At 44.1% G+C, this 121,896-nt stretch overlaps 2 protein-coding genes across 2 annotated transcripts; both read right to left on the bottom strand.

Moving 5' to 3' along the window:
* Positions 1-5,483: 5,483 nt before the first annotated feature.
* On the bottom strand, positions 5,484-119,818 carry KTN1 (kinectin 1). The gene is made up of 44 exons (XM_077819575.1): positions 119,754-119,818; positions 74,369-74,937; positions 72,490-72,630; positions 69,873-70,049; positions 67,437-67,567; positions 64,700-64,816; positions 60,530-60,670; positions 57,685-57,791; positions 55,946-56,078; positions 54,462-54,549; positions 53,952-54,118; positions 53,169-53,237; positions 51,624-51,661; positions 50,932-51,022; positions 48,985-49,053; positions 48,254-48,291; positions 48,019-48,109; positions 45,268-45,336; positions 42,795-42,829; positions 42,546-42,636; positions 41,029-41,097; positions 38,360-38,397; positions 37,483-37,573; positions 37,262-37,330; positions 33,350-33,387; positions 32,605-32,695; positions 32,432-32,509; positions 30,750-30,787; positions 29,236-29,326; positions 29,061-29,129; positions 28,586-28,623; positions 26,287-26,377; positions 24,122-24,208; positions 22,187-22,276; positions 20,800-20,880; positions 19,436-19,525; positions 19,260-19,352; positions 17,793-17,864; positions 17,181-17,264; positions 16,897-16,980; positions 14,776-14,859; positions 11,994-12,086; positions 7,418-7,541; positions 5,484-5,976 (listed from the first exon to the last, which is right to left on the bottom strand). Exons 2-44 carry the CDS (start codon positions 74,889-74,891, stop codon positions 5,972-5,974), a joined length of 4,104 nt encoding a protein of 1,367 aa, XP_077675701.1. The 5' UTR covers positions 74,892-74,937; positions 119,754-119,818; the 3' UTR covers positions 5,484-5,971.
* Positions 119,819-121,011: 1,193 nt separating this feature from the next.
* LOC144266585 (histone H2B 8-like) lies at positions 121,012-121,595 on the bottom strand. Its single transcript, XM_077820016.1, has 2 exons — positions 121,559-121,595; positions 121,012-121,400 (listed from the first exon to the last, which is right to left on the bottom strand). The coding sequence occupies exons 1-2, from the start codon at positions 121,593-121,595 to the stop codon at positions 121,012-121,014; spliced, it is 426 nt and encodes a 141-aa protein (XP_077676142.1).
* Between the last annotated feature and the right edge of the window lie 301 nt (positions 121,596-121,896).

Below are 121,896 nucleotides of genomic sequence, written 5' to 3' on the forward strand. Positions count from 1 at the left end.
TGCATCAGGAGAGGTATTTCCAGTAGGGATAAGGAGGTTTTAGTACCGTTATATAAGGCACTGGTGAGACCTCACCTGGAGTACTGTGTGCAGTTCTGGTCTCCCATGTTTAAGAAGGATGAATTCAAACTGGAACAGGTACAGAGAAGGGCTACTAGGATGATCCGAGGAATGGAAAACTTGTCTTATGAAAGGAGACTCAGGGAGCTTGGCTTGTTTAGCCTAACTAAAAGAAGGCTGAGGGGAGATATGATTGCTCTCTATAAATATATCAGAGGGATAAATACCAGAGAGGGAGAGGAATTATTTAAACTCAGTACCAATGTGGACACAAGAACAAATGGATATAAACTGGCCACTAGGAAATTTAGATTAGAAATTAGACGAAGGTTTCTAACCATCAGAGGAGTGAAGTTTTGGAATAGCCTTCCGAGGGAAGTAGTGGGGGCAAAAGATCTATCTTGCTTTAAGATTAAACTCGATAAGTTTATGGAGGAGATGGTATGATGGGATAACATGGTTTTGGTAATTAAATATTCATGGTAAATAGGCCCAATGGCCTGTGATGGGTTTTAGATGGGGTAAGATCCAAGTTACCTGGGAAAGAATTTTCTGTAGTATCTGGCTGATGAATCTTGCCCATATGCTCAGGGTTTAGCTGATCGCCATATTTGGGGTCGGGAAGGAATTTTCCTCCAGGGCAGATTGGAAGAGGCCCTGGAGGTTTTTCGCCTTCCTCTGTAGCATGGGGCACGGGTCACTTGCTGGAGGATTCTCTGCTCCTTGAGGTCTTTAAACTACAATTTGAGGACTTCAATAGCACAGATATAGGTGTGAGGGTTTTTTTTGTAGGAGTGGTGGGTGAAATTCTGTGGCCTGCGTTGTGCAGGAGGTCAGACTAGATGATCATAATGGTCCCTTCTGACCTAAATATCTATGAATCTATGAATCTATGAAACAGATTCTCTAGAGAAAACTGAGATTTCAGACATGGAGACCCAATAAAGGGAATGACAGGATTCAGGACCCTTTAAACTGAGATGCTGGCTTGATTGGTTGTTTGGGAGGGACTGGAGAGCTGGTATCTTTACAAACCATGTGTCTGTCCTGATGCTAAAACAAAGTCTCTTGTAAGTGCCAGCTGCTTTAACCAGCTGGGATGAGCAAGGAACTGTGCACGCTTCCCAAAGCACGGAGCTGAGATAGTGGATTTCATGGAGAATGTAATACAGCCCACAGTGATTAGCAGCCTGACCACACTTTCACTTTGAATGGCAGGTTAACAGTGCTGCAGTTCCTCCCCTCCTTCTGCAGCCCTGTACCCAGAGTCATCCCCAGTTCTGTTGCGTGCCCAGCACCCTCTCGCCTACAGAGACCACCAGACTGCTTGAAATTGTTACCACGAGTCCCACACAGGTTTACAACCCCTTGTGCTTCTCCAGAAGCTACTGCTTATAGAGATCAGTAAATCAAAGCATCTCAGCTCCTTCAGTGGAATTAGTGCTTCCAAGTGTATTTCCTCTGTAAGCAAGTGACCTTCAGTCCCTCTGCAGTGCAAGCATTTTGGGATATTCGGCGTGACCTTACCTGGCCCTCTCTTTTCCCACTGCGTGATGCCCACCCTTGGCCATTGCCGAGCTCAGCAAAGAAGCTAGCTGAGCTCCAGCTAGCCAGGAGGCAGGGTCAAGGCAGGCTTTGGAAGGGTCTGCTCTGGAATGCTGCATCCTCGACAGAAGGAATGGGCTCTGAGGGGGGTGGGCAAAGCCACACATCAGCACCACTCAGTGTCTGCGATGCTCATGCCGGGTCACCCACCTCCCTCTTCTCTCATGCTGCCAGGCTTGGAGCTGCTAGCATGCATTTGAAGTAGGTTAAGCCAGTGGTTTTCAGCCTGTCAGAGGAACATTTGGGGACTCAGCAGATGCAGCTGCACGTGCTGCCATTCCACCAGCAGTGCAGATGATGGAGGCTCTGAGCTCACCTTCGCCATCCCGGCTACCCCCACTTGAAACAGGGGGAATGGGGTTTGTAGCAGCTGTGGGGTGGGGAGGGGGGGAAAATCAGAGGCGATTAAAAGGAGGAAAACAGCCTTTCTGAACTCTCAGCTTTCTGCTTGGCCTACTCCCAGCATGATGGGGCAGGGGGAATGAATAGACTAGGGAAGGAGTTTGGTGGATGGGTCCCATTCCAGGGGTAGAGCCCTAGAAAACATGGTCCCCTGAAAGGACAAGGGGGGGGAGGATTTTGCTCACTTCGGCCCTTCAATAAGCCTTCAGCGGAGAAAGCAGGAGGACGGCGCTACCAACCTGTTTGTGCCGCTGGAGACCGAATCAGGCGTCTGGAAGAGGAAGAGAAATGCAGCACAAATGCGTCAGACCAAAGGAGAGCTCAGACTCCATTAAGGGCATGTGAGATGCCGTAAGCTATGTCAAAGACACAGGGGGGCGAGCTGTCAGAAATGGGCTTGGGGGAGGGAAAATCCATCATAAAAAGCTTGCAAACAGTTGCATTAATAGAGAGGTTTTTCCTGATCTTGCACTTTCCTTATGTTCAGTTCCATCGACACCCACACCCTTGGAAGAAGGCTATTTTTACCAAGATCAAGAGGTGATTTAAAAAAAATGTATTGACTTTATAGGGGTCCCCCTCCCCACTGCACATTTCAGTCTTGCAGGTAACGAAGGAAGGTGTTTCCAAGGAACAGGTGAGTCTTCAAAATGCATGCCAAGTGTAGTCAGTAAACCAAGCCCCTGACACTGAAACAGATGAGTTTTCTACCAACATTGTGATTTAGCACTCTGCCCTGAATGGTTTTGCTAGGGCAGCTCAGGACAGGACTTGCATTTTATAGACAAGCAGCAGGAAAACAATGAGCCCATGTGAGAAGCTCCCATTTCTGTTACACTAGACTGGAGGAAGTATCAGCGAATGAACCTCAGGGAATAATCCCACGTGGCCAGGGAAAGAAAAGAGCGCAAAGCTCTGTCAGGCTAAACTTTGCTGACCCATTTCGAGCTTCCATAATGACGTCACATCAGTTCCCAATTGGTTTATTCATCTTCTTGCAGATTATAATATTAGGATGTGCTACTGGAAATTAAGCAAAGTGAGATGCTCCTGGTCAGTTACGACTGTTGACAAGGCTACCTACGTCCGCCTGCATTACTGGATTCATATAGACATGCTCTCTTTAAAAAATAGAAGCTCATAAAAGGGCAAAGGGGCCATCTCATCTCAGCGTATAGCTAAGGAAGGATTTCTCCACTCCCCATCGCTACAGAAGAACTTTCTTATTCCACATGGGCTATTGCCAGATCTGCTCGGTGGAGAAGCTGCCACCGAAGCCCCTTGTCAGTCAAATACCAGCACGTTCTTCCTTCCGCTGGAAGTTCAGATTTCAGATGTTTATGAGCCGCCCTGTGCGCTAGCAACGTTCGGTCTGGTTTACACTGTGTGTGGGGGGGAAATCGATCTAAGTTACGCAACGTCAGCTACGTGACTAACGTAGCTGAAGTCGACGTACTTAGATCTACTCACCGCGGTGTCTTCACTGCCGTAGATCGACTGACGCTCGCCCGTCAACTCCGCCTCTCGCTCCAGTGGAGTACTGGATCGATGGGAGAGCGCTCGGTGGTCGATTTATCACGTCTAGACTAGACGCGATAAATCCACCCCCGCTGGATCGATCGCGGCCCATCGATCCAGCAGGTAAGATAGACACGCCCTTCGGGCTCCTAGAAGGCTGGACTTGTAAGGGAACTTGCATGCCGTGCTCAGGCCAGCAGCTGGGGGGTGTGGCTGCAGCAGGGGGGTTCGATTCCCAGCCCGGGGAAAGAGAGACTCCTGCTAGCTTGCTGAAAACAGCAGCGTGGACACCGAGGCACTGGCAGCAGCTCAGGCCAGCAGCCAGAGCTCAGACCCAGGGGGGCAGGGCTGGCCACCGCCGCTACGTCCACTGCAACATGAGTTTGCCTACCCGCGCTGGAAATGACACCCCCAGCTGCAGCGCAGACAGAACCTGAGAGTTCGAAGCACGTCGCCATGAACGAACAGAAGCGATATTGAACTTTACATCACAACGAACATTTGAACTTAGCGCTCCAGGTGGCCACTTTGTTGAAATCACTTCAGTCACTCCCAGTGCAAGAGTTCAAGGGGAAGGGGCAGCAAGCTTGTGTAGACACTGACCAAGAACTTTACCATCAAGAGACTGTTAATTACACATTTTAAGCCAACGTTGCTAATGAACACAATCCATCTGAACAGAACATTTACAGAGTTCTGTGAAATAGACCGTGTCAAATTCTCTGGTAGGCTCCCTCCCCGCCCCCCAAATTCATCCCATGCTATTTTCCTGCAACTTTGCTTTTAAGTGAATGACTAACCCCAATAGGCAGCAGGTTTAAAACAAATAAAAGGAAGTATTTCTTCACACAACGCACAGTCAACCTGTGGAACTCCTTGCCAGAGGATGTTGAGAAAGCCAAGACTGTAACAGGGTTCAAAAAAGAACTAGATAAATTCATGGAGGATGGGTCCATCAATGGCTATTAGCCAGGCTGGGCAGGGATGGTGTCCCTAGCCTCTGTTTGCCAGAAATTGGTAATGGGCGACAGGGGATGGATCACTTGATGGTTACCTGTTCTGTTCATTCCCTCTTGGGCACCTGGCATTGGCCACTGTCAGATGACAGGATACTGGGCTAGATGGACCTTTGGTCTGACCCAGTATGGCCGTTTTTATGTTCTTATGAACAGAGATAAGAATTTTTAAAAACAGCATCTTTTTTCCCCCAAGACCATCAGAGAAAAAAACCTTCATAAGTAGAGTCCTGTGAGTCTGCCATGGCTCCCCAAAGCTCCCTGGCTGGGCTCCACGCTGGCCTGGCTGGAGGGAATGGGGAGACCTGTGGAGCTGCCCAGGTCCCCCGGCCAGGGCAGGTGGAGGGTCTGCTGCGGCTCCCCACAACTGCCCACCCAGCTCTTACCCTGATCGGGCTGCCGGAGCCAGGTTGGAGAGAGCCACACTGACAGCTATGGGGAGCCACGGTCGACCCTCCACCTGCCCTGGGCATGTGGCCCAAACTGCCCCCTGCCCAGTGTCCCTGCCCCCCCAGACCTCCCAACCAGGGCAGGTGGAGGATCCATGCCGGGGTTCCTCACAGCTGCCCACCCAGCTCTTACCCTCAGAGGCCTGCACGGATACAACATTTGTATCCACATCCGCACTGTTATCCGCAGAAATGGTCCACGGACATCTGCGGATATAAAGCAGATACTTGCAGATTTGCAGGGCTCTATTCATAAAGTCTCCCAGTTTGCGTTGTATTGTCTATTTGGAGGAGACCTCTGAAGGGAGCAGTCTGGGCCTTGTACCAGAGACAGACCACCACCAGCACTCAATATAGCCTGGTGCTATTCCTCCAGGGAGGAAGGCATGGAACTTTCCTGGCAATGCCAGTAAGTCAATAAAAACAGATGCACTTTCTGAATAATAAGCATCCCTTTAATTGCTGACACCATTACAAAAACCGATTACATTAGCAACCAAAAAAGGAGTGTTTACTTGAGGCTGAAGTCAGAGGCAGCTACTCCCAAAATGTATCTAAGTAAAACAGTGTACAACATCAGTATTAAAATGTTATATTTATTCCATTGTCGTCATTTCCCCGCTGGATTTTTCTGAACAAGTTTTACTGAGCAAAATAAAAGATAAAAGATTATACATTTACCATATCTCCAGGAATGTAGAGGTCTAATTATCCAAACAATTTTTATTATAAAACTAAATTCTGGAGGTGTCTACAGAGTTTTTCTTCTTTAAATCAGTAGTCTAACAAGAATTAGAAAAGACAAAACTCTGTTCAGTGTTTGACGAAGTAGAAAGGGTGAAAACATAAATAAGGCTTTAATTTGGCAAAATATAATACAATGCCTTCTGCTATCCTCAAATTAATGATTCCCCTGTGACTTCATTCTGCAAGAGAAAGAAAAAAAATCCACTTAAGCCAAGGAGTTTACAAAGAATCACTGCTCAAAGAAATTCATGTACAGCAAACATTAGTTGAGCAGGTCATCCCGAAGACCGGGCTAGTGGTCACCTCGGTAGTGAACTCCAGGACAGTACAGAGGCCAAAGCCCAATAGGTTGGGAGGATGATAGCAAAAAGTGATCTATTGTTTATAATGCCTCGTTACCCAAGGTACAAAGCAGCTTTGGAGAAACTGGAGTTTCCTGACCCCTCAGAAGACAGAAGCCATTGAGATAAAACCATGGACGCTAAGAGGAGGAAGAAGAAAGTACCTGTTCTAAATACAAGGGTGGGACAGCTCAGACACTAACTTCACTGAACCTTCCCCGTGTTCACGACCTAAAAACTAATGCCTAATTCTTATCAACTGAACCTCCAACTCTGTTTAGTCTGCTATATAGTAGTTTTTTCCATTCAGCCTGCGGCCTTCACAGTCCTCCATCTCTCTAACTTTTAGCTGTCTCAAGTCTGATGGGTTCTGTAAGAAGGTTCCAACACCTCAGGCTTGTCCAACCTTCTGTCAGCTCTGGGTTGTCAACACTAGGTGGTCAGCTATGGAAGGCCCCTGGTTTTTAAAAGGTAGCTTTGAATTAAAGCATGCAAACCCAATAACACAAACAGGTGTCACTATGCTCCCAGCCTGAAACTGCTATTTCATATCACAGTGACTATTCCATACTTCCACTGCACGCTCAGTAAAATCTCACTCGCTTATTTTTATACCCATTCCAAAGATACATCAGTGTGTATGATCTTCTGCACTGCCGCAGACACTATGGAAGCAAACAAGACTGCTGTGTGGAAGAGACAATCATCTGTCAAAGAAAAAAAGAAGTCTGATTGTCACATCACAACCAGCCAGTGAGCTCTCAAGCCTAGAAAGAGGAGCAGGAAAGGCTGAGATCCGAGAAGGCTGAATGGAGGAGGGATCAAGAAAGGAGTAAGAACAGGTCTGGTACCCCTTAGAAGCTTTTGACAGAGTCTCTCTAAAACATCAGACTTAACAGATGCCAGACTTGTTAAAACCCACCTGTCATGAAGTTAGAGAACGCTTATCTGAGACAGATATTGCAGTGTAGACATACCCAGGTTAAGACACCCACAGCCGACCCACATCAGCTAATCAGGGTCGTGGGGCTCGGGCTGTGGGCCTATAAAACTGCAGCGTAGACGGCCAGGTTTGAGCTGAAGTCCAGGGTCTGGGACCCTCCCCCATGGTGGGGTCCCACAGTTCGGGCTCTAGCCCCAGCCCGGACAGCTACATTGCAGTTTTATAGCCCCACAGCCCAAGCCCTACGAGCCTGATTCAGCTGACATGGGCCGGCTGTGGGTGTCTTACTGCAGTGTAGACATACCCCTCGTTACAACTAAAGAATCCATTTCCTACCTACTAGCTGATAGTGTTCTTTTCCCTTTGAGAGCATTTGGCTTATTGACACAACCAACTTCTTGAGGTGTCCTACATCCTGGCATAGACTCACTGCCAAGTTTAGTCTTTTTTCAGTCAATTCCTGAAACAGGAGGGGGAAAAAAAAAAAGAATCATGAATAGCTCATTTACAAGTGAATTACTGAGAGACCAGAACTAGATTCTCAATCCAAAATGAGGCCTTCTTATACATTGGTATACACCGTGCAACTCTGACAACAGGGGTCTCTCCACACAGAACACTGGAGAAAGCGAAGGGTCCGTTGATTCGGGACTTATACTTGCAGTGGGGTAACCACGGTTCGTCAGTGTCTGACTGTTGGCAGCTTAGCACCAAATAACCGGGAGGTCTGACTGAATATCTGATCAGAGTACAGGACGCACCCCATGAGGCATGTTTACTGGGGGCTGAGACAGCATGGTTAGCCAGGGGAGACAGAATGCAGCAATATGACAGAATGATGATAGCAGCTACCTTGAGTGACGCAAGTCAGTCTGTACCCAACTGTGTCCAGAAGGACCGAACTGGCAGCTTGGAGGAGTGATGTACATGTGTAATTCTCATTGACATGCCGCTAGGGATGGGTGGGAGGGGCAGAGGAAATGGTTTTCTAGTTTACATTAGGTGATGTCCCCCTGCCCTTCCCCACAAGCTGGCATACAAGGCACCAATGCATTTTATAAAGAGTTGGGTTTCCATATGGATCTTGTTATTAACAGCATATAATGGTGGTCATACCCTGGGGCACAAAGCTCCAGCTCCTATTTGCTGGAGATGGCGCACAGGTCTAGTCCCAAGAGCAGAAAGCTGGCCTATTATTAGCCTCTCAGATTAGTCACTGATGGAAGAGAGAGCACTCCGATTCTGGCTCTGAAAGCCTGCTGGCTAGCTGCTCTCACACTCCTTCTGCCTCCATGGGTGGTTTCTTACTCCAGCCCTGGGTAGAATCTATGGACTGACTTTGATTCCGTTTGGTGCACTTCTCTGCACTCACCACATTTTAAAATAATTGGATATAAAGTGAATAAGGTTCTCAGACAGCTGGAAGAGAGGACTATAAAATCTAGCAAGATCGAGAAAGAGGTCACTCTCCTGATGCACTTATAATAGAGTCCGCACTACTTATTTATCCAAAATTCATATTTTGCATAAATAGATGGCATGCCCTTGGTTTTTGAACTTCACTATCCATTTATCCTGGATTCCAGAAGACAAACTTGCTCAGGCAAAACTAGAACCAAACACGATATAAACCCCTATTTAGACTGCAAATATTTATTCCTTTCACCAGACGATTCCACATGAGCCCATCATACAAAAAACTTGAGATGTTACTATTTTCACTCAGCTCAGTAAACTCTGGAAGATGCTGGAGGAGCTTTCATTTGCAAGTATCCACAAGTTAAAAAAACCTGACCTCAGTGAATGAAATTATTCCAATCCTCAGCTGGAACAGAGAAAGGCACTTTGAGTGAAATTTTCAAAAGTGTTCAGCATTCGCTTAACTCTGCTCTGACCAAATCATTAGCAATTTTGCCATTGACTTCAGTGGGGACAGAGTTAGACCAATGCTTAGTACTTCTGAAAAACCCACCATAATAGTTATGGAAAAATTACAATTACAGATTCAGACAGAACCACTTTTAGAGGTGTTGAATATTAAGATGTGTTTTCCAAGAGGTCCTCATCCTATGGTATCAGAACTAGTTCAACCACCACTAGATAATCTATTGAAGAGCAAGATTTTTGTAAAAATCACATCTTAAAATATACAGCTTTAGTGAATGGTAAAAGGCGGAAAGTGATCATGGAAAAAAAAAAATACGTATCCCATTGGGCTAAGATTATGGCTGGATGCATCAAAAATCAGCGAAGGACACTAAAATCAAGCCTCCCAGCACTGTCTTGGTGTCCCAGCTAATCTAAGACATGTAGGTTAGTAAGAATGTGTGAGGGCTACGTTTGCACAGTAAGATCTGCAAACATGTTTCTCTACTGTAAAAATATCTGGGAATCTATATTAAATAAAGTAGCCACTATAAGGGATCAGACAATTAAAATCTATGTATGTTGAACCTCAGCATTATCTCAAGTGTTTAACATGGATAAATAAGTATGATTGCAAGTTTGACTTTAAGTCTAGCAAATTAATGAGCCACAGAATTAACTGACAGCTGCATACGAGAGCACAACATATGGATTACACAATAATGAACAACTGGGACTGCTCCTCTCTTATGGTAATAAGTAAATGCTGTTTTTTATTGGCTCTTACACCTCTTCTCCTCCAGTGGAGAGCTCTTCTCTCTCACTCTTATTCAGTCTGCTTCTCTTCCTTTCATATTCATTGTATAATTTAGTTTCACTAAGAGGGACGAGCTATAACTCTTGTATTATTCAGACCTCTTGGGACCAAATCCCAGCTCCCCCACTTAGACTTGGGCTCAACCCAACACTGCCACAGTTACAATTTCAGGGCTGCAATACTCCTGCTGCTGTGCCCTCCCGCCACTCAATTCTCCACCACCAGGAAGAAAAGATTCTGACTGGTGCATCCACCATCATTCTCTCCTCCGCAGCTGGTGAAGAGGAGGGAATCCCTGCTGACCACTCCCTCGCTGCAAGCTTCCCATAGCCTGCCATCACCAACTCCCCTGCACTCAGCTCTCCCTGGAGGTGAGGAAGCAGTATTTGCCCCTTGGACACTCTCTAAAAAGCCCTCCGATAAAAAGATGTTGGAATAGGAGCCACAGAAAACTCCCATCCTACCTGTGCCTGCAGCCCTCATCTTCCTGTCCAGGCAGACAGCAAGCCCAGTGCTTACTTTCCGTCACAGACTACACAGGACACTTCAAGTATTTGGTGCTGAGGAAGGGGTTTAGGTTAGGGTTCAGAGATTAGAAATGGGTAAGACTGCAACTGTGCTTTCAAATCAGTGTATTCACTAGGTAAGAAAGTGACCAGATGTCTGTGCACTATTAGAACTCACACAGGTCCTATCTGTGAATTCAGACCTGGCATGGCCCTAGTGCTCAGGGATGGCTTCAAAGATGCCTCAAAGTGAGCCATGTGTTACAACAATGAAGCAATGAGTTTACATGTGCAATGGTTCCGGTGTAGTTTCCTGTTTAGTTAAGTAACCATAATTCAGAACTTACAGAGCAAAGACGATCCTGCCTCAGTGGAACTGGCAGTTATGGCCTCTGCATGGAACATGACAATCTCCTGACTTGTTTGCCTGACATCTCTGTATGTTTGCAAACTCCCTGTATCACAAGGGAACTTCCCAGTCCTGAACCTTAAATAGCTTCATGGGACCGGATGTGTCTTTGGCTGCAGGCTCTGTAGCTTGTGATGCAACAGCCAAGCAGTGTCAATGATTGATTGCTTTCTACTCTGGCATTCATTGCATCTAATAACTGCAGAGCAAGGATTCTTCTCTAGTGCTCTGTAGAGAACTCTGCTCCATTAGGTTTCTGAAGTCACTTTTACCTTCAGTAGCAAAATGGAGTCAACTGAAATTGCTTCTCCCATCAACATCGGCAGCTCCCTCCCTCCAAGTATGACATTTCTTCCACCCTTCGACATAATGTAGCTACTGAGAAGTCAGAAGTCCCCTGACACGGTTAAGCTCTTTAGCCCAATTTGCATGCACAACCATGGTACGTTTGGGCTCACGTTAGGCATCCAAGATGTTTAGCCAAGTCAGGCCTTCACGGACATTCACAGCTTGATGTTGGTTCTCCAACTCTGTAGCCAACAAAGTATTTCAGCTGTAACCTTTCAATGTACTGCTATCGCAGACGAGAATCGCAAAATGGACCCACGCTCCAGTAAGCCGCCACACTGCAGGCAAAGGGATTCTCAGGATCACTGCTTACTAAAATGCAGACCAACGAGATTCTGCTGCCACGCTGGACCAGGGTCATCATGCTCCCAGTGGCACGGCATCGGCTAAAGAGGGACTAAGACACTTTCAGTGGGCTGATGCGCTCTTCCCCATGGTTCATATGGCTCTGACTGAAGGGGTTAAGCATGCGTGTTGCAATACTGAGGCAGGACAAGGTGCCAGTCTCCATGTGGAATTACATGCTTCAGAGTGCCATCAAACGCTGAATGTTTGAAGCTTATGTAGTTACAGGAAGATCATTTTTAAGTGTTCCTTAATGAGGGAGAAGCGCTGTTAAAACTCTTCCCCCCTGCCTGCACCCGAAGGACCAAGCCAATTTTATTTCCATTTTGAAAACCCTGGCTCATGAGTCAACCCTCCAGCCCCACCCCCAAAAGGTGAACTTGAAAGATAAGGGGGTCATGGTGCAAATACCAGCCGAGCCCAAGTGTAAACAACCTTGTGATCCTGAGCATTGAGAGGACACAGCTCAAGGAGGAAGCACTTCTGACATTTTTCTATGCTAGGAAAATCTCCTGACCCAATTTCAGTGCCAGTGGACTATTGTATGTTCTGCAGCTACAGCTCATTTCTCAGAGTTAACACTTTGCATAAGCCCTGAATTGGCCCTGGAGACAGACTCACTGGCTCTGAGGAACCATCGCTGTTCTCAATAACGTTGGCATCCCCGGCAGCTTTTCCTATTTCTCTCTCAAGAGATGCCAGTGACTCTTGGGCCTGTAGGGAAAAACAGAGGCAGCAATTAAAGGATGGAAAGCAAACCGCCTGTTTAACTCCTAATGTTAGACACACAGGAAATAAGTGTTCTGGAGAAAATCTGTTTTATGCCATGTTCGCTCAGGGGACCACGCCATTCACTGAGATTGACGTGTCTTCTTACAATCAGGTATTTTGCATGTCAGGCTGGCTACATGTGAAAGTTATGCTAGTAGGCAATTGTGTCAAGCTTAGGAAAAAAGTTGAACAACAGATAGTCTTTCACATTAAACTAGCTTGAATAAGCATCTGAAACCCAATTCATGTATCTGCCATTTATGCAGAATACAATAAAAATCCTCTAGGATGGCGTGGCTTTATTGCCATTACTGTGGGAATTAACCACCGCAGTCAGACCATACATTATGGTTACTGCACCATCACTTGCTTTGGTATTCTTGCATCTTAGAAAGTGTTAAATAAGGCCACTGATATCTTTTTAATGTATCCCTGCACCCAGAAAGCAGAGCTGCTGTAGTCTTTTGCCCCTCTCTCCTATTGCAATGTCCACCCTACCAACAATGCTGGCTTGCAGACCTACCTCTACTAAAGATGTCTTCATCTGTCCAAACTAAAAGTCTGGTGTGTCTTATATCTCCTCATGGATATCTGGCCGTTAGCTGAAGCTCAACAGAGCTTTCAATCTTCCCCACCAAGGCTTCCCTGCTTTCTCCTCTCAATCACTGGAACACCACCACCATCCTCCCTGTCACTCAGACTCACAACCTGGGTGTCATCTTCAACTAGGACCTCCAAGTTCTCCTATCCTGGCAAGGTCTAAATCTTGCCGATTTTTTCTGCATAACGTCACTAAGATAACAGCCTTTCCTGTCTATCCACTCAGCAAAAACTCCCATCCAGACTCTCATCTCGATTACCGCAACACGCTTCTCTGCGACCTTAAGAAACGCAGTCCATTCTGAATGCTGCTGCAAAGATCATTTTCCTAGCCAGTCATTTTGACCATATGACCCCTCTCTTTGCACCCCTCCACTGGTTCTACCTTCTCTATCACAGCAAATCTAAGCTACTCGTCTTCATTTTCAAGGCCTATCATTCACTATCAAGATGTTGACCCCAGCCTCCATCACCCACTTGTTAAATTTACAAACAAGCACCTTTGTGCTTTGGCCCACACTGCTCCTTACTCTTAGGAGAAGCTTCCCCATAAACCATCTGCAAAGCTACCTCATCAGGGTCTTTCAAAACCCTCCTTAGAACTCACTTTTTCCATGATGCCTACAAAAAACCTAACCGTTCGGCTCTGGTGCAGAAACCACTGCCGTCCATGCTCACCTACATGGTCTCATTGATACCTAGAACTCTCCCATCTGTCTGTGCCCACCTATTGTCTTGTCTGAAATTGTAAGCTCTTTGGGTCAGGGACCATCTTTGTTCTGTTTGTACAGTACTTAACACAGAGGGATCCTGGTGCAAGGCTAGCGTTCCTAGGGCTACAGTAATACAAATCATCATCTACAACCCTCAGAGTAGCGGTAGAGAGAACACACTCACACACACAACTTTAAATGTTACTGATAAGAGCTGTTCTTTACATCAGGATGTCAGTGGAACACACTGAAGTGTCATATGAAACTTCCCAGGATTAAAAGACTGGCCTTACAACTGGAAAAGCTTCTTCAGCAGAACAAGAAGAGCAAGAGTGTTATATCCATGTGGGCTTGGGAAATAAGGGCTAGAACCTGCCCTATGCTAGTATACTCTTGCTGTTGCACTTCTCCCACAGCACTGAAGGGCATTAAAGCTGCCCTAAATGAGAAGCTAAGCGTTCCCTTGGCATGGAAGAGTGACACAACCGGCCTCATGCACCCCCATCTCATCCTCCAAGCTGAACAGGAGCGACAGTGGGGCGGTTGGAGCACACTGCGCTCCAGTAATCCCAGGCCTTTGCAACAACCTCTGTGGAGAAGTTATACACCAACACAATCTAAAGCAAACAACCAGCCAGCCCCAGGACTGAGAGTGACAGAAAGGTGGCATAAAGTGCACCAAGCGAAGCTTCTCCAAATCCAAGTATTGATCCCCTCGACGTGAGATCAATTTATATATTGATTAGCAACACCTGCGTTTCTCACCCATCTTAGGTTATCCCCACTGCAAAACACATGTTGCAACAATTGCTGGTAAAGAATCACTGATCTCATGCAGATATTTTTGTTTTCTACATCTTGTAACATTATAGGGTCTATTCCAGTGATACACGCTGTATATGCATGCCTGTTTAACTCACTACTGCAAATGCTTACTGTTAAGTGCATATCTATTACATTTACATCAGCATGAACTCTAATGAACAGAACACAGTTTTAAGCAGAGCAATCACTGGCTATACAGTTTTTCAGTAGTTTCCTTCTGACCCTGTTCTATTCTCAAGTAAGCAGATATGTATCTTAGTCAGATAGCGCGTCCGCTCTCCAACGCCATATACAGTACCGCTGTCTGGAAATCAGAATTTGGGCCCTAGAATTTACAATCCCACTCCACAAACATTCAGTTCAAAATTTTATAGTCAGCTTGTATTTTAGCACAACAGAACTACAGATGTTATTAGTGCCTAGTTAAAAAAAAAGAAAAAAAAGTCAAGCTTTTATAATACCTTAATCTGCATCTATTAAATAGCTCCCCTTACCTTAGGCAAGTCGCCAGCTACTTTCTGCCTCTCACTTTGATCAATTTTAAGTTTTGCTAGCGTATCATTTAACTGTGTTTTCAGCTGTAAAATAGAAAGAAAGAGTGAGGCTCTTTTTTAATTAGTATCCTTCTTGGATTAATCCAGTGCATCGTTGATTGCAGAAGGAAAAAAAAAATGACTAACAATTACTACACACAGGGGATTAGTCAACATGTGTTACAAGATTTACAAGGAGAGCCAAGGAAGAGATTCAATCTGTAAAGTTAAATGCAAGCAACACACGCTACAGACTACAGAGACGGGGTTAGAGTCAGTGTGACAACCGCATATGGTTTCAACTTTAAGCGACACTGCCAGTAAGAAAAGTTCATACCAAAAAAGGCTGATGTTTGACTTAATTCACAGCAAACATCCAGAGTTGAGGAGATTGCCACAATATATTACTAGCTCAGAGCAAACTATCGCCTCTCTACTAAAATAGGCTGTGCAATATACTGCAGATTGTGTGTGTCAGATTACAGGCATGTTCGCTCACTCTTCCTGGGAACTAGCAGGGGATTACAAAGAACAGTAAGGGTCCTCCAAATGCAGAATTCTTGTGAATTTCACTGTCTCTTCCTCAAACTAGTCTGCTGCAAACCCATCCAACCAGGAGAATATTCCTGTACATTTTGTATGCAAGAAGTACAGTCCATTTGCTACCTCATTGCACGTGAACACGCAGCAGGGAGAGTGACGGGATGATAACGCCCCCTACAGACTTCACCAAGACAGCAGCTTTGGTCTGTAGTAGTTTGGCTACCTTGCTAAGAAGCTGGGATTTTTAAATGGTCGCAGCTGTAGACCAAGGGGTGAACTTTGCCGGCAATATTCAAACGGTCAGACAGGCAGAGCCGTGACTGTGAATCCCGCAGTGTTTATAACAGCCCTGTTAAAGATGTGCATTTCTTTAAGCAAAGGCAATGTTCACTTTTTAAGGTCTGTTTCCTTCGGACATTAGGCAGTTTGCACAGTAATAAAGTAAATTTTTGCTCTCCAGGGAGGAGGCTGCAGTTGTCAATGTGGTTCTTACAAGCCAGGATTGGAAGGTAAACCCAAACAGAGAAGGCACTACACATGTAAAACCAGGTAATCAGAAACCTCCCAGAGTATTCAGAGTGGTGACACCAGCATGGGGAGGTAACAGCTGAGAGCTGGAAGAGTGTCTGCATGCTACCAACAGCCTCACTTCGCTTCTAGAACTACTCATCTCAAGTAGGTTTGGGTTTTTTAAACTTAAGAAGGCTTAACCCAGACCAGTTTTGCATCTGTTAAGGCTGGTCAGCATGATACTGCAATCCAGCTTGGGGAAATTAATGCTGGGTTTACCGTCCTAGCTAACACTCAAAACAGGCATGGAGACTAGGTGCGGGGAGGTATCGGAGTTAGATTAACCTTCACACTGGAAAATATGTATATGGAGCAGCAGGCCAGACCTGGGTTCATCCAGCTCCACTTTGAAAAACCTACCAGTGGCAGCATTAGTTATCCGGCCATGTTCAAAATCAAAATGCAGCCTGGTACACATTTGTATGCCAGTACCCAGAACCACCACTCAGCTATTTCAGAGCAACAATAAGTGACTGAGCAATAGAAACAAACCAGAGACGTTTGGGCCGATTTGTGTATGCACAGAGTTCTTCCCTCTGTACTTTCACAACTCAAATTATGGTGGGTGCTCCGTATTCTTCTCCTTCGTGTTTATGTGTAGTGTTTGTGTTCTAGATATCTTTGGAAGAAAGCCCAAGGTGGTTTTCTATGTTAAGTTGATTGGCGCACACACTTTTTGGTAATTCAAAAGTCTCCTACATGCAGCTACTCTTGTTTGTCTAAATTACATGAAACACCGATCCTGAAAAAGCTTACTGAAGTATGAAAATCTTAAGGCTTAAGACTTTTCTAAAGAACCAGTCATGCTATAGTTAGGAGCAGAGAAAGACAAACTGTAAAAGTCATACTACAAAAATGATATTGCAATGGACAAAAACACCAAGCTGAAGAGGTTAGCAGACAGACAGGATTTGGAATGGTTTCTCCATATAAGCATAATTTGAGCCCACTGGAGAACACGTTTCTTACCAAATTTAACTCTTCATTCTGTCTTACTGCTTCAGAATATGAATCATCAAGTTTTTTCTGCAATTCAGTCAACAGATCTTTGAGCTGAAATGAAGTTTAGAGTTTTTAGGATTTGTCTCCTTAGGATGCCTGTTTGTCTTCTGCTCCGTTATTAATGTGTCCATCTACCCAAAAGTCACAAGCACCATGTCCTCAACTCTGATAGTTAAGGGTTCTATCATTATGCCAATTGACTTATTACCACAGAAAAGAAAAAGGAATGTTGTTTTGTCAGTTATGTTTACCTCTCTGACTTCTGAAACGTAAGTGGATCGTTCTATTTCTGCCTTTTCTAGTTCGCTTTCCAAATGTTCTCTCTCTTTTTTAAGCTAGAAACAGAAAAACAGAGTTAACATAGTTTCTGATGGTTTCCTTTCATTGTTATTGTTTTCGTAAACATTACTGTTGAATATATAATAATTATTTATCTTCTCAAACCTTGCAGCTGGCACAGGTTGGCCATTTAAATTCAGATTTATTTGAACTTTGAACACAAACCTTCTAAAAAGTGTTTGCCTGGAGTTCGGCTCTCAAGACTAGAGTTAGGAGCCTCCATAGGAGGCCTCATTTCCACAAGTGGTGAGCATCCGTTGGCTCCCACTAACTTGAACACTTAGGGAAATCCAGCCATTTATGGAGGCGCCTAAACCTAGCCTTAGGAGCCAGACTTCAGGCACCCACTTTTTCAAGATCTTCACCACAAGGTTTTTAGAGTTGAATCTGCAATGCAGCTTAATCAGCAATACAAATCTGCTCTACTTGCATGAAACAGTTCCCAAAAAGGTTTCAAATGTAAGTAGCGACTTAAGATGTTATTGAACGGAAAGCTTCAAAAGGGATGAAATATTTAAACGTACAGTTTCAGCTTCTTTGATTTCTTCCTTTAATCTCTCTATTTCGTGCTCCAATGAACCAACTGAAGAGCGCATCTGCAGTTTTCAATACAGATGAATACACAATTTAAAGGTTACCATAGATCTATCAGAGCCACAGTAATTCGTTTAAAAACAGAATCTTGGTGCAGTAAACATTTTGTAAAACCGTCCAAGTCTTGGGTATATTAAGGGGCCTCCCCTCCCACTCTCTCACATACCGACCGCCCCACCCTCCCTATCACAATACAAGAAATCCTCTGCCTGAGATATTTCGATCCCAAACAAAGGACTCATTAGACAAGTGCTAAACCAGCCCTCTATTATTCATACTAAGGCAAATGTCCTTCATGTTTGCTTGATAGGGAAGATGGTGTCCATTCATAAACTATTGATAGCTAAACCCAGCAGATTTCGCTATATTAAAAATCTGTATTATGACAGCAGATGGTAGTGCATCTATAGTTAAAGACATGTCAGCCTGTTACAAATCTCTTAACCAAGAGGTTTATAATTCAGCTATACACATTTGCTTCAGGTTGATACCCTGGGTTTCAAATTCTCAGCCTAGAAGTAGTTTAGAAAGAATTTTTTTGAAAAATTGGTTTGACCTGTTTTAATTCTGGGCTAGGGAAGGAAGCGGATAAGAGTTACAAGCCTCCTTTCTGCTGCTCATGCTATAAAGGGATCCTTTTTGAAAGGAAGGAAGCTTGCAGCTGATTTTTCAGTCCTGTTTTAACAGCTTCAGAGAAATGGTTATGAATCAACTGTAGCTAACCCTTGACACAACCACCCGGCTCTGTATGCACTGATGGATCATTGTATGCATAATCCGAATTGACAGTGTGAAAACGGAAGACTGAAAAGTGTGGACAGTGATTTACTGGGGCAGAAGAATTCAGAGCCTAGGGCATGTCAGTGGGACACTTGGAGTTCGTTAGATACAGCATTCTCAACTTCCTGTCCTATCTGCTATGCCATGTTTCTGTACGCTGTTGAACAGCGGCCACCACAGAAATAGCTGCATCGCAGCAACAGTGGAAAAAGGGAGTTCACTACAGTTGTACATGGACTTTGTAAAATAATTTGAGTTCCTTTGGTATAAAAAACAACAATATTTATTTTCTTTGTTTGTTCTTACTACTGTAAGGAACTGCCCCATAAATCTAAGGCACTTTGTAATGCCTTAAGTGTGTAGAGGTCTCTCTCCAAAGCAAGGATGATCTTACACACAGCATCACAACGCGTCAAGGCAAGCCGTTGACGTTACAGTGAGAGATGCTGGGTATTTTACTACATTGATTACTGATTGATTTAATGTTACATACAAACAGCGGTTAGGAAGCCACCTAACAAATGAGGTTTGCAAAATATTCTAGTGTTAGTCTGAACCACGCACAAAATACCCAGAAGAAATGAAAAAAGGCTCAGGAGACAGATCTTTATAAATACCTGTCTAAGTTCCTTCTGCGACTCTTCAATTTTTATTTTCCAGTTGCTCTCCTCCTCTTCCACACTCCTCTGTAGTCTTTGTAAAATCCCCTCCTAACACAGAATTTTAGTTAATTTCATGATAGGAAGACTGACAGTTTGCAGTGTCATTGGGTGGAAGTGACATGGCTCCCTACCGTCTCTGCAAGGACTGCCTTGTACTTCTCACACTCCAGCTGTAACATTATATGCATTTCCTCAGCCTCCTTCAGCTTCTGCTCCATAGCCTATGGGGTGGGGGTGGAGGGGTGGAGAGAAATCCCACAGATTTTACATCAGTTGACACAGATTTATGTTCTATGATTAACCATCTTAATGTAACTATCAAGCCCTGTGTTACACACATTTGCAGGACTTTATTCCGCAACAGCATGGAAAGGAAAACCTTCAAATGACATCAGGTACAACATTCAACTAAGGTTCTTCCTATGGGACTTTAACCTTTATAATGATAAATGATTGTGGTGCTATTGAAAACAAGAGGTCAGCCTCACGTGCTCAAACAGTTCAGATCTAATGGAAGGGTTTTTAATCCACCCTGGAGTCTGGAAATGCTGTGCCGGGCATAAGAACAAATACTGGTTTTAGCAGCATGCAACTGCATGCTGCATAAAGTGTTCCATTACACTGGGTTATAATGAAGTGTTTTGTAGATGTCTGACTTAAGTTAATCAAGAGCTATAAACGTGACCAGTTTTCGGGCGAGTAACAGCTGGTGCTGTGTTTCAGCATATAACCGACAGACACTCAATGCTTAGTAATGTCATGACACCGCAGGAGCAGTGGAGAGGGGAGGGGAAGTTTAACTGGAAGCCACTAAAGATTGGTTAAACCTGCTTTTCAGTAAATGTGACCCTCCAAGGCTTGCTGTCCACACAGATTCCACATGTCCCATATGTGAAATCAGATTCTTTTGGCCAGCAGTGTCCATTGGGGCCGCACCTACACCCTAGATCTCCTCACACCCCCCCACGCCAGGGCATAAAGGACCCAATTGTCACTCAACTCTTTCATCTATACGGGGTCCAGACGACTGCACTAATTAACAGTAGCCCAGAAAAACAGGCAGACACTGCTGGGGTTCACGGGGGTAAGAAGGAAATGAGGGACAGTAGGGCCCACTCCACCCATCACACATTCAGGTGAGTGGGGTACGAGGAGACCTAGGATGCAGGTGCAGCCCAAACAGACACCGATGACCAAAAGAATCTTGCACACAGGTGGCATGTATACTCCAATAACGGAATCCACATGGGCAAATTCTCAAAAGACCCACCAGTTCTTTTTACACCATTACATAGTGTCGCTCTCACAATTTCGCAAGATTTTGTTTGCCTTTTTAAAAACTGCTCCGATCCCTTCATTATAGATGGTTTGTTAATATCATTATGGATGTCAATTTTTATGCAGCCTGTTATCTGATTTGAACCTCATAAGCAATTCACAAGTTTAAACAGAAGATCTGTGCTACACAAAGGTAGCATATGCTATTTGTACTGACCTTAACCTCCTCTGACCCCGAGGCCTCTCGTAAATATTCTCTTGCCATCTTTTCAAACCCATGCATCCATTCACTGTAACTCTGTTAGGAAAAATGTATGCAATTAAAACCATCCACAATTTAAAATCTGGACAGGGAGCTTATTTTAGAAACGTTTCCTACCTGAAATTATGGTGTGGATTTTCAACTCTCAGTGAGTGGGAATCTAATGCATACCTCCTATCCGAAGGAGCTGCATAGTCAGTTTTGTGCCCTTAAACAAACCTGACAGAGTCCCAGAGGGAGGGACACTTTTCAAAATGGTAGTTTCCAAAGGGGTAGAGACTAAAAACTTGTGTATTTATGTCATCTGTAGATGCTAGGATGTTAGTTGTTTTTGCGGATACAGACTAACACGGCTACCACTCTGGTACTTGTACATGAAATTGGCTGTTGCCACGTGGGCGCAAAGACCTCGCCAGGAAGGTGGCTATGTAAGAGCATAGGTGCCAACGCCATTGGTGCTCCGGGGCTGGAACACCCAGTGGAGAAAAACGGTGGGTGCTGGGCACCTCCCCCGCGCCCGCAGCCCCACCAATCAGCACCTTCCCCGCGCCCGCAGCCCCACCAATCAGCACCTCCCCCTCCCTCCCAGGGCCTCCCGCCCACCGCGATCAGTTGTTCAGGGCCTTGTGCACTCAGGGGAGGGTGCAGAACGAGGTGGAAAGAGGCGGGGCGGAGCAGGGAGTGGAAGAGGCAGGGTGGCTTTGGGGGAAGGGGCGGAGTGTGGTTGGGGCCTAGGGCAGAGCAGGGGTCGAGCACTTTCCAGCACAGTAGAAAGTCAGCCCCTCTCTGTGTTAAGTGTTTATTTTAAATACTCCCAAGATTTTAAAACAAAAAATAGAGCCTCAGGCTTTGTAGCTCAATTCCTCTCCCTCTCAACGCACTGAGGTTGACTCTCAGAATCAGGCACACTACTTTTTCGTACTTTTGAAGACATTCTGGATTCAAACCAGTTTCTTCGCTGGTTATAAAACTACTTTAGAAACAGCCTAAAAAAAGTCTGTCAATGGAAGATGATGGGAGTGCCCAGCCCAATGTGGGAAGTCAGGCCAGCAACTATTTATATTGTAGCAGAGCCTAAAAAGGCTCCAGTCAGATATTGAGGCCCACTGTGCTAGGCAGTAGACAAGTACCGGCCCTAAAAAGTTTGCAATCTTGGCACATGTCAAGACGTAACAGATGGCTGGAACAGATCCTGGGGAGGCAGCATGAGGCAACAGTAATCCAACCTTTTTTTTTTTTTTGTGCAGAGACTTGCTGTGAGCACACACGTTACCAGCTGGCAGGGTAGATAAAGAGTATGACAGGTTAGATGCAATGGAATACACAGACTAGCTTATCTTACCAAGTTGGAAGGAAGAGACACCTTGGGAAACAGTTTCTGCAGCAATTCTCTAGTTTCCATCTCTGCAGTCTCCAAGTATTGCTGCCTTTCCTGCATTGAGAGAGAATGGGTCTCATGAAGCAAGTAATCAATTTCATAGACATGGCAATATCCTTTTCTAGGCCTAAAATGGCACATCTAAGCCAGGGCTTCGTTTTAGACTAACGTAGGCTCCATTATTTCAAATATGGCCAATATTTTTCTGAAGCAATTCAGTTTCAGAACTTGGCCTTCACATTGTTTCTTTTTATTTGCATAACATTCTGCTCTGATCTAAAGCATTCCTATGGAATTTTATAGGATCGCTCAGTCACCCTGTCAGAACATGGACTACACTGTACAGAGAAAACGCATCCTCAGATTATGTAGACGCTTCAAATCAGTAATAAAAATTAAGTGATATTTTAATAGTAAAACATTAGAAATTGGAATGTAGAAAGAATCCACATTGGTTTGGATCAACTTTATCCTTTTTTTTTTTTTTATCACCCCTAATTTATACCTAAAGACAGAGGAAACCGTGTTAATGCACATGTGAACCAGGTCAAGAAAGTAATGTTATCTTTTCTAGATTTTTATTTTACTATACTTAACAGGTCACTCCTCCCTGCCGCCCTCTCTCTCAGAACCCTGGATGAAATGGAAAATTATTACTAGAGCTGGGTGAGATTCTATACGTTTCCTTTGCCTTTTTTGGGTGTGTTTTACAATTTGTGGCAATATGAGCCCAATGACAAAAACACAGTATTATTTTTGGGCTCCTTAATGTTAAACAGGACCACCTATGAAATGTTTAGTTACCGTATTTGTAATAGATGGGTTTGTATGGACTTTTTGCCAGTCAGTTAACACACTTCTCTTTATTCAGGATCTTTGGATTTATTCTGAAACAAGGAAAGTTGTACCAACTGTGCTCAAGGGAAGCATTCCTCACTAAATACAATTTATTTTTTTTCATTTGACATATACATTTCTGAGCCTCCTACTCTGCAGTTACTCAGCTGAAAGTGACATCTGCAGCCTTAGTAATTTGGGATCCAGTGTTAGAGACAGATGGGAGAGACACGAGGCCGTGAAGCTACGCAGTTAAATTTAATGTTAGCTTTCAGCAATATAGGCTTTACCGAAAGAAGCAAATGCCAGTTTCATCAAAAATCTTCAGATTAAGAAAGAGCAATTAAAGGTAGCAAGAAGCAGCTACATAAGCCTATTCCTCAAAATGCTGGGCTGAGCTAAGAACATGCAGCTTTCTTTTGAAACATCTTTGGAGATTCAGACCAATTTCCTCCTTCCTCTGGCTAGCTGACCCTCCCTCCACACCCCCCTTTTGTTGCTTCTATTATTAAAGCAGCAACACTTCTACTGTGTTGACATTTCAGGAATTTCAGTCCAAGTTTCCTTTCAGAACAACCCATTCACAATTCCATGATTTCACGCTGAACATGTGTTTCAGCGGGAGTTTGAGCTCCCCATGCTTTCAGGAATAAGAATTTCCCACTAAATTGGGGGGCATGATTTTTATCGAGGTTTTTTAAAATAATCCAATCATTCCTATTCATTCAGCAATAAGCTTATTCTGCCTGACCCCAAAGAGAAAGGCCACTGACCACTGAAAGCAGTTCAGAGGTAAGCGATAGGGTCTGCCTTTTGACAGTTCACCACAAGGATAATGATTAACAATTATGCAAACAAAAACAAATCAGCATGCCCACAAATTAAGAAAAATAAAAGTAATTTAAGACGACAGGTAGAAGCAGAGGTGAAAGTATATGAAAGCTCATTCAGAACAGACTATTTAAATTGCAGTAAAAGTTAAATGCTTCAATTGGAATTAAAAAACCAGCTGCAGATTTGTTTCTAGCTTAATGCATTGTTTCTACCAGTTAACATTACAACCTTGGCAGTCTTGTTCACTTTGTCCTGCAGCAATTTTTCAGTTGATGCCAATGCTTCCATTGCTTTCCAGTTTTTCTCCCGAAGGTCCTAATCATTTTTAGAAAGAACGATTTCAGTTCATCCAATATTCAAACTGTGTCTGCTTTTACTTCAGAGGTATATTTTGCATTACACTCAGTAATTTGCATTTAAATGCTGGTTACTGCAAGATGATTTTGCTGAATAAGATGACGTACACTAGCAAAAACAAGTGTGATGTTTAAGAGTTTGAATGAAGAAAGAAAAACACCAATTTCCCACAAATACACCCACCCATGTAGTCAGAATTGTCCCAGTTGTTATTGTACTACAAGCATATTAGTACTGGGCTAACCACCCTGCACTTTGACTGCACTTGTGAGAAGAAAGAGGAAAGTACTCAGAAGTGAGGAACACAGACACCAAACCACAGATTACAAAACAGAGTTTAGGCATGTGGAGCTGCATAATTTAGAATGACTCTAAATACACATGGAAGTGTATATGTTTAAGTCCCAATCCTGCAATAGGATCCCCTCCAGTAGATCCTTGCACCCAAGCATGGGATCAGGGCCTTGATTTGCATTATTATACAAAACTCATCCTCACTATATGGATTAAAGAGACCCCAGCTTCATTTTTAACCCACCCCTTTTAATTTGGGAGTTTTGCCAGAGTGATGAGCACATTCCCAATCTGCCTGTGAATGACACAGTAATTTGCTGTGCTCCTACTTCTTTCTTGGCAAGGTCGTCACACATGTTCTCCGCAAGACGGATCATATTTCACAGTTTGGAGTCCGAGGTAACTAGTTAACTCGGTTTGAAGATAAAATATTGCACCTCCATTATCTGGAAAGGGTTGCTGGGTTGGGAAGACTGCTGCTCCTTGGGAACTTGCCTTTTCCAGCCTTCAAAACTAACAGTAAGTCCTTAGCAAACTACTGATTAGACTGCTGCATTTTTAGTTCCTAAACAAAAAGCTTGAAATCCAAACATACATTCAACATTTCTGCGTCACCACTTCTGTCGCCTGAATATCCCAACAGCAATGTAATTGTTACAGAAGAGCAAGCACGTCCCAGATAAATTATGGAGCGGAGTGAACCTAAAGGTGTGGTCTCCCATTAGCCTTAACTGTGAAGGGGGCACGTACACCTGGCATTCCACAGAACATGAGCCAGGTATACAAGAGACAAGATCAATTTACTTTTCCATGCTGACTATTCTTTGAGAACATGTGGTCATTGGTCAAGTCCCCACCATTTCTGGTTTTGCTTTGAAGCTATGTTGTTGCTCACCATAGACAAGCGAGCAAGTGCTCTTCTTAGCATTTTCTTGTATTACAGGCATCCCCTCTACATCAGGCAGCCAGAATTTTCTTGACTCATGTGCTTTAGAGATTCTTACATGCTGTTTTGCTTTATAAATAAAGTTTGATCTGTTGGATTTGTCAATGTTTATATATTCATTTTTTCCTATTAAGACACCCATAACATCCTTCTCCCATGCCAGCATGGGCTCCGGACTCCTGTTCTCCAGCCTGGTACAGATTACGCATGTTGTGGAAGCAATGCTGTAGGTTAATGCATGAGAAGAGATGAGTGCAAGCATCACTTTGTTTCACCCATCAGGTGATAACCGGAGCACTGACAAAGCTGCAGTAGAAGGAACACTTGCTGCCCATCACCTTTCACTGTGAGAACTGGGATTAGACATTTTTAGAAGTGGGGGAAGTCAGATTTGAGTCATGAAGGTATTATTTTTCTGTGCTGTCCAACACACAAATCAGATAAAGGCAACAGTCTTCCCCTCACGCCCCAATTTTCCCCAGTGACAGTCTAAGTTTGACATTGCGGTTAACCATGTGAAATTTAAGTTTATGAGAATGCCATTAGATCTTGTTCTCCAGCAATTTCACCTTCCCCCATGGTTAAGAGAATGTACAAAGAATTAAATAGCAAAACTCAAGTGTTCGGCAAACTAAGGGATTCTTTGGGTAGCTGTTCCCAAGGGAGAAACAAAGTGAGCACACACCCTGGTACAGGGCTATAGAATAGAGGTTGTTCTCATGGCAGCAGAATATTGGGCACTGTTTAGTTTTGTGCACACAGAAATACCCCTCAAGTTTTTGAAGAATTCACTTACATTGTTCTTTTTCCTGTGTTGCTCAACAGCATCTTTCAGGGAGCCTAGCTCATTTCGGAGACCGGTGATTTCGGTCTCTTTCCCTGCAATACTGAATTAGCAGAACAGTCAGTCACAAATCTTCACATACAAGATACTCAGAGTGAAATATTGACATTTTCTCCTTCTCCCACTTGGCTTGTAGCGAAGGCGGATTAATGTAGCCTGCATGCAAAACAGGGCAATTCTGGAGAGATCCACCCATCTTGCACAGAGTCACCATCATGCACTACTCATTGAACAAGAACACGATTTCAAACACATAGTCCTCATCTGAAAGGTCTTGCATAATTGTGCCGTTACATCTTTGAATCATTGAATCATAGAATATCAGGGTTGGAAGGGACCTCAGGAAGTCATCTAGTCCAACCCCCTGCTCAAAGCAGGACCAGTCCCCAACTAAATCATCCCACCCAGGGCTTTGTCAAGCCTCACCTTAAAAACCTCCAAGGAAGGAGGTTCCACCACCTCCCTAGGTAACCCATTCCAGTGTTTCACCACCCTCCTAGTGAAAAAGTTTTTCCTAACATCCAACCTAAATCTCCTCCACTGCAACTTGAGACCATTACTCCTTGTTCTGTCATCTGCTACCACTGAGAACAGTCTAGATCTATCCTCTTTGGAACCCCCTTTCAGGTAGTTGAAAGCAGCTATCAAATCCCCCCTCATTCTTCTCTTCCGCAGACTAAACAATGCCAGTTCCCTCAGCCTCTCCTCATAACTCATGTGTTCCAGTCCCCTAATCATTTTGGTTGCCCTCCACTGGATGTTTTCCAATTTTTTCACATCCTTCTTGTAGTGTGGGGCCCAAAACTGGACACAGGACTCCACATGAGGCCTCACCAATGTCGAATAGAGGGGAACGATCACATCCCTCGATCTGCTGGCAATGCCCCTACTTATACAGCCCAAAATGCCATTGGCCTTCTTGGCAACAAGGGCACACTGTTGACTCATATCCAGCTTCTGCAGAAAAGGACCTAGGGGTTACAGTGGACGAGAACTGCTGCCTAGCCATTCGGTCCCTAGTCTGTAGCACTGCATGCGATTCTTCCGTCCTAAGTGCAGGACTCTGCACTTATCCTTGTTGAGCTTCATCAGATTTCTTTTGGCCCAATCCTCCCATTTGTCTAGGTCCCTCTGTATCCTATCCCTACCCTCAGCGTATCTACCTCTCCTCCCAGTTTAGTGTCATCTGCAAACTTGCTGAGGGTGCAGTCCACACCATCCTCCAGATCATTAGTGAAGATAGTGAACAAAACCGGCCCCAGGACTGACCCTTGCGGCACTCCACTTGATACCAGCTGCCAACTAGACATGGAGCCATTGATCACTACCCGTTGAGCCTGACAATCTAGCCAGCTTTCTACTCCTTCTTACTCCTCCTCTTGCTCCCAATGCTTTTGCCTTACTGCTCATTTTAGTTTCTTCCGCCGTTCCCTCCCAAGCCCTAAATCAGACTGCCTCTCTCTCATTGTCTGCCAGACTCCTTTCTTCAAATCACTCCTCAAAACCCATTTCTTCCAGAAATCATTTCCAACAGCTCACCCTTAGTTATCTACTTCCTCCCCTTCCGCAAGGGATGCTTTACTTCTTGTCTATTTTAGATTGCAGGCTCTCTGGAGTAGGGGGCATGTCTGCCTGGGTCCATAGAACCCAGTGTGAGGTATTTAGCAGTATTTAAGTGATTGTAAACCAGAGAAAAAAAGTGACACATTTTAATGCATGAGAATGAGAGCAAGAGACCATTACACACACTGTAAGCAAGCACCGCATAACCTTTAACAATTCTTTCGGGATGCTTCACTTCCAGCTTGTAATTCCTGAGCTTCTCCTCAAGATGTTATTTAGGCCATCCAGGCAATTTCATGACATGCACAAGAATTCACTGGGAAGCAAAGATCTAAAAATTCACTTTGCTTGGAACCTTAAATGAATTTTCATCTCAGCCACCAAAAGAGAAAGGCTAGCCCATTAGCCTTGAGCATATTTAAATTTAAACACTCAGAAATGGCTTGCTTCCACTGTGCCCTCAACGTAGAATAGGAGAGATTCAGGGTTTGCAGAACACCTGAGCTAGCGATTGCAATTCAGAGTTGCATCTGTGAAGCTCCAATTTACCAGACCCCTAACTTATTACGCTCATTTCTCACTTGCATGCCTAAGGCTTTTCAAAACCATTTGGTTTGTATTAGGTACAAGTTTTCAGTGCAGTAATGGAAGTCACATGTATTAAAAAACAACTAAGAGCAATACTTACACTTGCAGCAGCTCCTCGCTTCGGACAGCCAGAGACGCCTACAAACAGATCAGAAATGCATTAAACCAAATGAACAGTAGCTGGGAGTGCTGTCGAGGAGGTGTCTTGCTTTGCTCACCAGCACTCCCTGCCAGATCAAGCAGCAACGTTAGCTGTCTCCTGTCCAGTCTTTTTTGGCCAGAAGGTTGGTGACTGCGACACGTGGCCTGAAGGGTAGGGAATGCGAAGCAGGGGAGCAATGTGGTGGGGTAATCAAGACTGCAGCATGGATGCAGACCCACAAAATAAGAGGAAGAATAGGGACAGAGAGACTAGATATCCAGCAAGTGGAAAACAGTTAAAAGTTCCCCTAACATGTCTTTAAATTGTTCCAGGATTGGTGCAGCTGATAAAGAATGGGGATTAGCCTGCTGTGCATACTCTCAGCAATGTACCCCATCAATGTCAGTTATCAAAGTCAAAGTGGGAGCCGTACCTGCTTACAGGTCTCTTGCTTCAATTCTTGGATTTGCAATTTAAACAATTCATTTTCTTCTTGTGCCTCCTGTACAAATAAAGAGAAGCTATGACATTATCTTCACGCCCCTGCACTCCTCTTTACCACCCAGGACACTAGTGCATAGGGTGCTTATTCCCCATTAACATCTCACCTGTAACTGGTTTCCTTTGTTTGTAATTTCTCTCCCCCTTTCTTCTAAAACAGCCTCCATCTTCTTCACCTGTTCTTCCTTCTCTTTCAATCTGCGACATTAATTCAGGAAATCAAAAAGTGCTTTGACTAAAAAATAAGTATCACTCTGGATAAGAGTTTGATGCTCTAGAGTGGGCTGGCTTCACAACAGTCAAGAAATTAAGCCTGTACATTTACAGCATATACATGACAGAGTGCTGCCAAGCAAGGTCAATCTGCAGGGACCACCACAGCACGAAGTAGTCTCCACATACAAGCAATCTATGACCTCTATGCCAAGAAAGCCAAAAATAGTACTAGTTGTGATACTGCGGACACCTGCCGACTAAGAACTGGCCTGAAGCCACTGAGTCATTTCACAGGTCACTAAACAGCAAATTCATTTAGTCACTATCAACCTACGTAACATTCAAACCAGAAATAGGGGAAAGGTTACAAATCCCCCTCCAGCTCGCTCCCTAGAAAATTAAACCTGGCTTCTGTGATTTCAACCTGGAATCCCAGGTTTGGCCCGGACATAGCTAGAGTGTCACCTGAGGCACATGGCCAGGGACAACGTTTCAAGATTGGAAAAGGCGATTCCATCTCTCTTTTATTGGGCGTGGGACATTACCAAGCGTTGTGGTGGATTCTTCATCACTGTCAATACGGGCCTGCGTTATAGGCGGGCAGACTAGATGTTCACAGTGGTCCCTTCTGGCTTTATAATCTATGAATGGTCTCTCTGAGAAGCACAGTAAGCTATCTGAATCTAAAGGCGTTTAAAGCAACTCTCTTATGAAACACCAAATACAGGTGTCCATTATCTATTTTCATGTTAGAGAATGTTGTCACACTGACTGTTAGCATGAAACCAAAACAACAATGGAAAATGGAACAACGTTTCTTTACAGATCAAGTGGTAGAGTGCTTCAGGAGTCTTGTGGAGGTAAATTAGCCCTCTGTACCTCTTGCTGTTTAGCTGGTTGCTGCCTGAGTGGGTACTTCTACGCATCCCGTGGTAGCAAGCGGATCTCAGAACCCAAAGTCCAATTTAAAAGTGCCGTGTACGCAGCTATTTTTAGCACGGCAGCGCAAGCCCAAGCCTGTCAATCTGCACTTGAAGGCTCGAGGACACGGACTGTGTAGACGTACCCTTCGATGCTGTATAGACCCTGGTCAAACGTATGCTTTATGTCAAAGTAGGTGGGGAGAGAACAGAATACCGAGAGTGCTGAACACATAAGAACTACTAGGCATGTGTTAAGATTCTAGTTAGATGAAAGAAGCCTCTATGACCACTTCTTTTGCTCTGTGTATGCGCACTAGTATTTAGTCAGGCCGGCGCACTTCCATCAGCACTAAAGCTTACTACAGCAAAGCAGATACAAATTCCCACAGTGAAGTCCCACATATTTCAATTTAAGATAAATCACAGCACAGAGACCAGAAAGCGCAGAAGAGGACACTTGAGAAGCTGCTCGGCATACTTACAAGCCCTCCAGATCCTGGACTTGTAACACAGCAGATACCTATCAAATAGAAACATTCAGACCCATACTGACAGCACAGTAAACACCTTCAGTTTAACAGTGAACATTTACATCAGTCAGAATGACGATACCTAGCTCTTATATAGCACTTTTCATCAGTAGATCTCAAAGTGCTTCATAAAGGGAACAGAAAATGAAGTGTCACTTTTCTAGGAAAGACTAAAGGTTTTTAGGTCAATTGAGTTTAAACATTTATATTGCTCCAAAACAGCATAACGCCAAATTTTAAACCAAAAAATAAAAACAAAACACAAACAAAAAACACAAAAAACCCCACATCACCACAAAACTGATGCTAACTGGCACAGATCAAACTCAACCAGCCTCTACCACCTCCACCCACCAGTGGGATAAATTACTCCCTGGCTTCAGGACTGACTTAAGACAGAGAATGTGTGTTTGGCACCACTTCTTGCCCTCATAAAAAATGAGCCAGCTTTCAGCACTGCAGAGTTAATTCATGCAGCAGCAACCTACCCTGAGATCATGCTGCATGCCAGCCCTTTGGTGCCCCATGCAGGGACCAAAGAGCAAAATCCCAGCCCATCACAACTTCTGTGATAAATCAAAGGGGAGAGGCACTCAGAAATTCCAGGCCAGGGCTTTACATGCACCCGGGAGATAGACACAAGACAGAGCATACATGTCACGCTCACATCAGTCTGAGACACTGAAAGACAGGCAGTCTGCATTAGCTACAATTACCATGTGGTCTGCACACAGAGCTCTAAGAAGTGCACACCACTTCAATTCAGCCTCAAGGTGCCAAAAAGCAGATAAATGTGATAAAGTTCACAAACTTCAAAGGCTTCAGATCACTGCTACCGCCACTATTGGTAAGAAACCACCTCAATTTTTGCAACTTTAGCCTTGTCTTAATGAACTCAGGCTAAACCATGACAAGCCATTGCAAACCGAAATAAGCATGTCCACACAGCCTTTTGCACTGGTTTAACCAAGGCCTTGTTTACATATGGAATTATTCCAGAATAGATATTGCACTTTAAATTCACACTCTACCTTAATACAAGTTAACTTTCAAGTGTATACAAGTCCTAAATAGGTTTAAAATTATTAAGTTAAACCAGGGCCTGCCCTTTCAAATGGGCCATAGGTAGAAACAAAAAGCAAGTGTGAAGGAGTGTACTACCCCTTTAAGGGTCAGACTAGGGTGTAAACAAGGAGGATCTGCCCCACTCTAGGGCTGGTAATTTAAACAGGAATAGGAAGCTGAACTAGAGAGAGGGAAGTGTATTAGAACTAGAAGCCATGAAGGCTGCAGCAGGTGATGGTGGTTTTCCTGAGGCCCTAGGAGACTAACTTAACCAGAGGCTTTGTTCTGTAGACTTTAAGTTGGGAGCTCTGACCCAGGTGAGGGGAGGACCCTATGAACTGTTTACTGTACTTGCTCCAGTCCTGTAACCTTATTAAAAAGAGAAATGCTATTTTGTTAATGTGTGTTGGCTCCTCCTTGCCCTGCAAAAGTCACTCTGTTACTGCCCCAATCAGGGGAAGTTAAGGCTGGGCGCACCCACAATGGCTTACCAGGGGCACACTGGGATGGCCCATGCCTTTACAAAAACCCAAACACGTTGCCAGACCATTCTGTTCTGGAATCCATACCTGCTCTAGCTGTTCCAAGTTCTGTTGCTCAAGTTCCTGAACTTTACTGGTTAAGTGGGTAATTGTATCTTGTTGACTCTTTGGATAGAAAAAGATGTTAAGTGTCTGTGTAAATTCTGTATTCATAGTTATTGCATCAAACATTTTGCTGGACAATAAAAGAAAAAGTTTACCTGCAACCATTCTCCTTTCTTAGCAATATCTTTCTCCTTCTCTTCCAATAAAGCCTCCATAGTTTTCATCTGTTCTTCTTTCCCCTTCAACCTGTACCATGCACAAAGAAGTGTTTTATCCATTTGGAAAAAAAACTAACTTAGCAGTGAGTGCATAACAAACAAGAGCAGGCTGCACAATCAAAGGCTCCACTGCAGTTTATGCCAGCTGAAGAGGAGTACGAACACTTGCATTTCACTTTGCTTTTGCAGAGAGCTTGAAAGGTGCACTTGATCAATGCTATAGCTCATTAAATCAAAGTGGACCGAAATTCTGCACCGATATACATTGTAGGGATTCCATACACATTTCCCCTTGTCTCAAGATATTTCCCCTTGCTACATGAAAGGGGCAGAATTGATAGTTATGGAGATTTATGTCATATTTTTCTACATACGTACAGAAAGGATACCAGTGTAAACGTCCCACATTGCCCTGCCAGCATTTCTCAACTCTGACTTGGATGTAGCATCTGTCAAGTAGTTGGGTCTCTATGCCCACTGAACACCTGACAAATCTGCTCAGCGATCTTGGCAAATAGCCCAGCTATAGCAACAGCATTCGTAACAAGGATGCTTGTCCACTAATACCACTTGCTCATTTCACACAGAATGGACATCAGAGAAGCTGAAATGTTCTTAAAACAAAATTTGAAGACGGGTGCCACAGAACAGATTAGATGCTTCTGTTAGCAACAGTACTTACAGGTTCTGAAGGTCCTTGACTTGTGAAGTGATCGATACCTAAAAACAACATTCGGTACTTAAATCACTCCTATAAGGTTGGGCTATCCACACCAAAGTCCAGTATATATAGGTAAGTAAACAGACAACTACTAAAATTAGTTTAGGGAGGAAGAATGCGAAAACAAGGTCATTAGAGATTGTTAAAAGGGCCACTGCCTAGTAGTTTAAGTCTAGAAGGCAGGTCTGTAGGGAAGAGTTACAAAACTGACCATCATTTACACACTTTTCATAATGATTTAGCACATCCCCTGCGGTGTCAGAAATAGAAGCACTCCAGCACTGGGCCAGTGTATGAGAACCAGAGGTGTAAACTGACCCTAAAGACATCTGTTTTGTTTCACTACCCACCCTGAGTGAAGTTCAAAACAGATGACCTTCTTTTATTAATTTAGATCTGAACACAAGAGATTTTTAAATAGGATTTCCAGATTGCCAGTGCCCCTTAAAGTCTCTGTTCAAAGGAAGATGCCAAATAGAGTGTTTCATTTTTGTGGGTGGATGAAAGGTTACCTGGAATATTTTTTTGTTTGAATTCTAGATCAAACAGTACACTACCAGTCGACGGGGCACACTCCTAGCAAGAGACCTGGCAGGAATCACAATAGCTCAAAGCCCATTAACTCACTCCAGTAGGTAGTACCCTCCTCCAGTGCTGCATTAGAACCTGAATTATTTTCAAGGCCTTGTCTACAGCAGAGAAATGCATCATGCGAAGTAATGTTTGTTCCACTATAAAAACACCTCATGCCCATACCCGCAGGCGCGTCAAATCGTTTACAGGGGAACTAGTTAACGTTTAGAGCAGACTACGCATCAGCGCCAGGCAGTGTTGGGTCCTCAGACTTTTTGGTGCCAGTGTAGACTGACTAGCCAAAAGGGTTCGACTAGTGTTCTGCTAACACTCCACAGTGCACTGGTGGTTTCACAAAGTCTCCCACAATGCACTGCATGAGCACAGCTCTCACCTCCCGGAGCAGCACTTCAAGGAGGGGGTGTCCTATATAGCACTCATGAGACTGCAGTTGCACATTGTGTTCAATTCTGGGCACGCTACCAGAGAATTAAGGGAAAAAAACAGAGCAATCAAGACCAGGAGGGAATGCTTTAGGAGAAAAGATTAGACAGAAAAATTATGTATAACTTTGACGAACACCCTCTAAATCAGGGGTTCTCAAATGGGGTCGTGACCCCTCAGGTTATTACATGGGGGTCATGAGCTGTCAGCCTCCACCACCAATGACTGCTTCGCCACCAGCATTTATAATAGTGTAACTTAAAAAATAAGAACAAAAGAATGGCCCTACTGGGTCAGATCAAATGTCCATCTAGCCCAGTATCCTGTCTTCCAACAGTGGCCAGCGCCAGGAGCCCCAGAGGGAATGAACAGAACAGGTGATCATCAAGTGATCCATCCCGTCGCTCATTCCCAGCTTCTGGCAAACAGAGGCTAGGGACACCATTCTTGCCCAGCCTGGCTAATTGATGGACCTATCCTCCATGAATTTATCTAGTTCTTTTTTTAACCCTGTTATGGTCTTGGCCTTCACAACATCCTCTGGCAAGGAGTTCCACAGATTGACACTTCCTCTTATTTGTTTTAAATCTGCTGCCTATTAATTTCATTTGGTGACCCCTACTTCTTGTGTTATGAGAAGTAATAAACAACACTTCCTTATCTACTTTCTCTACACCAGTCATGATTTTATAGACCTCAATCAGATCTCCCCTTAGCAGTCTCTTTTCCAAGCTGAAAAGTCCGAGTCTGATTAATCTCTCCTCATACGGAAGCCGTTCCATACCCCTAATAATTTTTGTTGCCCTTTTCTGAACCTTTTCCAATTCCAATATATCTCTTTTGAGATGGAGCAACCACATCTGCACACAGTATTCAAGATGTGGGCACACCATGGATTTATATAGAGGCAACATGATATTTTCTGTCCTATTTTCTATCCCTTTCTTTAATTATTCCCAGAATTCTGTTCGCTTTTTTGACTGCCACTGCACATTGAGTGGATGTTTTCAGAATACTATCCACAATGACTCCAAGATCTCTTTCTTGAGTGGTAACAGCTAATTTAGACCCCATCATTTTATATGTATAGTTGGGATTATGCTTTCCAATGTGCATTACTTTGCATTTATCAATATAGGTTTTTAATTTATAAGGGGGGGTTGCACTCAGAGGCTTGCTGTGTGAAAGGGGTCACCAATACAAACGTTTGAGAACCACTGCTCTAAATATTTGAAAGGGATGAGCGCCGACAAGAGAGAACAGTATGGGTAGTGCATCGAGGTGTAACTGGGAACAACAGGGTGAAACCAAGAAAAATAAAGTACAGGCAAAATATCAAGCAACATCCTGACAGCAAGATGGAGAAGACTGCCTCGACAACGGTATCCTAAAAAGGGACAGTAGTCCCATTGTTTGGGACACCAGATAAACTAGGACATCTGACAGGTTTTTACCTCTTCGCTCCTGGTAGATGGAGTGAAAACTCATTCTGCAAAGACTTGTTTTCAACTACTGGCTAAGGAAAGAGAATGGCTGGCATGTTTACCTAAAGAACAGAAATGCCAAGAGCACAGACCCTCTGGCTTTAGAGGGGATGGACAGGATTTGACAGGAGGAAAACTTGAGCAAGAACCATTTTGACCCAGTAGCTTTGAGCTGGTAGAGCAGCTGAAGCCGGACAGTAAGAGGAAGCTCCTTCACCGTTTGTAGTCAAAGGGAAGAGAACACTGGAGGCACCATAGGGTGCCAGGGCTCTACTAAACTAAGGTGCTTAACTGCTGGAACTAACTGCGCAGAGCTTTGAGCTACAGGAGTTCTCACCAAGTCTCTCACTAGCAAGCACAGGACTCTGAGTACCTGTTATGGGGTCGCTGAAGATGTCGTCTGTTAGACTGTATCTTTATAGTTTTGTACCCTATAACCAAGGCCTTCATTTTGGTTTGTAGAGATTTTTACCAAAAAAATTCCCAGGTTTTACAAAAAGCTATTTTTTTACTGATTTTCATCTGAATTTTGGACCACTAAGGAACGTGAAGAGACTGATGATGTTAGGAAAATCCAATACACTACATTAGGTAGACGTGTTTATGCTAAAAATAAGTTCGTCTAAGTGTCAATGCGAGACTGTCTGTTAAAGTAAGGCTGTGTAAGATACATACATGTGCATACATGTACATCAGTGCTCAAATCCTAAATAAAGTGCCAGAACTCCCTAGACCTGACTCCCTGCTCGTGAAGGAAAGGTGTCGTCTCAGGTAACCTGGCTGGACCTGAGGGGAATCCCAGAGACCCGTTTCCCTGCTCCAGAAGGAGAGATTGGGGCTTGGTCACCTGGAGAGCTCAGGTAACTGATCCACCATCTCTCCTTCCTGAGCAGGCCCAGAAACAGAAGGGATAAAAGGAGACAGAGTGGAGAGATGCCACCTTCTCCACCCCCACATCTTCTGGGCCCCCTTCGGCAGGAGAAATGGCAGCTTGGTAACCTGGGCCACCATCTCTCCTGCTGGAGTGGTGAGTCGGGTCAGAAGTACTCTTACTTTTCTCTATTCATTGGAGTTTTCCCCTCTCCCTCGGTATTAACCCTGATATTTAGCCAGAAAACTGAAGTTAAATTTTTGCACTGATTTTCACTCTTTTTTTAAAAAGTATTTTGTAACAAACCCTGAAATTCCCAGGAAATGTTAAACACAATAACCAGAAATGAAGGCCTTGCCTACAACAAACTTCACCCTATAAAACCAGGCCTCATCCAGTGACAGGCCCCGGTAAAACAGCGGATGTACTAGAACAGATATGCTAGTAAGCAAAGAATCCATTGCAAGGCTGCCTCATACTTCCAGCTCTAAGGAATTTTACCTGTTTTTCCATCTCAAGCTGGGTATTTCCTACTTCTTCTTTCAGAGCCTCTATTTCCTGTGTGAAAGCCTTTCCAATGACAAAACAGACAGGATTGGACAATGGAGACAGCACCACAAAATGGATTCTACAAGTTTATTACTAGCAAATGCAAGGCAAGAACAAATAAATGGTAGTAAATAGCACAGACACAGAAAGGCAACAGCACGACTGATAGGTACCTGAACCATTTTCTCCTTGTTTGCAACTTTGAGGACTTCAGCCTCCAGCAGTTCTTCCACCGATTTTATCTTTCCATCCTTCTCACGGATTCTTAGCACAGAAGAGAGAGGAGACATCACAAGCTAGTTGAACTACTGTAAGTGATCTTCATTGTTATTAACATCACAGTAGCCCCTAAGAGCCCCAGACATGCCCCTCTGTGCTAGGTGCTGTACATCAGTAACAGACAGTCTCTGCCCCAAGGAGCTTACAATCCCAGTTCAGAACCAGATAAGTGGGTATCATACATACACCAGAGGAGCGGAAGGAGGGGGATAGGGCAATGTGGTACAAGCTTGCTTTTGCAATAATTAGCTCTGTTTACCATTGGTAGGTCCCTAGTTTTGTTTTTAATCAGTAGCAGTAGTCCTAGTATGCCACCTGCCTACCTTCAGATTTCATGTTCTGGCAAACATGCTTCAGCAAAATATTTACCTCTGTATTTTTGTTTTTCTTAACTTTTAAAAGTAAGAAATACAAATCCACTCCTTTCACACACATTAAAGGAGAACCTGCCAATAATCTCATGGTCCAGCACCTAGTGACCAAGGACAGGCCTAGAACCCTAAGGCCTGGGCTAGCTAAACTAGTGTGAGTCCTACTTCAATCAACTCCTGTCCCCCTACACTATTTAGTGTAGATCTATTACTGGATTTACAGAAGCATTAGTTTAGCTTGATGTGTTGCTCAGAGTTCACACAGCCATGCAAACTTTGTGCACCTGATTAAAATGGGATGTTCAGGGGAGGCAACATACCCCTGAACATAGTGAAGAGGAGTTGGAAAAGAGGGATGAGGTTTAGGGAAGAGGTATAACAGGTTCATAATGCTACTTACACTTTCTGAAGTTCTTCCACCGCTGACTCGAAAGAAATCTGAGCAAAACAAATATTTAGTTTAGAGAGACTGAAGAGTTCAAAGTAACTAACTGGTGGTGGGAGTGGGAGGGAAAAGGCCTGGAGAGAGCAGGGATCAGTAATGGGACACAAAGCTTCGCAAGCTCTAAAATGCCGGTCTGAATTTGGACTGGGTTTGTAGTCGCCCTAAGTTTTTATCATAGGATGGTAGTTTGATGGCTTCTATGGTGGTCCCTAGTGGACTAGTGTCCACCATCATCAAAAAACTCATCCAAGTTATTGCAGCACGCTCCAGAATAACCTTCCCCAAAAAGGAAAGGTTCAAGATGAGGTATTAACTGGCAATGTCTTGTGAGATAAAGCCCAGTCACTGCTTCTTTAACAATGGTCAAGGCATACCACGAAGGCATTGGAATTACCATAGTGTGTAGGTAGCCTAGGCACGGACCAGCACCCAGTTGGGCTAGGCAGGCACTGTCCAAACACAGACCAAAAAGACAGTGGACTAAAACCTCTGGTTGGCTTGCTCAGGCCCTTACAGTCACCAATCCATTTTGCAGGTCACAGACAGCATTCCCAGTGCAATGAATAACTCTGTGTACAAGTGCAAGTCACGCCTTGCTAATTAAGTGGGTAGGTTTATTAGTACCTATAGTAAATATATATATATATATATATATATATTTTATATACATACACACACATATATATACATACATATACATACAATCATTGACACACAGTGCCTAACAGACTTATTTGATATCACCAGATCATCATGATGATCTGTATTTCCTTGAGCTTTGGGGAGGACTGAGATAGATGGGGGCTGAGATATTGGGGAAAGCAAGAGGCAGATAAATTCCTTTGCCAACTGACTGGTTTAAAGTGATTGGGATTTGCTGCTGGATTTGTTATTCTTTTGTACAGATTGCATTTTAGCAGCCAGTAAAGCAAGTAGAGACTGGGGATAGATACTGTACATTTATAAGAGTCAAAATCAATAAGTATAAATTTATAAAGGCTCCCCGTGAGACTTTTGTCAGTATTAAAAGCGCTTTCATGAAAACAGCACTGTTTGGCTGAAACCTGGTCCCAGCTGGTGAGCAGACTCTTGCAACTGCCCAAAGAATAAAACAAGAGCATTTTATAATGTACACATACACTCACGCCCCCCAAAATTAGAAGAACATCAAAGTTGTGATCATATAATTACCCACCATAATTCATATGTACCAGAGGGCTACATTCAGGTTTCCTAGGCAACCTTACTTCTGGCATTTCCCAATTTGAAGGTTTGACTTTGCAACTTTAATATTTTGAACATAGGTGGAGGGTGTGGGTGCAAGCGTGGAGACTGGGACTGGCGAGCTAAGAAGAATGGGGCCAGAATGAGGCGCAAGAAGTGGGAAAAGAGAGTCCCACTTTGGGGAACAGATGAAAGAATTTATACCACTAGTGCCTGCTCCTTTCCAGAAGCTGGAATGGAACCCAAGATTCCACCATTCCTCTGCAGTCAGTGAATATCTGGATCTAATGGTTTCAACCCTGCTGATAACCCATGTGGGTACCAAAAAATTGTACAAAATTATGTAACTAAAGATTGTCTCAATGCATAGAGGCGCAAGGGGGGTAAGGTAATCTCTTATTGGTAGGGCCCTACCAAAATCACGGCCATGAAAAACGCATCACAGACCGTGCAATCTGGTCTTGTGTGTGTGTTTACCTTGTACAATACAGATTTCACGGGTGGAAAACCAGTGTTTCTCAAAAGGGAAACCCCAAAAGGGAGTTGCACGGGGGGGCCACAAGGTTACTTGCAGTGGGGAGGGGGAGTTTGACAGTATTGCCGCCCTTACTTCTGTGCTGCCTTCAGAGCTGGGTGGCGGCAGTTGTTGGCCAGGCGCCCAGCTCTGAAGGCAGCGCCCCGCCAGCCGCAGGGCAGAAGTAAAGGTGGCAACACCATACCGTGCCACCCTTACTTCAGCGCTGCTGCCTTTCAGATCTGGGAGGCTGGGGAGTGGCAGCTGCTGACTGAGGGCCCAGCTCTGCAGGCAACAGCGCAGAAGTAAGGGTGGCAACACCATTCCGTGCCATCCTTACTTCCACACTGCTGCTGCTGGTGGTTCTGCCTTCAGAGCTGGGATCCCAGCCGGCAGCTGCTGCTCTCCAGCTGCCCAGCTCTGAAGGCAGAGCCGCCGCCAGCAGCCCAGAAGTAAGGGTAGCAGTACCACAACCCCACTTACAATAACCTTGCGACCCCCCTCTCCCCCCCACTTTTTTTGCGACCAACTCCTTTTTGGGTCAGGACCCCTAGAATTACAATACCACCATGAAATTTCAGATTTAAAGAGCTGAAATCATGAAACTGATGATTTTTTTAAATTCTATGACCATGAAATTGACCAAAATGGACCATGAATTTGGTAGGGCCCTACTTATTGGGCCAACTTCTGTTGATAAAAGAAATGAGCTTTTGAGCTACACAGAGCTCTTCTTCATAATACATACACACAGGTGCCAAATTAAAGTAACACAGGCAATCTCAGTTATGGCATTTCCTAACTTCTGAGTGCTTGACTTTTAAATCTTAATAGTGTTCTTTTAATGTAGTTTGCAGATAATATAATTTAGGATTTAAAGTATTACCTGCTCTGATTGCTGAATTTGCAGATTCTGAACTTCTTTTTTCAAGGATGAATTTTCTGCTCGTAGTGCCTTTTAAAGAGAAATACACAGGAAAAGTGAAAAATGCAGTTTTAAGAAAGATCAAAAACAAATTTGTTCACAGCTCCTTGGAGGATACCTCATAAAAGCAATATTCTCCTTTAAGTTTTTATCTCTCTCAATTAAACTGATTCCAACTGAAACAGGACAGAAATTAAAGATGGAAAAGACCCACCTAGATCTAATCTCCCTACGCCCTGCCAGTATAGAATGTTTTATCTAGTTTAGTTTTACATGTCAAGCGAAGCCAGTAATTTTTTCTTATTATTTTAGCCTAAAAAGTTTCCTTTTCTTATTTTTACCACTGTGAAACAAGCCTCCCCTGTCTTGGAATTTACACTCCCTTCAAATACCTGTCAACCTTTCTGACCCCTTAAAAACTGCCTACCCACAATATGTACATTTGTAGTTTATGGTGGCAACCACCATTGTATCTGAGCACCATCCAAATACCAGCAATAGTCACTCCTCTTCTCCTTCCCAGCAAGTAGCATTAAAGGGCTTGAACAGAATTACAGGAGGGGGGCACGGGCAAGAGGGGCGTGGAAATACTTCTTGCAGGAATGTTAGGTTAAAAAAAAGTTTTGCAGCGAGTTCAGTAATCATTGCAATTTCATCTGATACCAAGTTCCCTGGCCTCCATTCCACCTCTGTGAAAGTCCTCACTTGAACTTTGAATGCCAGCCTTCACACCTTGAACTAGACACTAATTCACAAGGAGCTAGAGCAGTGAAGAGCACCAGGGTGATGTGCCCACAGCAACTTTGGTTGCTTAACAACCAGATTGTTGCTTTTTCTGCAAACTGTAGCTTTTTCATGGCAGATGGCTTCATTCCTAGATCGGAGTTTCAGTCATTGAGCCGGTCATTCACAAGTACATAAATCTCCATGCTCAGATTGGTGTTCTACAGGAAAGGGGCAGTATTCTGGCCAGCTACAGGTGGAAGTGTTTTTTGCCACTGCGGCTTTCTGGGCTTCCCATCAATCTAACGTTCTTCCATTTTGATGTATTTACAAATACTTCTAGGAGGACAATAAAAGCAAGTTCGATCCATTTATAATTTACTTCATCTACCAACTACCATTAGACTAGAAAAATCACAGAAGCCACAGTAATAATCCCAAGAGTTTAAATAACTTTTTCTAGATGTAAGCTTGTCACTAATCACTCTGGACATACACATATGGGATCGCACTGTTTTATTCCTGACCAACTAGGACATTACCAAATTCCTCTAGAATAAGAACAGACTGTTCTAACATGTGCATGAAAACATCAGCAGCAGGAAGTGAACACTTTGGCCTCAAAGAGGTCACTTTTCCTATTCAAAGGAAATGTTCTGGAACCTTGACATGCGGATCCACAGCTCAAAGTTACATATAAAATGAGAAACCCCAGTCTATTTCCCACCCATGATAATATTGCAAGAGATTTTTACCTTCAATTCCTCCTCCCTATTAGCCACTTGTATGAGCCCAGCTTCCAGCAGTTCTTCAACCGTCTTTATCTTTTCATCCTTTTCGGTAATACTGAGAGATTAAACAAAGATGTTACAACATATTCTTCATGAAGAAACAAGTTGGCCCTACAATAAATTTTCAGGGGGAAAAAAAAAAAACAGTAACCTTACTGCCATAGGAACAAGTAGGTATTTTAGCTTCCTTGATGGGCGCCGAAAATCCCTTACCTCCTTTCCATTTGCTCCAACAGCTCTTTATTAGCCTATAAAGTATGAAAAGCTGGTCAGCGATTGTCACTGGTTTAAGATTTAGTAACAGAAAGGACTGGTTAGCATCAGCTTGTCTAGACACTGAGTTTTTGGATTAAACTAGTCCAAGAGGTAGAGTTTTCATAATGTGTGCCCCCAAGACTGCTCTTGGAAAGCGGGATTTGAACCCGGTAGGACAGTGGTGCTGGGCCAGGCTAACTTTTATACTCTTCATATTAGTTCACAAACAGCAAGGAGCTCTGGACACCAGGCTCAATATCATGAGGTGCCAACCGCCCCGTAACTCAGACGACGTCGATGAGTTTTGAAGGTGCCCAGCACCCTGCAGCATCTGGCTCAGAACTTCCAGCCCACCAACCTGAACACCTACAAGTGTAACCAAGATTAGAGTTTCTACATTTTCCAAAACCATGTATTTAGCTGGGGCACCACGCACCGGACTCTGGCTTTTACATCTATGCAAGGGCCAACAGCAGTGCATGCTGGCAGCAGCGTTTTTAATGCCACCCACAAAGGAGGAGGAGCTCAAGCCAACAGCTGGAGGAAATCCTGCAGTGATACTTCAGGCTCCAAGGTGCCAGTTGGGAATCTCTAACTGTCACACCTTAGAACAATGGAGCCGTTCCAGGAGTAGGAGCTGCTGATTGGTGGCTATAACTGCAGCCAAGCAGATTTCAAAGCTGAGGCAGCAAGACCTGTGGTGAAAGGGTAAAGCCATGTCTTTTGCTTTTCACAGGCAGCCACGACCAGCTTGTCTGGTAGGTGAGGAACAAGCTACGTGGGGGAGTGCTCCAGGTAAGAGATCAGGAATAAGACTGAGAACAAACAGTAGTACTGGCCATGATGATAAGTCAGTGGGCCTTTACACAAGGAAAAAGTGTCTCAGAAAAAGGTTCATCAAGTTAGACTGAAAAATACAAAGAGGTCGATACTTTTTAAGTTCAAATTTTGACTTTATGTTGCTTGCTATGAAGCCTAGAATTTTGGTTGGCTGAAGAAATATGGTACTTTTGCCCCGCGTCCTGTCACAAGCCCCTGCCACAGAGGAAAGGCCGCTGGCGCAGAACAAGAGGCAGCTCACAGACGAATGGCTACCGCTCCCTTTAAAGGGAAAACAAGCGGGCAATTCAGTCTGGAAACTGGAAGGTGAGTGACAACGTGGTACAAGGGTCAGTCTGGAGTAGAGACCAGCCCAATACTCTGAGGGAGGGAACAGCATTAGCAGATGACCTGCACGAATGCAGAATTACCTGCGCTATTTACATCTGCGGTGAAACCAAGAGCATCAAAAACAGTAAAAGAGTTAGAGGACTTAAAGCAGGAGCCTCTACAATGTACACACAGAGCTAAACGTTGATAGCGAGGTGTCTTGCACCTCCCACTCCCTTTGTGGAGTGAATACATTAAAACATTGGGTCAAATGGCCAGGCTCTTATGTAACAACCTGCCACGTGGAGCAAACAAGAAGAGTCATACCATTGCCTGCAAGAATCCACCTCCACTCAGCCTTGCATCACATCCATGTGAAGTGACCCAGGACAAAAGGAGACAGAGCAATTCCCCCTCCCCATCAGCACAGCAAGGGCTTGCCTAATGGAATGACCAGTTTATTGCCTCCATGTCACTGCCAGGACCTGTCCCTTTAAAGTGCCCCATACCACCTCCCTCCTTGGGGCATCCGTCTCTCACTGATCAGCTCAAGCTAGAGAACGAGCCTCATCCAAATGATGAAGTGGGACTCGTTCCACTAGCAGGATGCTGTCTCATTTAGCAGTGCTGTTTCACCTGTAACACCATGACCTTCCATACGCTCTGCTGCAACAAGCTCCATCTGACTGAGCTATAATTATAATGAACTGTCAGAGGTCATCAGGACCCCTGGGGAAGGAGAAGCCTATAACAAGAGAACACAGACCAGTAAGCACCAAAATCTAAATGAAGAACAACCCTCAGGGATTTTGAGCCTAGATGTCTCTGATCTCCAATGGCCATGTTGGCTGCTGGGAAAGGTGACATACAGACAAAAGGAAAGAGTGATGCCCCCTGTCTTGACACATCATAGCGAGGGAGGGTGTAGCATGCCTCACCAAGTCAAATTTAACCAATCAGATTGGCTTGTTAACCGATTTGGCAATCTGTTCCCAGGCTGTTGACTCAATATTGGCTTCCTGATACCCTATGGGCCTCCTGAGGATCTCTAGTGGATTCTTTATATCCAGCAGCTTGACTGAAAGCTACTGCTCATCCATCAGGTCAGGGCCACAAAGGACTTTCCATTTTGCAGTAGTGAAACTAGACCTCTAAAAGCAATGGGCAGAGCAGCTGAGTTTTCAGCCAGCTCACCTTGGGACCCTGGTCAGAAGTAGAACTCTTTAAAACAAAAACAACAACACTGGCTATTTAATAAGACATCAGTAAATATTGATTGTACCTGCTCGGACAAGAGAGCCTGCAGGTTTTGAACTTCCAATTGCAAAGCTTTGTTTTGATCCTTAAGCATCTGGAAGGAGACAGCAAGCCATCAGTTCAGAACTGTGCACCCAAATTGCTTTGTTTTGTAACATTTGCCATATAACGAATCATAAGTAGAGAAGCTGCAGGGTGTTTTTTGTTTGTTTTTTTGTTTGTTTTTAACATAAATACAGTAGCATAGAAACGAGACTAAAAGTTGCTTTTCCCTCTTTCTTTCTTCCTCAGAACATTAAGACTTTTGTCCCCAGATAGCCAAGACAAATAGTCCTCATCCCCAGGCCTGGGATCACACAAAAAATAATTGACTACCCCTGCCATAAAAGATGTAACAGTGCTGGGAGTTGTAGCTCTCACCTAGTATACGACAGTGAAATCTAGTCTGTCCTTCTACAGAAAACCACTTATTAGCACCATGTCAACTTATTGCTGATGACTGGCTTTTACAAAATGAGCATTTTATAAAGCAAAGGTTCCAATATCACCTCCCAGATGCTCGCAAGCTACCCTAAAATGTTTATAACAGCAAAAACAGATGTGTGTGCAGTCTTCCGCACTCTCCAGCTCCAGCTGTTGGATTAGATGCCTATGAGAAGGCAAGTAATCATACTGTGGGTCCCTCCTCTGCCTTTGATAATCACTCTCGAGGCGACAAAGCAACTTCTCTCTGGAGCATGGCAGAAACAGAACCCCATCTTAACTGGTAAATCAAGACCTCAAAAGAGAGTGCAGATCTAGCCTGGATTGCTATTTCTGAAACAACACTGGCTTCTAAATGAACACATTTTTCTCCCCACCATTTACACAGATGACCACATAGACACTTCCCCTCTCTTGGGCACTGGCACCTACTTAGTTTTTTTTCACCTACTTGGGATGCAAACGTCCATATGACACTATGAAGAGCAGAACAGTAAAAATGTTTCTTTACAGACTGGAGATAATAAATTTAGGATCTATGGGATCAATACATTTTTATCTTCTGTACTAAAGCATCAACACCATATCTGGACCCTTACTGCTCACCTTTAAAGTCCCATTAGCTTAGATAAAACCCTTATTAGTTTCTAGGCACTTTTAGTTCATTCCACAGCTATTTGTCCACAACTTCCTGATTGTCCCCACATGTGCTGGAAAAAGGCAGGAAATGCAGTTATTTCACCATGCAGTCTTTTTTAAATCTACATTTAGCTCCATCAGCATGTATTTTTAGACCCCAGCTTCCATCACTTTTACCAGTGATTTTCAGACTCCTTAAAAGTCTGCTAGGCACTTTCTCTAAACACATGGTTCCTACCCCAAAGCTTTGCAGGGCAAGTTTAGATGTGAAAGGAGAACAAAAAGGGAGAAAAAGGACTGTGGTTAGAGCTGGGTGAAATTTTTTGGCCAAAAGTTTTTCCAGTGAAAAATGCAGGTTTGGCAACACCGAAACATTTCACAAAATTTGTGTCTGTTTTGCCAAATTGTGTTGAAAAAAACTAAAGAAGTCGAAACATTTCAATTGGATTCAAAAGGACTGTTAAAAATGTTTGAGCACTTATAATCTAAATGAAACACTGTTGGACCCCAAACGAATTTTTCTTTGACTTTTCAGAGTTTGCTAAAAAAATTTAAAAGTTCTCTCTCAGGTTGACCTGAAACATTTTTTTCCAGAATTCCCAGTGAGCTAAAAGATCAGTTATTTGCACAACTAGGTATGACTGAGAATCAATCCATTTTGGACTAGGATACTCATCCCGTTTTGTCTTTCCTCTGATGCAAAGAGAGACAACTCCCAACACAGTTACATCTTTTATGGCAGGGTAGTCAATTATTTTTTGTCAAGGTCCAAATTTCTTGGTCAAGGTACAGTCAAGGTCCAGACTCCAAAGAAAACAAAATAATGATAAGAAGATTTTGGGGTTCGTTCAAAAGCATCTGGCAGTCTAGATTTGACCCACAGTCTGCCTATTGACTACCCATGCTTTTGGGTTACCCTAGGAGGTTGTGTATCAGCTCACAGCAGAGTTAATGTTGTTTGGGAAGAGAAGTAAAGGGGCTATCCCCCTTGTGCTGAAGGAACTATCTTTAGGAAGAAGGCATTAAAGCCCTTCATGGGAAGCAGGCCTTGCTTTATAAGGGTTTAAATCCAGAAGTGAGGATGTTTGGGATTTAACACTGTTCACTCTTGTGTGCACATAATTCAGAAACAAACATAGCTCCGCACAAAGGAATTCAAATGTTAATCGATAGCTTGCCGCCATAGTACTGATGAGAAGTTTTAAGTTAAAAGCAAAATCAGATATTTTTACATTTATTTAGACTTTAAGAAAAAAGTTGTAATCAGATCACGAGCAACATGATAATCCAAACCATGTACACACCAGCATCTGGCAGGACACATTTCAAATATGAAATGCAGAAAAACCTGTCACGGTTACTACTGAACATCTTGTCCTTTCAGAGATTTCATTAACTATTTAGAGACATTAGTCTTCACAGCTGCAGTTAGTACATTTACATGGATTTTAACATGGATGTACTTAGTTGCATAGCTTGCTGCTACGACGACATCCTGAAAGGATGCCAGCAATATTACATATTCCTGTTTACAGTCTTAACAGCTGAAAATACACAGCCCCACTCTGCAAATCAGTGCAGTTGTTTGCACTGTTACAGAATCTTTCAGAAATCTACAAAATATTACAAACAAGCTTAACACAGAGTACAGTACCTGAAATTCTTCCCTTGTGTTTGAAACCTGGGCAATCTGTCCTTGTAGCTGCTCTTCCAGTGTTCTTATTTTGTCATCTTTAATATGAATACTGAGACAGTAAATTACACAGTTAAAAATGCTTCCCTTTTCCACTCTTACAAAAAGCATCCATTCAATTAAAAAAAAGATATAAACAAAGAGCTACAAAAAATTGTTTACCAAATGCTGGTTGGATTTATATTATTTAATCTACCTTTTCTGCATCCTCTCCAGTTCATGTGCAGCAACAGCCTAGATATAAAGAGGATTAGCATAGTCTTAACATATTACATCACAAGACTCAATCAACCCCACGTTCCCCAATATTCAAGCTAAAACAAGTCAGTTTTGCTGCTTCTTTCACTATATTAGTCTCCAATGTAAGTGAAGGAATAATGTTATCTTTACTCATTTTTAAAGACTGCAAGCTCACATCTTCCACATTATACGTTCAACAACTAGCCCTCCACATTCGTGCTCTCAGATATTCAGCACCCACGATGATGAAATAAAGCACTGTCAAGTATTTTAAGTACCTAGCCATAGGGCTGAAAGGCAAATGGCCAGATGTGTAGACCTGCGCATGGGAAGCACTGTGCAGATATGATTATTTTAGATAGCAGTCAAGACTGCACATGCAATCATGGTTTCTGTTCACAACCATGGGCACAGTGTCCTGAAGAAATCTGTTTGAAAATTTAAACAAATTAAAGCTATTTACTCCAGTAACCGGAGCATTCAATAAGCAGACTCTTTTTTAAGATGTTTGGTTTCTTGAAATTCATCACTAATTAGCCCAGATCTGTAGCCTTCATAGTTTTACCCTGCTCCAAGAGTAATTTCACTGAAACCAATGGGGTTACTTGCAAAGCACAGTGCCACTCAGGTGTGTGGGGGGGGGCAGAATCTGGCACTTAATGAGTTAAGTAAACATGGTTCTTTTACCTGCTCATTTGTCAGAGCCTGTAACTTTTGCACCTCCGCTTTTAGGGATAAATTCATATTCTGTACAACCTACAGAGAAAGATTAATTCATTTAAAGTCATTCCATATTCTTCAGAGCAAATATTTCACAGAACCTTTTGCTAAGAGCCTAACACCAAGATAACCTCAGACTTCCTTGTAAGGCGGCCAACTTTCTAATGTCTGAAAACTGGACACCCCTGGCCCCACCTCTTCCCCCCAGGCCCCGCCTCTCACTCACTCCTCTCCCCTTCCTCCCCCATTGCTCACTGCTCTCCCCACTCAACTCCAGCATGAGCAGCCCCAAGGGACTTGCAAACCGCAGCTCCAGCAGGCCACCTGGTAGTGCAGGTCAGAAGAGCACTGGGGCTGCACGGGAGTAGCCAGGCAGCCCTGCTGGCGAGCTAGGGGACAGCCCTCCTGCACAGAGGCATCCCTCTGAGCTGCCTGCCCACCAGTCCCCTTCCCTCCCCACCCTGGAGCTGCCTGAGCGCGTGGCCGGGGAAAGTGCCGGCTGGCGGGACAGCACGCGTTTCTTCCCTCCTGGGCAACATTCCCTGCCCGCTGGGAGCCCGCACCCTATTCGCCATGGGCCCCACACTGTCCTCCGCTGCAGCCCTGCAAACTTTGCTCCTCAAAGCTGGTGCATGCATGCTGCTGCAGGATCAGCCACTTCAGGGCCAGGCTGCCCCTTCCCGTCTCTCTCCCGCACCAGTGACCAGACACTGCCAAGTTCCCTTTTCGACTAGACGTTCCGGTTGAAAACCGGACACCTGGCAACCCTACTTCCTTGAAGTTCATCTGCCTGTGTAACCCATGTGCCTAATAGGGAGACAGCTCTTGAAGAGATCTGTCAGCAGGGGATAGGAATGAGCTGGGTCTGGGTCCCTGTTGCTAGAGAGACGCACAATTAGCACTCCACATCCAGAAGTTTCTGGACTTGGGTGTGGCAGTTTTGGGTCTGCTCCAACAGGTTCCCTGTTGCTGGACTCAAGACTCCATGAGAACAAGTAGTCAGGGTAGGTGCTTTGCAAAAGACCACGTGCCCTGTGGGTGGGTTGGGAGAAGCTGGGCCACAGGAGCGGAAAGCAGGCTGTTTTCCCTAAGCCTGAAGCATTTTGCAGCAGGGGTTTTTTGGTGGATTTTTTTTAAATCTATATACTTAAACTGAATGGTTGGGTGGTTAATTAGCTAGCTGACTAGCTAACTGTGATTTCAGCAGAGGAGGAGGAAGAGTCTGCATTCATTCCAGTTGGAGATTTCTACAACCAAGTGGAGGGACGACGTTGCAATGCTTTTGACTCAGCAGACTGATCACCAAAATCCATACAAAGACTAACCAAGACTCAGGAGAACTCAACCTGAGCTTCTGGAAACCCTGAGTTTCTTCTCACTGTGCTTCTGCGGAGACAGACCTGTTTACATTTGTTTTCTTTATTTATGTTTAGGTAGAACTGTGAAGATAATGTATGTGGGTTATAAAGTAGTCATGTCATGTTGCAGAAATTAAGTTGGTTATTTTTTATTGTTTCTTTATCATAAGATTTTATAAAGTTGGTATTAAGTTCATTCCTTTTGTTCTTTTTGGACTTGATTGTGGGGAGGTTGACCCTGTGCAATCCTTGCTGAAAATCCTCAATGACTGAATTCTGGGTCTCCATGTGCTTTTCTATGGGAGTTATTTTATAGGCACAAGGAGAAGGGCAGTAAAGTAAACTCTAGCCCACCCAAAAGTTATACCTACAACAAACCCAGGCCCCAGCCCACCAAAAGACCTATTCAAGCAGACCCCTATGACCACAGGAGCCACAATGAAGGCAATGGGGGGATGCAAGATGCTGGCTTGTGGGTTTCAGTTCACAATCACAGCTTCTGTAATGAGCTTGCTCTTTAGTCATTCAGTTTCCTTCTAATGGGCATTTCCTATACCTTGAGCTCCTCCTCCTTGCCGGTTAGATTGGCATGTTCATTGACTAATGAGTCCTCCACCTGTTTTATCTGTTTGTCCTTTTCTGCAATCCTGTACAAATAAGAGATGCAAGTAATTTGCAACAAGACCTTTTAGACAGAAATGCATGTTTAGTATTCGGCTACATTTAGAAGAATAATATGCAGGCCCAAAATCAAGTCTGCTATAATTAATCCTCTTGGCAGAGTGTTTTGGACATAAAGAGTTTTTCTTTTTTGCTTTAAATCCTCTATGCTTGCCAAGAGTTTACAAGACATGCACAAAGCCTGGTGCATCATGACCCCCTCCCCCTCAATGAGACAAGTGCCCTGGAGCTCTGCTTTAGAGACTGTCCTAACATTCTCATGGCCCTGCACATGCCACTGATCCGTACACTCAGACATCAGCAAGAGGGGCAGCTCTCACTCCCACACAGTGAACACAGCCACACACAATGTACTCCAAGTCTGGGGTGGGGAGGGGAAATCCGTAGGAAGAAGTTTCACAGCTTCCAAGAGGATCACACACAATGCAAAGTAAAATACTTAAGTGACAGCGTTTCCTTCACAAATCTCTCCCATATGTGCCGAGCATGAGTTAAAAGTTTCTGTATCTTGAGCAGGCAATAAAGCAAGCAACTTCTTCATAAACATATAGGAGAAGGGATGCTTACACTTTCTGTAGTTCTTCTGCCAGGACTGAAGCAGATGTCTACAGAGGGGGGAAAAATAGCTGAATGTAAAGCAAAAACGAAAATGTCCCTTTCTAAGCTGAGCCAGAAATAACATTTGCTTGTTTACAGATGTTTGAAACTGGCACAGGCCAATACCCAATGTTTCCTGGCCAAAGAACATTAGTACGAGTTTGTATCACTTCAAAGTCCTTGCCCACACTGGTCCAAGAGCCAAGGAACCATTACCATAATGGACGATATGGACCTTCAATTGTGGGAGTTCTCTTACAGTTTTGTGCCTCAATGCCGTAGATTCTTCTCCTCCAGTTTCCCCCCAAAATCCTGGTGTACAGAGAAAAACTATCACCCACCCTCAACACCGGTTTCCCCACTCAAACTAGATGGCAGAAAACAGCACCAGGGAGACTACAACGAATGTAAGCCGACCGCTCTCTGGTTATCTCCCAGCACAAGCCATCTCAGTCATTTACGCGAGTCCCCACTTAGGAATAGGCAGACATCCAAAACTCCCCGCCCCCCCCCGCCCTCAAAATAACTAGCCCAACCTGTCCTCTCTCCACCACTGCCCTCACTCCTGAAGGGATCAAAAGGCAAGTGCCAGATTATGAATGTGGTCTTCAGTTTGTTCAGGCCACATGTGGGGGTCTAGTTTGGCTGGAAGCTGGACAAATTCATACAGGATACAAAGGAACAAATTTTTGACAGTGAAGGCAATTAACCATTGGAACAACCTGCCAAGGATGGTGGTGGATTCTCCATCACTGGCCATTTTTAAATCAAGATTGGATGTTTTTCCCAAAAGACAGGTTCAAGTTCAAAGAGAAATTATTTCAGGGAACCCCTATGGCCTGTATTATCCAGGCGGTCAGGCCAGATGCTCACTGTAGTCCCTTCTGGCCTTAGACTCTATGAAGGGATAGCAAATGTGTCCATGCACAACTAAAAAATTCAATACTCAGCTGTAGGCAGGCAGGGAGCTCTGAATCTCTGTACTTGTTCCATTTGTGCCTGCATTAAGCAGGCAAAGTTAAAGTGGGCTTTTCTAAGCCAGCTGATTTCTACGATTGGCTGTGTAGAGAGTCAGCTTCTCACTGTCTGCAACCCAGAAGCCAGGAAGTATCTGGATGTGACTGGAGCCTCTAATGAGGCACTGAAATCTGATGTACAGTATTTAACGACACTGTACAAAGAAATAAGTTGTCAAAGCAAATCAAGTGGAACCAGAATGTTTAAAACATGAAAACTTGTGAAAGTTATCGCAAGCCATCTATTGTCGCCACAGAAATAGTCACTGGATTTAAGAAATTATTCCACGCAACTTAAGGTTGTAGACACTCTTTCTATGTGAACTATAAAATGTGTGGTATATTTCATGCTCTGTTGCCCAAGGAGCGATGGCCACTTTCTACATTCAACATGCCATATCCAGATTAAAATAACACAATGGTTGTCATGAGCTTTTGAAAGACCATTTACCAGTTAAGACTGCAAGACAAAACGGTCTAGTCTTAGAACCTGCTGTACCTGGCCTGCCATTTGTGAATGAAACTGCTGAAGCTGCGCTTTCAAAGCCTCCTTCTGCTCCATCAGCTCCTTATGGAGAGAGGACACAAAAAAGAAAAGCAAATTTAAGTGTGCGAGAGTATTTGTATTTTTTAGTTCTTATTAACAGCACTGTTTTAAAGCTGCATGCTAGGCATTTACACTTGAACAATGTTGTGAAGGCCAAGACTAACACAGGGTTCAAAAAAGGACTAAATAAGTTCATGGAGGACAGGTTCATCAATGGCTATTAGCCAGGATGGACAGGGATGGTGTCCCTAGCCTCTGTTTACCAGAAGCTGGGAATGGGCGACAGGGGATGGATCACTTGTTTGCCTGTTCTGTTCATTCCCTCTGGGGCACCTGGCATTGGCCACTGTCCGAAGACAGGATACTGGGCTAGATGGACCTTTGGTCTGACCCAGTACAGCTGTTCTTGTGTTAACCACATTGTTTGGATGACACTTTATTACCAATAAGATAATTGTAATTAAAAAAAAGTCAAGAACAACAATAAATGCAACACAATCCGTGCCACAAGAGAACATTCCCTTCCCTTCCACTCCAGATACCCCATACAGCATAAGCCAGCTTGCTTGAAACCAATGCAGCAGCATTAGCACGTCTTACAGGATGCCAGCTGATCATCGGAACGAAGCGTATTCATTTTTGCATTCAGTTGTAATGCTTTGTTAAAACAAACACACAGTAATATCATTCAAGCTCTGTTGCATAGAGAAAGACCTTCAGCTATCAATGCAGTACCTGCACCTGCAATTGCACAGAATCCTCCGCAGTGACCCTCTTTTGTTCAGCCTCCATTAACTGCAACATCCTTTGCTCCAGCTGTTGCTTAGACACGATCGTATCTGTAAGTTTGCTGTGCAGGCTCTGGATTTCACTGTCTTTGGCCACAAGCTTATTCTGCACATCTGCAGCAGAAACATCAAGGTTTTAATTAAAGAAAATATTTGAACGTTTGTAACATATTGGGAAAACCAAGTAAGAGACCGTTTTTATTTAAGCAAGCACAGTCGTTTCACACTTAACCCTTCACACTTAAAAACAACCCATGCCACAGTGCATTTCAAGGTGGTATCTATGTTCCCGGGATGTCAGCTGGAGGAGGTATTGAATACACCGATGAACCATTTCCTTTAACCTTTCTGTAGCTCAAGGTTATTTGCCCAATATTCCACGCATATCCTTTTCACACGCAGGAAAGGGGCGACGCAGCCATCTTTGGTCGTAACAGGAAACTGCACATGTTCCTACCTTGTTGTGCTGCTTCGTGTTCTGCTATCCTTTTCCTGAAATAGGCCTGGATTTCCTCCAATCGCCTCTCCACTTCCTGCTGTTGGACCTTACAGTTGAAAGTGGGAGTTGGGAGAGAGGGGAAAAGGGTCACCTTCCAAGTCACCATACTGACCTATTTAACCAAGTGCATCTCTACTTTCTAGACCAGGTCTACACTTAAAAAGCTGCTGCAGGGCTTCAGTGTAGACCCCACTACAGCACCAGGAGGGGTTCTCCCTTTGCTGTAGTTAATCCACCTCCTCAAGAGGTGGTAGCTAGAATTCTTCCATCAACCTCGGTCTGTCTACACCAGGGGTTCGGCTGGCATAGCTACATCTCAGGTGTGCAGATTTTTCAGGTGCCGGAGAGGCACAGCTACACCAATGTACGTTTCTACTGTAGACCATCCCATAGTGACGTTGCTAAACCTCTATCCAATATAAAGCAGCATACGTCCCTCCCTTTCACATACAGCAAGGCCACAGCGGAGACATCCAGCACTCAGTAAGCCTCACCCTGGGCCAATCCCGTCTATTTCAACATCTTCGTAGTCCAACCTCTGAACTGAATTCCAAATGAACTAAACCACAGCTCTTTAGCAGACAAGTTTCTACAGCTAACAGGGGAAAACGTCATCATCAAGTTCAGGAAGGAGCGCCTGAATCCAAAGTTGCCAGATCTTGTGTAAATCTGCATTTGCTATCCAAAATTTGGTTCAGTTGTAGACGTCACCTCTCCAGCGGCAGCGATTCAGTGGTTCTTTCACTGCAAATTGATTTTCTTTTAGTAAAATCTTCTTTTCTTTTAGCACTCGGAAATTTTGAATTTCCTTTTGACAGATTTTTTTTTTTTAAATTATTATATGTCCACATAGGAAGAAGAGAAACATCTCTGTTCTATCAAAGAGAGGGAATGGGGGAAGAGGCACATCCCAGGCCAGTAAAACTAGCTTACTCTTTTAACAAATATAGCATTTTGTTTAGATACGTATTTGAATAAGTTACTCCAGAACAAAGGGACACTTACATCATTTGAAATGCCTATTGGGACAATGCAGGATACTATTCCATTCACAATTTTTTGACTGTTCAAATAGGCTCAGAGATTAAGTTATGCAAGTTTCTTTTAAAAGACAACATTTTTCTGTAGAAGTAGTTTTTACTAAATACAAGCATTCATAATGACTAAAAAGTGCAAAATTTTCAAAGTTCACCTAGAAAGGAAACATCAAATGCCGGCCTATTATTTTCCACCAATTGCAATTTTCCATTTTTATCAGACATCGAAAGAGTAAATACAGAACTACTGTGTAGGTCTATAGGCAATAGGTATTTTAGCAAGATTTCCTTTCAAATTTCTCATATATCCTGAAATATCAGAAGACAGATTTCCCCACTGAAAATATTGTAGGCTCTGTTAAGGACACAGCATAATTGCAGAGGGATAAAGAAAACAGAAGTCACCTTTAGCTGGCCAATTGTTTGATCTGCATTTTTCTTTTGGAGTTCCTCCTGTTGCAATTTATTGTTCTTCTCCGTCAGTTCATTCACAAGTCTAGCACAATCCTGACGCAATTTGTTCAGTTCACTAGACTGCCTGAAGAAATAAGAATGACTGGTTTTTCATAACGTAATCTTAAGCAATTACAATTCACAAGGATCAAGTCAATGAAATATCAGTAGACATTCAAATATCAAGTCAAAAGTGTACTTCTAGAAGCAGCATTTAATACCAATTTACTCTCGTAGAGTAACAGAACTATTTAGCATTTCAGAATATGTACAAAATTACACATAGAAAGCAATAATGTTCCCGACTCAAACCATGTCAACTGCAGCTGGGTGTCTGGGCACCACCTAACACAACAGAGCCCTGATTCTATCCTCATTGGGATCTCAGGGTGCTACAGCAGCACAAATAACCCTCTTCATTGGTTTAGAAGCAATATGAGTCTCAATTTATGAAACCTTGAATGACTTTGCTTATCCCTGTTCTCCTAAAACCACCAACAGATAAACATCTTATTGCTACCCATTCGATGCATCTTTTATGCAGATGTTTAATATTTTTGTTAAAATGACTTAAAATCTTAAAATATTTCAGCTCCCAAGATTACAAGGTCAATATTTCTGCTGGGGCCTCATGGCCCAGGGCTAAATAATCAGTGTCAGACATACTGACAGTTAACACTTCTATGCTTCCTTCCATTGGAGGGTCTTTAACTTGAGCAACTTTAAGAGGTCTGCTCTTCAGAAAGTACCAAGCACCCACCCACTGAAAAATAAGGGTCTCGAACTGAGGGATCCAAAGCCAATAATCACTTGAAGATCTTGGCCTAGCTGCTTTACTCATTGAGTGCCAGAACATTACTCCTGAGGATGCTGGGGGAGTGGGGCTTGGTGGGGTGGGGGTCTGGATGTAGCTGGTTGGGGCTCAGTGGAGTGAGGACCTGGGTGCAGGGGTCTTGTTGTAGTGCTCCAGGTACGGGGGGAAGGGGTGGAGCTCACTGGGGTGGAAGTTCGAGTGCAGAGGGGCTCAGTGGAGGGGTGTCTGGGTGCAGGGGAGGGGGTCCAGATGCACTGGAGTTGTGTGGACAGGGGAGCAGCTCCCCATACACTGACCCCTCCCCCAGAGGCTGAGAAGGGATGGGAGCAGGAAGTGGCGGGGAGGGGGGGAGGGGCAGTGCAGAGTTTCCTGCAGCTGGGGGAGGGTCTGACCCAGCCCCAGCCACTCTTTGCAGGGAAAGAGCAGGTTCCATCCTCCCCAGCCCAGCCGAGACTAGCAGCTGAGCCCAGCACAAGGTAGGAGCCGCCGGCTGGGGTGTCCCCTGTCCCACCTTCCCTGCAATGATTTCTCTCTTCACTGGCTGCTCCAGGTGCCTGAAATAACATGCTTAAGCTGCTGGAGAGGGATGCATGACCATTCTTGCAGCTTCCCTTTGCTTCCCCATCAGAAAGTCATTTTTCTGCAGGGAAGCGAAGAAATCTGCAGGGGACATGAATTCTGCATGCATATAATGGTGCAGAATTCCCCCAGGAGTAATTGAATATAGTTATATACCAATATAATAAAACCATGGCTGTGGAGACGGTGTCACTTAGTGGAACACCTAAAAAGGTGGCCAGAACAGCTATCTTCAGGGAAAGCCGCAATAAGTTTAAAAAAACCTGATGGCTCAGAGGCACTGAACTCCTGAACATACTTGCTTTCCATCTGGTTGGTAGAAGTACTGACAGCATCTCTCAAGATACCATTTTCCTGCTTCAGGTGGCCTATCTCAGCCTCCATCTGCTCACGAAGCTGCTGAAACTAAAATAAATACCACACATATTTTAAAGCTTGAGGAATAGAAGTCAATAGCTGTGTAACAGACACTGTTACTGTACTGTAATAGACACTTACAATAGTCTCAGATCAAGAAAATTAATTTGGAAGGCTCTGAGGTTTTGCAGTCCACACACAAATACATATGTACCCCATCAAAGGCCTATTGATATTTTAAGCTCACAGAGTTGAATTAAGGACACATTTGCCTTTTAAACCAGTTTCCCTCTTGCATGCACGTGCCACAATTTTCTTATGCAGCATGCAAATCTAGTAACGGTAGATCACTGAGCATTCCTGATTATGTGACTTAGTCCAACACACACCACTAGACAATTCTAAAGTAGATTAGGGGAAGGGGTTAATTTATTTCTGTTGGAAGTCTGAAGTCAAGTTAAACTGAAAATGTGCAGAGAAGTTTAAAGCCACAATGAGAAGACCGATTATGAATAATGATATGTAAGGGGGGGGAATCAGCCCTTTAGAACAGTTTGGGCCTTTTCTTTATTCCTGAGATTCTAACTGAAGCAAAATAAGACAGTCTCTTTTTCAGATATGCATGTGCTTTTATTGTACTCTGAACATAGTTTCTTGGAAGCACCTGTTGTCTCAGGAGTTTGAGACCCCCGCCACAAGGCTGCGCCAGAGGCCAGAATGCTTGATTCAGCACAGAAGAAGGCAGATTCCAGATGCCAGATGACAGGAGGGGCTGGCTAGCGCGAGCTACCAGTTTGTTGAGAGCCTACAACACACGCAGCTTAAACGTTTCTTTCCTCCTCTACTGGTGCCAAACTTTCAGTGACAGCTGAAACCGGTTCCAGGCCCTAGTTTCATCAGATGACTAAATCATCAGGGAGGATTTTGTATACAAAAAAGCTGTCAGACAAACATTGGCTGTTGGAGTGAGACAGAAAAAAAGACAAGCTACTGGAGCACCAACATTTAGCCCACACTGACACGGGCTCCAAGTTGCTCTCGATACCACACAACCCTAGAAGTTCCAGGAAGAAAAAGCACCCAAAAACCAACAGGCAGCCCAGATAATCAGGCTGTCAGCCAAATAGCATTCCCTTCTCTGCAGTCTAATTCCCACAGTACCCAGCAGGGGGAGTGGAACTAGAGTGCCAAGAACCAGGGAGGGTTCCCTTTACATCCTCTCCACAGGCTTCTGCTTTTTTGCATAGAATATAATTTCTATTATCCTAGTGCCCAAGAGGCCCCTCTCCCAGCATGGTGCAGGACCCTATTGTGCACTGGGCTATACATAGATAGCAACAGTCCTTACTCTGGAGAGCTTACTTTGCTTCAAGACAGGTTTCAGAGTAACAGCCGTGTTAGTCTGTATTCGCAAAAAGAAAAGGGAGGACTTGTGGCACCTTAGAGACTAACAAATTTATTTGAGCATAAGCTTTCGTGAGCTACAGCTCACTTCAATTTGTTAGTCTCTAAGGTGCCACAAGTCCTCCTTTTCTACTTTGCTTCAGTAACTCTGACAGGGTGTCCTCTAACGTATGCAGAAACACTGGAAATGTATCACTTGATGTAAAAATGTGCACGTTACCCTCAATACTGCTACAGCTACACAGAAAAAAAAGCGATGCTAAGATCTGAGTTTTTAGTCAATCAGTTGGCATAAATACAGCCGTAGTTCTTCCTGCAAAGCTTTGGTTGACTGTAGATGGAAGACGTTTGCCTTTGATTTTGATGAAGCTAAAGCTTTTCTTAGGTCACATTGTAACAATGTTAATGAAGGTCGAGATGGCTCAGAGGACAATCTTACAGCAGAGTGAAGGATAAGTCCATCAATGGCTATTAGCCAAGATATTCAGAGATGCAACCCCATGCGCTGGGTGTCCCTAAACCTCCGACTACTACAAGCTGGGACTGGACAACAGGGTATGAATCTCTCCATAAATTGCCCAGTTTTGTTCATTCCCTCTTAAGCATCTGGCACTGGCTGCTGTTGGAAGACAGGATTCTGGGCTAAATGGACCATTGGTCTGACCCAGGGAAGCCATTCTTATGTTCTTAGTGTCCTTCATGATTTTCAGTAAGCGTTTTGCAACGCAGAGTGCATTTTATAACCTCCCTACATGAAAATATTCACTTTTAAGGATGTTCTGCATCCAGCATGTCATTCAGAAGATAAGTTGTTAATAGCGCCGGTCCACGTGTATGGCTATGAGGGCCATCTTTCTGAAGCTGGATGATTTAAACAGATTTTGCATCTCAAGAATCACACTTTTCAATCACATAAGAAGATCATAAACCACTTTATGAAGAACTGGGGGGGGTGTTATGTCCATTGTACAGATAACAGAAGCACAGGGTGGGTAAGTCACAGAGTCCATGGCAAAGCCTGGACTAGAACTGCAGTCACCAGATCCCAAACCTTTGCGCCAGCCAGGAGACATGCTGCTCATCACTGGTCATTTGCAGATAAAGGAAATAATGAATGAAAAGTAGTACAGTGTGTTACTTTATATGACAAGACCTGTCTCTTGAAAACAAAGGCCATCTATAGCAGCTTGCTGCCTTCACCTAGATGAAGAATTAATCCTAGATTCCTCACCTCAAATCACTAGAGATTCTAGGTAGCACCTGCAGTTTATTCATATGGAAACAAAAATCAAGTGTTGCACCTTTTGCTAAAAGAGTCATTTCTCATATTAATCTATTTGTACTTCACTCAAGAAATCAAAATGGCTTTCATAGAGCTTTACCTTCATCTTCATCCCCTGGTTTTCCTGGAAGCTAACATGGATCTTGCTCTGAAAAGCACCGTGTTCCTTTTCTAGCATGTTGATCCGTTCTCTCATCTTTGTTGTAAGCAAGTTGCTTCTCTCCTTCTCTGCAACCAGTTCCTTGGGTAGGAAATCAGAAAAAAAAAACGTTCATTTCCCCTGTCCCCTTAAACTCCTAAAAAATCGTAAGGCGATGCATTACTAATTACACTCAATACTCATCCATTAGAGCCATTATCAATATTCTTTACCCACAGAAGAATTCAAGTGTTTGGTCTGAACAGCAACATGTTTCTGATATTTTATATGGATTTAGCATCAACACAAGAGAAGGTTAGACAAACACCTGTCAGGGATGGGCTAGAGAATACTTTGTCCTGCCGTGAGTGCAGGGGACTGGACTAGATGGCCTCTGGAGGTCCCTTGCAGTCCTATGATTCTATAATTTCACAATTAAAGTAAAATTGGGTGTTGCAATTAAAAGAATGATCTCTTGCTGCTTCAGAGAAACTGGAATAGTGTTTCTATCACATTAAGCCAAATTATTTCCTCAATTGCCTCTGTTTGCCCCAGTGAGATCAATATTTCATAGGTATAACTAAGGGCAGAATTTAATTTGTCTAATGAACTAGAACTCAGTTATAGGATTGCGGCAAAAGTATAATGACAGGTTTCAGGGTAGCAGCCGTGTTAGTCTGTATTTGCAAACAGAAAAGGAGGACTTGTGGCACCTTAGAGACTAACAAATTTATTTGAGCATAAGAAAGCTTATGGTGCCAAGGTGCCACAAGGTCCTCCTTTTCTTTTGGCAAAAGTATAGTACATTTTAGATCAAATATGTTGTACATTACAGATGAACTCTCAGGCTGAAGTGAAAGTGGAGTTCAGTCTAATGTTCAGTTCCCCTCACTAGCCAGAGTCATTCAGTACATAACTGCTAGCATTAAATCGCACAGTGTAGGTTTAAATCTCAAGTAATTAGTCAAGTGCAATCCAATTCTGCATACTTAGTGCAGGATGATCATTATCTTAAATACAAACTAAAAATATTACTATTAGAACCACATGACTGAGCAAACACTTTACAATGTCATAAAATATATGAGCTATAGCATGTGTCTTGTAGGGTCAGCAACAGTAGCATCCTCAAATTAAACCAACCTGCTTCTAAGGTTCTCAACAGATTAGTAGCAAACACTCAACAACCCAGACTGGCTGAATTCCCTGACCAAGAGAGGATAACCAAGATGATGAATTTATGATTTTCTAATAAAGAGGCAAGTTTTATTTGGTTTAATTGTTTATTAGATAGTGCAGAGATCCAAACGTCACACAAAATTTGCAGGACTGCTTCTTGGAAGCACACATATTTGTGTGCATGCTGAAGGAAATGATGTTGATTGCAGCATTCCGCCAAGCTTCTGTTAGATTAGTTAGCGAAAACATGCACAATTTACTTTGGACGACTAACTTTTATAACTTAAATAAAAGCAATTTTCTCCTTTGAGATGCAACTTTATTACCCTCATAATGCTGCTTTTCCCAGAGTAAAGTTTTCAGGAGAGTGACTTAGGTCCCACTGAAAGGCCTAAATCACTTTGGAAAAATGGGAATTAATCAGTCTGATGTAATGAAACACAGCAGGGACTTAATTTTCAAAAGCATCTATGGGGACATGAACAGGCCATTCCTTTCACCTAACTGCTACGGAAATCAGAAAAAGGCAAAGTATTGAAAACTTTATGCAGTGTTCAACTCTAGAAAAGCTTTTAAAGCTGAAATTTAGACTTAACTCAGAAACAAGTGTACGCTTTCTCACTTAGCTGATTTACTATTTACCGCCCACTAATGAGGGGACCCTTTATACCCAGTGAGAAAGATTTTTACCAATCTGGAAATAACATACATCTGTTTTCCACACCTTAAGGAACACTTTAAACTGAATATTGTACGTGCATCAGTTGTGAACCAGCAACAGTCTGGATATTTATCCAAACTTCCCTCATCACCTTCCTTCCATCAGTGATTCGAAGTATGCATTCACAACTCCATCCTCTCATCTCTCTCTACACCCGATAATTCGCACCTGCGGCACCCCCCCTAAAATTCGCTAACTCTGCTCTCGTCCTGCAGCTTTCCCTAGAGAACACAACCACTTCCTGCACTAGTAATTTATTCTCTCAACTCTGTCACCTCTCACAAAACATCCACCCAGGAGCACTTCTCCACTTCTAAAATTCCCTCATTTCTCCTCCCAGGATCTTGCTAATTTCTTCTGAGATGCACCAGTTATGGGTAAAAGTTACCGCCACTGTGACTAAAGGCCCTTTCCTCCTTTATCTCAGTGTCAGACTGAGGTCTCCCACATTTAACATGTAGCCAGCAGTGGTCCCCCTAATTTTTCCCAAGCATGTGTGGAATGGATTTTGTTATGTGCACTACTATGGAGGTGGTGTGTGACACATCACCTCCATAGTGGTGCACATAAAATTCATGTGGCGGGGGTGGGGCTGAGGGGTTTGGAGTGTGGGAGGGTGAGGACTCTGGCTGGGGGTGCAGGCTCTGGGGTGGAGCCAGGGATGAGGGGCTCAGGGCTGGGGCAGAGGGTTCGGGGGAGAGGGGAGGAGGGCTCTGGGCTGGGGGGTGCAGGCTCTGGGCTGGGGATGAGGGGTTCAGGGTGGCGGAGGGGGCTCTGGGCTGCGGGCTGCGGGCTCTGGGGTGCAGGCTGCAGGGGGAAGGGGAGAGCACCTCTGCAGCTCCAAGGTTGGGGCCACAGGTTAGGTGCATCTCCCCTGGCTGTGGCAGGTCTGGGCCAGGGCTGGGCTGGGGCTGCAGGAGAAGTGCCTCTCCCCAGGTCATGGCAGGTTTTGGGCCAGGGCTTGGGAGAGGCACCTCTCCCCACCACAGCAGGTCTGGGGCTGGGGGAGAAGCCTCTCTTCCCGCCACAGCCTTGAGCTGTGTCTACCTGTCCCCTTGGCCACATTTTCCCCCTTTCTTACGTTTCAGAACTATCCCAGTATTTCTCCCCCCAAAACCTTCAAGGTCACTCCAGCTGCTCCATATCTCCTTCCGCAAGCTTTGGGAGCTTGGAGACAGTCAACTCCTGTTGCATTCACTTCCCATCCCTCTTTTCATTCTCTTTCCATTTCAGCCGAGTGAAGGGGTAGAAATCAATTTTCTTCGCCAAGTTACAGTCCTCAAGTTCAAGGGCTTCCTGCTCTACTCTCATTCTTCACCCACCATTATTGCCCTATGCTGTGGAGTTCACAGCCTTCCTTGTGCTTGCAGTACTCTGCTCTTCCGGGTTTTCTTTCAACCATTCCTGCTGCTCTTTCAGCATCTCCACGAGTAGTTCTTCCCTTGCACTCTGCGTGCCACCTTCCCCAATGTTCTGTCCTCGTTTTCCCCCACTCCCGTTTCACACCTCATTGATCCTCATAGGTTCAGCCCCCAGCTACACATGAACTACTGCCAAGTCTCTCTCCACCGCACCCTCTGTTCAAGTCTTACACGTGCCCTTCCAATAACTCAGACTGAATGCTCCCCACGGCCAACTTCCTCTTCTTCAAACCGTTTGCCAGCACTATTAATGCCACTCCCCACCCGCCCCCACTCATCTGCCCAGGCTCTCAACTTCAATATCTTGTTTGACTTTCCCCTACACATTTCTAAAAAGCAATCCTTCCCACTAAAAGCCTTGTCCATGCCCGTCATTTCAAGCCTTCCTGCTTCTACCTCCATTCCCCTCCACTCCGCAAGTGCTACGGTGAAAATAGTCTCTTCTCTGGCCTACTATAAACATCCACCAATTTTTGTACAGGATTCTCTTCACTTTTGTTATGTTTTGCCTTCTTCTGAAATCTTCAAGTTAAGAAGGTCTGAAGACTTTCATATTTAGCTATATTTAACGAGTGCCCCATACAATTAAACTGTTAGCAATTGGATACAGTGAACATAAGCCTGGCAGGCTAAAACAATAAAATAAATAAAACAAAAAATAAAAAAGACTTAGCCTTGATAAACTCCTAAGAGAAAATCTCTCCTTTTGTTTCATACTGATCTCATTAAACTAGCAACTGTACTGAAATTCCATGAGGTTCCTTGTTCGTTTCCTTTCAATTCCATACCTGTTCCCTTCAATATATTCACCTGAGTTAGCTGCTTGCACTGATCCTTTGCAACCGCAGCTTCTTCCTTCAAAGCAGCAAGTATTTTGTCTTTTTCTTGTAGCTGGTGTGTAGTTGCAGCCGAGTCTCCCTTACTAGCCTACAGCAAAAGGATATTAAAAGTGATCAAACGTGCGGAAAGTATTACAACTGAATTATCTATTATGGCATACATTGAAAGTTGCAGTAAACACGACTGGGGTTCCCCCCCACCCCTCCTTCAGCTAATGCCCACTGCTGCACAATCCAGCATGCAATCATTTGTCAGCCTACTACTAGCACGGTAATGCATGAGAAGGCGTTTTGGGTCTGCTACAAAAGGCTGCTAACAAATTTCATTAGACCAGGATATGCTTTTAAAAACACACAGCACAGCAGGTATAGCTGCATTTGAGCAGATTATTCTCCATATTTGAGGTCAGATAGGAAGGTGGTGGTTTGGGGAGACACTATCTACAGACGTAGTAAAAAAGTTACATGCTGCTACAACGCAACAAGCCTGGTCTCCTAAAGCATATTACTACCCAATAGAGCAAATGTTGTCCTGGGATTCCCCTCCGCATATAGCAACGACAGCAAAAACATTGTATTTGCCAGAAGATTACTCTGTGGCAAAGTCTATCAGCATGATTGACTCACCTTGATTCTAGGAGAGGGTTAATATATAACTCACACTTGCCCTAGATGTTATTGTAAAGCTATATGCAAACAGAATGGAAGAAAAGGGAACTGGGCAAATTCTAGATCCGACATAAATGCCTGTGACCTCTACCGCATGTAGACGTTTTAGAACTCAGTTTATGTGACTGATGGCAGACTTACTAAATGTTTTTGTGACTATGTGGCAATTTCTAGATTAAGTCTGATAACTGGTGAAATATATTGGAGATCCGTATTCAGTTTTTTTTTAAATTTGTCCATGAATGGTTCCATCTTTGTTTTGTGTTTGTGGCAGAGAGAAAGCCAGAAGGTAAGTGAATACTTAGAGGTAAAGTAAGCCAATTGTTTGGTAGCAGCTCAATAATACAAAGCAAATACCTTCTTCACTTGATAAAGTGACTGACAACAATATTTCCTGCTTTCCTCTGTGGAGTCCAAGGGCCACAACTACTAACCTTTGTAGTGAAAATGGAACTTTTCTATAAAAGCATATTGTACATATACACGTGCACATATCCAGCCTGTGCTATTGGTTGGGTAATATCCACATTTTCACCTGCAAAAGTTAACACTTATTGGGTTTTATTGAGTTATAGAAGCCAAGACTTCTATGTTTTGAACAGCTCCCTTCAAATCAATAGCAACAAACAGACATATATCAGGCAAACCAGGGGCTAGGCTGTATTAACAAGACAGAATACTACTGAAAAGAGTCACCACTATACACATTGATTTTACACTGACACCATCCACACAGTGTTCTGTTCTGGTCTCCCCATCCCAAGAAGATTATAGTAGGAGTGTAAAGGCTCAGGTTAGGTGACAAAGTGATTTTAGACATAGGAAAACATCCATAAGAGATTAAAAGTATCAGGACCACTTTGGGGATTCATAGGAGATTACGTAACAGTGGCTGAAATAACTAATGCCAAAATATAAAATAAGGAGCCTTCTAATTTCTTTGGATGTCAACCAATTTAAAGGGATATAAAAAGGAAAGTTTTTGCACAATGCATAATTAGCCTGTGGAACCCAATGCCACAAGCTATGAAAGCAAAAAGCCTAGTAGGATTCGAGAAGTTTAGATGTTTATATGAATAAGCATCAGACAGCTGACTAGCTAAGATAAAATGTGTAAGGGATATCACTCCTTCAAGACACACTATGCAATGACTGTTGGATTTAATGAGAAAGCTTCCCAAAATAATGGAGAGTTACGCAATAGCATGCTTATTGGGGTTTTGCACCTTCCTTTGAAGCATCAAGTACTAACAAAGGATATTACACCAGATGAACCATTGGTCTGACTTAACATGACAACTCTAGTGTTTCTAGAACGTACTGAAGATGGAAAAGTGCATTATCTGTTTTCAAGACCACAATTAGCTGCATTAGATTTTTCACATAATGTGTCCTATCAAATGATCTTCAAGACTTACTGTAAAATTGCTGTGGGGCCCAGGGAATGGAGTTAGACTTTACTTAACGCAGATAGTCTGGCCCCCACTTCAAGCAAACATCTGTACAGAGTACATGCAGTGACCTTTTCTCAGGTGTGACAAAGCATTCATTTCCTTCTCCCTTTTGACCCAATCCCTCTTCCTGCCACCAGTCCAAATTCACCCACTGTGTTTAAGCTCCTGCGATAACACAAGGAGCTATAGTATACCATCTCCACAAAAAAGGACAGGGCCAGAAAACAGGCCTGCTTTAGTAGTGCCGCCATCTTGTAGGTTTTGCCTTCTGAAATGTATGGCTCTATTTTTTTCCCCAACCAATCAACATTCATTTGACATGCGCACAAAGCCAACTCTCAGCCTACCAGGCCAGGACCTAGTAGGATAACCAGTATACGTATACTGATGGCTGACCATTAACTTGTGTACAGAAACAACGCTTAGTAAGTAGAAAAAGAGGCGTTCTGGAAATGAATGCAAGATCTTCATGACAGAGCCATTATTTGGGCAGGTCACATTTTGGTCTAGGTAACTTGACAGTGTCCCTTCCAAACACTTGTGTATTAAAAATAAATAGTACTATCTAGCTCTTACAGCGCTCACCTTCTGCAAGGCATCCTGAATCCCACTGGATTTCTCCTTTAGCAGCTCAACCACACAGAGGGCTTCACCTTCAGTGAAGATCATGCTCTTCATAGCCAAGAGAAAGTCCTTAAACTTTACTTCAGCATTTTCTATAATTAAAGAATAGTGACATTTACACTGTTGTGAATATCTAGTCATTTACTTTGCTCCAAAATAATAAATGTATTATGATATTTCAAACTGAAACTAAACAGCAGAGTCACATATTCAGTGAAGACAATATGCCTTATATTTAGGACAGAATCTGACTGCGAAGCCTGCAGCTGACTCCTTGGAATATATAGTTCTACTAGATCACTATTTGCGCACTCAGTAGAATGATATAAAGTCACCAGCCACAAATCAAACCAACAGGTTGAAGAAAATGAAAACCAGCACATGAATTTAGAAGTGTACTAGGTAGGAGAGTCTTTAGGTTAAGAGACAGTAACTTGCACTTAGTTCCCAAGTTAAAGGGCAATTAGTATTATCTTGTGAGTAAGAGTGAGGTGCAAATAGCAAGGATATTGAATTCATCAAGCAGCATGATTCTGAACTGGAGAAAATGGAAGTTTTCAAGAACACAACAGCCTCAGTGTAAAATAACTTTGATTCATTCCTATATTAAAATTACGAAGGCATCTAGCAGCAGGAAAACAGTCTGATTTAATGTGGATAGAAGAGAACAGTCAAACCCAGTTTACTTATCTTTGGTATATGAATGATAGCAACAGTTCAGAAAAATAAACTGCACCCATAGTAATTTTAGTAAAATTTAGCATAAAGTTCTGGTATATTCAATATACCTACCAAACATCAATTAGCACTGGAATGAATGTCAGTGGAGAAACTTGTGAGAACTAATTAATTTGGAAAGAACAAATGAAAAGAAAAAGCAGATACAAAGAAGAACAGAAAGGGATCCAAACCCACACCCCAAATGTTCTTTTTAAGATTTGACGTGGGTCCAATCAAAACCAACTCCCATTGACTAATACAGAAGTGGTAGAAGCGCAGGTGGCAAAATGAATCAGTTTTACCAGCACTCAAGAGATTACCTAGAAAGAGAACAAGCCAATGAATGACAAAACCCTGAAACCCACAGACCAGGGAAAGATGTTGAGCCATTGTAGTTAATTATCTGCTCTATTCAGCAGATAAATCCATATTAGCCTTGACCACAGGCCTTCGCATCAAGCAGTAACTAGATTTGAGGCCGTCACTAATGCAGTTATCATGGAGCGAAACTCCAAAATCCCTGACTGGCAGGAGTCAAGTAGGTTAAGACGCCCCAGGAAGAGAAGAACTTGGCTCAAAGCAACATGTGTTTGGTACTCTGCAAATAGAGGAAAACCTTGCCCCTGTGCCCAAGAAGCTTACAACTGAAATAAGGGAATGTTTCTCAATTAGGTGGACAAATCCCAGTTGACAGAAGAATTAGCTACATTTGAATTACGTTCAAGGGAGTAAACAAGAAGGGATGGGTGCAACTGAGAAGCTTTTAGCCTCACTGTAGTATTGAGCAGCCATCTGGATTACAAGCACAGGAGAAAAGGAAAAACAGAGGAACAGTACAATGCTGGGGTTCCATTTTAATCCCCGGAAAGTCGCCAAGATCCCTTCAATTCTATATTTAAGTTACCATATATAGAAATCAAAGTGCCATAAAGCAGGCTGCCAAGTCGTTAATTAGATAATGTTTATAAGGACATCAAGAGACTGATCCTTTTTACAGGCTTGACTAATGGGTCACCCCCTCACTCATTCCCAACATCCCCCTCTTCCACCATTCAAACATGTGAAGATCACATTTCAGGGCCCTGCAGCATCAGACAGCCTCTTTCAGTCCCTATTGTTTTATGCCTCATAGAGCACTGGCTTGCTCAGAGTACACGGTACTTAAATTCAGGGGTGCTGAGTATGTAAACAGACAGGTTTCCAGGGTCCCCCCCAAGCCCTATGATTGGACTTTCAAAAAGCTTGGTGGTGGGTTCCAGGAAAGGACTGACAGTCAGCCAGTGTTTAATGGATTTAAGCGGAGCGAGACTTGCAGTTCTCCTCTGAACCTTCTTTTGGGGGCAGAGGGCTCCCAGTGCTCAGCAGGAAGTCAATAAGGGAACTGGGCTCCTTACCCAGAACTGTAAAAAGGATCGAAAGGATGGGTAAATGTAAAAGCAATTCCCTGTAGTCAGAAATAAACCTCCAAAGACGAGGGATTCCTAGGGAATAAGACAGGGTTTTTTTCAGGATTAAGAAAATCAATGTCTGCTTTCCTATTGGAATAATTTTAACAATGTATAGACACATTCTGAAGATGGAGTTGAACATTCATCTCTTCAGCTCAACAGATTCATGCAACTTCCACACACAACAGAGGCTGTAAATTGATTACATTATCTCTTTTTGTTACATTACCTTTATCAGTTTCATTCTTCAGTTTCTTAGCACCGCTTTTCTGGATCGCCTCGGTTATGTCTTGTTTGGCCATATCAGCCACTTCTTTCTTTTCCACCAAAGGGTTCAGATCAGAGTTATCCATCAAAGGAATGTATGTAGTCGCATGAATAGGAGGCTCATCAACCAAAGCTGTAACTACAGTTCCATGGAACATGTTAATATCATATAATAGTTATCCCTCACTTCAAAACTTAAGCACATCATGGTAGAAAGAGGTGGGTGAAATGTACCTGGTCCTCTTTTAAAAACTTCATCAGCTAGAGTTTCATAAATCCTCATTTCTATTTTTCACCACAGATTAATAACCTGAGTACAGTTGTTCAATTAACTAATCAAATGAGTATCTCTAAAAGAAGGATTTAATAACTCAATTTACATTTATCAATACCGCCTTTTAGTACTTGGCCAGGGGATAAACTGACATTCGTATTCCAACTTTCATTTCGCTTTAATGAAATAGCCACATGTAACTTATGAGGCTTGACTGCCTATGGCTGTAACACCATGGAGAGCTCAGCGTTAATAAAGTTTAAGATGGGGGGAAAATGACTATTATATTTGTGAAATATTGATCTACTTTATATGTAATACACCCAGCGAGTTATTCCCACAAGCAAACGAAACTGCTCAGGCAGAATACACTAGGGACAGCAGTCAGGCCTAGCACATTTGCAGACTGAAGTCGATTTCACTAAGAAATCTAGTATTTTGCAACAGCAAGCTCACAGGTTATTTGTACTACAGTAGTGCTTAGACATGCCGAGTGATACTGGGAGCCCCAGTGCTAGGCAATGTATAAACTCACAGCAGGAGACAGTCCCTGCCCAAGGAGGTGGAGTGATTTGCCCAAGGTCACCTGGCAGCTCAGCGCTGGCAAGAGAAACCAGCTCTGACACCTAACCGAGCACCCTATACTTCCTCTGAATCATAAGTCACCAGCCTGTACATAGTCATGTCTACTTCAGGAAAGTTTACCATTACATCCAACCTAAATCTAGGAGCAGTTTAGCTGAACCAGCTGGAAACCATACTACAGGCAAGCTCATTACAGCCATTTCCCCCTCACCATTTTACTGAAACTGGCTGAAAAATGAGTCTAAACCAAACAGGGGTTAAAACTGCTTGGCTGTTGGACCCTTGACTACATTACTGGTTTTCATGCCAGTTCAGCTGACCTGGTGCTGGAAATTGAGTTTTTGGTACATTTCCCTATGCATGGGCAAGGTCTATGGTCCAAGAAATGTTAGCACTCTGGCTGAAACAGACTGAAGAAAGAAAATGCCATACAGGATCACTACCTGTCTGATAGTGACTAGCCCCATATTCATCAGAGGAACATGCAAGAAATTCCCTTATGAACAACTATGCAGTAAGATACCTCTGAGGAAGTTCTCTCATGACACAGCTATTTTTGTTATTAAATTATTTGTTTTACCATAGCAACTAGAAGCCCCAGTCAAGAACCACTGTGCTAGGCACTGTGCAAACAGAACAAGAGGCAGATGGATAAAGAGAGACAGGGAAGTCCGAGAAAACAAGAAAATATTGGTCAGCATGATTGGCAGTGGTCTCTCTCAGCGCACCAACAGTCTAAGGATTGTCACGCTGTCTGAAGGCATCATAGAATTTTTGGAGGAGGAGGAGAATGGGTTTGCAGATGTTTGCAGGGAACTTCTCTCAAGTGTGAGGGGGGAGCAGGAAACTGCTTGTTCTAAAATTTAACAAGTGGATGATGGAGGCTGGCATAATGGGCTGATTGGAGGCAGGAACAGACATCTCAATAGCAAACGAGAGAGGATAGGGCGAGGATACGCCATGAAGGGCCTTGAAAATGAAGACAAGCAACTTAGGTTTGATGTGATAGCAAAAGCGAAGGGAGAGCCAAAGAGATGGGTGACAAAGTCAAAGCGTGGGCTAGGAATATGATCTTGCAGCAGCCTTTGGAATGGATATGAGCAGGGCAACAAAGTACTCGTCAAGGCCAGAGAAAAGATGTTACAGGAATTCAAATGCAGAGTGATGACAGCCTGGACCAGTTCACGATCAGCTTACTCTCCGAAACATGAGGGTTTATTATCCGTAACATAACTGTGGATGTTCCCAACCCTACAAAGTTCTTTACTGAATCCTAACCAACCACCTCAGTCTCAGTGTCATTGGGCGGTAACGAGTACCATTGGCTTGTGTGTTGTGTAAAAGAAAAATTAGTCACTTTTATAAGTTTTAAATGTCTCTTTTCAATTTCACTCCATGTTCCCTTGAGACATCGTATTATCAGAAAGGATGAATAGAAGGCTTGGGGTAATTGAAATTTGATGACTTTCTAATGACTTTTGCCTAAAGCAAGGTAGCTTTTAAGCCTAAAACAATACCCCATTTCGAATCATTCTTTCTTTTCTTTTAAGGAAATTAAAAGGTCTCTGCCCTCTAAAATTCCTACTTTTTGATTAGAAAAGCTACTCCTTTACCAATCTTAGGGGATGTAAATTGGTTGTGCTACTCAAGTGTACGCCTATTTATGTAATACCCAGTTAATGATACTTGAACTAAGAAATATTCTGTAGTATTATCTCACCAGTGTCAATTTTTTGTTTCTTCGCAGAAACTTTCTTCTTTCCTGATCCAGTTTCTTGTTTTATCTCATGCTGGAACAGCAGTGGGTCTTGTTTTTTGGTAGGAGACATAAATGACTCACTCTTTGAATCCTGGTCATCTACTAAAGGGATATGAGAGAGACATTCACTTCTCTATTTACAAAGAACTACATTTAAATAGTGAAACTGCAATAAGCAGCGAAGTCATTCCAGACTGAAGATGCTCTCACCTACACTTTAATCAGAATTTAAAGTTCTGCGTGCATATGTAATAAAGCCAAGTTAAACCCAAAGACAATACAGGGTTGTAGCAAACTTAGCAGCAGCAACAATGCTGGGAATTATACATGCAAGCAGAACACAGAGCAGTGAAACCAAAGACTGAAACAAATGGCTATTGGCATTCTCTAGTTTTAACAATTCCAATCAAGATGCGTTGCGGCACAAAAGCAAAATTGGTGATCTTTCTGTTACAAAAGTTAACTTCTCATTTTCAGCAACATATTCCTGCCACCCCCTTAAACAATTAACCTCTCCCCACTCAACAAATACTGGAACTGTGAGAAGCAGAAAATAATGTCCCATGTTATGGAACTATTCCCTTTAAAGTTGCTTATAATAGACATTCAGCTCTCTTTTTGGAGAGAATATTCTACATGATCTTCCCATCAGAGCTGGAACACACAATAGGGTTATGGCAGTTTCTGTAATCCAAGGATAAAAGTTAGTTGTGGTTGCCCTCAAAACAGTCTTTTCAAACCACATTTCATAGCCAGGCCCACAAAGACAGTTTCTGAAAAGATCTGAATACCCACACTATAGGATTTTGTACATCTGCTTTTCTATTCTAAACCACAAACCAACTATGTCATTTTTTTTCCACTCGCTTTGTCTAACAGGTTACATACAGCCGCATATAAAAAGGCCAAGACCTCCAATTGTTTCTGAATTCTTTTAAGAGTTGGAATATTTTTAAACCATTGTTCATGTTTAAGCAATTGTCGTTAACACATTTAACATACTAGCTTTTGCTACCTCAGTAATATGGATAAAAAAGAAGCCAATAAGTCAGTCTATGATCAGGCAGCGTCCTTGCCTTCTGCAGGAAGGATCTACACTCTAGTAACGCAGGTTGGCTATAATGGCTGTACCAGTTTCTTTTCTAGCTGCAGGGAGCATTTTATTTAAAATTTTCTACTTCTTACAGTTCCAAGGTGGTTACCCAGTGGAAAGAGTTCTTATCATAGGTATCAGACTTTGCAGTAACCAACTTATAGAAAGATCCTGGTAACTTAAAGCAAAATTAATTGCCATAGGATTCAGGGCTTTATGTATGCCCACTCTCATCAGAGCAAATGCTAGGTGCTAGGGTTTGCAATAATGTTGTAGCCATGTTGATCCCTGAATACGAGCGAGACAAGGTGGGTGAGTTGGTCCAATAAAAATATTACCTCACCCATCTTGTCTCTCTCGTGTCCTAGGGTCTCATTTTGGGATAGCAGGATGCCAGAGAGTGTCTAGCAAACATTTTTCTACAGTCTTTGAGGTAATCAAGCCTTTAATAGCTTAAGACCAATTTAGCCAAACGATAGAACAAAACAGAATTAGGAGATAATTAGGAGATTACCTCACCAATTTTGGTAGAGGTAAATAAATACGGGATGGGGGGGAGGGAGAAAAGGGAAGGCATCACCGCCAGATGAAATATGGAAAAAGCAAAAAACCCTTAAAAATGAGAAGTGAACTTTTGCCCAGTGCAGAACTATTAGAACAGTTCTGATAAATAACTAAATGCTACATTGCCTTGCAATAAGCAGAACACAGTTTTGGCATGCAAGTAATATATGTAACATGAGATACCGATTCCATTTTTCGGCTTCTTCTGCCCAGGTTTCTTCTTCGATCCTGCTGCTTCAGAGGGTGGAGTGGGCTGTTTCGTAACAGGGACCGGTTCAATTTTCTTGCCTGCAGGCTTGACTCCTTCTGATTCCTTAGATACGTGCTCCTCTTGCACAGTCTTATGTTTCTTCTCCTTCTTCTTCCGTTCTCTAACGCTGCTCGAAGCTTCAGTCAGACCCAAGGGAACAGGAAGTACGTGCTCGTCATCTGCAATCAGGGCATCAGACAGTTTAAACTCCCGAGGTGTGCTCTCAGAATCCGACTCGTGGAGGTTCCCATTCTGAGCATCTTTCCTCTTGTTCTTTTTCTTCTCCGTTTTCTTTTTATCCATCTTAGAAGGCAGAAACTTTTGGTCCCTTTTCTGTTTTGCAAGGACTTCATCGTATAATGTTTCTTTCATGAAAAGCCAGAAGAAGAGGAAGATGACCGTAATAACCACTGAAGGAATGAGGATGATAAAATAGGTAGACTCATAAAACTCCATTGTGCTTTTTCTTAACTACTTCCTAGAAAGAAAGAAAAAATAATATCTAAGGACAAAAAAGAAGAACAAGAATTAGTTTCAGGTCAGGTTTTTTTTCCCCCAGATTCCTTAATTACTACTATATTTGATACATAATTACTTCTAAGAGTGCTACATCAAAACTAATAGCTACTTAAGTGCAAACCTGAAAATCTACACAAATAAGAGTTTCGGGAATCAGTTATCCTTGGACAAATCACCTCTCAGGGGTTCTTAATATGTACAGGAAAGCTTTGCAGTTTAGAACACTAGGGTCCATTCGTTTGGCAGTGGGGAGGTTCCCCACCACCACCTGATTTTCAAGAAATTTATATATTTTAAAGGCCAAAAAACAGATCACAAAACACTTCAAAGGCTGTCCAGCAAGAATCAATAAATACAGGGTAACGGGTGACCGTGTCACCCCTCAATCCAAACCTTTTGCAAAAAGTTAAACCATGTTTATGAAGTTTTAATTTAGCCAAGAAATCAAACTTCAGCCTATTATATAGCCAGATATAGGATATAACCTTAGAAGAGAGCTGAAGGTAAGAGGAAGGAGAGAGAAACAAAGGCCTAAATCTTGGCCTACCTTGAAGAATGTCCTGAATCTTTCCCCAGACAAAAAGGATTTGTTGGGTAAATATCCTGGTTTTAAACAGGCTCAGGGCCATCTGATGTCCCCAATCCTTAGGGAAGGGTTAGAAGGACTCCTGAGGCCCCAAAAAACTGTGTGTGTTCTGAGCTGAAGATGTGATGAACTTGAAATAACAAGGAATCCCACATGGTGGGGTTTGGAAGCACTGCTCCTACTACAGCCTGGGTTAGGACTGAGGGAACCCTAGTGAGCTTATTAGCATGTGTGTAGGTTTTCTTACTGCTTTTCATGTTTTCTCTGTAGTGCTTTTACTTTCATAAAATGGGCTTGCATAAGAACTGTGTGGTATCTATAATTGTAGGCAGTCACACTGTTAACCGTCTCTGAATAAAAAGCAACCAGGTGTGCTTGGGCAGACTGTATCTGCTGGGAATAATACAGTGAAGACATGAAACTGTTCAGCCTGGAAACATCCCCGCCAGAAGAGAGAGAGTTGCATGTCTCCACCCAACAGAGGTGACGGCCAGGGAAGCAGGAGGCTTAAGAGTGGGTGCCCTTGCTGAAGCGCTGAGGGGAAACAGATGCAATTGCCATAAGCTGTGAAACATGTAACAACATTGATCTTCTGAGTTCAAGCGTAAAAGAAGGCAAGAGAATTCTATGGGAGTTCATTGCATTACCATACATGCACATGGACACTGGAGTACATAAGCAAAGCAGAAATGCAAGGGAACCTACATGCAAGCATCCACATATCAAAATAAAGCCATAAATCTAATTTTAGGCCCAGACTTGACAATCTAATTTTATTTTTAGATTGGACACTATGGATGTACTTTGTTAGAAAGTTGAACAGAGTTGGACTTCTGTACAAATTTTATTTTCCTGACTTCAACCTGCTTTAGACTATTAGTTGCCAAGGGCTTGTCTACAGCGTGGGATAATTCACTCTCTGTGAATGTGATTGCCAAAGCAAACTAGCATGCTTCACATTAATTGGTCTGTGTAGACCCTGCCGGTGCATTTTAACATAGTGTGTTTGAAACAGTATTACATTAAAGCGCCCTAGGTAACTTTTAGTGACCAGGTGTACACAGGCCAATTAAACTAAATTGAATCAAGGCCACTTTGTTTTTGAATGAGAATGTCCACACGAGGGTTTAATGCAATTTAACTAATCCACTTTTAATTCACAACTTTAGTTAGTTTGGATTAACCTTCCTTAGCATCCCCGAGTAGATAAGCCCAAAGAAAAGAATCCACCTATAAAAATCAAAGTTATAATCATTCAAAAAAAAAATGAAGCTAGAATTCCACCTGAAAATATGCAACTACAAATTCATTAACTTTGAACATAGTTTAAAAATAATTAAGGTTGGAAGTGTGCGCTTTAATGGAGTCCAGCTAACGCGCTATCACGCCCTTTACAACAAAACCTACATCTGATTATCAGAATATGTAGAGATGAACAGCCAAGGAATCCAGCCTGTTTCTACAGCAATATAATAATATATATATTATCACCTCTCTAGCCACCGCATTCACGAATAAATGGTGCCCCCTAAAGTTTGTTAAAATATATGCAAAAACCCTAACAAGTTAGCAGGAAAATTTTCTTTTCTTTTTATGTGGAGTCAGTAACAGGTCATATTCTCTCTCACACACACACGCACCCACTGCTGGGTAAGAATTCTGTGCTGGCTACAGCCATAGATTAAAAGGAGAGGAAAGCAAAGGACCACTTCTACATCTGGACACTTTAAGGCAAATCGTATGGAGCATTTTTCCACCACAGTCTCAGTACAGGGATTCACTTATAATCCCTCTTTAAGAAGCCCATTAATCCTTTCCCTGCTGCACTTGGTCTGGGGTACAAGCTGATAATTTTTCTAAACGTTCCCTCCAAAGAAATAAGAATTTCTTGTCAGCAAGGGCAATAGAAAATAACCTGAGTTTGTAGGCAGAGCCATTCTGATGATTTTAAGAGGCTGAGCAATGAAGCTGGTGCAGAATTTGGCAGCACCTTTGTTACACTGTACCTCCTCCCAGGAGCATGTGACCCCAGTGCTTCTGGATCTACACTGGCTCCCTATTCACTACGACCTAGAGGGTTGCCAGGCGTCAGGTTTTAAACCAGAACACCCAGTCGAAAAGGGACCCTGGGAGCTCCGGGCGGCAGCCGTTACAAGTCCAGTTTGTGGCGCAGTGGGGGGTCCGGGGCTAAGGCAAGCACCCTGCCTGTCCTAGCTCCATGCAGCTCCTGGAAGCAGCTGCCAGGTCCTTGCGACCCCAAGGCACAAGGGTGGTCAGGGAGGCTCCACGCGCTGCCCCTACCCCTGGTGCCAGCTCTGCAGCTCCCACTGGCTGGGAACCGCAACCAATGGGAGCTGAGGGGGCAGCACCTGCGGCCACAAGAGCAGCACATGGCACCTCCCTGGCCACCCATGCACCTAGGGGCTGCACTGCCAGGACCTGGCGGGCCGATTCCCGGGAGCCGCGGTAAGCACCGCCAGGACCACGCACACCGAACCCCCTTCCACATCCCAAACCCCTGCCCCAGCCTGGAATCCCCTCCTGCACCCTAACTCCCTCCCAGAGCCCACACCCCCCAACACCATGCCCCAGCCCTGAGCCCCCTCCTGCACACCCCTGTCATAAATATAAAGGGAAGGGTAAATACCTTTAAAATCCCTCCTGGCCAGAGGAAAAATCCTTTCACCTGTAAAGGGTTAAGAAGCTAGGATAACCTCGCTGGCACCTGACCAAAATGACCAATGAGGAGACAAGATACTTTCAAAAGCCGGGAGGAGGGAGACAAACAAAGGGTCTGGGTCTGTCTGCGTGATGCTTTTGCCGGGGACAGAACAGGAATGGAGTCTTAGAATTTAGTAAGTAATCTAGCTAGATATGCGTTAGATTATGATTTCTTTAAATGGCTGAGAAATTAAGCTGTGCTGAATAGAATGAATATTCCTGTCTGTGTGTCTTTTTGTAACTTAAGGTTTTGCCTAGAGGGATTCTCTATGTTTTGAATCTAATTACCTTGTAAGGTATTTACCATCCTGATTTTACAGAGGCGATTCTTTTTTATTTTTTACTTCTATTAAAATCCTTCTTTTCAGAAACTGAATGCTTTTTCATTCTTCTTAAGATCCAAGGGTTTGGGTCTGTGGTCACCTATGCAAATTGGTGAGGATTTTTACCAAACCTTCCCGAGGAAGTGGGGTGCAAGTGTTGGGAGGATTTTGGGGGGAAAGACGTTTCCAAACAATGCTTTCCTAATAAATAAATCCAGATAAACATTTGGTGGTGGCAGTGGAAGTCCAAGGGCAAAGGATAAAATAGTTTGTACCTTGGGGAAATTTTAACCTAAGCTGGTAAAAGTAAGCTTAGGAGGTTTTCATGCAGGTCCCCACATCTGTACCCTAGAGTTCAGAGTGGGGAAGGAACCTTGACAACCCCAAACCCCTCATTCCCAGCCCCAGCCCAGAGACCAGACCCCACCCTCCGTACCTCAACTCCCTGACCCAGCCCAGAGCCCGCATCCTCCTCCTCCTACACACCAACCCCCTGCCCCAGCCTGGTGAAACTGAATGAGGGTGGGGGAGAGCAAGCAACGGAGGGAGTGGGGATGGAGCGAGCAGGGGTGGGGCCACAGAGAAGGGGCAGGGCAGGGGTGTTCGGTTTTGTGCAATTAGGAAGTTGGCAGCCCTAACCACCTAGAATTTACTTGCTGACTTATCTATAAAGCCCTATGGGGGCTAGGACCTACCTTATCTGAAAGACCACCTCTCTTGATGCTACGTCACCACACACAAGGCCTCACCCATAACGGGAGGCGAGTTACATATATTATAAAAAGCTCAACACTCAACCAATAATTAGAGTATCACCATATCAAAATAAATATAAGTAAATCATGAAAGTTAGGACAATTTTTCAAGACACCATAAATTAAAACTCTAATTTTTAATCCAGCTTCCCAGACAAAGTCGAGCCTCGCATGAGATGCAGCGTGGGGAATTTCAGGAAGGTTTGTCTCTTTTCGGAAAAAAGTGTGGGGCTTTGAATGTTGGGCTTACAACAGAAAGCTAGCTTCAGTTTTAACTACAATGTAGCTATAGTTACGCTATACAACCAGCTTCTTGCGTTAGTGAGTGAGCCAAATTAGTTCTCTTGAAAAAATGAATTTGATGTTTTCCTCAGCCAGAGTCAATATTGAACATTTACACAAGAGCCTAATCCCTGAAATAAGTGTGTAATTATGCAGATTTTTCACAAGTGTAATTAAATTGATTACAGTACATTATTACAGTAATTATACAGTTCACAATATCCAACTACTAAGAACGCTCCTTCAGAACCATACCAGTCTTCTCCATCACCAATATACAACTCCTTCGGGACTCTAAAACTCACAACACTGTCTGCACTCAAGCAACATGAACTGACTGTCATTCATTGCAGCCCTTGCCCCACATACCTCTCCATATTCAACACAAGACAGTCAGGTGGAGTGGACCTAAATGCACTAAGGAAATGAACACTGCAAAGATCCCTCTGAGTAGTCAGAAAAGATGTTGGAACAGTGGACAAGACAGCATTGAAAGGAGTTGCAGAGAGCCACAAAAACCACACTCCAAGATCTTGATGTGATGTTGCATCAATATGAAATGAAGCTGAGCCAAACTGGTGTAGTGTCATAATGTAATGGCCTAGCAATGATTTTGTGGCTCTCCACTAGGGATGATGTGAGCCACCACAGCTGAATACCAGAGCTCCTGAGTAAACACAAGAATAGACTCATTTTTAAACAGAACAATGGGTCAGTAGAGGATACATGTATATAAAAGCTTCAAATTTCCAAAGGAGCCGTCAATATGTCATTATGGCAGTTTTGTAATGAGGAATATGTATCTGATAAAACTAGCTCCTATCTGAGTTAGCAGACATGTTCTGGTCTTTGCAGTGAAACTCCTTCTGATAAGTTTGTTCTCCCAAAGCTTTATTCTGCTTGTACAGTAGACTATTTTCAGAATCCCAATGAATCAAATTAAAATGTCATGAGCGATTACAGCAGAACAGCTTGGAAATTCAGTTTCAGTTGCATAAACCTCCAAGCGTTTTAAAAACACAGTTACCTACTTTTCCGTAACTGTTGTTCTTCAAGACATGTTGTACATACCCATACCACTGTAGGCGAGTGTGCACCTCATACACAGCTGTCGGAGAGGTGTCCCTCAGCAGTACCTGTTGGGGTAGCATGAGCACTCTCTGGTGCCTTACACCACTGCACCCCAGATATAAAGGGCCAAGCTGCCCCTGACTCCTCTGGGTTCCTTCCTACTGGAAAGACTCTGGTAGAGAGGGGAAGGAGGGTGAGTCATGGAAAAGACACGTGCAACACAGCTCCAAGAACAACAGTTATGGAAAGGTAGGTAAACGTTTTTCATTTGAGTGACTGCACACGTTTATTCCACTGTAGGTGACTCACAAACATTTCAAACTGGAGGTGGGCTTGGAATCTACCTGAACAGGGACTGTAGGACCACTCGTCCAAATCTGGCAACAGCTCTAGATTGATGAGAAATGGTATAGTGAGGGGCAAACGTATGGACTGATGACCAGGTTGCTGCCCTACAAATGCCCAGTATGGGTACACGAGCCAGGAAGGCTGTGGAAGTAGCCTGAGCCACCTCTTTACTTGGCAGTGCAATATCAGACAATCAGTAGCACAAAGGACAACAATTAGAAATCCAGGAAGAGATCCTCTGGTTGACCCTTTATTGTCTGAACCTGCAACGAAGCGCTCAAATGAAGATCTGAAAGGCCTAGTCTGATCCAGATAATAAGCCAAACCTCTTCTAACATCTAGAGTGTTGAGCTTTTCTTCCCCTTTACTCGAATGAGGCTTTGGAAAGAAAGTCATCAAATATATTGCTTGAATAATGTGAAAAATGAGAAACCACTTTTAGACAGGAATTTTGGGTGAGGCTGAAGGAAAACCAGTGTCCCTAAAGAAAATTGTGTACAGAGACTGACACTAAAGCCCCCGGGACCTAAGGAAGGGATAGACAATAGAATACCAATTAAAATTTATTAAATATTTCTGGATTTTTTTCTACATTTTCAAATATATTGATTTCAATTACAACACAGAATACAAACTGTACACTGCTCACTTTATATTTTTTATTACAAATATTTGCACTGTAAAAATGATAAACAAAAGAAACCGTATTTTTCAATTCACCTCATACAAGTACTGTAGTGAAATCTCTTTATCGTGCAAGTGCAACTTACAAATGTAGATTCTTCTGTTGCATAACTGCACTCAAAAACAAAACGCAAAACTTTAGAGCCTACAAGTCCACTCAGTCCTACTTCTCATTCAGTCAATCACTAAGACAAACAAGTTTGTTTACATTTACAGGAGATAATGCTGTCCATGTCTTATTTACAATGTCACCAGAAAGCGAGAACAGACATTCAAATGGGACTTTTGTAACTGGCATTGCAAGGTATTTACATGCCACATATATGTTAAACATTCGTACGCCCCTTCATGCTTCGGCCACCATTCCAGAGGATATGCTTCCATGCTGATGATTCTCGTTAAAAACTAATGTGTTAATTAAATTTGTGACTGAACTCCTTGGGAGAGAACTGTATGTCTCTGGCTCTATTTTATCCACATTCTGCCTTATATTTCATGTTACAGTAGTCTCGGATGATGACTCAGCAGCACGTTGTTCATTTTAAGAACACTTTCACTGCAGATTTGACAAAATGCAAAGAAGGTACCAATGTGAGATTTCTAAAGATAGCTACAGCACTTGACCCAAGGTTTAAGAATCTGAAGTACCTTCCAAAATCTGAGAGAGACGAGGTGTGGAGCATGCTTTCAGATGTCTTAAAAGAGCACCACTCAGATGTGGAAATTACAGAACCCAAACCACCAAAAAAGAAAATCAACCTTCTGCTGGTGGCATCTGTCTCAGATGATGAAAACGAACATGTGTCGGTCCGCATTGCTTTGGATTGTTATCGAGCAGAACCTGTCATCAGTATGGACGCATGTCCCCTGGAATGGTGGTTGAAGCATGAAGGGACATATGAATCTTTAGCACATCTGGCATGTAAATATCTTGCGACACCGACTACAACAGTGCCATGAGAACACCTGTTCTCACTTTTAGTGACATTGTGAACAAGAAGTGGGCAGCATTATCTCCTAAAAACGTAAACAAACTTATCTGTCTGAGCGATTGTCTGAAGAAATAGGACTGAGCAGACTTGTAGGTGCTAAAGTTTTACATTGTTTTATTTTTGAATGCAGTTACTTTTTTGTACATAATATCCTGCATTTTTAAGTTCAACTTTCATGATAAAGAGATTGCACTACAGTGAATTGAAAAATACTATTTCTTTTGTTTTTCACAGCGCAAATATTTGTAATAAAAATATAAAGTGAGCACTGTACATTTTGTATTTTGTTATAATTGAAATATATTTGAAAGTGTAGAAAACATCCAAAAATATTTAAATAAATGATATTCTATTATTGTTTAATCACAATTCATTTTTTTAATCACTTGACAGCCCTAATTATTATTTTCTTCAGAATGACAGACTCATCTGATGAAAACAGCCCCTTATCTCAGGTGCACCAGAAGATGCATCTGCGACCTCTTTATAGTAAAAGGTGTTTTATACTGGATCCAAAGAATATTCTACAGAACTAGAAGTTGTAGATCCCAGTAGAATCAGTCTCTGCTCCTGTTCTACTCTTGTTACTCACTACAAAGTCAAAGCTGTAGCTCACGAAAGCTTATGCTCAAATAAATTTGTTAGTCTGTAAGGTGCCAGAAGTCCTCCTTTTCTTATACAGAAGAAAGTTTCAAAAAAAAAAAAAAAAAATTAAAGCTTTAAGATGTGATTTGAAGTGGATGTTTCTACCGTGGACATGTCAAAGGAGTACCATTCACTGTAAAGGAGTCAGCCTCTCACAGATAAGCCTGGTGAGAAAAACTGATCTGATAGTTACAGTGTAATTTCACTTCTCATTAAAGTCTTGCTTATGCAGGGGGTTGCAAACTTCCAGAGCTACGGTATTGTAGTTCCAGTATAAACAGAATGATAAGCTGACTACCTTCAGCATGAGAACAATGGTATTTATAAAGGCTTTTTGATACAGAGTCTAAGAGTACATTCATTTCAGCACAAATGGGAAGCATTCTGCCTTGCATGAAGTCATACTTATATCTTTGGTCTAGTTTAGCGTTTCTCAGATGAGGCCATCAGGGGTCTTTCCTGAAGCCATGACAGCCTCCTGAGCAGAGATGGGGGAGAGGGCAAAGCAGCAGCTCCTCCCTGCAGCACCTAGGGGCTCCGAGGGAGGGCTTAAGTGACCCCCACCCCCACCATCCCACCCCACAATCTTCAGCTGCGAGGCTTCGGGGGCGGGCTTCAGCCCCCCTGCCCGGCTTCAGCCGTAGGGCTCTGGCAGTGGGCTCTGGGCTTCAGCCCCTTGGCATGTCGGAGCTCCAAACTTCAGCCCCTCTCTCCCTCCCAGCTCCCGCTCTGGACTTCAGCGAAGCCAGCCTTACTGGGTGCTGTGGTCAAGAGGCAAAGAGAGGGTTCAGCCCGGGGTGCAAAGCTGCAGAAGGGAGCTCGGGGCAATGGGAGGGGGGAAGCAACTGAGTTGGGGAATGGGGGCAGCTGAGGAAGGAGCAGGGGCCAGGGACACCAAAATAGAACTGTACATTATTTTTATTATTGAGTGTGCAAAAACCCTTCAGAAATGAATTACAATGATTTGAGCATGTATATGTGCAGATTTATTTGTTTTTCCTAAAGTTAATTAAGTATTTTAAGAAAATTTGTCAGAGCAGCCACCAGCAAGAGTTGGTGGCCACTCTGAGGCCACCAAAAAATTTATCGTGAGAACCCCTGTGACTAGCTTACAATTAGAACAATTTCATTCCAACTCCCATTCATTCTTTCCTGTCCAATTGGCAAACCTCCCAAGCAAGAGGGAAACCAAATGCCCTGGGGGTGGGGGGGGGGGAGAAACTGTCAAGAAGCAGGGGAGGTAGGATAGAGAAACTACCTTCATCAAGAGACACAGGGAAAACTAGAAGAAATAAGGAAAGTGGATAAAAACTGAACTATTTAACCTCTTCACTTCTATTCTTTTTAATAGCAGCATAAGGATACTTTTCAAAAAAGTAATCCTTTTTCCTAATAGGGTTTGCACACAGCAGTTTTATTAATCAAAACAGACACGACAAGGTGTAGCCCTCAGTAAGACAGAGCCACTTTGGAAGTGGTTGTGGCATTCTGCAATGCACAGCAACAGCCAAACACAACAAATCCTGCTGTAACCAATTACTTAACGTGCACCCTCCCTGCCAAGCAGCAACACAATTAAAAGCCCTGAAGTTTAACCAGCACACTTTTAAATTCCATGCATTGCTACAAACCCTTGACATGCTACCTATCAGATGTTTCCCCTGGAAGAGGCTTTTTAAGTTGAGCTGATTTCTTAACTTGAACAACAGGGTTGGATTTGACAATTCATCCCCCATCTAAAAAGCTTTTATACTCCTCATAGAAGTTCTAAACCTATCACCTTTGACAGCATCCCTTTAACTCTTCTGCAAAGGGAGAAGAGCTGCATTCTGCCCTGAATTATCAAAACTTAGACAGCTATACTATTTTCACTTTGAATTAACAAGCCAAACCACCTGCACCCACCCACCACCACAGAAAATGCTTAGTCAATTCCTTCATTTCTGATGCTGCATCTAACATGATTGTTTATTAGCAACTGGCTTCCTCTGAGTAAGTGAGTTAACTTTGTATTATATTTCACAATACCAAAAGCTGCGGCTGTAATTAGAACTCAAGTTTCTCTATGCTGATCTATAACCTTCAGATGGATACACAATTAGCGTTAATCCTTGGATCTAAACTTGTACTCTACAAGACAGAAATAAATTATAGCTCCATCTGGTTGATGCATTAGCCATTCTTAGCTTAGCCTTGCATATTAAAAGTATGCTCACTATGAACTCCAGGTCTCAAGACACATGTAATCCCCTGAGATTTTTATGCTGCTTTAAAAATTAATAGTAAAAAATTGCTAAGGCCAAAGAATTTCATTTTGATTTTTAAAAGATACAATGTAAGATTTCATTAAGGCTATAGCACCTTTAATCAGGGTTTTCCCAGGGATTTTGTCAAGAGCGTTCATGAACCTTCTTATTGCTGAATGACACAGCATCTTGGTCACCCAGCAGGCTGAGCCATGCCAGTAAATCCTGTGGCAGAGATTTAAGAGATACTGCACTTAAACGAGCATCAACTTGCATATGCAAGGTTTTTCCAATGTTTAGGTGATCTTCGGTGCTCTATGTATAGTATGTAACCAAATAACTGAAATCAGTAGATTATGGTTCTTTTAGACTGTATTTAGCCGATTCACCTCAGGAGTACAGTACATAGCATCGTCAGTGGACCACTGATTAGAGTGCCCAGCCAGAACAGAAGTTACTGTTTGAGTATATATTTTATGTCTGTACATGACCAACCACACACTTCACTGTCGAACAGAAACCCTTGAAAATACAATCCTCATTTTCTCAGAGATCATAGCCCTTCAGAGAGGAAGGCTTCAGAGTGGTTAGAGAATAGCCCTAGGACTTGAGAGATCTGGGTTCAATTCCCTGCTCTGCTACAGACTTTCTTTGACACATTAGGCCTCGATAACTTGCCCAGTCTACACTAGAATGTCAGGTTGGCTTGACTACATCGCTGAGGAATGTGAAAAATCGACACCCAAGTGGCACAGTTAAGTCAACCTAAGTCCCCACATAGGCAGCGCTAGGTCAATGGACAAATTCTTTCATCAACCTAGCTACCACCTCTTTGGGAGGTGGAGTATCTATGCCAACCGGAGAATCCCTCCTGTTCGTGTAGGTAGTGTCTACACTGAAGCGCTACTGCTGCGCATCTGTAACGCTGCGGCATTTCAAGTGTAGACAATCCCCAGGTCTCTGTGCCTCAGTTCCCCATCTGTAAAATGTGGATAACAGCACTGGCCTACTTCACAGGCAAGCTGCGAGGATAAGTCCATTGAAGACTACCAGGGACTCAGACCCTAAGTGATGGGGGTCAGATAAGTACCCAAAACAGCCAACATTTGTTTCAGTTCAGTATGGTTGGGTTACTAAAGGTGACTTGCAAAGAAAACATAGATTGGGTTTCTTTACTTTGTTCTCTTTCACTGTATAAAGAGATTGTTGTTTTGAGAACGTTCCAGTGTCCACATGGGCATGCAAATGTCCTGTCCAGGCAAGAAGACTGCTGTCTAGAGCGCTAGTGTAACGTAAACCAGTGGTTGTCAACTAAGAGTATGCATATCCCTGGGGGAAATGCAGAGATCTTCCAGGGGGTACTCATCTATATCAGTGTTTCTCAACCTGGGATTGCAGCTCCCAGGGGGTGGGGGGTGTCACGGGATGGGTTTAGGGGGATCACAAGTACAGGGCCAGCATTCAGGGGTGGCAAGCAGGGCAACTGCCCAGGGCCCCACAAAGCCAAGTTACATGCTTGAGCCCCACCGCCTGAGGCTTGGGCTTCAGACAAGGCTCACAAGTGAAAAACACTTTCAAGTATCACAGTGAAAAGTAAATACAGTATTTATATTCCAATCGATTTACTTTATAATTATATAGTAAAAAATGAGAAGCAAGCAATCTTTCAGTAATAGTGCGCTTTGACACTTTTGTATTTTTGGGTCTGATTTTGTAAGCAAATAGTTTAGTGACATGAAACTTGGGATACACAAGACAAAGACTCTAGAAAGGGGTACAGTAGTCTGGAAAGGTTGAGAACCACTGGTGTAAATGACATTACAAGAAGCAAGAGAGTGGAAGTAGAACCCTTAGAACAGGAAGGGATTTTAGTCAGACTATTTAGAACTTGTTTTGGTTTTGTTAACACCTAGCTATCTTTAGTGGCTAATTAACAAAGGCTTCCTTTATTTAGAACATTAAAGATTCAACACCTTAGCTTTTCAATTACGGTGTTAAGCACTCACAATAAATAGAGCTTATACCTCACACTGCTCCTCTAATAAACCAGGGAAAACCAGATTTTAAATTTCTACTATTTCTAGGGGTATGTCTACGCTGGCAGAGTTACAGTGCCGGAAGTTACGGTGCCCCTCAGAGCGCTGAAGGGAAACCGCTGTTGCGTGTTCACACTGTCAGCTGCCTGTGCAATAGCGTGTTCACACTTGCAGCACTCGCAGCGGTATTTGGAGCAGTGCACTCTGGGCAGCTATCCCACAGAGCGTCTCTTCTTCTGCCGCTAAGAGTTGTGGGAAGGCAGAGGGGGTCGCGGGGCATCCTGGCTCCTGTCCCAATGCCCTGTGATGCACTGCTTTGCATCCCAGCAATCCCTGTGCTTCCGTCCACATTTGGCGTCATCTTTCACAGTTGGTGTACTGCGCGCTCTGCCTCTTCGGTCTGCAGGAACGGACCCCGCACTGTTGACCAATATGCTCCTCACTCTCACGTCACGAGTGGCAGTGGAGTTATTCCTTAAGCTACAAAGGCAAGAGGTGTGCGACGTTGATCTCACCAGGCGTAGTAGTTACTGCACAAGATTGCTTGTGGTATTCAGGGAGGAGCTGGCCACAGTGGAATGCTGCTTTTGGGCTCGGGAAACAAGCAATGAGTGGTGGATCACATTGTCATGCACGTCTGGATGACTAGCAGTGGCTGCAGAACTTTCGGATGAGGAAAGCCACATTTATGGGACTGTGTGATGAGCTCGGCCCAGTCCTGTGGCGCAAGGACACAAGAACGAGAGCTGCCCTGTCACTGGAGAAGCGTGTGGTGATTGCACTGTGCAAGCTGACTGCTCCAGACTGCTACCGATCGGTCACTAACCAGTTCAGCGTCGGAAAGTCAACTGTTGGACTCGTGTTGACAGAAGTGTGCAGGGCCATTAATCGCATCCTGCTCTGAAAAACCGTGATTCTGGGCTTCCCTAGCTGCGGAGGGGCGATAGATGGCTCGCATATTCCAATTCTGGCACCAGACCACCTAGCCATCGAGTATATTAATCGGAAGGGGTATTTCTCTATGGTTCTCCAGGCGCATGTGGATCACCATGGGCATTTCACAGACATTAACGCATGCTGGTCCAGAAAGGTGCACTGTGGGGGGTGGGGAAAGGGAGGGTCCCAGGAGGAGGTGGGGTCCTGGGATGGTTAAAGATTTGTGTATGTCCAGGTATCATATGCAACCTTGTCCTTTGGAGTACAGTGCAGCAGGTACTGTACTTCAGCAGGGCTAAACTGCAGAGGGACGGGTGTTGAGTGCAGTGCCCCACCCTCCCTTTCCCCCCAGTGACGGTAGAGTGGCACAGGAAAGTTACCCTTAATGGGGCAAGAAACAAAGCAGCTCTGCCAAAGAACCTGCAGCAGCAGATTGCCCCATATCTCCATGACAGTTTTGTGGAGATCTCTGAGGCAGATTCCCGTGAAGTGAGGGAGTCAATCAACAGCCTGTTCACCCGCTCAGACTAGGCATGTGGTGGTACGCGCATCATACAGACACAAGCCTGCTTTCTGCAACCCTCCTGCCCCCAACAACTTGCTTCAGCGATTCCCAAAATCAAACCCACTTACCAGGGGCCTCCTCTCCTGTCTGCACTTCACCAAGCTCCAAGAGCTGTGACTGGCTTGCCTCCTTCAGGATAGAGAAGAGAGCCTGTCTGCATGCATCTCTGACCTCCAAGTCATCCTCTGGGTGCCCCTCCCCCTCCACATCCAAGATTTCCTCCTCCTGGCTCAGTCCACTCTCAATTGGCACGCGAGCCACCAAAAGTATCCACAGTGGCCTTCGCAGTGGAGGTGAGGTCGCCACTAAGTATTGCGTCCAGCTCTTTGTAGAGCCGGCACCTCGTGGGCGCAGCACTGGAGCGGCAGTTTGCCTCCCGCACCTTGTGGTGGGCGTTCCGCAGCTCCTTCACTTTGACCCTGCACTGCAGTACGTCCCGGTCATGGCCCCTTTCTGTCATGCATCGTGAAATCTGCCCATCAGTATCATAATTCCTACAGCTGGAGCGCAGCTAGGACCGGACAGCCTTCTCTCCCCAAAAGCTGACGAGGTCCAGCCGCGCGGCATTGCTCCAAGTGGGAGATCGGCTGGTGCATGGAGCAGGCATGGTCACCTGGAAAGATGCACTGAGACCACTGCACGTGCCACTGAGCAAACAGGAAGGGGACTTTCAAAATTCCCAAGGAATTTAAGGGGTGGGGCTCACGGTTGGTCATCTGAGGGCAGGGCAGTAGAATTCAAACCGATGACCAGAAAGGCGAGAACAGGCATTGTGGGACACCTCCTGGAGGCCAAACACGGTGCGGTAATTGACCGGGGTGTCTACACTGGCACTGCGGTCCGTAGCTCTGGCGGAGAAAGCTGTACGCCTCTCATCGGGGTGGGGTGGTGTTTTTCCCCCACAGTGCTGCAAGTGCGCAGTTTCTGAGCACGAAGTTGCTTGGCAGTGGTGCACCTCGGGAGTTACACCGCAGAAAGCTGCTTTACTGCACAGAAACTTGCCAGGGTAGACAAGGTCTAAGGGCTTATCTATGCTTAAAACTACAGCAGCACAGGATTCTCTCGTCAGTGTAGGTAATCCATCTCCCGAGAGGCGGTAGCTAGTTTGAGGGAAGTATTCTAGCACTGTCTACACAAGAATTTAGGTCAGTTTAACTACACTGCTCAGGGGCATGGATTTTTCACACCCTTAGCCGATGTAGTAAAACTGACCTAATTTTCTAGTGTAGACCAGATCTTAGCCAAGAACAGGAAAAAACCACATTACAAATCACTTTCACCTTCTTTACACATCAGAAAGCAAAAAAGGGGCACAAGCGGTAGAAAGAGTTTTCAAGGTGACCGAGAAAACTCTATAAGTATTAGTAAGAGTGCAAAAAAAAAAGAGATCAAGAAATCAACAACAGTGATTTTAATTTTAATAAAGGAATTACTGCACCAGCTTTGACACAAACCCCTAAATACACCTACTGTACATGAATACTTTTGCATGCAATGCGCTATTCAAAAGGCGCACCCAACATATGTGCCCTGTTTGAACTAGTACTCTTGAAACTAGAAAAGCCTCTGGAAGAGAAGTGCGGTAAATCAATCACAAATGCAATCAGTTAGTGTTACAGTACTCATGATACTGTAATCTCAGACTCCTAAAATTAAACTTAACTCTATATATGGGAAGGCTAGAAGCTAGCAACATGCTTAAAAGTTACTCAACATAGCATAGTTGGTGTTTTAAAGCAAACAGCAATGACAGAAACAAAAAAAACAGGGAGGAAAAAACAAGACTTGTCAATACCTCTTTCTGTCCTTGACTAAACTGATCCTATTAAACCATTTGCTGAACACAATCGCAGCACTGCAAATACGCAGTAGATAAATATTTTCCATTCCAAACATGCTTTTGTTTCTGCCATTTGTTGGGCTACGCTTAGTTGCTTTACATTACTAATTTATTAAATTCCACAAAAGTTTGTTTCATTTCAGCAAAGACCTTTAACCATGTACTTACAGAAAGGGCATATTTAGAGGACACATACATTACAGTAACGAGGTTGCAGTACCAAGGACTGACTCTCTTAATCAGCCAGGAGCATTAGATGCCTATAGTTATACCCACAACTGAATGACTTTGATTTTGTAAAGACAGACCACAGACAACTGTAAACAATCTACAGCATCTCCTGAACACCAGTGCCAAGTTATTCGTAGAAGATTATGGTCAAGGAAGGGGCAGAAGGACTCCACACTGAGAACTGAGCTGAAGCTACAAATTCCATTCACATCAATAGCTCAGGCAAGATCTGAAATGAGACAAAGGTTTTTAACCATCAGAGTAAAGTTCTTGAACAGCCCTCCACGGGGAGCAGTGGGGACAAAAAACTTAACTGGCTTCACGACTGAACTTGATAAATTTATAGAGAGGATGGTATGATGGGACTTCCTACAATGGCATGTAGCCTATCTACCAACTGCTAACAGCAAATATCTCCAATGGCTGGTGAAGGAACACTAGATGGGGAGGGCTCCGAGTTACTACAGAGAAGTTTTTCCCAGGTATCTGGCTGGGCTTAAAGTCTATGAAATTTCTAGAAGATGTAAGTACGTACACAAAGAGGGAGACAATTTGTGACTGAACATCAGTAACTCCAATACCTCTTACAATAATTATGAAAGGGAGACTGTTTATCTACAATAGTTGTAACAGGCCTTTTTTATGCAAGTGACAAAAAGAGCTCAGGGCAGACGGAGGAGAGGCTGATGAACGAAACCAGGTGGTTAAATAATTTGACTAGCAGTAATGCTACTGGCAGCACAGCCATGATAAGCCATCTTAGTTTTCAGAATGATCCCGCTATCCGATACTCCTGCACATCCTTAACTTCACTTACCTGCTAGTACCAGAATCCACTTAGCATCCTTTCCCCATGACTTGAGAGGTACCCTTTTGTTATCTCTTCAGTGCCTTATTCCAAACTGTTAACCACACTTCTTAGCTTCTGTAGGCCAAGCACACTGCATGCACTAGGGATGCTCCTTGCATTCCTCCATTCCCCCGTGAGCAACACGTGCCACCCTCCTATTCCCTCTATTTCAGGAACTCCCTACCACCCTTCCCACCCCCATTCCCCAGGCTTCCAAACTGTTAACTCCTCCAGAGACCTTTAACACCTAAGACTTAAATGGGTGGACTTTAGATTAAATGGTTTCCCTTTCACCTTCTTTTAGCAAGCAAGGGAGTTGAGAAACAGATCTGTATTTTTTTGCTCTTCAATCCATCGCACTGCAAGGCTGAAGTCAGGTACTGTGAAATGATGCTTCTCTGCCTCAATCTCAAAATATACCAGGTTTCTCCTGTAAGCTCTCACCTGCCTTCATTTCCCTGTCCCGAGGGACCGAGCTGAGAGCACATCAGATTTAAACCAAAGAGAAATTCACTGTGAAGGCTGACAGCCCTGATTTGAGCCTTCCCAGGACCACCACCCCCCATCTGAACAGGACTGCATCGGAGCTACTTTTCCAGCAACAATTGTTCTACCATTAGAGAAGTTCTGAAGACCAGATTACCCCCCCGTACACCTGCACAGAGGCACTGTAACCGAGGGCACAATTTGAAAAAAAAAGGCGTTGCCCAGCTGGCTGTGCTAACAATTCTGTTGCTGTGCAATCCTGAAAAGAATTCAGTTCTCTCCCCCAGAGCTGTGTTGCTTCTGCAGGGGCAAGAAGTTGTAAAAAAAATCTTACTTCTTCACTGAAGTCAGATACACAGTAGAGAGGGCAGATCTGCTGAGTGAGAAGGTGGCCCCTTTACACTAAGGGCCTGGCTACACTGGAAACTTCAAAGCACTGTTGCGGGAGCGCCCCTGCTGCCGCGCTTTGAAGTGCGAGCGTGGTCGCGCACGAGCACTGGGAGAAAGCGCTCCTGGTAATCCACCTCCGTGAGCATTAGCGTTTTAAAGCGCTCTGACTTGCTGCACTCGGGGGGGTGGGGGTGATTTTTCACACCCCTGCACTGGCAAGTTAGAGCGCTATAAAACGTAAGTGTAGCCAAGCCCTCAGCCTTCAGAGTAGAACCACACTCAGTTTAGCTTTCTTGCAGTTTTAAAGTACCACACTGACTGCAAATGAATTGCTTTACTCTCACAATAGTCCCGTCCATCTGCTGTGCAATTCAATGGCTTCTGTAACTTTGTTCAGGACACGTTTCGTTTTTTACAACTTGTTTTCAGATTACCCACTAGTTCTGAATTTTGTAAGTAAAACAAAAGCTTGCTTTTCCCAAGGGTCCTTACACAGAAAGAGTCACTCCACAAAGTTCAACATTAACGCAGGATTATACGCCAAAATAAAAATAAAAGCTATTAGACTGACAGCCAGAAAGCGGTGGTTAGATTAAAAGAAGTCTGAACAGCAAGCAGGTTTACCGGCTATATGTACTCCAGTATCTGGGAGTGTTCTACTTTCTGCTCCGACTCTGAATTTGTGGCAGTTAAAGCCAGAAATAAATTTCATTCAGCTCTCTCGGGTCTGATATTCAAAAATGCGATCCGTCTACAACTCCAGCTGAAGTCAATGGGAGCTGCAGCTGTTCAGCACTTCTGAAAATAATCAGGCCATCAGCACGTTCTTATTTGGATAAGCTGTCTGGAAAGTTAAAAAGAAATTAGTGTAAGTGAAGCTGACTTTACCAACTACAACAGCTTGGGTTTATCATGCACAAAAATCATTTACATACATTTAAAACCATTATTTACCCCCCCTCAAAGACAATAATAGCCCTTTCAGATCAGCTGTGGTCTACTGTCTATACTTAGGGCAGGATCCTCCCCTCAGAGCCGCACCATAAACCACTGCACATTGCAGGCTTCTCTTACATTGTCTGATAGTCACCATACAGGACATGCTGAGTACTGCGCATCTAAGGCCTGATCTACAGGTTTTTGTACCAGTATGACTATTTTGGTAAGGGGTGTAATTCTTTTCTGACAATTATACCAGTAGAACCCCTAGTATGGGCAGTTCTACTGGTATCAAGGTGCCTTACTCCAGGAGAGCTTATTCCCCGTCCCATACAGGAATGTGCAATACCCCATTTATACCATGGGAACTGCACCCACACTGGAGGGGTTGTATCATTTTAATTATACGGTTATAGTTAAAGAGCTACAACTTGTGTGTTTAGATAAGCCCCGGGACAGAAGAGTGAACCTGTGACCCTTTGACTGTAAACTGACCTTTATAGAGAGTAACGATAGAGGTGTGTACAACCCACTTGGTTTTAACCATCTTGTTCATGCGACTCCCTCACCCTGACATCCCAAGAGCAAGCATTACTGGTTGTGCCAAATTTCTTTTAAGAGAAATAAAGATCCGTCCTTTCATCCGTATAACTTCGTGCCCAACTCATTCTTAATGGGAGCAGGGAAGAGGCTAGACGGCTGGGCAGCAGGTTAGGGATCAGGCTCAGCCTCTCATCTCTGAAGATTTAAACTCAACTCATAAGGGGGGGGGGAAATATTGGGCTTGTACCCTGTGCTACTTTGATGTATAAAGGGCTGAAACGTGTCAGAAGAAAGGGGACTTGTGAGAAATGCAGGGTCTCGCTCACTTTGGAAAACTATGGCTGCCTCGAGGTTTTTGTGCACAAACCTCTCACTGGTGAAGCCCCAATAGCGGGAGCACCAGCGCACACAAGGAGCAGGTTCTATTTATCAGGAGCGGCTCTGAGCAGAGAGGACACAGCGGCATGAACAGCAGTGACAGATTCACTCAAGTGACCCTGCTGTAGGGAGCACATGCCACCTTTCAGTATGGACACAGTGAGACACGACTTGACCTCAGAGACACTGCCATGCTAAAGGGCGAACGCGGAGATCCCCACACAGAGGGACTGTAAGGGATAGAAGTATTTTTTCCAGCTTCTCACAAACGCAATTAATAGGTTTCCACATACCTACAGAAGGGTGGCTGTGTTTAACCACTTGTATTTGACTGACTTGGCTTTCTCTGTTTGCTAATCAACTTTGCTTTAAATTACAGTTTATTTTTTGGTTGTTGGGGAGGTTTGTTGGTCTTGAACTATTCACTGGGGTCTATTTGCCAGGACATGAAATACAAGCTTTGAATCTCTATTACCTGACCTAAGGAGCTCTGTCCCAGGGGCTGGACAAGACATTGCCAACCAGACATGCCAAACCGGGGGGGGTGGTTGGTAGAAATGGGGCTTATTGGTGGCTTAATTGGCTTGTGAGTTGCTTGTTGGCTAGTTTTTGGCTTGTAGCTTGTTGCTTCTCTTATCAGATCAGCTACGGCAAGCAGGGGCAAGACAGTCAGGGGTGCACAGGGGGCCCACCACAGTCCCAGACTGCATGCTGGGGGGGATCTAGTCTCAGAGTGTTGGGTTCTTAGGGATTGGCTTGTTTTGGCCTTGTTTTGAAATGGGATTAGCTTGATTTTTGGATTATGAAAGTCGGGGTGCTGATTTAAGGGTTGGCAACACAGTTGCCAGCTTTCACATGGTAAAAGGTTCTACCCAGCTGCTGGCTGAAGAAGTAAGAGGGAAGTAGAGAAGCAAAGGTTATACTTGACCTTGCAGATGTTAATAAGTTACCCAGAGCACTGTTTACGCCAGCTCTAGCGGCCAAGGGCACATTTACCCAGGGCTCAGTTGCTGGCATTTTCCCCTAAAGACACCTGACCACAAACCAGTGCCAAGCAGTCCAACAGTGACCGTATGTCTGACTCTACTAAATCAAGGTATTGTCCATTCACTTTTAAACAGTTCACACTTATGCTACAAAAGGCCACATACAACCCCTTTCTTTTTTTGGGGGGGGGGTGGGCATGTGGGGGGCAGTTAAGCTGGAGATGGGCGACAGCCTTGAATGAACTTGGGACTTTAACATGGTTTTCAGCAAAATATGTAAACACATATTCCCAGCAGTGCTATACCTTGGAAGCAAGTCTGAAACAAGCACTTAGGTTCATAGAATAGAACTTAAGTGCTTGTTTCAGATTTGCTTCCAAATCACATAGGAAATATATGCTTAGTATGATCAATGGTGCAAATAAGGTTGGGTAACTACACTCATACGTTTATATTTAATAGGCATGAGAATGGAAATAGCCATCTCACTTTCACCACTAATGAAGGAACAGAATAATGACCTTGCCAGTTAAGAATTCAGGCACTATACGCCTCGTCTTAGGTTAAATAAAAATCTCTGTACAGCTAGGGTCTAATTTTAAAACTATGCATGCAGTCCTTTATATCCTAGTTTGAAAGGAACAAGGAGAAAGGAAATGACTAATCAAAGAAGCAATAAATTAATATATTTTGGTACTAGGAAAAAAGAAAACTAGCATGTATTTTTAATACTCCATACAGGAGGATGCAGTGGTCCTGCTTTGATCAGAGGGTTGGACTAGATCAGCATTTTTCAAAGTTCGGGTCGCAACCCAATACTGGGTCACGGCATGTTAGGCTCTAGGTTGCTCTGGTCAGCACCGCCGACCAGGGCGTTAAAAGTCCCATCGGCAGTGCTGCCCAGCTAAGGCAGGCTAGTGCCTACCTGCTCCGACAACGCACTGCGCCCCGGAAGCTGCCAGCAGCGGATCCGGCTTCTAGGCCAGGGCGGCCCACAGGGCCCCAAGCGCTACCCCCGCCCCGAGCACCAGCTCCACACTCCCATTGGCCAGGGTGAGGGGTGCAGGCTCCAGGCGGCGCTTACCTCAAACGGCTCCTGGAAGCAACGGCATGTCCCCACTCCAGCTCCTACGCAGACCCACGGCCAGGCAGCTCTGCACACTGCCCTGTCCACAGGCACCACCCCTGCAGCTCCCATTGGCCACAGTTCCCAGCCAATGGGACCCGCGGGAGCAGCACTTGGGGCAGGGGCAGCGTGCAGAGCAGAAGCCCCTGGCTGCCCTAACAAGTAGGAGCCGGACGGGGGCCATGCCACTGCTTCCGGAAGCAGCGTGGAGCAGCCCCTGACCCTGCTCCCCAGCTGGAGCGCCGGAGCAGGGCAAGCCCCAGACCCTGCTCCCCAGCAGGAGCTTGAGGACTGGCTTAAAATGGCTGGCGGGCCGGATCTGGCCTGCAGGCCATAGTTTGCCCACTGCTGATCTAGAGGCTCCGAACAGGGCTTCTGCTAATCTGAATTGCACTAGTGGAAAAATTCTAGCTGGTGCTAGAGACAGAGCATCTTTCTTTATCATCATGCCTTCCCCAAGACATTAGCAGAAGGCAGGAAGGCAGGCAACTGGGAACCACCCTATCATCTCTGCTCTAAGTGTGCAGTGTTGCAAGAAAGCACTCATGCAGTCCAATTTGGGGGAGAGGGATGCGCGTCAGTCAAGCGCAAACACGCAGAAGCCACCTCCAAGGAGAACACACCAATTCTCTCACCCAGAATGCAATACAGACACCAATACTTGGCATGCATCTATACGTATGTCATAGAGCCCTGGGACGCAGTTTGTTTTCAGCCAAGAAATGGCTTTCATTTCCACTCTGCCTGAAGGGGTTTGTCTAACTTTCTATCTCCCGTGCCATGCTTTATGCTTAGAAGGAGCTCCCAACAAGAGCCCACAAAGCACTGACCTCCTGCAAATCCTTCCTCAAAACAACTGTGCCGTGAGGCTGCAATAAACTTAGCAACAGCTAAGCAGCTGGTGTGCTGACATGGTTGAGCTAAGTCGGCTCATTCTTACCTGGTGCACCTTTCATCTTTATTGCATCCCACTGTTGTTGTGTCTTATGCTCAGACTATAAACTCTTTGGAGCAAAGGCTATCTGTTATAGGGTTTTACAGTGCTTAGCACAACAAGGTGGAGGCCTCCAGGTGCTACCGCAAAAACAAATATTTTTTAAGCCAGAACGGCTTTTGAACCCCCTCCAGAAACCACCAAAATCCAATCAAGCAGTCCCTGGCCGTGACAGCATGCATGCAGGGAGTCTACTTCGTTCATCTGGATATTCGAACTCCATAGCAGGAAAACATCACGCTGCCTCTAGAAGAGATGCTGAAACGTTGCCTGTTTGACTAGGATTGACTATGAGTGTTCCAATCCATCATACTTAAGGATTACAAATTCACCCTTTTTCTAACCCTTGATTTAGGGAGCCAAACACATGCATTGTTAAAAGGGGGGTTTTAAAATTGAACTAGAAGCTACAGCAACAAGAGCAATTGTGAGGATTTGGAACCAGACAGCTGACACTATTAAATGTGAAAGGTTTCAGAGTAGCAGCCGTGTTAGTCTGTATTCACAAAAAGAAAAGGAGGACTTGTAGCACCTTAGAGACTAACAAATTTGAGCATAAGCTTTCGTGAGCTACAGCTAAGGTGCCACAAGTCCTCCTTTTCTTTTTATTAAATGTGAAAGTTTCCTACAAACTAATAGTTAGTGGTAGCGCAATGGAACCAGAAAAGCATTCATTGTCTATCCAACTTCACAGACAGAGACCCAGAAGCCCAAGCAGGTCTTTGCCCTAGCAATGCAGCATGCTGACCCTGGTCATTTGGGTAACAAGATTTTTCCATTATTTCTGCTCAGTCTGCTGTTCACACAACCACACAAAAAGACTGAGCAACTGACAAAAAAGTGCTTTGTTAACCTTTCCGTGACTCAATGATCCTATTGTTAAACAGCAATGCACGAAATAAGTAACTGACAGCAAACCTCTACAGAAAGAGGGATGTCCCAGCTATCTGAAGTACTAAAGAAGATCTGACCCACCTACCTACCCATCTACTTTGGAGAGACACAAAATTTTAAAAAGAGTGATTAAGAACCTTTCCTCATTTGAAAGTGAGTACTTGTGGCACCTTAGAGACTAACTAGTTTATTTGAGCATAAGCTTTCATGAGCTACAGCTCACTTCATCGGATGCTCATGAAAGCTTATGCTCATATAAACTTGTTAGTCTCTAAGGTGCCACAAGTCCTCCTTTTCTTTTTGGAGATACAGACTAACACGGCTGCTACTCTGAAACCTTTCAAATGAGGAAATCACAATTATTAACAGATTGCGTGGCATATTAGACATGGTTTACTGAGCCAACACAGAGTTTAAAGAAATTATTTACCCCACAAATATATTATATTTAAGTAGCACAGAGATTTGGGTTTCCCTTAGAAGAAGGGAAACGGGATTACTGCATTAACAAGTAAGTCACTGCAAACAGCATGTATTGAGACAGGTTTCAGAGTAACAGCCGTGTTAGTCTGTATTCGCAAAAAGAAAAGGAGTACTTGTGGCACCTTAGAGACTAACCAATTTACTTGAGCATGAGCTTTCGTGAGCTACAGCTCACTTCATCGGATGCATACCGTGGAAACTGCAGCAGACTTTATATATACACAGAGAATATGAAACAATACCTCCTCCCACCCCACTGTCCTGCTGGTAATAGCTTATCTAAAGTGATCATCAGGTTAGGCCATTTCCAGCACAAATCCAGGTTTTCGCACCCTCCACCCCCCCACACAAATTCGTGAATTTGTGTGGGGGGGTGGAGGGTGCGAAAACCTGGATTTGTGCTGGAAATGGCCTAACCTGATGATCACTTTAGATAAGCTATTACCAGCAGGACAGTGGGGTGGGAGGAGGTATTGTTTCATATTCTCTGTGTATATATAAAGTCTGCTGCAGTTTCCACGGTATGCATCCGATGAAGTGAGCTGTAGCTCACGAAAGCTCATGCTCAAGTAAATTGGTTAGTCTCTAAGGTGCCACAAGTACTCCTTTTCTTTTAGCATGTATTGAGACAGCAAGCATCTGTTTCACAATTCACCATAACACAGCAGTCATCTGCAAAACCATCTCTGCTTTAACCCCATTTTCAGATCCAACTTTTGAAACATTCACCTTTTGGGCTGAAAATTCTCTTGGACCAGGAGATTAGAGATAAAAATTCCTTCTGCCATTTGAATTATCGGAGGTGAGAACACAAAGTTCTCCAAGTTTCTCTAAAAGAAAGTGGTTAGAAATTTTGGAACACACCCAGAGTTCAAAACCCATCTGGAACAAACAATTTTCATTTACTAATGTCTTTGCTAAGTTTTTTAAGACGTGTTTAGATTTCAGATATCGACTACTTGAAAACAGCATACTCAGCACAAGCAGGAAAAGTCTCCCTCAGTTAACAGGTGACCCTTAGTCAGATGCACTGCATAAATGTGCACAATAGGATCATTTGTGGCACCTTAGAGACTAACCAATTTATTTGAGCATAAGCTTTCATCGGATGAAGTGAGCTGTAGCTCACGAAAGCTTATGCTCAAATAAATTGGTTAGTCTCTAAGGTGCCACAAGTACTCCTTTTCTTTTTACGAATACAGACTAACACGGCTGTTACTCTGAAATAGGATCATTGAAATAGGAATTTAAATGGCCGATGGAGAAACTTGTAAACTCTGCCAGCAACATCACTCTAGAATTTTTTTTCCTACCCTCTAGTCCACACACTTCCCCTGCTCACACAAACCTAGGAAGTTAAAAGCAAAAATAACCATCTTGATGCAGTATTAAAGTGGCACCCTATAACAATTCAGGAAATACAAAAATGAGTGTTCCAGGAACAGTGTAAACTTGTCTAGGCTGCATTAAGTACTACTCATTATACCCATTTTTCTTGTTAAGCATATAAATAGTTCTACTCTGAGAAATGCCAATGTAAAAATGGTACCTTACTCAACAGATCCATTTCCTGTAGGACTCATTGTCAACTAAAATAAGATAATAAGTTTTACTACTTTTTAACTCCTGAACACACTGCAGAGCCCCACAGCTGACAAACTGCATTGGATTCTATTCTGCCTCATGTATTAACACATCTATTAATTAAATTCTGATTGCTGGATCAAATTTTGTCCTGTTACACTATGAAACCCATTTAAAGGAATTGTAAAGATATAAGCAAGAGCAGAATTTGGACCACATCTTTTTTGCTGAAAATATGTACAAACCAGAAAAGATCATTTGGCCTGGTCATCCCAGATTGAATTTGCACATCTGGAAGTTAGGAAAAGACTCTTTACTTGGAAGCTGAGCAAGTTTGTGTCTCAAGGATTTCCATGGAAAATGCAAACTCTAGAGTTCAGTTTTCCCACAGTATAACTGCCCTTTCATTTTGTATATACTATACAACATATAAGATTATGGTACTTAGACACCAAGGTGATAAAAGCCTTAGGCTGTATAATGCAGCAGAGTTAAAGCTCTTGGAACTCTGAATTCTCCATTTCCTGAACTTTGATTTAAATGTGTCAATAGAGTAAAAGTTTCCAAAGTTTAAGGAAATTCCCAAAATTAAGATTTATTCCCAAAATGTTAGCCGAAACCAAGTTACACCTCTTACATATTTTACAGGATACACTATATGTAACATACAGTATGTTTAACTTTGTGCAGCAACATTCACTTGGGAATTTCCCAGTTCATGTTCCGTTGCTCATCATGAACATTTTGTTTCCCTAATGAAAGGCAGGGGCGGGAGAATACATACAGGGCGTGTAAATTCATTGACCTAGGCCAATGCTAAAGGCTCCCATCACCAAATCTGAAAAGTCTACAGCATGGCGAGAATGACCTTACCACAGCCACCCATAAAAGGTTTTAAGAAACCAATTGCTTATGGTCCAGGCATCATAAACATGGGCAAGATACTGTCCTTGCAGTTTTCGTTTGGAAGATACAAGCCACTGTGCACTGGTTTCATACAGACCTGTCTGAGAGAAGTGACTTTTCACCACATTAATCTTTGCTCTGTATGCCATATGTTACTGCCTCCATTTCACAGAATCATAGGATGGGAAGGAAGCTCGAGAGGTCATCTAGTCCAGTCCCCTCCACTCAAGGCAGGACTCAGTATTATCCATTCACGATGCATTCTCAAAATATTTGTATATAGGAACTCATGAGATGCGGGGTCTGTACCGTCAGTAGATTGAATCTTAATAAAGACCAGGAATGACCACCTTTACGATGTCATGTCCAGTCAGGAACCAGTGACATATTTCTACAGACTGTAAAGGACTGAAGGACCCTATTCAATGAAATAAAATATTCTTGGCCTCTGACAAATTTCCTTATGTATCACAACTAGAGCAAACTTAAAGACTGTTTGGGTGACTCCAAATGTGCATTTCCATATTTTCAGAAGGTTGAGTTAAGGTTGAGTCTGAATTTCCCACTCGTCTAATGCTTGTTTTTCCCAATGTTCTGGTAAATCTGATAAGCTGCGGGCGGGGGTTATTTTTTTAATCCTTATTGATTTGTACGCTTAAACTTAACTTCAGATTAATTAAGATTGGTATCTGGGAATACTCAGGATTTTGGAAAACGTTTAAAAAAAGATCAACAACAGATGTTTAAGTAGTCTGGGTCCTTCCGAGTCTGTCAAGGCTCTCATTCTCCCTGTGCTTATTGTCCCATAATCCTATTAGCAGCTCCACAGGCCATACAATAGGGTTCCCTCTAATTTTTCCCAACCATGTGTGGAACGAATTTTGTTATGTGCACCACTATGGAAGCGATGTGCGACACATCACCTCCATAGTAGTGCACATAACAAAATTCATGCTGTGGAGGTGGGGCCAAGGGCTTTGGAGCATGGGAGGGGGCTCTGGCTGGGGGTGCAGGCTGTGGGGTGGAGCCAGGGATGAGGGGTTTGAAGTGCAAGAGGGTTCTCCGGGGCTATGGCAGGGGGAGAGAGGACCGCCTCTAGTGCTCTCTCCCTGCAGCAGCACCTGGGCTGCTGGGGGTGGGGGGGAAAAAGAGGCACCTCTCCCAGAAGCAGGAGTTCTGGGGCTGGGGCTGCAGGATAGGTGCCCTTCTCCCAGCCACAGCAGATCCGAGCCCAGGGAGGGACACCCCAGCTGCATCTGGGTTCGGGCTGCTCTGGGGTCAGGCCAGGCCGCGCCTGGGGCCAATCCGGCTGCATCACCCTGGCCGGTCCTGGCCGCAGGCTGAGCGCCCTAGCAGGTTGGGGGCTAAGCTAGGTGGGGGACAGGAGACAGGTGCCCCTCCCACAGCCCTGACAGGTCTCCGGGCGGGTTCCCTGAGCACCTGTCAGGCACTAAATAACCTGTGAGGCCAGGCAGCTTACAGGGAATTTAAGGCTCAGGTCCATCCATTCCATGCTTACCCAACCAATATCTCCAAAATTCCCCCACCGTAGATTTACTCAATGCTGGACATGTCACTGAAGTTCAAAAAATGTAGTCCCGCACATCACATCTCAACTAGGTGAATCTAAACCAAATTGCCTGCCATTTTTTGTGGCACACTAAGAACAGTTCCTGATGATCTTGTATTTAGTGAAAAAGTCTCTGGCCACAGATTTTCACATGCAAGATTTGAAGTTGAAAAGGTTCCAAAAATTTATTTGTGAAGGGGGGCAGAAGGAAGGGCAATTAAAAATGGAAGTACACTACCCATAATATACACCATCTTTCAGACATTAGTCATGTGACAGGACAGCTGCCTAGCCAGCACATCCATTTGGCGTAACTGAAACTGCAAAACAGAACACAAACGGTAACTGTCATTTTTAAGAGGGCCTTGAGATACATTCTAAATCTCACTGAAGCCATGTATATTTTAAGGTGCAAAAAAGCAGAGAAAGCTGCTCAAATCACAATTAGAATGGTGTACTACGTAGGTAGACAGGACTAAATGATTCTGCATTTTGCAGACTCTACCCTGTTAAGGAGATACTGGCCTTTTTTTTTTTAATTTTATTTATTTAATAAAGAAGCTGTTTTAGACACACACATGCACTAAGCTGTGAAGAGGTTTCCTAAATTTAGCATGCAACCCAAACCTGATAGCGTATCACAGGCTTTAGATATGAAAATGACCTTATTAAAAAGTAGTAGAGAGATGTAGGTACTTCTCATTCAATTTCTCCAGGAAGCCTGCTGCTGCATTAAGTAAAATCATAATTGAGGCCCATCTGAGAAGTTTTGCCATCAACTAGAGCAGTGGTCTCTAAAGTTTAAGCACAAGCTCACTTTTTGAATTTAAGTGCAAACCCAGGAGCTACCCTGCCCCTTCCCCAAGGCCCCACCCCTTCCCCGGGGCCCCGCCCCCCCCATCAATTGCTCTCCCTCACCCTCACTCACTTTCACCAGGCTGGGACAGGGGGTTGAGGTTCAGTAGGGGGTGCAAGCTCTGGGTTGGGGACGAGGAGTTCGGTTCATGGGAGGGGGCTTCATGCTGAGCCTGGGGCAGGGGGTTAGGATGCAAGCTCTGGGAGGGAGTTTGGGTGCAGGAGGCGGCTCTGGGCAGGGGCAGTGTTGGGGTAGAGGAGGGGGTACTGACTCTGGGAGGGGGATCAGGGCTGGGGGTTTGGGGTGCAGGCTCCAGGAGGGGGATGGGGTCCAGGCGGGGGGGGGGGGGGGGGGGTTCGGGATGCAAGCTCCCACCAGGCAGTACTTACCTTGGGCAGCTCCTGGTCAGCGGCGCAGAGGGACTAAGGCAGGATCCTTGCCTGCCCCAGCCCCACGCCACTCCCAGGAGCGGTCAACACACCCCTGAGGCCCATGGGGGGAAAGGGGGAAAGTACATGGCTCCAGGTGCTGCTCCTGCCTGCAGGCACCACCCCCACAACTCCCATTGGCCACAGTTCCCCATTCCCAGCCAATGTGAGCTGCAGGGGCGCTGCTTGCAGGCGGGAGCAGCACGCAGAGAACCCTGCTCCGCCCCAGAAGTCACAGGGGCGTTCTGGCCACTTCCAGGAGCTGCATGGGGCTGGGGCAGGCAGGGAGCCTGCCTTAGCCGTACTGCACCACCAAACTTTTAGAGGCTGGAGATCACAATTGTCTGGCCGAGGCTCCACAATTGACTGATTGATCCCAATCTACGGCTTGGTGACCACTGAACTAGAGCTTCCAGGACTGGGAGGATGCTGCTTCAGATTTGCTTTTTATTTTCTTCCCTACTTTCCAAGTTCAGGCAGTGTCACTGAGCAGCCCTCCCCCCAACTATCAATTCCCACCAAAAGAACAAGCAGTTTACACTTTGGACTTTGAAAAATAGTGTTTCCCTGCAGCCTGATCTGTTGACATTCAGCTATGAAGTGGATACTCAACTATTTACAATACTAACAAGGAGATTAGGGAGAAAGTAGCATAGTCCTTCCTATCACGCCTCAGCATTGATGCTGCACATTCCCGACAGGTATTTGTACAGACACTTGATACCAAAGGATATGGTCCTCCCACTTAGTTTAAATGCTTCAAATAGGATACACTAGTAGTAGCAGTACGTACTTTCAAACCAGTAGAAACTTAATGGGTAAAGGAACCGGAAACAACCAGCCCCTCCGCTTCCCCCAGTGGCAAAGAGCAGCCCATTGTGACCCCTGGTGTGCAGCCAGAGCACTGCCGGGCTCAGGGGATCCCCAGATGCCGGAATGAGCTTTAGGGGCCGCAGGCCAAAATTTAAAGTCATTCCAGTGGTGCTCTAAAGTATGCTGGGGGCTGGGATCATGAAGGCACAAGAGATGCCCTATCCCCCTCCCCTACGGCTGTGAGCTTTCAAGTGTACCAATGCATAGGTGCCACAAACAGCAGGACAAAGACAAGTTTCTTGATACGATCTGAGTCAGAACCACTGTCTGGCACTAAGATAATATGATTTGCTCACAAGGAAGTTGAGTTTTATAGCAATAACAAAATAATGTTTGAAATGGCTTTGGGGAGGACAGACAAGGGAGAACATCATCTGCTTTTCAGGAGCAGGACTGACCTCTGTCCACTGAAGCAGTAGAGATCCCTAAAGGGTGATTATGGGCAGAAGAGTGGCTATTTAAAGACAGTCACTTTCAGGAACCGATCTTCAGTTTCGGATCCCATTTTGGTTTCCAACTGCCTGCCCTGCAAATGCAAAATACCCTTCTACTTGTCAACGGAGCACATTTGATCTGGAAGCCACTGAAATTCAACAGCTAAAATGGAACCACCAGGTCCTACAGGGAGCCACGATAGCATAACATACTTTGATTCACACAAACACCACCCTATACCGGACACCTGCTGACCGCTAATCCTACCTACATGCCTCCAGCTTTCACCCTGACCACACCACACGATCTATTGTCTACAGCCAAGCTCTGCGATACAACCGCATTTGCTCCAACCCCTCAGACAGAGACAAACACCTACAAGATCTCTATCAAGCATTCTTACAACTACAATACCCACCTGCGGAAGTGAAGAAACAGATTGATAGAACCAGAAGAGTTCCCAGAAGTCACCTACTACAGGACAGGCCTAACAAAGAAAATAACAGAACGCCACTAGCCGTCACCTTCAGCCCCCAACTAAAACCCCTCCAACGCATTATTAAGGATCTACAACCTATCCTGAAGGACGACCCAACACTCTCACAAACCTTGGGAGACAGGCCAGTCCTTGCTTACAGGTTTCAGAGTAACAGCCGTGTTAGTCTGTATTTGCAAAAAGAAAAGGAGTACTTGTGGCACCTTAGAGACTAACCAATTTATTTGAGCATGAGCTTTCGTGAGCTACAGCTCACTTCATCGGATGCATACCGTGGAAACTGCAGCAAACTTTATATATACACAGAGAATATGAAACAATACCTCCTCCCACCCCACTGTCCTGCTGGTAATAGCTTATCTAAAGTAATCATCAGGTTAGGCCATTTCCAGCACAAATCCAGGTTTTCTCACCCTCCACCCCCCCCACACAAATTCACTCTCCTGCTGGTGATAGCCCATCCAAAGTGACAACTCTTTACACAATGTGCATGATAATCAAGTTAGGCCATTTCCTGCACAAATCCAGGTTCTCTCACTCCCTCACTCCCCTCCAAAAACCCACCCCCATACACACACAAACTCACTCTCCTGCTGGTAATAGCTCATCCAAACTGACCACTCTCCAAGTTTAAATCCAAGTTAAACCAGAACATCTGGGGGGGGGGGGGGGGGAGGAAAAAACAAGAGGAAATAGGCTACCTTGCATAATGACTTAGCCACTCCCAGTCTCTATTTAAGCCTAAATTAATAGTATCCAATTTGCAAATGAATTCCAATTCAGCAGTTTCTCGCTGGAGTCTGGATTTGAAGTTTTTTTGTTTTAAGATAGCGACCTTCATGTCTGTGATTGCGTGACCAGAGAGATTGAAGTGTTCTCCGACTGGTTTATGAATGTTATAATTCTTGACATCTGATTTGTGTCCATTTAGTCTTTTACGTAGAGACTGTCCAGTTTGACCAATGTACATGGCAGAGGGGCATTGCTGGCACATGATGGCATAAATCACATTGGTGGATGTGCAGGTGAACGAGCCTCTGATAGTGTGGCTGATGTTATTAGGCCCTGTGATGGTGTCCCCTGAATAGATATGTGGGCACAATTGGCAACGGGCTTTGTTGCAAGGATAAGTTCCTGGGTTAGTGGTTCTGTTGTGTGGTATGTGGTTGTTGGTGAGTATTTGCTTCAGGTTGCGGGGCTGTCTGTAGGCAAGGACTGGCCTGTCTCCCAAGATTTGTGAGAGTGTTGGGTCATCCTTTAGGATAGAATTCATTTGCAAATTGGATACTATTAATTTAGGCTTAAATAGAGACTGGGAGTGGCTAAGTCATTATGCAAGGTAGCCTATTTCCTCTTGTTTTTTCCTACCCTCCCCCCCAGATGTTCTGGTTTAACTTGGATTTAAACTTGGAGAGTGGTCAGTTTGGATGAGCTATTACCAGCAGGAGAGTGAGTTTGTGTGTGTATGGGGGTGGGTTTTTGGAGGGGGGTGAGGGAGTGAGAGAACCTGGATTTGTGCAGGAAATGGCCTAACTTGATTATCATGCACATTGTGTAAAGAGTTGTCACTTTGGATGGGCTATCACCAGCAGGAGAGTGAATTTGTGTGGGGGGGTGGAGGGTGAGAAAACCTGGATTTGTGCTGGAAATGGCCTAACCTGATGATTACTTTAGATAAGCTATTACCAGCAGGACAGTGGGGTGGGAGGAGGTATTGTTTCATATTCTCTGTGTATATATAAAGTCTGCTGCAGTTTCCACGGTATGCATCTGATGAAGTGAGCTGTAGCTCACGAAAGCTCATGCTCAAATAAATTGGTTAGTCTCTAAGGTGCCACAAGTACTCCTTTTCTCCTTGCTTACAGACAGCCCCCCAACCTGAAGTGAATACTCACCAGCAACCACATACCACACAACAGAACCACTAACCCAGGAACCTATCCTTGCAACAAAGCCCGTTGCCAACTGTGCCCATATATCTATTCAGGGGACAACATCATAGGGCCTAATAACATCAGCCACACTATCAGAGGCTCGTTCACTTGCACATCTACCAATGTGATATATGCCATCATGTGCCAGCAATGCCCCTCTGCCATGTACATTGGTCAAACTGGACAGTCTCTACGTAAAACACTAAATGGACACAAATCAGATGTCAAGAATTATAACATTCATAAACCAGTCGGAGAACACTTCAATCTCTCTGGTCACTCAATTTCTGATCTCAAAGTGACTATCCTTCAACAAAAAAAACTTCGAAAACAGACTCCAACGAGAGACTGCTGAATTGGAATTAATTTGCAAATTGGATACAATTAACTTAGGCTTGAATAGAGACTGGGAATGGTTGATTCATTATAAAAAGTAACCTATTTCCCCTTGTTTATTCCTCCCCCCACTGTTCCTCAGACATTCTTGTTAAACCCTGGATTTGTGCTGGAAATGGCCCACCTTGATTATCATACACATTGTAAGGAGAGTGATCACTTTAGATAAGCTATTATCAGCAGGAGAGTGGGGTGAGGGGAGAGAAAACCTTTTGTAGTGATAAACACCCATTTTTTTCATGATCTGCGTGTATAAAAACATCTTCTGTATTTTCCACAGTATGCATCCGATGAAGTGAGCTGTAGCTCACAAAAGCTTATGCTCAAATAAATTGGTTAGTCTCTAAGGTGCCACAAGTATTCCTTTTCTTTTTGCGAATACAGACTAACACGGCTGTTACTCTGAAACCTTTGATTCTTCTGGCACTCTGAAGATACAGCACAAGGACTTCGGGGACAGTTCAATTCCTGTGGATTCAACTTTTTGCTCACAAGATGAGGTCTGAGGAGGACTCCCTTCTTTTCAAACTTTTCTTCTGGCTTTAAACTCTGAAGCAAAAGGGTTAGGAGAAAAATGCCTCAGCCAGTGATCAAAGATTAATCCAACAGATAAATTATCAATTAATGACACTTTTAGTTCCCTTACCCATCAGTCACAACCTAGCCGAATCCTGGAGCTATCCCAGAATAACTGTGCCTCGTATGATTGCTGAGTCATCTTCCTTGGCACCTAAACAGTCACAAACAGATTCTGACTGCACTCAAATCTTCCTGCGAGCAATGGAATGCTGCTGATATACTGCAAACATCTGGAAGAATGAGTGCAGGCAAAAGCACACTGCTCCGGGAAAAAAAGGGCCAGCACATTCCTTAACTGAGTGATAGGAGTGTCAAAAGATATAGTTACTATCAACTTTCTAAATACTCAACAACTTCCTTCCTATGTTCTTGTATAAATGCAGTAGACCCCTTACCATACAATGCACAGGATTGACCTACACTGGTGTGTCACTCCCAAGACAAGCGTCCTGGTATTGTGCTAGAATCTCCCAGCTGGTCTTTAAAAAAAAAGAAAAGTTATTCTCTCGTCACTCCTGTCCTCCAAATTATTATTATTGCAGCAGCACCTAGGTGCCCCAATCATGGACCAGGGCCCCATTGTGCTAGGCACTGTACAAACCAACAACAAAAAGACAGTCCCTACCAAAAGACTCAGAGAAATGCAGGCCTGGAAGGGATCTTGAGAAGTCATCTAGTCCAGCCCCCTGCACTGAGGCAGGAAGAATTATACCCAGACTATCCTGACAGGTGTTTGTCCAACCTGTTCTTAAAAACCTCTAATGATGCAGATTCCACAACCTCCCTTTGTAACCGGTTCCAGTGCTTAAGGATGCTTATAGCTAAAAAGCTTTTCCTAATATCTAACCTTGCTGAAGATTAAGCAGATTACTCCTGGTCCTACCTTCAGTGGGAATGGAGAATAATTGATCAGCACACTATTTATAACAGCCCTTAACATTCTTGAGAAAAGAAGGCCAAGAGGATGCCGAATATGTCTTCAAGACTAAACATGCCCTCTCTTTTTAAAAAAAAAAAAAAAAAAAGCCACCCCTCTCCTCATAGGTCAGGTTCTCGAAATGTTTCATCATTTCTGTGGCTCTCCTCTGGACTTTCTCCAATCTGTCCACATCTTTGAAGGGTATGTCTGCACTGCACTGCACATCTGTCAGCAGCGTGTGGTGTACATATCCATGTAGCCCCCCCCTAGCATGAGTAACAGAAGAGTAACCGGAGAAGCCAGCTTGTGCCAGAAGGGTGTGGGTAAGTAAGGTAATACTTACCCTACATGCTCTCTATTTGCTCAAGCCTTGCCTTCTATGTCTACAGTGCTATGTCACTTTAAACCAACATTCAATTGTACAAGAAATGCTAGAAAAATTGTAGGAGTTTTGGAAAGAAGAGGCCAAGAAATCCAAAACACATGCATAATTGTATTTCTGTTGATCTAACCTATGAAAGAGCTTATGATTAACTTACTCAAGTTGCTTCCAGAAAGCCATCAAGAAACAATCCAATCCTCAAGAGAGCCCGTTCACATTTATTGCATGGGGGAAAGCAGCATGAATCCTGGGTGCATATATACCTAGTTGAAAGGACCTCTTTTCCCAACTGTCCTTAGAAATCATATGGGTGTTTCAGAGGCTTCTAAGTCAAGCTTTGTTTTCTTTGGGTTAACTGGCATACACTCAATGGCCTGAATATCCACAAATTGGCCTTGTCAACCCCTCCACCTAGTTAATAGGTACAATCTAGAACAGAAAGGAGCTGAAGTTCATGCAAGATTGAGGAAACAAACCCAAACCCAGCTTCCTCACAGTGATGCTTTAAGTGACTAACTAGGTTCTAGAGTAACAGCCATGTTAGTCTGTATTCGCAAAAAGAAAAAGGAATACTTGTGGCACCTTAGAGTCTAACCTTATTTGGTTAGTCTCTAAGGTGCCACAAGTACTCCTTTTCTTTTGACTAGGTTCTGTAACATCAGCAACACCTGTATACTTTAAGGAGAGTATGGGGGGGGGGGGGGGTGAGGAAATCACATGAGACATTTCACAGGGATATTTTAAAATTGATTTTCTACAGAAAAATAGGGGGTTGCTGATTTTGAGGGACGGGTGTTGACAATAACCATCAGTAGGCATTACAGATGAACCCAGATAATCCTATTCAGAGTAGATCTAGACACGGGGGGTGTCTGGAACCCTGGAGTCTGGTGTCCACTAATGCTCCCAAGGTGAAGCCACACCAGTGGTGGGAATTTTAAAGAAAAAAGTATGGTGTACACCAAGTTTCGGACTATTCTGTGATCCCTGGGAAGAGCCCATTGGAAAGAGTAATCAAGACTGACAACTAGAAATGCCACTGCTTGATTTACTCTTATTTACCAACCCTAACAAAGTTTATTGGACAATCCTGCTGGCATGTCAATGAAAGCAAGGGTGTTAACTGTAAACGCTGCTGGAGGACATTGTTATGGGTAAAAGGGATTAACACCACAATAAGAAGTGTGGCTTGCAAGCACTAGTTGTTTGCAGATATATTACAACCTACAGAAGGTAACATGCACAGTAACCCACAAAATGATGCACAAAGAAAAACACAGGGTGTGTGTCATTTGTCTTTCATAGTCTTTAGAAGTCTTCTGTGGGGAAAAGACTTCACTTGCTTCTCTCCTCCCTCCCACCAATATCAGGGATTCAGATCTTAGCCCTCTAGGATAAGCACGGTAGAGATGGAGAACTGCAGAATTATTAGATTTTTGACATCACAAATAGCAAGGAAGTGATTTATATTGAAACTGTTCAACACTTCAAGTCAAAAGCTAACCACCACACATGAGCTCCCAACCCACCACAAATAAGGGCCGAGGTAGCTCCCAGTTCATTTCCCTGGGTCCTCCAAAAAGACCACCAGCAAAGACTAGGGAGACTTGATATTCTCAGGTATAAAAACAAGCAGAAAAGAAACCTTCCAGACTTTCCACACACCCACCACAAAACAACTCCAAACCTCCCTCCTTGTGTGTGGCACTTTAAGGGAAATTACAAACATCAAAATCCTACACTTAAGGTTCAGAAGGAGCAATAAAAGGACTAGGAGGTTTAAAGTTAATTTTAAATAGACACATAATACCTATATTAACAACAACTTAGATCACCAGAACCTCTTCCCCACACACCTACTCTTCCTCCCACCCCCCCACCCCCCACTTTGTATTTAGTGACCTTGGGCAAAGATAGACTAGTCACTCCTCTTTGTAGTTTCACTTTCTGTTATTTCACACACTAACAGGATGCTGCAATGTTTGGGTGGAGAACACTACAAGGGAGAGTAATTCCTTCAGTAACAGAGGGTCTCCATTTAAGATTTTATTAATGCCGTACTTGTCAAAACAAGCCTTTTACAAAGCCTAGCACCTATTTTTAGGGCCTCAGTTGACCTGACAGTGTCCCTTTAAGCTCATTTATAAATATGTATGTATTCATTCAAATATAATCTAATTAAATCACAGCACTCCTGAGCACAGCCAGCAGCAGTGAAGCAATTATTCTGCTGGGCAGTGTTCATGTGCAAAGAATCCAACACAGAAGTTACTTCTAGTTTCCCGTGAACCAAACTCACAATAGAGGAATTACAGGTAATACAGAAGCCTGAAGAAAGAAAAGGAGTACTTGTGGCACCTTAGAGACTCTAAGGTGCCATAAGTACTCCTTTTCTTTTTGCGGATACAGACTAACATGGCTGCTACTCTGAAACCTGTCATAAAAGCCTGAGCAATTCCTGTATTTGTTTTAAGCGGGGCCAGGATCTGATCTGCCATTCCCCTTCCCCAACCCAAAACTGATTCTTAATTTTACATGGAGCAGCACAAGGCCATTTCAATGTAGCATGGGTCAGTCATCCAGCCTAGACCAACCAGAAACAAGGCAATCACTGAGTGTTTCAGCAGGAAGGGGGCAGCAGAGAGGAATAGTTCTATCTATCTTTTGAAACCATACTCTACAGTCTGGTGGTTAGGGCACTGGCCTGGGATGTGGGAGTCCCAGATTCAAGTCTCTGCTCTGCCTGAATCAGAGTGATCTGGGATGGAAAAACTCTCCTCTGAATCCTACTTTCTATCAACTTGCGCATTTTAATGTGGCCAAGAACTATTTCTAAGACAACAGCGCTAGTCTGAAAGAAGAGCTGATTTATTTCTGTTGGATGCTGTTTTTACAGCACACAGAAGCATGAAAACGCTGTCAAACATGATCTTCTTGTAATTTCCACCCCGCCCCCACACCAGCCACAATTTAGCACAATCAACACTTAAGTTTGTAAGTTCTTTGGGACAGGAACAATTTTTGTTCTGTGTTTGTACAGCACCTAGCGCAATGGGGTCCCATTCTACAACTGGGGCTAGAGCAATACAAACAAACAGTAATAGCAAAGTTTGATTTGTCTGGAGCAGATAGTTAGATCAGCAATTCACAGTCTTACTGGCCTCAACAATCACACAGTTAAGTCAGAAACATATATTTTGAGGGCATAAACATATATTATATTCACCTGGTGGGCATGTGACTTTACAGAAACCCTCAAAAATTATGCCATAGTGTCAGTTTGTAAACAGCTCAGTTCTGCTACGTTTTGCCACTACCTGAGGAAAAGTTAAAAGCCAGAACATGTACATAGATTTCCCTTAATATTTATAACACTTTGGATACATCACATGCAGGAGTATGATTTTACTTGATTTGCTAAATATTTACTATTGTATTATCTGCCCCACAACTGGAACTACAAGCACCCTGATGGAGCAAAAAGTTGCCAGATTTCAATGCAATTTCCTTATATTTCTCATCTATCCTCCTTTGGAATATTTTATAAGTTTCTATATTTTTATATGTCAACTATTTAACAACTTTTCCAGTGTAAAAGCTTTCACTCTTCAGCTTTCTCCAGCACAGTAAGTCTTCATTTAAAGCACAGACCTAAAAAGGACTTTTTCCACACACTCATTGAACTCTGTAAAGAACTGCAGCTTCTAAAAAGTTTTGTTAAGCATCAACTATTGTCTGGTAACCAGGTCTGAGCAGTGACTCAAGTATTTTGACCTATGATCATCTAATCTCAGAAATAGGTGGAGTATGGAACGATGTTAAAAAAAAAAGCTGTTATATAGTGAACTGAATAATCACACTGCTGTATGCAGGCTTGAGCAAGTCCTGCCCTTCCCTTTCAATAATTTTAACAAAACTTAGCCTGCCCAGCTGCTTTTTTTTATCCTTCCCCTCCACCTTTTCCCTCACACCACACAAACAATTGAGGATTTATTTATTTAACATTTCTTCCCTCCTCACCTTTTAATCAGAGTTTAAAGCATATTTTAAAGACTGACTAGACAGTTAAGTTTTAAAAAAAAAAAAGCAATAATAAAATTGTCTAGTTAACAAAACCTCAGGTCATTTTCATCCAAACCCACCTTTCCTCACTATGAGTTATATGCAAAAGTTATATTTTAATCATAGCACACAAAAAGCAACATAAGCATAAGATGTAACAGCAAAAATGTGGTAAAGCCAGTTATACAGCCTGCTCATGGATGGAAACTGCAACCAAATTTAGGCACAGGAGCTCTACAAGGAAGATAATCACTTCCAACCCAAACCCACATAATGTTAGGGATCTACTTTGAGAAAACTGGAACACAAACAATACTTGAAGGAAGGAGTAGTGTACCAACCAAATCTCTTTTTGAGTTTCATGGCAAACACAAGCTTTTTGAGCAACGTTTTTCTTTATCTGTTTCAAACATTTACTAAACTGAAAGTGTGTATATTCTTATACATAAATACAAAAGTTAAAAGCAATTAGAATGTGAAATAGCAACAATGTGCCTATGGGGAAGGTGCTCTGATAGCACAGTGATAGGTGGCATTACAAAACCCTAAAAAAAAAAAAAACGCAGACAGATGCCTATCACACAGAGCTCAAGCACTTCAGACAAGATACAGTTAAGGACCTTAGTCTTACACAGCCCTTTATAAATATTTTTATAAAGAAAAGTACATCACAAAACAGCCTGTACTCTGACCTCCCAATAATCATTGCTGATCTCAAAATACAGACAACATTGCTTTTGGGAAAGAAATGTAATTATACACTGTCCAGCCTAAAATGCAAGTGCACGTTCATAATATATGCGCTTTTCCAATATAATTATATATACATTATTCTAAAGAAAAAGCAGAACATATTTTTCTAAGATACTGTACTGTCAGTTGATGTTAACTGATAGTTCCCATTTGCTAGTAAGTATAGAGTATTCAAATATCACTATCAAGACAAAAAAATTACAACATAAAAACAACAACGTAAGGGACAGAGTTAAGGTTGTTATACTGTAATGAAATATGCATTTCCTGAAGAGAAATGCATTCATTCTGTGCACAGTAAGGTGTAAGATGTCCTTAACTGTTTATGTCCTTGCTTTTAAATAACTGGGTTATAAAAATGTTTTCGTTATAGGCAAGTGTATATTGTCTCACAGCATCCCTAACTTATTTGCTTTTTTTAAAAATACCAAAGATATCCTCCTCAACCCCATCTTTCTTTTCCATTTTAGAAGTACTTCCCAGTGCAAACAAATAAAAATGAAATTGGATGCACCAGTCATGATTATTGGTGCATCTGAAGAAGTGGGTCTTTTTTTTAATCCATGAAAGCTTATGCCCATATAAACCTGTTAGTCTTTAAGCTGCCACTGGACCACTCGTTGTTTTTGTGGATACAGATTAACATGGCTACCCCTCTGATACTCAGATTATTAAAGTAGTTTGTACCTCTCCAGAGTTAATTAGTTATATTTCACCGTGCAGTATATTTTGTATTTCTCAACTTAGTTAATGGAAACGTATTAGTCTATTTCATATATAGAGTCTAATTCACTAAACAAGTCTCAAAACTAAATGCTGCAGCACTTTGGTTGCTAGCACTGCAAGGAAATTATTTATTTTTAAACAATGTATTAGTTAATCCACAGAATTTTTTTTCAAAATTATGGAAATTGTTTTGAACTGAGTTTGGAGCAAATCTGACTTAAGAGTGTCCTTTTAAAAACACTGTCTTAAATTGCTACAATAAATTCAATTTACTTCGGGGTTTGTTTGGTTTTTTTTTTTTTTTTGATCCCATAGATTTGCATCCAGACTGCTTTGCTGGCTAATTGTTAAAAGAGGAGGGATTTTTAAAGTCATTATTGTTTAAGGCAATGAACTTCTCTTTTTCTGAGGGAAAGTAAGTTAAACTTTCCTCTGATGTTATGAAGAAACAACAGGCAATTTATAAAGCTCTCCAAGATAATCACAGGTTTCAGAGTAGCAGCCACGTTAGTCTGTATTCGCAAAAAGGAGGACTTGTGGCACCTGAGAGACTAACAAATTTATTTGAGCATAAGCTTTCGTGAGCTACAGCTCACTTCATAGGATGCTGTATTTTCCACTGAATGCATCCGCTGAAGTGAGCTGTAGCTCACGAAAGCTTATGCTCAAATAAATGTTAGTCTCTAAGGTCCCACAAGTACTCCTTTTCTTTTTCCAGGATAATCAGTTCTTAAAGCAGAGTTTTATCAATGTTAGTGTAGTGACTAAATGATGATGAATTCTGTACATAGCATGTTTGTTGTACAGCTGTCACTACAGATCAAGAGATGGACCCATTATAGAAAGAGTTATTTCCAAAATATACAGCATAGTAGCTTTCTGTTTTTCTCAGATCTTTAAATATGCTTCCAGAACTTCTAACATCATCAAGTTTATTTTTAAATCTGTGATTCTGAAGCTTTGTACTAGTTCACTAAGTAATTTTTCTAAGAAGATACTTTAATTAAGTGTGCTCCTGTTGAAGAATAAAAAGCTTTTTAGATTTCCTTATATTATGCATACAGCAAAACATAAGTGCAGAATGTTTGCATTTTGAAGTCTAACTTTAAGAAGCAGCGAGCTAGCATGTCCTCCAAAACTTTCTGTTGTGCACCCCAATTGATGGCAGGGACACCTACTTGTAATAATTCGTCTACTCATCAGCTTATCTGAAACTGAATTTAGCCAAATTAGTGCTAGAGCCCCATAAAAGCCGTTCTTAGTTTAGGCTGGACATTCTTAAGACTCAGTTTGTCCCTCCTTCCTTTACATAATGAATTACAAAGGCAGAAAGTACCAAATGCTCCTTCATTTAAAGTCACTCCTGTAAGAGGTGATTATGCAGCTTACTCCTGCAGTCTAAGTAGCTGATCACATTTATTCCTTACAATAATATAAGCAAGGTTTCCTTTCGCTCATTAATTTTTTAAATATAGCGGTTCTTAACATGAGGGAAAAGCAGCACATTATCCACAGTCATGGCATTCATAAGCAAGATGTCCATACTTGAACTAAATATTTACAAGACAGCAGGTAACATCTCTTAGGGAGATTCAGGGAAAGTGTTTTTGTGAAACATGATGTTTGGGTCAGACTAGTATTTTCCAAGGGCAAAAAATCATCCCTAGCAAGGACAGTTTTGTAATATCCAAAGACGACTGTGTCCAAATGCCATAGGCACTGGAATAGGGGCGTGGCCGCACCCCCAGCTTGAAGTGGTCTCCATCATATAGAGGGTTTACAGTTTGGTTCAAAGGCTCTCAGCACCCCCACTATGCAAATTGTTCCAGCACCACTGTCAGAGGCAAGGAAATCTCTCCATTTCTCCCCACACACCCTTCACGTTCAACACTTTTAACACATTTTCAACAAGTTTTAAGGAGCAAGTTACATTAAAATTAAGCTCCCCAAAAAAAAATCAGAACAGCAGCCTCTTAGGGCCTGAACATGTGAGGTGCTGAGCACCAACAACTCCCAGGCTACAGTGCATCTCACAGGCTCAGAGGGACTGGAAACTATTTACATCCCCAATCTCCAGTAAGAACAGCATCAGAGATCACAGCTAAGGCCCTGAAATAGCAACAGAGTACAAGACCACATGCCCAACACCAGGCTCCTCACACCCCCAACCAGGGAGTGGGGTGGGGGGAAACTAGTAAATACATCACTGAATCACACAACAAAACCCCATTGCATCCCTAGAGGGAAGACTAACCCACCCCCACCCTAAACCCCACAGCCCCGCTGAGAGAGCACCCCTCCTCCCAGTGTGAGACACCAGCAGGTCTGGAGCCGCACTTCAGTCCCCTCAGTCCCATGTTCCAACCCTTTAGCCCCATAATCTTAGTGAACCCTCCTCTCATCCCCCCAGGGGCCTCCCTTCTCCACAGGCTGGGCCTCCTCACATAACTATGAGGTTCTTTACACACAGACTCTCCCCTGCACAGCCCCCAATCTCCTTCCCATGGGATATCCCCCAATCCCCCTACAGGGACCCCCACACCCCTCCCCACAGGGACCCCCTCCTCACAGGATCCCCACACAGCCCCCCCATGGGATCCCCCCGCACGCACACATACAGAGCCCCCCACGGGGCCCCCCGTACCCCTTCCCCATGGGATCCCCCCGCACGCACACATACAGAGCCCCCCACAGGGCCCCCCGTACCCCTTCCCCATGGGATCCCCCCCGCACGCACACATACAGAGCCCCCCACAGGGCCCCCCGTACCCCTTCCCCATGGGATCCCCCCCACACACACACACAGAGCCCCCCACGGGGCCCCCCCGTACCCCTTCCCCATGGGATCCCCCCACACACACACACAGAGCCCCCCACGGGGCCCCCGTACCCCTTCCCCAGGGGATTCCCCCCCCCGCACACACACACAGAGCCCCCCACAGGGCCCCCCATACCCCTTCCCCATGGGATCCCCCCCGCACACACACACACAGAGCCCCCCACGGGGCCCCCCGTACCCCTTCCCCATGGGAATCCCCCCCGCACACACACACACAGAGCCCCCCACGGGGCCCCCCGTACCCCTTCCCCATGGGATCCCCCCACACACACACACAGAGCCCCCCACGGGGCCCCCCCGTACCCCTTCCACGTGGGATCCCCCCCACACACACACACAGCCCCCCCACGGGGGCCCCCCACACCCCTTCCACGTGGGACCTCCCCCCCCCCCACACACAGGCCCACACACCCTCTCCAAGAGGATCCCTCTCCCTGGCACCCCCAAGGCAGATCCCTCCCATGCGCCCCTCCCCCAGCAGCTCAGCCCAGGGCACAGGGCTGGGGGCTGCCTCAGCCCCCCCCACACACACACACACGCGCGCGCTCCCCCCGGCCGGCCCGCCCCGCCCCGCGGGGGCCCCCCGCAGCCCGGCCGCAGCGGGGCAGGGTCCGTCCCCCCGCCGGGGCCTAGCCGGGGCGGGCGCTGCGCGTGCGGCTCCCCGGGCGAGCCCGGCCGGCGGCTCCCGCCAGCCCCGCGGCAGCGGGCGGGGAGCGGAGCGGGCCACTCACCCTGCGGCGGGCCCGAGCGGAGCGGAGCGGAGCGGAGCGGCGGCCGGAGGAGGCGGAGCAGCCGGGCCGGTCCCTGCTCGGCGGCGGCGGCGGCGGCAGCCTGGCAGGAAGGGGAGCGCGGGGCGGGGAGGAGGCGGCGGCAGCGGCACGTCCACGGCGTCTGCCGGCCCCCTCCCGCCGCCCGTTAAAGGCGCAGGGCCGCGGGGCCGGGGGCAGCGCCTGACCCGAGAGCCGCCGCCTGGGACCGGGCCCGCCGGGAGCCGGATCCGGATTCCCCCCGACCCCCTGCGGGGACCCCCCATCTGAGATCCCCCCCACCGGGATTCCCCCAGACACGCCCCCCAGGGGGACCCCCAGCCTGAGATCCCCCCCACCGGGATTCCCCCAGACACACCCCCCAGGGGGATCCCCCAGCCTGAGATCCCCCCTCCGGGATTCCCCCAGACACGCCCCCCAGGGGGACCCCCAGCCTGAGATCCCCCCCACCGGGATTGCCCCAGACACGCCCCCCGGGGGGACCCCCAGCCTGAGATCCCCCCCACCGGGATTCCCCCAGGCACGCCCCCCAGGGGGATCCCCCAGCCTGAGACCCCCCCCACCGGGATTCCCCCAGGCACGCCCCCCAGGCGAACCCCCCAGCCTGAGACCCCCCCACCGGGATTCCCCCAGACATGCCCCCCAGGGGGACCCCCAGCCTGAGACCCCCCCACTGGGATTCCCCCAGACACCCCCCCCGGGGGACCCCCCAACCTGAGAACCCCCAATGGGATTCTCCTCAGACCTCTCCAACAGGGATCCCCAACCTGAGACCCCCTTACTGTGATTCTCCTCACAGGGACCCCAAGCCTCAGACACACACACCCCTGCACTGGAATTCCCCCAAACTCTCCCCATGGGAATCCCCAGCCTGTGAGGATTCTCCCCAGATACCCCCCTAGATCCCTGCCCAGGAGGATCCCCCAGCCTGAGACACCCCTGTACAGGGATTCACCCCAGACACCCCTGGAATCCCACAGGCTGAGATCCCGCCCATGGGGATTTCCCCCAGACACCCCCATAGGAATCCCACAGCCTGAGACACTCCCTACCATGTTTCCCCCAGGGAGCCCCCAGCCTGACACCCCCATAATGGGATTCCCATGCTATGGCATATGGGGGCCCCAGTGTTCTGCAGAGCCATATCTGTGTCCACAGAATAAATGTGGTGAGACCCTCAGTTGCGGGTTGAGACGTCTCTTGCGGGGGGCACACAGAGCGGTTACTTGGAGCTGATGTACTTGGTCACAGCCTTGGTGCCCTCAGACACGGCGTGTTTGGCCAGCTCCCCCGGCGGCAGCAGGCGCACGGCGGTCTGGATCTCCCGGGAGGTGATGGTGGAGCACTTGTTATAATGCCCCAGGCGGGACGCCTCCCCAGCAATGCGCTCGAAGATGTCATTGACAAAGGAATTCATGATGCCCATGGCCTTAGAGATGCCGGTGTCGGGGTGAACCTGCTTCAGCACCTTATAGACATAAATGGAGTAACTCTCCTTCCTGGTCTTGCGGCGTTTCTTGTCCCCTTTATTCTGGGTCTTGGTCACCGCTTTCTTGGAGTCCTTCTTGGGCGCGGGAGCAGATTTCGCCGGCTCAGGTATCTCGATTGCTACTGACAGCACAGAACAGAACCAGCAATGGGTTGAGACGTCAGGCCATGTGGCTCCTGGAAGGATCTTTCCCTGACAGAGCAAGCCGTAGAGTGAGAAGGCTGGAGTTCCGAACAGTTGTTAATCATAAGCCTTCAGAAGCATATTTAAACTATTTCACTGAGCTTCAGCAGATTGAGGATGCTATTCTCTGCCATGGCCTTCTACCCTACCCAACCCAACCCAACCTCCTCCCAGGAGAGAGCATGGCTCTCAATGCTCTTTGCTTTGGCTTGTCTTCACATAGAAGTCGTAATGCTTTAACTATACCAGTAAAGTTACATCACTTCTTTTTAGTGTGGATGGCCCTATACTGGTATAATATTTATGTCCAGCTTGTATATAGCTCTTTTTATGAGTAGGTCTCAGAGTGCTATACAAAGGAGGCAAGTATCATTATCCCCATGTTACAGATGGGAAAACTGAGGCATGGAGAGGCAAAGTGACTTGCTCAAGCTC

The sequence above is a fragment of the Eretmochelys imbricata genome, chromosome 6, assembly GCF_965152235.1.
Source record: "Eretmochelys imbricata isolate rEreImb1 chromosome 6, rEreImb1.hap1, whole genome shotgun sequence".
Taxonomy (NCBI): domain Eukaryota; kingdom Metazoa; phylum Chordata; order Testudines; family Cheloniidae; genus Eretmochelys; species Eretmochelys imbricata.

Bases quoted from the DNA above. Each gene is read 5' to 3' on its own strand.
- KTN1 (XM_077819575.1), bottom strand. From the start codon at position 74,891: ATGGAGTTTTATGAGTCTACCTATTTTATCATCCTCATTCCTTCAGTG. The intron at 51,662-53,168 runs GTACAGCAGGTT...CCCCCTCTGTAG, and splicing joins ATTCACAAATGGCAGGCCAG to ACATCTGCTTCAGTCCTGGC. The intron at 48,292-48,984 runs GTAAAAGAACCA...CTTTATATCTAG, and splicing joins AGGCTCTGACAAATGAGCAG to GCTGTTGCTGCACATGAACT.
- LOC144266585 (XM_077820016.1), bottom strand. From the start codon at position 121,595: ATGGCAGAGAATAGCATCCTCAATCTGCTGAAGCTCA. The intron at 121,401-121,558 runs GTGAAATAGTTT...CTGTGCTGTCAG, and splicing joins CCTCAATCTGCTGAAGCTCA to TAGCAATCGAGATACCTGAG.